The sequence below is a fragment of the Ochlerotatus camptorhynchus genome, unplaced genomic scaffold (assembly GCF_037179485.1).
Source record: "Ochlerotatus camptorhynchus isolate MF236.1 unplaced genomic scaffold, CSIRO-AGI_Acam_v1.1 ptg000383l, whole genome shotgun sequence".
NCBI classification, from domain to species: domain Eukaryota; kingdom Metazoa; phylum Arthropoda; class Insecta; order Diptera; family Culicidae; genus Ochlerotatus; species Ochlerotatus camptorhynchus.
In genome coordinates this window covers 151,190-295,368 of record NW_027040870.1, presented here as the reverse complement: position 1 = coordinate 295,368, position 144,179 = coordinate 151,190, and the positions used below count along the sequence as shown (strand labels likewise).

Sequence of the window (144,179 nt, the reverse complement as noted above, 5' to 3'; positions counted from 1 at the left end):
TACGAGAAATATATCTTGATACTTAACTGTTTCTAGTTTGTTGCTTGATTTACTTTAGGTCTCAATAATGAAACTCAACTGTTTCAATGTACTGCTTGGATGACCTCTTAAGTCATGCATCAAATGGGAGGCGCAAGCATGTTACACTGAAATTGGTATGAATTTATATGCTACATGATACTAAATCTAACTTCCCAAGTAACAATTCTGCGATCATTTGGCATCCACTCTAATTTATGATGGTTTTTAATGGCAATGAATAATCCATTTAGTTTAAATACAGCATTTCACAGTGTAAAACGTTCCTGCTTAGTATTTCACCTTTTCGCTGTTTTAAAAACCTTTTACCTTTTACCTTTTTTAGTCAAAAACTGTCTTGTTTTAAAATTGAATTTAAAGTAGTTCGCAATCCCACCATAAAACTGTTCTAAAAATCCATCATAAACTTCATTAGCAACTTTTTATTAATGTCTTGCTAAAATACTCTATACACCTGTTCTATCATTCAAGCAATCATAAAACCATTCGGTTTTAAATGAGAGTAAATGCATATATTGTTGCCTTTTAGGCTTTTAAAAGTGTATCATAAAATCTTCTCTGTTTACAAATTCCAAGGATGGATCCTCATAGTGAATAAAAACCAATTTTATGACAAGGATATCTCGAAGGATAAACGAAGTTGGATGAATAATTCAAGCGATGCTAACGGCCGAAGGGAAGTCGATTTCAGTCCAATTTAGTTCTTTTGAAGAACCAGCACGTCTGGCGGAACGGGTACCATTAACGACTGAACATCTGGTGGAGAAGAGTGAAGTGAGCGTGGTCCTCAAATTCATAAAACATTGTCAAAACATTCTGAAAGCAGACCAGCCTTCTCCAGACCTTGCGAATAGATGAAGATCGGAATAACTTGCGTCAGTACCGACAGAAAACCACTGAAACTGTCAGTTAGCGGACACTAGTTAATTTCCGATCCATAGCTGCGATTTTATTCGGTTCACTTGGAAAAAAAAAATAATTCAACTGTACATTCCTGCATCGTTTGATGGTGCACTTCCAGAACCATCCGGAAGAAGGGGATCTTTTCGGGAATGATCGAGGTTGAAGCTGTGCGAAATGCAAAATTTTGTGAACACTTTCTTAGTAACTGCTTCCAAGCCATGGGAGAGAATCGCCTGGAAGAACGCTGAATCGCACAGCGCAACTATCGAAAGATAAACAAACTTTGACGTTTAACATTTTGTAGGCAACATTGCTGCCATAAATCTGTACGGTTTAGGATCAAGCAAAATGGCTTTAGATAAATACAATTCAGTCTACAAGGTTCCTTCATAAAAGCCATTTCAAAACCTTATGAATTTGTTAAGGGTTTGTTGAAAGCAAAATAAACTTTTCACAAATGGCCCACGAAAATCATATTTTATGCCTCCGCCATATAATAACTATTTTGTTTGTTTTTTACAATCTCCGATTTTCAATCTATATTACCTTGGATATAGCTTTATTTTAGTTAATTTAGCAATGATAAAATATTTAGAATGCAAAAATCATGAGAAATAAAAATTTCGGCTAAGCTTAATGATCGATCTGAAGAATATATATATTTTTTTCTTAATGTTAAATAATTAGTAAAATCGATGTTTTCCGTGGGCGGACTCAAGTTTTTCGATGTTTTCACGCACATTTCACATCAAATTTTATATGGCACCTAAAACTAGGCCTAGTTTAGAGAACTTTTTTAAAATTTTGGAAATTGGGCAGAATTTTTATACGATCAGTTTATATTTTAATTATTTTGATAAGATCGGATGGTATTTATGAATCTTTTTTATCTTGATTGTTGTTTTTCTTGTGAACTAAGCAAGCAGCTAGGGTAAATGGCTCGGATAATGGTTTTGATTGTTGCCAAATAGCTTTTATTGTAGCTTAAATACGGGTTTGAAATAGATCTCAATGCGTTTATCGTACAACCATGTTGCAGTAAATCAACCTTGAAGAGCTTCGAAAATATACCCTTCAGAACCTTCTCCAGGGTGGGCCAACTAGACAGATTCTAGCATCAATGAGGTTTTGGTGGATGCATCAATGGCAAAGCAGTCTTGACCAGGGTTTCATGAATGTTGTTTTATAGTAGCTTTGTAGTATTTCATAGAACTTAAAATGTTACTTGAGTTGTGTTGTGTTTGTGGAATGAGAGTTCCATAAAACATCATGGAACTTGAAGCTTCGGGGTAACACAGTGTGAATTATATGTATTTTGTACCTATCGAGCAACTATTTCGAGATGTTACTAAAAAGTTGACGAACCAAGATGTGTCGAAGAACCTATTTGCAATCTTGTTATGAATCTATAAGTTTTCGAACTTCGATTTGCAACCAACTGGATCAAGTTGTTACTGTAAAGGTTTGTTGCGACCATCTAGTATCTACCATGGCTCAAATATGTCATGTCACTGTGATGTTGTAAAACACTTTTGGACTACATTGACAAAAGCAGAGAAGTCGTAATGCATGTGCCAACATCTTTGTAGGAAATGTAAATAACCATGGTGAGGAAGGCCATGACGAGGACGATAGGATTACGGACGGCGGTAAATGATGGTGATTACCGAAAATGCGGGCTAAGTCAAAAACGATAGGCACAAAAGCAAAAGAAATTTATTTGAGCCCCGAAAATCAAAAATCTTTTCAATTGTCTCAGAAAATAGTTTGTTTATACAAATAATACAACTGGAAAAGACGCCGCCTCCAGTTCCTTGGCAAAATATCACCGGTCCGTTGGGTATTACAAAGAGATCCTCGACTCCTCGGCTAACGAGAATGTAGGTCCCCGCTAGCAGCATTTCAACCAGCGGAAAAGTTGAACGCCGGTGAAGGTGACGTTGCATCGGCACCGAAAATTCTTCCACCAACAGCGGCTGGTGTGGCAGTAGTTGGTTGAGAAGGCGTTCCAAAGGGCCAAAGATAACGGTGAGAAGCCTGAGGTGACGTTGGATCGATTGTTACTGGAGCTGGGGGTACCAAATATGTTGTCAGTATTTGATGCCGGTGTCTAGTTGATACCGCGGAACAGAGATGTAGCCGTTGAGGATGTTTTAGAAATGGAGCTCGTATTTGTCGGAACCTATGGTGAACTGGATACGGCACCAGCGTGTGGATTGCCAGAACTAGTGGCTCATAATGCGGAAACCTGATGGCTGCTGATGGAGGAGCTGCACCGATGTAGCTATCACTCGATGCCGCATTGCTACTGACAAGTGACGTTTAAAGCACGCACATACTCAACTAATTCTATTACTGTTCAATCTATGCATTTGCTACTTATTTTCAACATTACTGTAACATGGATACCATTGATAATACGTAATGGTGAAGATATGTTGACAATCCGTTGCGGTGTCGTTGCAACTTGATAAGAATAATTCATTTCATTTTTCACTTGTTTACAACGTAAAAATACTTGTTGTTAACTGTCCATGCTGTCTTGAAAAATTGTTACATTATTACAACGTACTATTTACCATGTTTGCAACAGTTCAGTGACTTTGATTCTAACTGGATGAAACGTACACTACCGGCCAAATTTGTGTTGCTATAATGAGGAATGTTCACAAATATTCCCAACATAAAACATTTAATCGATTCCGGTTTTTGAACTTGGTAATGGTTATGTTAGAGCGTTTTGATTTGTTATAGGGTAGAGCACTAATTCAGCCTAATTGTTCATTTTGGGTCTATCGAGCAGAAAACATTGAATATATCTATGATTGCGGCGTAAACCTGTCAAACACACGTTTTGTACGATGCTTCTATTCAATAGCTGCAAGGCGAAGTGTTGAAGAACGCGAAATAAGATCTCGAAAACAAAAGGCGCACTTGAAGTGTACAAACAGCGCACCGGAATTCACTTTTCTTTCCATTCGATAGGCCAAAGAGAATCCCAATGGCGTTTCAATGGCTAATAGACCCAGTAAATCCGCAGGCCAAGTTGAGCCGCTAGAAGCAGTTTTGCATTTTCAGCAATAAACAAATATTTCACAACCCCTTATCAGAACCAACGGTACATATGGAAAGGCAATTAAATTTGGAAGTCATCTGTAATAATAACATTCCGTTTGGTGCAAAGCTCCGCTAAATTAAGAAAGACTAAGTATGGGCTTAATAGGCCGGGAATGGGGTAGTTAACCCTATAGGTACAGGATATTGAAGAACGCAATAAGGTCGACTCTTTTTTCTTATGATGTAATGCTGTTGTTGTTGCTATTTTTTTTAAAGATAAGTGAGTAGTGAGTTGATGATGACTGTAATCAACGTAGTGAAATCGCTTTGATTCTCCATTCTTACAAGGATTTGGCCCCTACCATGGTAAATTGTGCGATTGAATCTACGGTATTAAGGACAAGTGTTTTATTTATTGCAAAAAAGGATCTAGATTTCACCAGACTAGTTCCACCAGGGGAAACACAAATTTAATCTTAAGCGATTTAGTGCCAAAATACCTCCAAATTTCATAAATGAACCAATACAGTAAAAATTTACCCAACTCAATATCTAAAAAATTTCTGAAAATTTTAAAATCTTAGAACGGTTTTCGTGGGATGGGTTGATGGGATGACTTAATGGAGTCTTGCAAGGGAGGGAAGGGGATTTACAGTTATTTTGCAATGGATAGACAAAAAAATATGTCCAAAAATACGTTGCGGGCTTGAGAGTTATGGTCACTATTTACGTTGGGTTAAAAGACTCTTTTTACAGTTTTTGCATATTTTTTTCATACTTGTAGATGCTAATTTCAAATAACAGGCTAAAGTGGTAATTTTTATACGATAGATGAGGAGATGAAACTATAGATGTTGATAGTTCCGTTAGAGTACGGCAGTGTGAAAATTGTATATAGAGAGTAGAAAGCGAGCAAGGACAACTTTTATGAAGGTACAAATCGGTGTTTTAATCTCTCTTTACCAAACTCCCCCTTTGGAGAGGGATGGTGAGGGGTGTTGAGGGGTTGACGCTCGCGTAACTTTCCATTAATCTTCCCTCAAATTCTAGAGATTTCTTGGAAGTTCCCTAAATAGTCTAATGATTCGGAAATTATCCGGATATTCATATAACTCCTCTGAAGATTCCGCAATGTCCTTGAAGTTTTCAAAGCAATCCTTAAATTCTTGAAATATTCCATAATTCCTCGGAACTCCTTGAAAGATTCTGCAACTTTCCTGAAGCTCATGGGACTGTTCCAAAATTCTCTGATCATTCTCGAAGTATGTAGGGGAATTTACGTATTATTGGCAACCTAAGCAGCGATCATCTTTCTATAGCCTTTTTCTCTACAGAACGCACACATATGCAGTATTAGTTTGTTTACAATCTTTTGTTTCCAGCTGCTCTAACAATTTCAGTCGAAGGAATTGTCAAAAACTGTTTTGAAACGCTTTTACAAAGCTCCAATCTTCTCTAGTGAGAGCGACTATTGTGGGCAACATCTTTTTATTTGGCAACCTTTCTATTTGAGCTGCGTGTTAAACAGCAGTGCTTTCATCGGCAAGTCTAAATTGGCAGCATTTTGTAGTGCGTGTGTTTCATTTCAAAAAACCTCTGCTAGATTGCTTTTTCTCAGTGGTAAAAATATAATCAAATTGAAGCTGAAAGCCTACAGAATCGTTTGAATGCATTCAGCGAAGTATTTTCATAAGACAATCCAGTGAAATTAGCGTTTCAATTTGGGTTGCCGAAAATAGTCTGTCATGCCGAAGCCGTCCTTTCCCCTACTCAAAACTTCCCTGATTATAATGAAACTTTCAAAAAATTGGAGGGTTCAAAACTTCTTAAAAACTCTTGCATTTTTTTAAAAGATCTCGAATTTGAAATTAAACAAACGGAACCTCCCCTAAACTGGTCTAACATTTTTCAAATGTACATGTAATTTCCTTAACATTTCCATATAGTTCATGAACCTCCCGGAACTTAGCTAAAGTTTTCCTCAAAGCTACACTAATTTACATTAAGTTATTGTCCCAAGGTTCTCCGATCTGTCCAGATTTTTTTCGGAGCGTCCCTGAATGTCCGTCCAATCTCCTAAAGTTATTAGTTCTTCTTCTTCTTTTAGATTTTTTACGCTTCTGTAGCGAGCGCTTTGTTTGTTCTTAACTTAGTTTTTTTTTTAGATACGCTTCCACAGTTATTAATTGAGAGCTTTATATGCCAGCCACTGCATGAATTTGTATATTGTACGGCAAGCACAACGATACTCTATGCCCAGGGGATTCGGCAAATTTTGCAAACTGAAAGATTTCCTCAACCAAACCGGTAGTCAAACTCAGCTTGGTAATACCATGGCGTTACTGGCTAGGCTATCTGAGTTCTTAGATGCGTGTCACACCATAGCCTGTTATTCGAAAAGCAACTATTGTTGCGGTGCTTGCTCATTGTCTGAAGTTGGTTCGCTTCTGTCGTTGCCCCGTCGGAAGCAAACAACTGGAGATGTCGGTGGAAATAAAGCTTCGTAGCTAGCAGTGCGAAATCCTCCAAAACCAGTACATATCGTATAGCGGAGGAACAATATATGTTCATCAAGTTTAAGTCAGAATAATCGATGCTTCATTGTTTGCTGCTAAAGCGTGAACAATTAATTTTCCATTATGCCAATGGAAAATCACTCGAGGTCCGCAGAGTTTACGCCATACCACCAGAAGTCCCGTATAATGATCTACCGTTGGTACTGGGGAAATACGGTGATGTGAAGCGTGTCATTCGGGAAAAATTCTCAGCCCCCTTGGGCCTCGATATGCTGACAGGTGTACGGGGAATTTACATCGGAAGAACTTGTGTTTATTTTGTAAGATGGAGGGGCATCGGATGAACTCATGTCCCAGGCGGTTTTTCAGAACTGCCATGAAGTTCACTGATAAAATTTAAGTTTTCCTGAAGTTTGTTACCGGTTGGTAACATTTGATTCAGTTGGTGTAAGAGTAGGGTCAGTGTTGTTAAGAGATATAGCTCCATAACGTCACTTCTAAAGTGACCGATAAGGTAGGGCACAGCTATGATGGAGGTGTTTTCCTGCATTGGCGAAGCGACCACTGTCCACTGAACCACCGCCGACTTGTTGTAGAGTAGGGGGATATGGAAACTAGTTACGGGGAAGCTGAGAGTCGATGATAAGGTGAGAGGTCATTCGGCCGAGAGAGATAGGATAGACAGGGGGTTGTTAACTGTGGTGAGAAATAGTTGGCAGATACACGAGGAGTGTTTGGAGACTGTCAACAAAGTGCCTGGAGAAAAAGGTGATAGTGCGTCGATCACGGTGCTCCATCGCTGGCCTCTACCGATTGATCGATCATCATCCGGCCGCTATCATCAGGCCGACGCCATCCAGCCAACCCTATCCGGCCATCGCGATTCTGCAATCACCATTCGGCCATCGCTTTGATAGTGCGTCGATCACGATGCTCCATTGTTGGCCTCGAGTCGCGGCATCCACCGATTGACCGATCATCATCTGGCCGTCGTCATCCAGCCAACCCTATCCGGCCATCACCATCCGGCAGCTGAAATCCGGCCGTCGCAATTCGGCCACCGCAATCAGGCTATCACCATCCGGACACAACCACCCGGTCGCCGCAATCTGGCCACCGCAATCTGGCCGCCGCAATCTGGCCGCCGCAATCTGGCCGCCGCAATCTGGCCACCGCAATCTGGCCGCCGCAATCTGGCCGCCGCAATCTGGCCGCCGCAATCTGGCCGCCGCAATCTGGCCGCCGCAATCTGGCCGCCGCAATCTGGCCGCCGCAATCTGGCCGCCGCAATCTGGCCGCCACAATCTGGCCGCCGCAATCTGGCCACCGAAATCTGGCCGCCGCAATCTGGCCGCCGCAATCTGGCCGCCGCAATCTGGCCGCCGCAATCTGGCCGCCGCAATCTGGCCGCCGCAATCTGGCCGCCGCAATCTGGCCGCCGCAATCTGGCCGCCGCAATCTGGCCACCGCAATCTGGCCGCCGCAATCTGGCCGCCGCAATCTGGCCGCCGCAATCTGGCCGCCGCAATCTGGCCGCCGCAATCTGGCCGCCGCAATCTGGCCGCCGCAATCTGGCCGCCGCAATCTGGCCGCCGCAATCTGGCCGCCGCAATCTGGCCGCCGCAATCTGGCCGCCGCAATCTGGCCGCCGCAATCTGGCCGCCGCAATCTGGCCGCCGCAATCTGGCCGCCGCAATCTGGCCGCCACAATCTGGCCGCCGCAATCTGGCCACCGAAATCTGGCCGCCGCAATCTGGCCGCCGCAATCTGGCCGCCGCAATCTGGTCGCCGCAATCCGACCACCTCAATCTGGCCGCTGCAATCCGGCCCTAGCAATCCGACCACCTCAACCTAGCCGCTGCAATCCGACCGCTGAAATCCAGCCGCCGTAATCCGGCCGCCGTAATCCAACCACCGCAATCCGACCACCGCAATCCGGCCACTGCAATCCGGTAACTGCAATCTGGCAACCGCAATCCGGCCACCGTCATCCGGCCACCACCACCAGGCCACCGCCACCAGGCCACCGCCACCAGGCCACCGCCACCAGGCCACCGCCACCAGGCCACCGCCATCCAGCCACTGCTCCCCGGCTGCTCCATTCCGCCGTCGGGACAGCCATCGTCGACTCGCACACCAGACCAGATCGATCCGCCCAATAAACATCGTCAAGGTAAAATAATCCATTGCGATATTTAGGACAGCTTAAATCGAAAATTCCCCCTCGCCAACAAATCCTGGGACCCGGGAACAAAAGAGGCCTTTGGTACACACCCCAGTGGCTACCAACAGGCTTAGACCAGCAGCTAGGGGTCTAGGCACGTCCCTTTCTGGGACGGTGCAGAATCTCCCGGGGTCCAACAGCTAAGAGTTTCAAGTTAATGGAACTGCACTCAAACTCGACCTTGTACCGTAGTACTATTGCTGTACTACTTAATAATAAATTGATATTAAATTGATCATAACATACTGCCACACAAGTTGTCTCGTCTTGGAGTTTCAATGCAAATGGTATCTTGGTTGGAATTCCACCTTACGGAGCGTGTACTTGGAGTGAAGATTGAGGGTTATGTATCTTTGCCGTTTTCAAACAAGTCCAGAGTTCCACAAGGTAGCAATCTCGGACCGTTGCTATTTATTCTGTTCTTCAACGATTTCGCTTTGGTTCTGGGCGAAGGTTTCAAGCTGGTCTATGCAGATGATTTAAAGCTGTACATTGTGGTGCGCTCACAAGATGATTGTTAGCTTCTGCAAAACTCGCTGATTTTGTTTACCGATGGGGGCCAGAGAAACAAACTGACTATTAGCGTATAAATTTATCAGATAATCACGTTTCACCGCATGGTACATCCAATTTTATTTGACTATCACATCGACGGCGATACTCTTACCAGAGTTACCAGTGTGACTGATCTGGGGGTTCAACTAGTCTCAAAAATTACTTTTGATTTACACCGTTCAGCGATCGTATCGAAAGCAATGTGACAGTTGGGCTTTATTTCGAAAGTAGCGAAAGATTTTTCGGACCCCATTGTTGGAAGTCATGGAATATGCACTTGTCCGTTCAATTTTGGAAAATGCGTGCGTCGTTTAACATCCTCACCAGGTCACGTGGTGCCTAAGTATCGAACGGGTTCAGAAACGGTTCATTCGTCTGCCACTAAGAAACGACTTTCGTGTGCCCAGTAGAACTCTTCGGAATACAACGTTACTGCAACCAAATTTTCACCGAACCGAATTTGGGCACAACGAACCAATCTCAGCGTGTATCCGTGCGTTAACGGCTGCCGAAGAGCTTTCAAAATTAATTAACCCACTGGACGTTTTGCAAATCGGATTAGGTCTGTGTTATTTTATAGATTAAGACCAAATTGTCAGATGAATTATTTTAAATACAATTATAAATACAAATAATTATACTTTCTTCCTCAATTTAGATTGAATTCATTCCACATTCCACATTATTGGTATTTCAATTACGAACGATAAATCTATGAAGCAAAGAAACTATTTTCAGGATATGCCCTGGATTTTATTGCTGAAATTAACATATCCAAATATGTGAAGTAGTCAATTTATCAATATAACGATTTACCAAATGAAACTTTCATGTATGTATCGGCAGACTAACTGATATACCATTACAATACATCCAAAACCGCTGGAATCTGTTCAACATAAATTCAAATCAAACCTGCGTTCAACAGTTTAACCTATGGCTATGCATAATTTTCTCACGGCTGTTAACAATTTTTCCCCTTCCCGAAAATATGTACAATAATTGCCATGTTACTAGCACCAAACGAGACGCAGTGGCAATGATAATTCAGCAGGAAAAGGCACGACAACGGTTCTGTCTGGTTAGATCGTCATCACCGTCGCAGCTCAGTTAGGGCGAGGAGGATCTCCCGGCCGTACCAAAGGCGCCGCTTGTTGTTACATACATATTTAATCGTCTTGCACGGGGAAAAAAAATCCGAACCACTTCCACCTGAGCTTTTACTTTTTATTTCACTTGTTCCCTTTTTTCCCGTTCGGCACCAAAGTTGCCCCCATGGCAGCTCTAATTGGATTAATAATTGATGTGACATTCTGGCATTCTGCTTCCCCACACTTACTGCTTGGACGGGTTATCATACTTGAGTGGGTGTATTCGGTTCAGCGCCCATGTGTATTACGCAACTTGCGCTTACCTTTTTTCAAACAGGAAATCCATCTTTCAAAATCCTATGATGAAAAATCGGTAAAATGCTGGATTCGTCCGGAATGATGTAGCTGATGTCGTTGAAGTTACTCCTGTCTGCGTCTCACCCAAGGAATATTCAATCTTCTGAACTCACACCGAACTCACACTTTCAACAAAACAGAATTTTCAAATTCACTTTCCGTGCACTCTCAATCAACTGGAAACAATCTCACTGGCAATCGTTCATGGTAGGAAATAACTCATTTTTATCGAACTGCGATACTCCGTTCCGCCACACGCGCGCACTAATCACGATTCTTCAGCTTCGACTTCCTTTTGCGATAAAGATCAAACGACTCTCGACGTCTCGTGGCGAAAGATGTATGGGACTCCGCAGCAGGGACTGGGAAAATCAATAGCTTTCTTCCTCCGCTGTTCGTCTTGCTGGTTCCTTCGGCTGTTCTCTTCTAGACTTCAACTGGCCTCGACAGTTGTGTGACGTTTATTTTCCTTTCTTCCTTCTCTCTATTATGAAACTCTATTTGCATATTTTACGGTCATGTTTAAATATCATTGTTTTATTAATGTTGAATGAAACCGCTCCTTACTTCGGCAGCGTTCTTTTTCTTTTCGATTCTCTGTTGAGCTACGTTTTCTATTTGCCTCCTTTTTAACGAGGTGCTTTTATTTTATTATTGTTGCTGATTAAATTCACTGCCTTCACGTTTTTCTGCCTTCCTTTATTCTACATTTGCTTGCTATTTGCTGTGCTAGGAGGCTTCACCACTTCACCTTCTTTCGAGTTGACTTCTCACAACAGCGATAGCTTGCCACACTCACTAATAGACAGATTCTTCGGTCAAATCGAACAATTTATGTGCATAAATAAGTGCATCAAAGTTTTTTCTTCCTCCAACGCCGTTTACGCTCGTTTAATTTGGTCTGAAAATGGTTTTTTTTTTTTCTGTCAAAAACGAAAAATAGTTTAGCTCTCCATTCACCGTTGACTTAATGAAACATCGGAATTTCACGTTCCCAAAACTGCTGACTGACGGATGCTTTGTAGTTTTTTAATTTGTTCCCCACTTGTTTGACTGCCTTGTCGAACTTCACTGAGCAATCTTGTAAACAATTTTGTTAATTGAAATTATTTACAACCTCCATTCTTCCTCTCTCTCTCTCTCGGTTCACCTTCACCTTCTGCACTTGCTCCGTAAAACACAGGAAAAAAAAATCTTCTTTCCAAAACACAACAGCTGATTAAATCAGTACCAATTAACGCACTCCTCTGTTATTCAGCTCTACTTTTTCTTCCTCCACAAACACTTTTTCACATCGATCTTCCCTTGACCACGAACATCACCGCACGAAAGAGCATCATTATCGCACTGGTCAGATCTTCCCTTCACCCGGCGCAGTAGTGGCGGCTTCGTTAATCTCTGCAAAATCTCCGCAAGGACTTTTTCAACCTCATAAAAAAATCCTGCTCCTTCTTCTTATTCTGGACACAGCTGTCTCACCGTTCTATTAATCAACACTACACATGGCAAAACAGGCTTAATAGATTAGGGAACCTGTTTATACTAAAGGGACTGGAACTCGGAATCCGCGCCTAATGACCGTCCATCTCCACGTTACACTCAGAGAAGCACGTCACACACGACCAATAGGCTAGACTAGTGTACTGAGACTGACTGATGCACACGCAAGGGACGGCCTGACTGTGTGTGGTCGCCGAGCTTGGCTTGCGGACAGAACAAACATGGGAAAAGAAGCCGTCTCTCGGTCGCGTGTAGCTCGTCGTCGTTTCGCTAGTCACGAGAGAATGCGAGCAGGAGCGCAAATTGGTGATAAAAGAGAAGAGAGTGAGAGAACACCGACGCGACGGTGGAGAGCAGCCGGCATGTATCGGTTTGTTGTGATTTCCATGCAAGGATTCCTTGCATGGAATTCATGTGTTTTTGTTATTTTCCGACCAAGAGAGGGAGAGGATGTTAGAAAAATTCTGAGAGTGAGCGGGCGATTTTGTTCAATGAGAAATTATGCTGCCAATTCTCTCGGCCGATGTAATTTGTGAGAGAATATTAAAAGTGGGTGGAAATGCAAGAGTTATAGCACTTCTCTTGTTTTCAATACACTGTAAATTGGAACAGGGAAAATGAAAATGCTGTTTGGTGGTAAATGGTTCTCAAAATAAATGCCTATGCGTACAACTATTCCGTAATAAAAATTTTATGGTTATTTTGCTTAACGACGTGTTCAGGGTATCATCGAAACCATTTGTAGAATAGTTCTAGCATTTGAGTTATCGTTCGGGTATGGTATTTTTTTTAAATTAAACAACCATTTGAAAGGATTTAAGGTAAAGCATGTTACTTCCATATTGGAACCATGAGACAGTTTTCAATTTAATGTTTTAGTAGCACTTTCAAAGCTATTATTAGCCTTTTTTAAGGAAGGCCACGTTTAGCCGTTCTGAATTAAACAATAAAAATTTATCCATATGTGGTGAGGTCTTACATAGGGTTTTTAATCTAATTTCCGTCCTACTAAGCACATCCCGCACTTTGCCTCTTTTTTTTTGACGTAGGACTACGTCTGTGATTTCTATATGGGGGTACACTTTGTGAAAACCGAAAATGGAACATGAAACAAAATTGTGAAAGATTTTGAACGATAATAACTCAGCTGCCCCTGAACCAATTTCAAAAAAATTATCACCAGTCGATCAGAACCATTTCCACGCATCGATAGCAATGCTTCCGACAGAAACTTTTGAAAAAGTGGTAAATGTCCAGCATTGTCCAAAAGCGTCGAATTAACTAATAAATCGACCAATTGCGTACATGCATATGCTGCTTTCTCAACACAGTTTTCAGAGAATCATTCCAATACGAAACATGTCGATGTTGAATTACAACGGGGCTCGGTAGCTCAGTGGTTACCGTTCCTGCTTACTGATTCAATCCCAGGCCCGTCCCCATCCTTGCAATTTTTAACTTTGCCTTATCCTATCCCCACTAGATTTAAATAAAAACAAATTTTGCTTGAACCGATCACATCACTTACCACATGAATCCTGATCCAAAAAATAACCTACCTCACTAAAACTACTATCCTTCCCGAGACAGCCGTCGAGATGTTGAGGATTTCTCGGTCTCTAGTAACAACCGCACTGTGCAAGTTTATTAAATCTGATCATTCACGGAGGAGCAACTAAGAAGGTCGGATAACGTTAACTCAATAGCAAACATTCATTGATACCATTGTTGTTGTGGATGATAGAAGAGAATAGCAGAAATAGTGCGAAATAGGTTAGTGAAGCCACGGTGATCACAAAAGAGGAAATCGATAGAGAATTCGCTTTCACCATTCTGCTTCTAAGCCCCATACAGTCGTCGTCACAGCAATGAAAACTAGCATTGTACCGCTTTTGGTTCTTGGGTTACACTTGCTGGTTGCAATTTTAAGATCAGGATTCACTGTTATGCGATCAGTGAAAGCAGCAGAAATTTCCTTCCCAACTCTCTTGTGGAATCTTTTAATCTTTTAATGGCTCTGAAAAGGGCCAGTTTTGTTAGATTTTGACGGAGAAATTAAAAGCGTTCACCACAAATACGAAGAGCCAGCTGAATGTCATTTGGCATAATTGTGCACGCTTGACGTTTATGGCATACAGGTTGTTATCTTCGAAAAGATCGACCAGACAGGCCTCGCTGGATTCATACAACAGCCGAGCTCTGGAAGCGCAGATAGGTCTTGAAGTCCTGGGCGATTTCAGGAGAAGCCTTTCCTCCGGTGGACTTACGAGCAGTCTGCTTGGTACGAGCCATTGTGCTTAGTTACGATGAATCGAACACGTTGCATAAAAGTTTCAACCGCTTTCTCCTCTATTTTATAACATACTTTTGTAATGTTCAACCAATCATAAACGACGAAAGAACAAAAATGCAACAACTTGCAATATGAATTTAGCCTCCGAGTAGGTATAAAAGAGGTATTCATGGTTAAAATAAGCATCGAGCTCAACGACCATTCTCTGCTTGTTCGTCAAGCAGTACAGTCCGGTATTTGCTCGCTCTGTCGAGTTGTTCGATAGTTTATTCCAAACGTTTATTCGCGTCGTCAGTAGTGTCGGTCGCATCGTGTGATGGGAAGACAGCGCTCCCGGAGCAGGCTCCTTGAGAAAGCGGAAAAGAACAGTGGTGAGTGTAGCACGAGTGTACCTATTTCAAATAGGTACGCTACTCTTCCCACCGATGTTGGGAATACCACCTCCGCCACGGTGAAGCGATCCAAGAAGAGGAAGAAAAACCAAGGCCAGTCCGATGGTGCGAGTGGACGTGATGACGTCACAGCAACGAACGCCAGCGACATCGGTGATTTCGGCGACGCCATCGACAACGAAAATTCTGCCGGCCCGAGTGCGGCAAAAGTGAAGCTACCTCCATTGGTAGTAAAAAAAGCTCATCTTAATGAGCTCTTCGCAGATCTAGCGATGCTGGGCGTTAAAGCCAAATACAAGTTGGGCAGAGCCGGCACCAAGGTGGTGCTCCGTACCAAAGCGGAGTATGCCTTGGTCGTCGCCGACCTGAGGACTTCCAAGGTGGAATTCTTCACCCACGACATTCCCGGTGAGAAACCATTCAAGGTCGTCATCAGGGGCCTACCAAACTTCGACCCGAAGTTTATCGAAGCTGAAATCAGGGACCGGTACAAGCTGGCCCCAAGTGCCGTCTATCGGATGACAAGAAGAGACGAGAATGTGAAGGCGTATTCGGATTGCCTTTTCCTGGTACACTTCCAGAAGGGAACGGTGACGCTCAACGCGCTGAAAGCCATCCGCTCCATCAATTGCATCATCGTCCGCTGGGAGCCATACCGTGGCGGCCATCGCGATGTGACTCAGTGCCAACGGTGTCTGAACTTTGGACACGGCACCCGCAACTGTAACATTAAGCCACGCTGCGACAATTGCGCTCAAGACCACGCCACTTCCGACTGCCCTGCGGATGAAGCCGTAGCGTTAAAATGCGCCAACTGTGGTGGTGCTCACCAAGGTTCCGACAGACAGTGCTCCAAACGCGAGGACTTCAAACGCATCCGAAAACAGGCGGCAGCTAACAACCAACCAGGACGCAAGAAGGACAAAGTCCCGGCATTTCGGACGGAGGATTTCCCGCCTCTTCGTGCTCCTCAGCAAAGGCAAGCGAATTCGCGGGTGCATTCCGCTCAAGCAACTTCTGGTGATTCTGCTGGCCAAAGCTCTCCATCCCCCCCTGGATTCTGGAGATAACCACCAGCGCAAAACAACAACCCCGATCTGTTTTCAACGGATGAACTGATGGAAATTTTCGTCAACATGACCGGTGCTCTACGTAAGTGCCGCAATAAGCCCGAACAGATCCAAGTGCTCGGTAAGTTCATCATCCAGTATGGTGTCTAAACCGCTAACCATCGCTACTTGGAACGCTTGCTCTGTAAGAGCAAAACAGATTGAGCTTGTCGACTTCCTCCGCAAGCATAGCATCGACGTGGTTCTTCTAACCGAGACCCACCTAAAGTCCGGTGACAGCTTCTGGTTGCCTGACCACAACATTATCCGGCTTGATCGCACCAGCTCCAGGGGGGGTGGTGTAGCGGTCATCGTCAGAAAGGGAATCAAGTTTTGCACTCTGCCCCACATCCGCACTTCTATCATCGAGGCCATTAGTGTGGAGGTGGAATCACCAACTGGAAACGTCCGGTTCATCGCTGTTTACTGCCCACGCCAGTGTACCGCAAGCAACGGATTAGGAATCCAATTCAAGAAGGACCTGACCACCATCACCCGTACTAACTCCCGATTCATCGTTGGGGGCGATCTGAACGCCCACCATGAAGCTTGGAGGAACTACCAGAGGAACCGGAACGGATGTCTATTGTTCGACCGCGCATAACATGGTATGTACACTGTGCAATTTCCGGACGAACCAACTTTCATCTCTCCGGCGGGAAATCCCTCCACCCTGGACTTTTTCCTGTCAAACATCGGACTATCCAAGCCGGAGGCGCACAACGATCTCAGCTCCGACCACCAACCGGTGGTGACTGAAGTCGGTGTCAACGTGGTTCCTGCTAGAAGCTGCCTGCGTTAAGACTACCACCATGTCAACTGGATGCAGTACGGACGAATGGTGGACAGCAACATCGATGAAAATCCACTACTCAACACCGTAGATGACATCGTCCGGACGTTGGAAGGGCTCCAACAGGCCATATCCATGGCTGACGAGGCATACGTTCGACAAGTTCCTGTGAGGGGTAAGTTTGTCGCTATTGATTCCCACACCCAATTACTGATTCGGTTGAGAAATGTTCGTAGACGCCAGTTTCAGAGGACTGGAGATCTGGGCAAAAAACGTGAAATGGCCGATCTGAATAGGCAGATTGCTTCCAGAATGGACTCACTCCGAAATGAAAGTTTCGGGCGTGTTGTCCAGAATCTGGACAACCATTACTCCAGACCATTCTGGAAGGTTTCTTCGGAGATGAACTAGCCATAGGCTAAAAATCTCCTTAATAAAGAACTAAAAAAAAAACATTCTGGAAGGTAGCCAAGATCCTGAAAACTCATCCCAAACCCATTTCACCTCTCAGAGTCGAAAATGATGACGATCGGCTTTTGATCACCCCATAGGAGAAAGCAAATGCGATCGGCGAGCATGTTGCTTCATCGCATTTGCTTGGCTCGAATATCCAAAGTCCGCTCGAAGATCAGGTTGCGCAATGCGTTCAAAACCTAGATGCCTCCCCTTGTGTTGTGCCTCCGGCGGATATGATTACAGTACAACAGATTTGCTCACCGCTGAAATGCACCAAGAACATGAAGGCTCCCGGGTTTGACGGTATATTCAACTTGATCTTGAAGAGACTCAGCATGAAAGTGCAGTCTCTTCTAACCGCTATCTTCAACAGATGTTTGGAACTGCACTACTTTCCAAGCATCTGCAAGGTAGCAAAAATCATACCAATCCGCAAACCCGGTAAGGATCCAACATTGTCTTCAAGCTACAGACCAATCAGCCTCCTTTCAGCGCTGAGCAAATTGTTCGAGAAACTCATTCTCAATCGTTTGCTCAAGTTTGTCGAGGAAAATAACATTCTCCTTCCGGAACAGTTTGGGTTCAGAAAGGAGCACTCCACCAATCACCAGCTAGTACGGGTGATGAATAACATCCGAAGTAACAAAGCTGTATCCAAGTCCACAGCCATGGCCTTGTTAGACGTTGAAAAGGCGTTTGACAATGTTTGGCATGATGGACTTGTGTACAAGCTTTGTAACTTCAACTTTCCTTTACATCTTATTAAAATCACCCGTAACTACCTCCAGCAAAGGTCGTTTAAGGTATCGTTGAATGGTTGTCTTTCAAAAACGTTTTCCATCCTAGCAGGAGTCCCGCAAGGCAGTTTGCTGGGCCCCTTGCTTTACAGCATTTATACTTCCGACATTCCTCCCCTCGGTGACGGTTGCGTGTTCTTCCTGTTCGCAGATGATACCACAATAGCCGTCAAAGGAAGGATGTCTCACGAAATAACGAACAAACTTCAACGATGCCTTAACGCCTTTGCTGACTATGCCACCACGTGGAAAATCAAAATCAATGCCTCCAAAACACAAGCGATCATGTTCCTCCATCGGCAATCGCCGAAACTGAAACCGGCTCCATCTTGTACTGTAATCATGGATGGCACAAGGGTTGAGTGGTCCGCTGAAGTAACCTATCTCGGGATGTTGATCGATGAAAAGCTCCTCTTCCGTGCGTATGTAGAGAAAACTGTAGTCAAGTGTTCTGCCTTGGTTAGGTGCCTGTATCCGCTGATTTGCCGCAGATCCCGCCTCTCAAGGGTGAACAAACTGGCTGTCTACAAACAAATCATAGCACCTGCGATCCTCTACGCAGCTTCGGTGTGGGAATCATGTGCACAGACTCACAGGAACAAAATTCAGGTAGCTCAGAATAGAGTGCTGAGGATGGTTCTTGATCGTCCTTTCGACACTAGAATAACATATTTACATGAAGAGGCAGGCATTGCCAAAATAGATTCCAAAATTAACGAAATTAAGACTAAATTTGCACAAAAATGTAATTTGTCAGAACATGCTTTGATAAGCAATTTGTATATAGTAGGTTAGGTGTATATAGTAGTTGTAGGTTAGTTGTAGTTGTAAATAGTAGTTATAAGTAGTCTCCTTTTTCAAATTTTAAACAAACCAATCCCACCAAGGTGGTCATTCTTAAAACAGGCCTGATAGGACTAGGAACTGTAATTAATAATAATTGAAATTTCAAAGGAACTAAAGCTGAAAAGACGCATCTGTGTCACTTGATAAGTTATACATGTAAACCACACAATACAAGAAATAAAGATCATTTAAAGTCAAAGTCAAAATAAGCATCATTCTTTGTTAGACCGTTAAGCAGGTCAGTATGTATGGAGCTCGCTCTCTAGAGTTATATGGAGAGTTTTTCGCATCCATTTCCTGTCAACCGTACCCGAAGGCAGCTTAAACAGCATAAACCTTGCCTGGACGTGGCAAGGGAGACAAAGGACTCGGCGAAGGAGGAGCCAAGCGTCATCGTAAGGTGTTGCATGATAACTTACAGGGTATTTCCTAGGCCGTCGTTAGACTCATCGTGATGATGCGTATCTCCAGTCTGATCTACGAGGAAACCTGAGGTGTGCTGAAGGTGTTGCTGGAAAACGTCATTCGTGACGCTGTTACCTACTCTAAAGACGCCAAGTGCAAGACCGTTACCGCAATGTACGTAGTGTACATTACATTGTGTGTCAGGGACGCACCCTGTATGGTTTCGGAGGATAAGTTTCATTCAGTTTCCCTATCTGAAACGGCCCTTTTCAGGGCCAATAACTAATCTCACAAGAGATGGTTTAGGAATTCTTCTAAACTTAGCATGAATCAAATTCCTGGAACCAGCAAAATAGTAGCAACCAAGCTGCTAATCCTGAAGCAACTGAGTGCCCATATCTCGTAGCGAATTTCGCTGCCTTTCCAACCACCGGGTCAACCCGTGGCCAGCAGTAGCCGTAAAAAGAAGTACCTATTTATAGTGATCATATCATATGGTTGACACAAAACGGCAGAACTGCCTATTCTTTGCTGCATACAGCATAAATATTTACGTTTTTTTGAAAAAAAAAAAAAAAACTCAAGTAATAATGACAGATTTTTATTTTTATTTAATCATCAAGTAACCATATGAATTTTTCATTTACTCATCTAGTCACATAACCAACAAAGCAACTACCCCTGTGTTGAAGTAAACAATCGATCAGCAAAACGAACCAGCAAAACTGTAGCGACCAAGCTTCTAATCCTGAAGCAACCGGCCGAGACTCTTCTGAGTGCCCATTTCACGTAGCGACATTTAGGTATCCTTCGCTACGCCATGCGTACTACCGGGTCAGCCCGTGTCCAGCAGTAGGCGGGCCGAGACTCTTCCAAGTGCCCATTCGTCGTTGAGGTATCCTTCACTGCGAACTTTAAACCAGTTGCAGCCACCTAGTCAACCCGTGTCCAGCAGCAGCCGTGCCGAAACTCTTCCGATTGCCCATTAATCGTAGCAAGGTGGAGGTTTCCCTCGCTGCGGCCTTCCAACCTGTAGCAGACACCAGTACAACCCCTGTCCAGCAGCAGACGGGCCGAGACTCTTGCGAGTGTCCAATCATTGAACCGAAGAATATGGGATTGTCCGGTCCGATGTGCTGATCCAGCAGCCTACACGTCATCATCATCTTCCAAAGGCGTTAAGCCTGTACTAACATCGGCCCTTTTCAGGGCCACAAACATTTTCCAAAAGAGTTAAATTTCTGAGCATGTCTCAACTAAAATTCATATCAAACGGTTCTTTTCAGGGCAATCAAAGTCGTACTGAAGAGTATAAACAGAGAGAATCCCGCTCAAAATTATATTCCTACATAAAGCACAAGCTCCTGCTGCAGTTAATAAATAACATTTATTATATAAGACCACGTAGTCCTACGTCACCATTGCGTACAACCCCATAGGGCTGTCCCTAGTAGTTTTTGAAAGGGTTTAAAAATAAACATGTTTTCATCAAAGATAACTTCTAAATTTATTCACCTTTCCATATGTACCGTTGGATTTGATAAAGAATCGAACATTTTCGAGATATTACTAGAAATCTAACACTGACTCTAGATTATAATTTCGTCCTACGAGTATCAATTCCGTCCTAACGTATTGAAATGCCATTAGATTTTCTTCGTCCTACGGATGATGGGTTATGGGTTCGTGGATTCGCTAGGAGCGCTTCTTTTGTTTTGAAAACAATGAGTGTAAATATTCATACAATGCGCTGTAATAGGCTTCATGTTGTGGTTTATGAACTAACGAATCGGAACAAACGTATAATTGATTTTTGCACAGTGAAATCATTGATATTATTAATGATTTCTGCTCGATAGAACGGAAATGGATGATTACGACGATGTAGCGCATTTCCCTATTTATTAAAAAGTAAGGCAACTGTTTTAGGGAAACCACTTTATCCCATCACGGAAACGCCCCAGTTTCTGATGACTAAATTATGCATTTTTGGGCAAAAAAAAATTAAAGGGTTGTGTCCTAGACACGACCGCAGTATGAAGTATACTACCTAAGGCTACAACAAATTTAAACAGCATTTTTCAGTGCTCAACCTGTAAAATTTCTACCTTGTTCAATTATTATTCCTCTTCGATCCTTGATTGGACCCTACCCAAGGTAATCGTTCTTGGATATCGATTTGGAAAATTCCTCTTCGATCCTTCAGATTCTTATAGTAATCTGCTTGGAAGTCTATTTGGATAAAAATTAACTGCCGCCATGGCACCTAAACGCAAAAGAAAGGGGCAAACTCTTGATCCCCCTTCGAATGAAATTAATTTGAGTAATAAATTTGATTTGCTCACGAATGATGAGAATGATCCATCATCCAAGAAAAATTCTAGTAAACTTTCCCGGCTTAATGCCAAGAAGGAAAAGATTCCCCATATTGTGATAACCACTTCCGATTTCCATGCTCTTCGCACGGAACTTTTGAACTTTGGGAAATTTAAGTTTTCACTGCAAATTGGACGTCGGGGTGAATGCCGTGCATTGGCTGAAACCTTGGACGGAATCAAATGTCTTCTCAAGTATCTTACTGAGAAGTGGCACATTTTTTTACTTACGACACCAAAACTGAACGAGTGTTGGTCATGAAAGGACTGTCCAGTGGTGAATCCCTGGATCAGATCAAAAATGAACTGGCAAAACTACTTGGAGTTGTGCCACTCCAAGTAATCAAAATGAAAATGAAATCCCGTCAACCTTAAGGCCTTGGACAAATCTAGCCTTATGCTCCATGGCCGAGTGAAACACTTCAGGAAGACTGGAGGAAATTTCCAAAACCTCACTCAGTGTCGTAGGTGCCAGGGATGGGGTCACGGAACTAAAAATTGCTACATGCCAGCTAAATGCTTGAATTGTGGTGATTCCTCTCACGCAAAGGCCGACTGTCTTGTGAAGGTAAATCCTAAGAAATTTAAATGTTCAAATTGTGGTGAAAACCACGAATCCAATTTTTGGGAATGTAAGACTCGCAAAGCGATCCTACAATCTCGTTCTAAGCAACAGGTAGGAAACGCTCCACGTTTCCAACCAGGTACAAATTCCTCTGCTGTTAACAACGGTCAGCGAGGAACAAATTCTACATTCGTACCCGTAGGTACAAATATTACCCCTGCTTCAAATTTTTCATCTGTACCTACTCCCCTCGCTGCTAACAATATTCAGCGAGTTAATGGAGCTACCTATGCTGCTTTTGCAGCGGGTAGAAATCAAAATACTAACCAACGTAATTCTAACGGAAATTTTGACAATTTTGACTTAGGAAGCATTACTGCCCCTAAAATGGATTTTTTTTTTTTCAGAAATCATTAATTGACATGATTTCTGAATGCTTAAATCTAACTCCATGTTTGATGCTATTCAAATTGGAGTAAAATTTGCAAACAATATTGTCGTGACTTTAAAATTCAGTAATGGATTTTAAAGCATTAAATATTTTAAATTGCTATGCTCGATCTCTTAAAGATAATGAAGACGAGCTATTTAACTTTTTGAGAGTTCATAACGTGCATATTGTCGTTATAACTGAAACGTTCCTTAAACCTGACCATAAGGTTAAGAAGGACGCAAATTATTTGATTTATAGAAATGATCGTCTGGATGGACCCTGTGGTGGCGTTGCCATCATTGTTCATATACGAATCAAACATAAAATTCTTTCTTCATTTGAAACCAAAATTTTTGAAACTTTGGGAGTTTCTGTTGAAATAAAATTTGGACAACTTACGTTAATAGCTGCCTATTTGCCATTCCAATGCGTAGGCCAGCAAAAGAATTTTCTCAAGGGTGACCTCCAGAAACTCACCCGTCATAGGTCTAAATTCTTCATTATTGGTGATTTTAATGCAAAACACCGCTCATGGAATAATGCTCAAAGCAATTCCAATGGTAATATTCTGTTTGATGATTGTTCTGCAGGTTATTACACTATTCAATATCCAAACAGCCCAACATGCTTTTCTTCTGCAAGAAATCCCTCCACTATTGATTTGGTCTTAACTGATTCATGTCAACTTTGTAGCCAATTGGTTACCCATGCTGACTTCGGTTCTGATCACCTTCCAGTAACTTTTGAAATATCCCAAGAAATAATTTGTAATCCCAACAGCTCTACTTTCAATTACCATAGAGCTGATTGGGAGCAGTATCGAACATTTATGGAATATAACTTCGATCCAAACATTCCTTTGCAAACCAAAGATGAAATTAATTATGCTCTTGAATCTCTGACTACTTCTATAGTTGAAGCAAGAGCTGCCTCAGTACCAAAATGCGAGGTTAAATTCGATTCAATTATAATAGACGATGATCTTCAGCTCTTGATCCGTCTTAAAAATGTCCGTAGGAGACAATTTCAAAGAACACGCGATCCTGCCATGAAGGTTATCTGGCGGGATTTGTAAAAACAAATTAAAAAGCGATTCTCTGCCCTGAGGAACAAAACTTTTGAAAATAATGTTTCTAAATTAGACCCGAGTTCCAAACCCTTTTGGAAACTCACAAAAATTTTGAAAAAAACCTCAAAAGCCTATTCCAGCGCTTAAAGAAGGTGGTAAAATTTTGATCACAAATTTGGAAAAAGCTCAGAAACTTGCTAAGCAATTCGAGAGTTCCCATAATTTCAGTTTGGGTCTTACTAGTCCTATTGAGAATCAGGTTGCTCGGGATTTTCTGAATATTTTCTCTCGGGAAAATATTTTTGATGATTCCTGGGGGACTGATTTGGACGAAGTAAGGTCTATAACTAAAAAGTTTCAAAATATGAAAGCTCCAGGTGATGATGGAATTTTCTATATCCTCATCAAAAAACTCCCAGAGAGTACCTTGTCTTTCCTGGTAAAATTATTTAACAGATGTTTCCATTTGGCATACTTTCCTGATAAATGGAAAAATGCAAAAGTTGTTCCAATTTTGAAGCCGGATAAAAATCCAGCTGAAGCTTCTAGCTACCGCCCAATAAGTTTGCTTTCTTCAATAAGTAAACTTTTTGAAAAGATAATTTTGAATAGAATGATGCTTCACATCAATACGAACTTAATTTTTGCAGATGAGCAGTTTGGATTTCGCCATGGGCATTCAACTACTCATCAACTCTTAAGAGTTACCAATTTAATTCGTTCAAACAAATCTGAAGGCCACGCAACTGGAGTTGCTCTTCTAGACATCGAAAAAGCATTCGACAGTGTTTGGCATGAAGGTTTGATTGCTAAATTGAAAAAGTTTAATTTTCCACTTTATATTATGAAATTAGTTCAAAATTATTTAACTGACAGAACTCTGCAGGTAAATTATCAAAATTCCAAATCTAATCGACTACCTGTTAGAGCAGGAGTTCCTCAGGGTAGCATTCTTGGGCCTATATTTTATAACATTTTCACTTCGGACCTCCCTGATTTGCCTTAGGGTTGCCACAAATCTTTGTTCGCTGATGACACAGGCATTTCCGCTAAAGGAAGAAGTCTTCGTGTTATTTGCAGCAGACTGCAGAAAAGTTTAGATATTTTCTCTTCTTATTTACAAAAATCGAAGATTTCTCCCAACGCTTCCAAAACTCAACTTATAATATTTCCACATAAGCCTAGAGCTTCCTTTTTGAAACCTAGTAGTAGTCACATAGTCACTATGAACGGAGTTTCAATTTCCTGGTCAAACCAAGTGAAATATCTTGGATTAATACTTGACCAAAAATTAACTTTTAAAGATCACATTGGCATTCAAGCCAAATGTAACAAATATATAAAATGTTTGTATCCTCTTATAAACAGGAAATCCAAACTTTGCCTGACGAATAAACTTCTAATATTTAAACAAGTTTTTAGACCGGCCATGCTTTACGCTGTGCCAATATGGTCTTGTTGTTGCACTACCAGGAAAAAAGCACTTCAAAGGATTCAGAACAAAGTTCTGAAAATGATTTTGAAGTTGCCTCCCTGGTACAATACTACTGAGGTACATAGAATTTCGAATTTTGAGACTTTAGAACAAATGTCCAACAAAATAATTAATAATTTCAGGCAAAAATCGTTGCAATCCTCAATTGCAATGATTAATTCCCTTTTTTTCCTTTGTTTTGTTTTTTCCGTCGATCTTGTTTTCCGTGCTGAGCACCAATGCTACCGACGTGCCAGGAAGGCAGCTCCCACACCTGGACCCTACCTATCGACCCATCAACTCATGAACCGGGGACCAACGGCTTTACTTCCCATCCGAAGGAAGGCGTGATCAAAGATGTTATGCCTCAGAACATCCCGGCGGCGCCGACTGGGACTGAACCCAGGCCTGCTGGGGTGAGAGGTAATCACGTTTACCACTTCACCACCGGCGCCGTTTGATTAATTCCTTTTATACTTGGATAAAATTTAGTTCTAGTTTTTAGTTTTAAGATATCAATTGTTATAGTGACATGCAGGTTTAAAAAACCTGTTTAAAATACTGAATTGCCAAGACAGGAACAATTTGAAAACACTTTGATATCATAACAATTATGGCTGGTAAGTTACTGTAGTAGCTGGAGCACCTATTTTTTTCTTTGATTTGTTTTCCGTCGATCTTGTTTTCTGTGCTGAGCACCAATGCTACCGACGTGCCAGGAAGGCAGCTCCCACACCTGGACCCTACCTATCGACCCATCAACTCATGAACCGGGGACCAACGGCTTTACTTCCCATCCGAAGGAAGGCGTGTTCAGAGATGTTATGCCTCAGAACATCCCGGCGGCACCGACTAACTGGAGCACCTAGGTTAAAATGAAATGTAATTTATTTTGAATTTGGAACAAACAAAGAGTTAAAAAAAAGATGTATAAAAAATTGATGTATGTCATGCATTTTTGATTATTATACTTTATCTTAAATTTTTAAAGTATTTCAATGTTTCGGTTATGGTGGCTCGCGACAATTCATGTTAACATAACCAGACCACGGTTCATCTTACGCATAAGATAATGTATTTAAATTTAATATAATGGTTAAGAATTGACAGAATTTCCCCTACATAACTACTTTGGGTTGATCAATGTTGAGTTTTTTTGCTGTGATCAATGTACACTAAATTTGACATCGACATCGACTACAATAGGAACTGACACTATTTCGTCACACATTTTTTGTTGATTTGCACCTCAGTATAGAACACAAAAACGCCATGCATGTTGTGGGATACAACAATTGCATAAATAACTTTTCCATGTGTCGTATTAGTGTTCATTAATTACGTAGACATTTTTTATTGGGATTCTTGCCCCCCAACCCCCCCCCCCCTCTTGTTATTGATGAACAGCCCCTTAGTTGAATGGGACCCAAGTCACCTTTAACCACTGACTTGCTCCTGCTTACTGCAGGACCAAGCGCCACGCCATCCGAAGCGGTAATGAGTGGAAGCGCGACAGCAGTGCTGTTTTATATCTTTTGAGGACGATGTGCAACGAAATGGTACTCGATTATGATTACTGGGTTTGGGAAAAACGCTTATTTCACGAAAAAAGTGATAACATTATCATTTGCACATTTTTCAAAAGTTTTGGTTTTTTTTTGTTTTTTTTTTGTTTTTTTTTTTAATTGCATCCCCAATATGTTTAGATCTAAATAGCTCTAAGTATAAGCCACACTTTACCTCTCTTTTTTCAACGGCATGAGCATTACAGTTTCTACTAAACATTACTTCCAAATATACCTTTCTGTATGTGCCTTTGAATTTGATAAAAAAAAGTCACAAATTGTATGCATTTTGTAAAACAAATACAATACTGCTTCTTGAGCATAAATTGGACCTACGAGTTTCAATCCATATAATTAATCTATCCAGTTCCGTAGTATCCGGAAGAAGCTAGATCCACCTGTTGATTCATGGCATGCTGTATTTTTTCTTCTGGATGAAAAATCATGAATTTTGAACCGTCGGACGGTACCTGTACAAGAGGTTTTGGAAGTGTCCTTTTTGGGACCTACCGGAACCGGTAACAGGTGACCATGTACCTGGAATGACCAAATTGGAGAAAACCAGGTCAGGGTGCCATTTAAGAAACCTTCATCTCCCATTTAAGGTCAAAAGATATAGAATCAGTTCATAAATGGATTTTTGGGAGCGAGTTGCAGTCAGGTTCATTTTTGTCCCGCTAATGCATAATGTATCACTTATTTTGAAGCACTACTCCTAAAGGTCACTGAAAGCTTCTTTTGCCATCAAAATGTTCGTTGTTGAGAGTTTTGAAAATTCAGGAAATTTCTGATCTATCTCTTATTTCCAAGTTATTGTGGTAGCACAAAATTAGCGACCAAAGATCACAGCGAGACAATTAATTATCTCGTCACCACAATTGCACTCCTGGATTTAAAGAAAAGTATCGCATACGATGGCCGATATGAGCTACACCATCAGATGTAAATAAACCAATGGCACATAAAGGGACCTGTGCATACAAAAAACCTCTGTATTGGTCACTGGATTTGTACTGGACACTACAAATGGATGATCTGCCTATCTACACACCATAGCGCACTACCTTGCTTTTCAGGTAATTACTTGAACAAGTTTATGTCCAGCCGGATGAACAACACGAATTTCAAATAGTGACACTCTTCCAACTGTTGACCGGTCACCAATGAATCACTACGTGGAGTGAAACGGCAAGAACATCTCACAATGGTAGCGATTCAACCAACGGCCAACGATGCATCAGCTGTTCATCACGACGAGAAGACCACAGGCGAGGCAGGGTTCCTCTTGATGGAGGCCAACCAACTCCTGATAAAGTGGACCAACCAACAGCTCCCTACAGTGAGCAGCGTTCACTGGGTCGCAGCCAGAGGTTGGCACCTATAAAAAAAACCAGACCAATTACTCCATCATGAACAAGTTCAAGACCGGTTCCAACCCCCTAGCTGTCTCTAAATCAAACCCTTTTAAAAAACCCTGTTACTTCTGGAGCTTCCAGAGATGAACCAGCCTACGTATTTTTTTTTCTTGATTTGTTTTCCGTTGATCTTGTTTTCCGTGCTGAGCACCAATGCTACTGACGCCAAGGAGGTAGCTCCCACACCTGGACCCTACCTATTGACCCATCAATTCATGAACCGGGGACCAACAGCTTTACTTCCCCCCTTAGGAAGGCGTGATCAGAGATGTTATGCCTCAGAACATCCCGGCGACGCCGACTAGGATTGAACCAGGCCTGCTGGGGTGAGAGATAAGTGTGCTTATAACTAATTTCGATTAATTTGATTCACAGCAAATTTAACGCAATAAATTCCTCCAACAAAAGAAAAAAACCTAAACAATATTTAACCCGGCTTCAAGAGAAAGCTAAAAATAAGTAATAAATTAATTTTAATATCACATCAAAGTGGCTGCACTTCAATTGTGTTGAAAATATGGTGTAATATTGCTAAAAAGGACAACATTATCATTAATATAGTGCATGAACTGACATTACGCTGCTTTTACTGCATTTGTTCATTTTTATGTAAAAATTACATGAAATTTTCAATATGATTGCAGTGCAAATTTATTTGTTGCTGTGAAGGTTTCCCCATATCGTATAACACTTGAATACAGCGTAAGGCTAATCTCTCCTGCCCGAGTAATAAACGGTAGAATGAAATTCAACGCATCAAGGTGGACAGAGGTCTTTCGTATCCACACGCAAGGAAAATGTACGAACAACGCACCGGAGGCAACTCCTTTGCCAATGTCACAAACGCAAGCACGCAAAACGCCCTCCTCGAAATGAGTCGGAAAATCGATGAGTTGGCGAATACGGTCAAAGAAAAGGACACTATTATCGCACTCCAGTTGAATGGTTCTGGAAACACTGCCGCTGCCGCCGCAGTTAGCGCTGCCTCAGTCAATCCGTCTTTGAACGCGATTGAAGCGATGATGAAGAGACAAGCCAAACATTTCGAGTCCATGGTCCAGACCATGATGACCGTCATGATACAGACGCAACAAAAAGTACAGCAGCTGGAATCTACCATACAGACCCCCACAAGGACCGTCCTCGAGTCGACCGTCGTCCTACCTTTAGCCCCGTCATTACCTTCGCGGACCACCCCGGAGAAAGTTCAGCCCATGTCGCAGAAAGCTCCCGAGAGAGCAGACGATTCCATCACCGTCTTAAGTGATGGCTCGATCTCGTCGGGATCCAGCAGCGATGCCACCATCACGCCAGAAAACAGCCCAAACCTAAAAACCAGCCGCAAACAAAATACCCCCATGCCATCGACTCCCGCTACATCCATTGAACAGCCCTCAACACCGCAATCATCGAATCTACCCATCAACCAGCTAGACCCTCCTGGTCACCCCCCTCGCATAGCCCAAGCTCCCAAAATCCAAAGATCGACTCTCGCCAGTCTCTCCGGAAAAAGCCACGCAAATGAAAGAAAAGTGGAAGTAGTACGTTATACGCTGACTACTTTCAACGGCACCTCGACCCTCACTATTCACCTTGACAACTCTAATGGTCACCTCAACACCTCCATCAACTGCCAGCCACCGTCAACCGTGTCTGTTTTTGGCCTCGGGTAGCCGGGGCACCGTTGAACCGGAAGCTATACCCCAACCGGAATCTTCGGACACCCCTCGGCGCCCGAGCCAACCAGTCGAATTAACGAGTGCTTCGGGCACGCAGGGCACCGGCAGTGCGGACGTCATAACCCCACCGGAACTGCCGGATCACCTCTGCGGCCCGCGGACGAAGAAACCAAAGAAGAGCCCAGCGGTAGTTGGGGCCCCGTCGGTGCGGACGCCATTTCCACACCGGAACTGACGATAACCCCCCTTCGCCGGGGGATGTCTGGAAGAGGGACGCACAAGGGCGGAAACGCTCATCCCCCTATGGACGACGAGGAAGTATCGGGACGGACAAGGGCTCATTGACCCATTCCCCGAAGGACTTTGAGGGACTCGAACACGCTGCTATAACAACGACCGAAGCTGCCAAACCCAGTACGCCACCATGTAATACCTCTTATCTCTCTGTTGGGTCATCCTGCCCTGGGTGGGTGGAACTTCTACACCTGCCCTTGGTGGGGCTCTGTCTCATTCAGCATACAACATCAATCTGTCAGCTGGCTCCGACTATCACGATGGATCGGACACCTACGATATAGATGTACTCGTCGACCAGAGTGGCAGTCACCGTCGCGATGACTCTAGCTCCACAATCACAGCGCGCTCGTACCCCACTCCTACCTTGCCTAAGCCAGTAAACTTCATCCAGCAGTGGAACATTTACGGGTTCCTGAACCATATTGGTGATCTAGAGGTCCTTTGCCACGACGATCCCCCCTGGGTCATTGCACTCCAGGAAACTAACAAAGCGACAACAGACCAAATGAACCGCTCTCTAGACGGTAAGTATACGTGGACAGCTAAACGGGGAAACAACTTTCGGCACTCCGTGGCCATCGGGGTTTTGAAGACGATACCTTTCCAGGTTGTCGATATGGACTCCGAGCTTCCCATACTTGGTGTCCAGCTGGCGACACCGGCGAACATCTCCGTCGCATGTGCATACCTGCCATGTGGACGGCTGCCAAACCTGCACGATCAACTCAGCGAAGCCATAGCTTAACTACCGGAACCGCGCGTCCTGGTTGGGGATCTGAACGGGCACCACCCAAGCTGGGGCTGCCCCCGCTCCGACCCTCGAGGTGTTACCCTGGTCGATATTTTCGAGAAGGAAGACATGGTGATTCTGAATGACGGTGTGCCCACGTACTTTAAGGAAGGAAGGAAGACATGCTGATTCTGAATGACGGTGTGCCCACGTACTTTGTTAGTTGCAATGGAAGTAGGATGTTGTAAGTTGTTTAGTGCTTACGACTTATCCCAGCTACGGAAGAGTTCCATTCTTGGCACGCTGAAATACTTCAGTTTGTCCGGAAAACTTTATTGACGGGCTCAAAGTGCTACAAAGGTAGAGGTGGTCAGAAGTATCCACTATTTATGTAACAAAGTACGTGGACTTGTAAAACAGTATATTTTCGTTGCCAGCTTAGGAGGTTTGCAGGGCATTTCTAGGACATTGGTTCTGATTAATTTCAACAGAGAAAATAGAGGATTCACAGGATTTTTTAGGTCTTGTTGCGTTATCTTCTCCAGAAGTGTAGCGTGGAAGATAAAACATTGGACTTAATCTTATCGTCTCCACTTTTTATAGGTTCTTTGACAATGTCAGATAGTTTTGTGTACAAGATGATCTCTGTTTTTGTTAAATAATATCATTCTTTCTTTCATAATTCTGTATCGATCTATGGCTAACTCTTGAAATATTCAAGCTTGAAATTATCTTTTCTCCAAGTTTTATTGATTTGCATTAGAAGTGCTCCATACATTACAAGCCCTTTGTACTTGTCCGAATCCATAGGACTTGTTGCAGAGTTCCTCTTGGCAATACTTGGTTGGCTTGGAAATAGCCAGTAAGATAATGGCACTTGATGTATTTACTAGATTTCCAACAAAACTTGACTCATATTTGTTCCAGTTTCCATGTCACATACATGTCAACGGAAAAGCATACTAACACTCTTTCCACCCCATCGTCAAATACGATCATCGATATTTTACACACCATCGGTGCATTGGCCTTCCCAAATCGTAATCCCCATCGATTCCGCTGCAAAGGCTGCAAACATGTATCAATCGAGCCGTGTCACCATCGTCGTCGGTTGAAACAATGTCACACAAAGCCTGAAGAGTGCACTTGAGACATGCATAGCTGCATTTACAGCGGATAATAATAACCGGCAACGCACACAACATTCGTAACTTCAAAGGACGTTTCGGCGGGGTTATTGAGTAGCGAAAACGTTCTCAAATTACCATAGAGTGATTGTTGTGCTGCGACATCAGAAGGAAAAATATTCGAAAAATATAATTGCGAAAAAAAACTAACCTTTACCAAATCCATCTAAAAGTGTCATTTCAGCCAGTTTGCGTAATTTGGAGTGCATTACTTTCAGTAGACACAAGCATTTCGGTCGACTATACAAACAAACAGTATGGATCTACTTGCACAACACAAGCATCGTCGCATGGAATACGTTGCATAAGCATCCAAACCGCAAAACCTGAGACGAAGATACTCGAATGTTGAACGAAGCACAAGGTAATATGGGAGAGCTTTTCAGTGGAAATTTGAACCTGCATAGACGGAAATCGGTACGCTTGTTAGCGCGGTTGCTTCTTTTTCCTCCCGGAAAGAGTGCATTATGGAGTGCATCCCTACTAAAAAAAAAATACGATGCATTTGGCTCTCTGCGTCATCCACTACAAAGCTCCGCCAATTTAGTTTTAAAAGTATACCGCAATGTACCGTAATGCTTCGATTACCGGACGGATCATCAATTCGCTATTTTCCTATTTTGAGCATGGTAGGCATTGATATTGAACTTTTAGGGTTTATGAACTAAGTATCTGGATTTCGGTGCTTTACGGTGGAGTTGGAGTACGCGAGTTGTTCCGACGCGATGCTATTTTAATTACTACTATCCTAATAATCCGAGGCAAGTTTGAACTTATGGAACAAGCATAATGGGGAAACTATGAACAAGTACTTGTGAATGATCACCTCGTCTAAAATCAAGAATCTGTGCACAGTAAAACCATTTTGAATGTTGGTGATGGAACATTCTATGCGTGTAAATTTGTATTTCATTTCAACATTTGAGTTTCCCATGCGTTGAAAGACAAGTGGTCAACCCCGTAATCTCAACGTCTATGGTACGGTTCCCGTTTGCTCCGATTTGTAATATTGTTGTCAACAGTATTTTTCATAGGGCAAATCAATGAAATTCATACCGATTTCTTGTGGCTGAAATTCATAAATGTTTCTTATAGAATTCTTACGTTCTTTCGCCTCAGTGTAGGACCAGGCATTTGAGAGAGATAGCAGCTATTGTTGCCTTTACCGCTGTCATCGTGTGATTCGTACCTTCCTCAAAACGAACCTTTGATCGCTTTCTACTTTGTATATACAATTTTCACACTGCCGTACTTTTACGAAACTATCAACTCTATACTTTCATCTCCTCATCAATCGTAGAAAATGACCATTTTAAGTCTGATATTTGTCGTTAATCATCTCCAACTACACACTTTGAAATACCTAATCTTACACGTGACGGAATCCATCTTTGCCATAAAAGATGATACGTAAACAAAAATGTAATATAAAATTAAGTGCTCCGAGACTGAAGAGAACAAAAGAACGCTTGATTGAGCTAAATTTCGCGTCTATTATGACTCAATTTTATGTCAAAATTAATGCTTGTATATGTCAATCTCAGAGCACCTTAAATTACATTAATTTACCTAAGAGTGTGTATAACAATAGTGTTTTATTAATGCCGCGGATACACTTGTATGGCCCAGAGGCGATCTTATTCTTCTTCTTCTTCTTCTTCTTATTCTTCTTCTTCTTCTTAATTCCTTTATTTAACGTCGGTCTCTGTTCCTAGATCTAGTGCCAATCACCGACGGATATCGATTGCCATCCATTCACGAAACGAAAATCAATTATTTAATTCATGTGTTTCACTTATACATTTTTGCCAAAGCATCAGCCTTATACATTCCATAAGACAAACCACACAGGTCCTATAAGAATGCATAAAAGGTATGTGTTACCGCTTATACATTTCATTTTACACATGATCTTCATTAACTTTTTGCAAGGCGTCTGCTTATTAGTTGACTTATACATTTTATGAATAATCAACAATAGAAATTTGCCAAAAGGTGTAAGGAGATTTCTATCCGTGTTGACGGCAATCGAATGTGCATGAAGGATAGGATATCGTAGGATATCGCACCCATTCAACATACATGACTTGGGACCAACGCGTTGCAACGGCTTTACTTCCCTTTCGAAGGAAGACGTGACCAGATATTTGGGGCAATAGAGAAATCAACGCTGAGTGCCCAGGACGACTTTCCTTAGAAGTTTACGAGCTGTTTCATTATTATTAGCCTTCACTAGGAGGATAACATAGTCAGCGTACAGTGATATTTCAACATCAGGGGGTATTTCCTTGAAAATTGGTGTATGGCCACCAGAAGCAAAGTCACAGACAGGATCGATCCTTGTGGCATGCCATTTTATGTTTCTCTGAGAGTTGAGGTTGTTCCGTTGGTAGCTACTTGAAAGTATCTATCCTAGAGCAGGCTAGATAATATCTCTACGAGTTCATTATGCGAGGTTGATGAGACCTTCTAAGTTGGCTAAGCGTGTGTCAACGCTCTTACCCGCGCGAAATACATATTGGGCCTTCTTACGGGTGCCACTACACGGTGATAAGGAAGTGATACTCAGAATAAGAGCCATGATTGCCGTACAAATCAAATGGGAATCACTTCAGCGTAATGACCAGTGACAAGTTTTCACCGTGAAGTGACATCCGTAATAGGCCCCATTGTCGTGGATCCAGATTATCTGTCGTTTCGAGGTAACTTTAAGATCAGCAGGTCGCGAAAAAACGTGCTCAACTTTTTGGCTCAGCTCTAGTACTATCTTCGGTCCCAAGCTAATCGATGCACCCCTCGAAACATTGTAAAATCCACGAACCCCTCATTATATCTGTCAAACTTTCGTAGCGAATCAAAACAAACATAGTGTAGTACTAGAATTTCGACTAGAATGGGGTACGTTAATCGATTTGCTTGGGACCAATAAGCTAGTCAAGTAGTGAGCCAATTTAAAATCGTTAGTTTCCACCGGTTGGTATTACTGTACCCAGCATCCATTGCTCCGGAAATGAGCCGTTGTCCCATACTCTGTTGAAGAGCTCTTAGAGAGCAGTTCTCGCGGAGAAAGGTATCCTCTGCAGTAGTAGATAGCTCATATTGTCACCACTAGTTAAAGAGTCTCTTCTACGGTGAAGAGCTCACACCAGTTCTTGCATCGAAAAATCCATATTGTGTAGATTTGGACAATGGAAATCGGTTGAAGTGTGGATGTTTGTTTCATATTTCTTCCGAAATTTTTTCAGGGTAATTAGCGTTAGAAGATTTGTTCTCGTATTCATCGGCTGTGCGTCTGCTGCTTGCTGTCGTTGGTCATGAAGATTCAGTGCTATTGTGTTGTTTTTCCTTTTACCCTGAAGTCTGTTGATGTTGCTCCACACTTTTGGTTAGTCGGGCTGTTTGAGTTAATGCTTTCAACAAAGTTATCCTAACTTTTTTGTTTCGCGTCCCTGATGTTTACGATACGTTGATCGAGCCTGCTGGAACTATTTCAGAGTACATAGTAATTTTTCAAGGATCGTCAGTACTCAACCGACAAAGTGCACGCTGTCGTTTACGCCGTTCTTCAACTGCTGTTTTGACCTCTGCGCTCCACCATATAACAGCCTTTGGTCTGTCTTTGCCAGTGTTTCTCGGAATGCTAGCTTCTGCTGCGGAATTGATTCTACTTGTCAGAGAATTCCATGGGCGCAGCATCTTACCTGTAAGGTCTTCGTGCAGCTCCCAGTTAGCTTTATCATATATCCGTTTGGTACGATGCACCGGTTCGTTCAAAACACCATCCGGAACAATTTGAGCTGAATAAAGCTTCATAAGTCATTTCTTAGCTGAAGAGACATATTTTTGCCTCAATAAGCTCTTATGCTGAATGCAATGTTTGTTGGGTGCGTCTTTCGGCACATATTGGGGCTACAATTTCAAAAATCCAAAATCGACCACCTTACCACTTATAACTCTGTCAGTATCGGGTGGGTTTTAATCTTAAACAAGCCAATCGATTGGAATTTTTTCTACGAATCTGCTAAAATGAACACCTTATCAATTTTCAATAGGTCACTATTTAAAATTACACGAATGTCCAACTGCTGCAAAGGTGATCAAATCTATCACTGCAAAAAGCGCTTTCCCTAACACAGATTTCAAAATCGAGTTTCTTACGGTCTCGCCGAACGGTGCTTATTCAATCACGGTGTGGGGTGCTTTCCGGTCGGTCGTCATCATCATCATCATCATCATCATCATCAGCAGCAGCAGCAGCAGTGCTCTCGGCGTGTGGCGATGCACATTGTTCTCCAGTACACAACGAAAGGCTAGTAGGAGGAAGAAGCCGCACCGCTACTGATCAGATTCAGTAGCTCTTCGTGAGTCGCTGTGGACCATCTATGCCACGTGCGTCACACTCGTTCCAAACAACATACAGTTCGCCAGCCTCATCGGTGTTAAACACCCCAATAGCTCAGCATAACTCAACCATCATGACAAAACGGCCTTTTCAGGACCACCATACATTATTGTTGTTTAAGAATATTTTCTGGATGGTCATCAATCGGATGTCAGTTCCCATAAGTTGTAATACCATGTATTTTTAAGACAACATTGGGGGTGCAATTTCAAAAACCATAGTCGGTTGCGGCTCTAAAGTGGTCTGATTTTGATCCAGTAATGATGGATTTTAGCTCTTAATAAGCCAATCGATAGGAAATTTTTCTACGAATCTGTTAAAATCTTAGATTATCAATTTTCAAAAGGTTACTTTTTAAAACTACACGAATGTGCAACTGTTGCTATGGTAATTCAAATTATCACCGATTGCCTGCGAAAAGCGCTTTCCCTAACACAGATTTCAATATCGAATTCCATCCGATCTTGTCCACAACACCGAGTTTGGTGAGTGGTGGTGTCTGGTCGTCATCAACAGCAGTGCTTTCGGCGCGCGACGTTGCACATTTTTCTCCAGTACACAACGAAAGGCTCCCTACAGGCAGCTAGCTATCAAGGCAGCCGTCAAAAGCCCTCGATTCACCGAAGAAGGAGGAAGAAGCCGCACCGCTACTGATCGGAATCAGTAGCTCGTCGTGAGTTGCTGTGGGCCACCTATGCCAAGCGTGTCACCCTCGTTTCAAACAACATACAGCTCGCCAGTCTCATCCGAGTTGAACACCCTAATAGCTCAGAATTACTCAACCATCACGACAAAATGGTTTTTTTCAGGACCACCATAAATTATTGTTGTTTGAGAGTTAATTTTCATTGAACGTTCGCTCGCCTTATTACAAGCCACATCATCCCCAAAGCTCTTTGATAATGTACCCAGCAACCAAAAGCTTGTGGTCAAATGCGATACAGTGTTGAAGTGGTACATAATAATTCTCACAATGACTCAATACCACATAACCTTGTCAATTAACCAGAAACACTTCGAATAAAGGTGAGGTTTTCTCCAGGACGCTAGAGGAAAGCCAAAAAATCTCGAATTTATATGATTGATCACGAATATCTCGCGGATTGCCGGCGCCGGTAGTGTAGTGGTAAGTGTGACTGCTTTCTAACACCCCAATGGGTCTGGGTTCAATCCCAGCCGAGGTTGGTGGGATTTTTCTGAGGCATACAAATCTCTGGTCACGTCTTCCTTCGGAAGGGAAGTAAAGCCGTTGGTCCCGGCCCATGTGTTTGTTGAATTGAATGGGTGTGATATCCTACGCAGATGTGGAAGCTGCCTTCCTGCACATTCAATTGCCGTCCATGGATGGCAATCGATGTCCGTCGGTGATTAGCATTAGATTGCGGAACAGACACCGACGTTAAATAAAGGAATGAATGAAGAATATCTCACGGGTGCAGTTTTGAACTCCTTTGTATACGGTTGTGTCTTAAGTTTGCTCTCTGTTTTGTGCGTGCGTTCACTTTCATGGTTTTCGGCTTCATTTGCCTTATAAGCCCTAGCACTCTGCCTCCCGAACAGTTATACCTGTGTGATTGGTGGTTTTGATTTTTAATTCAAATTTATTTACGCGCTGTAAGGTGCGATTAACGGTATTCCGCTCATTGGATCTGTGACTCAGTTTTCCGTTGCTTTTGATTCCATCGGAAGTTAAGTATTTTCTCCTGCGGGAACAGAAAAGTTGGAGAATATTCTTGTTGTGCGGTAGATGATGTTCTGTGTATGATATGAAGTAAAAGTGGTATATCAGAAATAACTTGATGAGATCCTTGAGATGATTCGTCACTTGTTCAAATGAGTATTTAGATGCCACGATCGTTCCAATAGCTTAGCTTGCAACCAACTCCACTGGATTACTGGAAATATTGGATTCATATGGTGAAACCTTTCCTATGTACCATTTAATAGATGACATATTATAATCTGTTAACTTTATTGCTTCCATTTGAATAATGATTAATTGTTGAAATTTGTAATTGATTATGATTCAAGTTGAAATGACATAGAGGTTTTGTGCCTACGGGAGAAGGTTTAGTAAATTATTTTCACTCCCGCGGGTTTTCACCCTCAATCAATAAAAATATATATGATAAAACACAACATAATTCCGGAGTGATTTGAGATTTGGGCGTAATTGCTTTTGTAAACAAACACTTCAGTCACCGATTTCTCGCGAATAAAAACTCAGCCTAGAAAACTAACAACACACTCATGTAGAGGAGTGATTCCTCTGTCATTTGGAATAGTTTGTTCGCATGATTGAGCTTTTATTCGCATGAAATCAGCGATTGACATATTTGCTTACAATAGCAAATATAGAAAATTCAGTATTTTAAACAGATTTTTTAAACCTGCATGTCAGTATAACAATTGAAATCTTAGAACTAAAAACTAAAACTAAATCTTATCTAAGTATAAAGGGAATTAATCGTTGCAATTGAGGATTGCAACGTTTTTTGACTGAAATTATTAATTATTTTGTTGGACATTTGTTCTAAAGTCTCAACATCCGAAATTCTAATGAGGAATTGTGGAACTCCTGTTAGAGCAGGTAGTCGATTAGGTTTGGAATTTTTATAATTTACCTGCAGAGTTCTGTCAGTTAAATAATTTTGAACTAATTTCATAATAAAGAGTGGAAAATAAAACTTTTTTCAATTAAGCAATCAAACCTTCATGCTAAACGCAGTCGAATACTTTTTCTATGTCTAGAAGAGCAACTCCAGTTAAGTGGCCTTCAGATTTGTTTGAACCAATTAAATTGGTAACTCTTAAGAGTTGATGAGTAGTTGAAGGCCCATGGCGAAATCCAAACTGCACATCTGCAAAAATTGAGTTCGTATTGATGTGAAGCTTCATTCTATTCAAAAATTTTCTTTTCAAAAAATTTACTTTTTGAAGCAAGCAAACTTATTGGACGGTAGCTAGAAGCTTTAGCTGGATTTTTATCCGGCTTCAAAATTGGAACAACTTTTGCATTTTTCCATTTCTCCATTTATTAGGAAAGTATGCCGAATGGAAACATCTGTTAAATAATTTAACCAAGAAAGACAAGGTACTCTCTGGGAGTTTTTTGATGAGGATATAGAAAATTCCATCATCACCTGGAGCTTTCATATTTTGAAACTTTTTAGTTATAGACCTTCGTCCAAATCAGTCCCCCAGGAATCACCAAAAATATTTTCCAGAGAGAAAATATTCAGATAATCCCGAGCAACTTGATTATCAATAGGACTAGTCAGACCAAAACTGAAGTTATGGGAACTTTAGAACTGCTTAGCAAGTTTCTGAAATTTTTCCAAATTTGTGATCAAAATTTTACCACCTTCTTTTAGCGCTGGAATAGGCTTTTGAGGTTTTTTCAAATTTTTTGAGAGTTTCCAAAAAGGGTTTGGAACTCGGGTCTAATTTAAAAACATTATTTTCAAAAGTTTTGTTCCTCAGGGCAGAGAATCGCTTTTTAATTTGTTTTTGCAAATCCCGCCAGATAACTTTCATGGCAGGATCGCGTGTTCTTTGATATTGTCTCCTACGGACATTTTAAAGACGGATCAAGAGCTGAAGATCGTCGTCTATTATAATTGAATCGCATTTTGGTACTGAGGCAGCTCTTGCTTCAACTATACAAGTAGTCAGAGATTCAAGAGCACAATTAAATTCATCTTTGGTTTGCAAAGGTATGTTTGGATTAAAGCTCTATTCCTAAATTATTGAAATTGCTCCCAATCAGCTCTATGGTTATTGAATGTAGAAATTATTTCATGTGATATTTCAAATGTTACTGGAAGGTGATCAGCACCGAAGTCAGCATGAGTATACTACAGCGTTGACATGAATCAGTTAAGACCAAATTAATATTTGAAGAATTTCCTGCTGAAGAAAAGCATGTAGAGCTATTTGGATATTGAATAGTGTAATAACCTGCAGATCAATCATCAAACAGAATATTACTATTGGAATTGCTTTGAGCATTATTCCATGAGCGGTGTTTTGCATTAAAATCACCAATAATGAAGAATTTAGACCTATGACGGGTAAGCTTCTGTAGGTCACCCTTGAGAAAATTCTTTTGCTGGCCTACGCATTGAAATGGCAAATAGGCAGCTATAAACGTAAGTTGTCCAAATTTTTTTTCAACAGAAACTCCCAAAGTTTCAAAAACTTTGGTTTCAAATGAAGAAAGAATTTTATGTTTTAATCGTCTATGAACAATGGTGGCAACACGACAATGTTTGAACTAGAATCTTTGAAAAATCTCAAAATTTGACAAAATGGCGGGCATTTGAAAAAAAGTCATTTACCTAGTTACCGCCATTTTGTCAAATTTTGAGATTTTTCAAAGATTCTAGTTCATTCCATTCTCTGAACTATACTCTTCAAGAAACTGAGCCGATTTTCTTTCTAGGTGACGATTTGCGACCTATAGGCTGCTCGCAGTTTTGGGAAGTACCCGCCGGGCAGCCGCCATATTGGATTTTTGGACTTGAAAAAATTCCCAGTTGTAGAGCAAGAATGAATAAAGATTTGACAAAAAACTCAGGTTTTCAAGTCCCTGGAAAAAAAATCCAAAGTTTAGGTCAATTGAACCGGAAATCCCCCTTAACTTGCTGAACATTGTTAGCAGCGAGGGGAGTAGGTATAGATGAAAAATTTGAAGCAGGGTTGATATTTGTACCTACGGATACGAATGTAGAATTTGTTCCTCACTGACCATTGTTAACAGCAGAGTAATTTGTTCCTGATCGAAAATGTGGAGCGTTTCCTACCTGTCGCTTAGAACGAGATTGTAGGATCGCTTTGCGAGTCTTACATTCCCAAAAACTTGATTTGTGGTTTTCACCACAATTAGAACATTTAAATTTCTTAAGATCTCCCTTCACAGGACAGTCGTCCTTTGCGTGAGATGAATCACCACAATTCATGCATTTAGCTGACATGTAGCAATTTTTAGCTCCGTGACCCCACCCTGGCACTTACGGCACTGGGTGAGATTTTGGAAATTTCCTCCAGTCTTCCTGAAGTGTTCCCACTTCACTTGGACATGGAGCATAAGGCTAGCTTTTTTAAGGCCTTATGGTTGTGTTTAGTTCACTAGACTTGAAGTGAACTAAATAAAAATCATTAGAAATCCCGTTGCGCGAATCGCCAGGACGGGATTTCATTTTCATTTTGATTACTTGGAGTGGCACAACTCCAAGTAATTTTGCCAGTTCATCTTTGATCTGATCCAGGGATTCACCACTGGGCAGTCCTTTCATGACAACTTTGAACACATGCTCAGTTTTGGTGTCGTAAGTAAAAAAAATTGTGCTGCTTCTAAGTAAGAAACTTGAGAAGAAGTTTGAATCCGTCCAAGGTTTCAACCAATATGCGGAATTGATACGACGGCCAATTTGCAGTGAAAACTTGAATTTCAAAAGATCAAAAGTTCCGTGCGAAGAGCATGGAAATCGGAAGTGGTTATCACAATAGGGGGAATCTTTTCCTTCTTGGCATTAAGCCGGGAAAGTTAACTAGAATTTTTCATGGATGATAGATCATTCTCATCATGCGTGAGCAAATCAAATTGATTACTCAAATTAATTTCATCAGAAGGGGGATCTAGAGTTTGCCCCTTTCTTTTGCGCTTAGGCGCCATGGCGGCAGTAAATTTTTATCCAAATCGACTTCTAAGCAGATTACTATAAGAATCTGAAGTATCGAAGAGGAATTTTCCAAATCGATATCCAAGAAGGATTACCTCGGGTAGGGTCCAAACATAGATCGAAGAGGAATAAGAGTTGAACAAGGTAGAAATTTTACAGGTTGTGCACTAAAAAGTGCTGTTTAAATTTGTTGTAGCTTTAGGTACTAGTAACACTTCCTTCAGCAAAAAGCAAATAGATCCGCACGGCAAGAGAGCACGATGCAGACTGAGATTCAGAAACCATTTTTTCTAGGCTTTAGCCTGGAATTGCTCTATTCTTAACTGCTTCGAAGACGTAATTAAATTATATACTCACCCCAATCGGTCTGGGTTCAATCCTGGCCGAGGTCGGTGGGATTTTTCTGAGGCATACAAATCTCTGGTGATGTCTTCCTTTGGAAGGGAAGTAAGTGTGTGTTGAATGGGTGCGATATCCTACGCAGGTGTGGAAGCTGCCTTTCTGCATATTTGATCGCCATCAATCGATGTCCGTCGGTGATTGGCAGTACAGAGACTGACGTAAAGTAAAGTAGAATAATCGTGAAATATTTCAAATTGTTCATTATTTTGCTTCAAAAACAAATAAAGGGCGGTCTATAACCCCTGTGGATAGTTAAAGAGGAGAGGATTGACGAGAATCTACGACTCGTATGAATTAAATAAAAAATAGCAAATGCAGGTGAAAATTGGGTCTGGAATATATAATTTGTTTGGACCGCATGTACATTTGTATGTCAATAAACGTTTGAAGCACTAATTGCTCTATCAATCCAAAAAATGGTGCATCAATAGAACAGTAAAACTAATCCAAAAATATTTAGAATATCAGAGCATAAGAAGAACTTTAACTATAAATGATTAAAGATAAATTTTGAAACATTTTTGCGTCAATGCCAAGTCAGTTATAGGTTGTTCTAAATGCAGGTATGCCGAATCCGGTGGAAAATCGTGATTCAAAACTTCCATCGATACCTACCCTACACCCCCCCCCCCCCCCGGCAACAACGAACACTTCTTTGCAGCACAGTGACAGCATCGGCCTAGCTTTTATTCACAATAGCTCTTGCCTTCCTACCTTATTCGAAAGACCTCGCGATGACTATCGCCCCCGATCGTCGCTGCAAGTCCTTTTCCTCGTCATTCAGGCCATGTCGCCGTCATTAGCATGGGAAAGTAAGTTCCTGCAACGGAACGGAGTAACCGTAAGAAGAGCTGGAATTTCAATAACCACTTGCATGACCGCCGAAGAAAACAAACGTGCCGCCACACAGCACCGTCGTCGTCGTCGTCGTCGTCGATGAGGAGAACGACGGTCGATGAGGTTCACTGAAGCACTTATGGGCTCCGTGTGGTAGAGTAGTCAGCTGTACATGCAGCTCAGCGGTGCATAAAATATGACTATATTCAAATAGATTATGTTCATCGGGCTGGGATCGGAGTTTTTGTGTCCTATGAACTTAAGTGCCGGTCTGCGCGAAAAAACCGCGCTTTTGAGAGGGCAAAAGAAAGTTCATAGATTGCCAAATGGAGTGCTGATAGGCACGATCTGAAATATTATGCTTAATTTATATTTTGCACGAAAACGATGTTCGATTTTTAATACTCTTTTTCTGCAGATGAACTCACGATGCAATAAATCTAGCGGGGTGCTTCAAGTGAAAATTGTTTCCTTCAAATTGCATACACACAAATCCGATGGAAATGTCTTGTTAATTTATTTCTAAATCGAATAATTACTCTGGATTTTTTTTCACCGGTGCCGGACAAATTTTAAACTGATCCGGTAAAATTTGTGATGAGCCTACAGCAGACTAACTGGATGTGGCAAGGCTCTAGCAATTAACAACTACATACATGGAGGCTAGAGGATAAATTGCGTTCGGATTTCTTGTGGCAATTTGGCATGTAGATCATCAGATCGACAAACTCTGACTGCACGAGAAACGACTGGATTACCACCAGCCGGTCATTTCGGTCGGAACCCCCGGGGGTGCTACAACGTGCATAATGTGTAAACATAGTAGAACCCCTCACATGCTCACAGCTTTCCAACATATAAACTGTCTTAGTTTGCACATCGGCATGTACAGATCTGCCTGGAAAGGGCATGCATCAAGAACACAAATTAATTTTCTTTTAATTGGATTTAACTGATGGTTTTCAATTTAATAGGTTTTAAATAATACAGTGTCGAAAGTAAAAAAAAAGTTCAACCAATTGGTCCATACCCCCTGCTGCAGCTTGCCCTAGCACGCACACACACTCGTGACTTTATGTTCCATCAGGAAGTGCGACTGAACGAGAGAAGCAGAAATTGTTCCTCCCCACAGCTGGGTTTGCAGTTGCACTGCACCTATATCTATATCATATAGATATGTACGTATGCAAAATTGTACTGCTTCTGGTAAAATCCATTTGCTATTGAGGGATTTTCAGATGGAAACTGGAATTAAACGTGATCTCGACGCCCAGCAGGAGTAGTATGACTGGTAGTTCACATTCAGCCTCGATATCAAGCTATAGGTACTGAACTGAACTGGACTGGCCTTTGCTGTGACCTTTTTGTGCGCCTGTGGATACGGTTGAAATCTATTGAAACCTGGGGTGGTGGGTTCAACTTTCAATCAAGTCATTTACTATGCCATTTTGAAGACTCTAGGTTTAGAGTAGGTTCAACTCCCACTAGAGATTAGCTATTTGACCATATTGTTTCGAGTCCTGGCGATGTGGACGCATACACGGAATGCTGCCGGTGATCACCATTATCATCGCCTATCATAATGATTATAATCGAGCCAAAGTAAACGATCCATGTACTAGGCTGACCAACCAACATACCGGGCGAGCCAGAGAGCAATAACGTGCACACACACTGTTTGTGGAGTAAATTTTGCGCTTAATGTGTATTTATGAATTTCTACTGCTTCAGCAATGAGTGCAGTATTGTATTCACCCCGGAACGGCTACTACCCTGGTCCTCTGGTTGGCAGGATGGCATAAAATGGAATTTTTGGATTTCAAATGGAAGCTATTTACCGCACGATGTACATTGCTAGACTTTGATAATGTTAATTATCTGCTTATAAACATGACCACAACTGCTACTGTTCGTAGTAAATTAATAATATTTATTAACAAAAATCTTCTGGACAATTAACCAACAAGAAATTTGACACTTATTGATCGAACTTTACTCGGATTCAACCTAAATTTGAGGGTGGGCCCAGCGTAGTTAGTGGTTAGCATCCACCCTCACGCTAATAGCCACGAGATCAAATTTCATCACCGGACATTTCACGGATGACCTTACTCTTTCGGGATGAAGCTACACATTTGTGTAGGTCGGGAGTATCACTAAACAATGTTAGTTATACAATCACTTTGTTTTTTGTTGCGATCAATTTAATTTTTTTTTATCTATTTGTATTTTTAGGTGTCAAAACGTGCTGATTTCTCATTTGGAAAACGAAATATCTAATCAAATAAAATGTAAACAAACAGTGTAATTATAACAAAAGCTTCATACTTTAACTAATCATGTTTGCATTACTTCATGCGTGAAGTCAACGATTCCCATAAGACCTGAACTCGAAAAAAAAAATGCACCAAACAAAAGTGTTCGCCAAAAATTTATTTTATTTTTTTCTTGACACTTTCAGGTAATGAACTAATATGGATTATGTTTCGGCATAATTACCGCACTTTTCGGCATAATTACCGCACTTTTCGGCATAATTACCGCACCTTTCCCTTAAGACCCCTCATTACATTTTGTGCAATGGTGGAGCCGACCTTTTTGGTCACTTTCATCCATTCTTTCTTCAACTCCAGCTCGTTCTTAAACACCTTGGACGATTTTCTTACTTTCACCTTCATTATGGCCCAAAATCTTTCCATCGAACAAATCTCTGGTGAATTTGGGGGGGTTGGCGGTTTTTGGTACAAAACAAACACATCGTTGGTACTTGAGCGGTCGGCTTTCATCTCTTTTTGCCAGTGGTGGCGGGGGGGAACACCCCTCACCATCCCTCTCCAAAGGCGGAGTTTGGTAAAGAGAGATGAAACAACCTGGGGGGAGGACGTGCTGTCAAATCAGCCTACTGATCATTCATGTATGAAACTGGTTCCAAACGTAAACAAACGCTGTAGGTTTCTTATGGCTTGTTTACGTTTGGAACCAGTTATGCGAGGTAGGCGACGATTGTTCGTTTTTGACAGCCACCTCCCCCCCTTCGAAAAAAAACCGATTTGTACCTTCCTTAAAAGTTGTCCTAGCTCGCTATTCTACTATCTATATGCAAATTTCCACACTGCCGTACTCTAACGGAACTATCAACTCTACACTTTCATCTACTCCATCTATCGTATAAAAATTACCACTACAGTCTGTTATTTGAAATTAGCATCTTCAACTATACAACTTTATTGTCTCTGTACCAATCCAACGTCGATCACGCGTAATGGCATGATGCCAGGTCTGGCCAAAATAATGTCTCGCCTCCGTGAGACCGCAGGAAGGGCAACAGACGCTTCTGGAGGCACTCGGTGCGGTAAATTTCGCTGTTGATGGTACCCATTGTGATGTACGGTTTACTCAGTTTACCGCATTGGCATATCTCTACTTTCTTCTTCCTTATGTCTTCCGGATCATCAAACCGTGATTTGGCAAAGTGGAACTCCAGACCCGGTATCTGCTTTGCGTCTGCCTTGATGTAGGTTTCGTCATCCATAATCACACACATCCATTTCGTTAACCACTCTCGATACAGCTTCCTTGCGCGGGATTTGGCCGCCGTGGTTTGTTGATCACGCCAGTTCGGTGCCTTCCGGACCTTGAATACACGAAGCCCAGCTCGTTTCATGGTTTGCTGAACGAACCAGGCGGAACACTTTGCCTTCAGAGCTGCGTCGCGAATCGAAAGGTTCGGATTACGCTTGAAATAATACAACACCTTCCGGGCCTTCACAGGGTCAGCTGTCTTCGATTTTCTTCCACTTCCAGCCCGCCGCTCGGTCGTCTGGGACTCCTTAAACGATTTTACCACCCGAGACACAGTTGTATGGGTGATTCCCAGTTGACTTCCTATCCATCTCATCGTCGCAGTCGGATTTTCCATGACGGCGCGCAAAATTCTCCGGTGATTTTCTTCTTGTTTCGATGACATCTCAATAACCACTGAACCGATTGTTATGAAATTTTGCACATGTAAACAATTCACTCCAAACTAGTTATACCCAGATTTTCATCAATTTTTACCCACGGATAAAAAAGTTAAACACGGAAAAAATGGTGCATTGTTTTCGAGTACAAGCCTTAGTTGGAGATGCTTAGGTTCAATTTAATTTGATGCTTTTTGGAAAATTTCAAATGCAGTTTTTTTCCGACGCATTATTTCAGATTCCAAAAAGCTCTTTTCGATTCATTTTGATATTTTACACAAAATGACGCGATCTTTTTGCAATCTAAAATAATGCGTCGAAAAAAACTGCTTTTGAATTTAAAAAAAAATGCATCAAAGTAAATTGAACCTTAACGTCAAATATCAGACTTATAGGGGTCATTTTATAAGATAGATGAGGAGATGAAAGTATAGAGTTGATAGTTCCGTTAGAGTACGACAGTGTGACATTTGTATATAGAGAGTAGAAAGCGGGCAAAGGTCAATTTTGAGGAAGGCACGAATCGAGTTGTCATCTCCTTTACCAAACTCCCCTTTTTGGGAGGAATGGTGAAGGGTACCTCCCACCGCCGATGAGATGATCGCCAATTTGCTCACGGAAACAGTTCTATCGATTGTTTCACACTCAAGTCACTGTCTGACGTAAGCATCTAGCCGATAGGTTGTAACAGTTATTGCCGATCTAGTTCGAAGAAGTTCGCGGGGAAATCGAACGTTCGTTAAGTTCGGCCGAGGTCAACTTCCCTAATCTGAGGGTCACGGCTTCGCTTCACTTTCGTCCGAACCGGATATTACAGTGGAAGTGTTTCGTTTTGTTCGCGTGATAATTTCGTGTTGTAAAGTGAGTTATTTAAAGCATCGTGGTTTTACTTTTAGACTGAAATTCTAATTGATCTTCGTTGATTGTTTAGTTATAGTTATAAATCGCAGCAATCAACAGCAGCTAAATCAACTGGTGAGTCCGTTCTGTTTTTTTTTCGTTGAGTGTGGCGTCCAGCGAGGGTGCCACGGAGGACCTTTTTTGCCGACCATAAGGTCGAAGAGCATGAATTGCTAAAATTTGGATTAGTCCAATAATTGTAAGGATGGGGTGTCGGCAAGACTAACGTGCGCACGTATCGTCATATATGGATGCCCACCCAACCCATCAATGTTATAGCGAATTCGTAAGGGTTCACGTCCTTGGGTACGAAAGTGACCCCGTTGGCTTTGTACCACTCCAGGACAACATTTGAATAGTGGCACGAAGCTAGATCTGGCCAGAAGATCGTAGGGCCCTCGTGTTGCTCCAACAGAGGAAGCAGATACTTCTGTAGACACTCCTTGATGTAGATTGTAGATCTCCCCGTTTACAGTCCCGGTAGTCACGAACGGCGCACTCCGTTTGCTACATGAGCAGATCGCTTGCCAAATCATGTATTTCTTGGCAAACTTTGAAAGTTTCTGCTTCTTTAATTCCTCCGGAACATCAAACTTGTGCTGGGCGGTGAAGATCAGTAGCTCCGGAAGCTACCGGAAGTCCACCTTGACGTAAGTCTCATCATCCATGATGAGACAATGAGGCTACGTCAACATCTAAATTTTCCGGCCCATGACTTTCCTACCGTATTTTGCCGTTCGTCACGATTTGGAGCTTTCTGTACTTTGTACGTATGCAGTCTCTCCCAGTCCAGGGCTCTCTAAACGAAAGACTTGGACAGATTCAACTTTTTGGTCACATCCCTGACCGAAGCATTGGGATTCCGCCTAAACGCTTTCACGACACGCTTGTGATCCTGATCACTAATAGAACATCCATTCTGACCGCATTTCTCCTTCCGTTCGATGATCAGAGTTTCGTATTAATGTTTAATCACACGACTCACCGTTGACTGCACGATTCCGAGTTGTTTTCCGATGTCCCGGTGAGAGAGTTGAGGATTTCCCAGGTGCTTGCGCAAAATCAATTCGCGACGTTGCTCTACGGGTGACGCCATATTTTCCAACTTCCGAAAAACATGACAGCGATAAAAAAAAATGCTTCTTCTACCCGATGAGGATGTACGTTTGCGTGGGCGTGCCTTGAATTCCTAGAAAACATCGAGAGAAGTCATTGTTTACAAAAGCTGTTACGCCCTAATTCCAGCTCTATCTAGATATAAGGTTTCCGTCTTTGGCAAAGTTGTTTAGATGGACAAGATCTACATTATGGTAAAGAAATCAGCTAAGAATTCACTCACCAGGTGTGATATTAGTTTCTCTTTGTTTTCACTAACGAAACAACACTATCATAAATCTGTACCGCGCCAGGTAGATACAAGAATCTACCGTGAAGAAGTTAGGGACTCAAACAGACCCATCCTGGCTCTGAAACCTCACGGCGAGCTCAATCGTAACAACAAAAGGCGAGCAAAGCGGTTGCGAATTCTGAATATCAAAACTTAACCAACAGGGGAAAGACTCATTCAAATCAGTAAGAGGGGTTTCCTTTGAAGGTTCGCCTCTGCTTGCCTACGGGAAGAATTTACAACGTTCACGCGAATTTAACCAATTGAACTCTTCCGTCACTCTATCACGTGTTCGATCACTTATGTGAATCACTTCACTGCGAGGTGCATTTCAGGTGTTTATTCATAACACTAGGTTTAGTAAGGGGGTACATCGAATAGGGTTTTATCTGTGCTAACCTGATTTCTGTAGCGCTGGATGTCGGGACATATGTCCGTGGTTCCGTTTCGGTGATACGAGGGCCTAGTGCGTGGGTGGCAAATGTTCGTTCGCCGGTGTCCGTCGTCTTGTCGTGTAGGAGGTTTGTGGCTCTGCTAGCGTATTTCACCACTCCGCGTGCAACGTTTGCTACTCCCCACTACGTTGAGCTTGGTTAGGTAGGAGTTCACAAAGCCGTCGTGCTTTCGACGTTCGCGCAAAGCTTCCCAGAGGTAATGCACGTGACTGACCTGCAGATGGCGTGTGTGAGGTTAGAAGTGAACCGTTTGTTCCGACTCCAATCAGTCCAACACGTGTACGGTGACGTCCATGCGAGTCGAGCTCAATGAAGGGATCCGTCCTTCGCTCAGTCGTTCTGGATCCATGACCCGAGAGGTGCACCCTTGTTTGGAGGGATTATTCCTTTCCAAATGGCTGTCACTTGCCTGTGAAAACGAAGCATCCTCACACTTTTCACTATGGCTTCCCTAGCTGGAAAAAAATCACTATTTCAGCAAACGGCGTTTTTTAACCACTAGACCTTTCTACATCCACTAGACACTCCTACTTATTTTAATCCTTGTCTTCACTAGATGAACTATCTTTGGCCGTGTGATCGGTAACGCAGTTGAGATCAGATCGAATTCAATTAGCCAGCCGTGTACTTTTACGACCCAATATATACACTCGGATTAGTTTTCCCAGTGGCATAAACTCTACCTACCCGTCGTCATTTGACATACCTCGTCTGACGTTTCTGATTGTTTCAAGTCCAGAGACTAGGAACGCGATTCACTCGTATGAAAATAGTAATTTTAATGGTGTGGTGTAGGACTGTATTTTAGCATATTTTTTTTTAATACTTCTAACCTTGTTACAATTTCTACGAGAAGCTAAATAGTTCGCGCAAAGGCTACGTGCCACAAACCGATATATGCAAGGACTTGAACGGCAACCTTCTCACGAACTAGTGTGAGGTTATTGAGGGGTGAAAACACTGCTATGACGAGTAGCTCAACGGTGATGTAGCCGAAAACGAAGGCGGCACCTTGAAGCACGCGCAGAAGACGACAGGCTACCGGCCCCTGATCTTCAAGAAGTTGAGGAGGAGATCGGTCGGCTGAAGAAAAACAAAGCAACTGGTGTGGATTAACTACCAAGTGAGCTATTAAAATACCGTGGTGTAGCACTGATTGGAGCGCTGCACTGGGTAATTTCCAAGATTTGGGAATTCAGCGGGATTCATGGACCAAATTTTCGCGATTTGGCAGGTTCTGCAGAAATGCTGCGAATACAACGTGCCCACACATCATTTGATCATCGATTTTAAATCCGCATACGACAAAATCGATTGAGATCAGCTATGGCAGACTTTCGTACTCGTGATTTCCGGATAAACTGACGCGATTGGTCAAGGCGACAATGGATCGATTGATGTGCGTTGTTTGAGTATCGGGACACTCTCGAGTTCCTTTGAATCTAGAAGAGGGTTACGGCAAGGTGATGGACTTTCGTGCCTGCTATTCAACATCGCGTTAGAAGGTGTGATCAGAAGAGCTGGGATAGACAAGAGTGGCACGATCTTCAGAAAGTCCATCCAGCTTCTTGGCTTCGCCGATGACATTGACATCATGGCACGGAACTTTGAGACGATGGCGGAAACGTACATCAGACTGAAGGCTAAAGCTAGGCGGATTGGACTTGCCATCAACGCATCGAAGACTAGCTCATGAGAGAAAGAGGTTCTAGGGAAGACGAGTTCAGATTGACGGTGACGAAATTGAGGTGTTCAACGAGTTCGTGTATTTGGGCTCACTAGTGACTGCCGTAAATGATATCAGCAGAGAAATTCAAAGATGCATTATGGCAGGAAATCGTGACTACTTTGGACTCTGGAGGACGCTCCGGTCGAATGCAATCCGTCACCGCATGAAGTTGATCTACAAGAAGCTGATTAGACCGGTGTTCCTCTACAGCCACGAGACCTGAACTTTGCTCGTGGAGGACCACCGTGGTGTTTTCGAACGAAAGGTATTGCGAACCATTTACGGTGGAGAACAGATGAATTACGAAACGTGGAGGAGGTGAATGAACCATAAATTGCAGCAGCTGCTGGGACAACCATCCATCGTCAACACTGCAAAAATCAAGGGATTACAGTGTGTAAAAGTTATGTAAAAGCAAACACCATTTTCATTTTGTTTAACTCATATAATGCCTCAATTTTGGACCATTGTTTTCAACCAAGCTTTGAGAATCACACTTTCTACGAAATTCTTGTCCTCGTTCACGGAGCCATTTGTTTGCAACTGAAACAATAATCGTTTAAAGCTATGTTAATTCCCAATTTTACACCACTATTCTCACCCCACTTGCTACCGATCAGGACGGGACACGCGCCATGTGCTGTTGAAAAATCCAAATCCCCAGACGAATGCAGGTTGTACCAAACGGCAGCCGATCCTTTCCGTGGCTTCAAAGTTACTCCAATTTTTGGGAACACGGTGGCACCTCCATGGCTTACGTCACTCAGCTTGTTCGAAATAATGCGTTATTAATTTCAGTTAATAGTCAATGAAATGCTGTCTCACATAGAAAAGTACGGTTGCAATGCGATTTCCATTGTTGGGTGTAGCGACTTTGTCCGTTTGAAAGAAATCAAAGTGTGGATGATATTGTCCTCCAAGTCCATAATTCACAACATGCAGTTCCTCTGCTGTGTCCGTTGATAGTCCGGTCATATCCGCTACACGTTTGGAAATAGTATTCACAATGGGATCATCCTGGTCTGCAAGCCATGCTGATTTGCTGATTCGATAATTGGAAGGTTCAAAGTCTCCTGTTTCATGATTCAGTACCGTTGCTCGCTTGAAGCGTGGTTTGGCTATTCGTTTCAGCACCTGAATCTCGTTGTCTGATAAAACGTTGTGGTATAATACGATCCTTGGCAGGATATGTACTTCTTCGAGCTTGAGCGGAGCTAACCTTGTGAAGGCTGACCCACTCGTTACATATCGACACTTGAGGTTCGACGTTTCGCTGGCGTTTCGTTGTACTTCTCCTCGGCAAAGTTTCCTATACGAATTTAATATTATATTCGCAGGATCATTGTTAGGGATACTGTTGATGTTGAATTTTCGATCTTGTCCATGCTGAATGAGTTCTTCGTAGAATACTTTATGTCGAAAAGCATTTTCATGATCTGGTTTCATCTCCAGCAGGTCCTTTACATAGCCTAAAGCAACTTCAACATTTCCTAAAAAAAAAAAAAACATTTGATTACTTTCCTACCTGGAACTCCTACATTTTTCATACTTACCAAGAAGATATGTATAGAACGCCAGATACTCCAATGCCTCAGCTTTCTTCGCCACGCCCATTGTTCCTTGTTCGGAACGATTTAATGCCTCACGCAGCCACAGAACAGATCGGTGCTGGTCTCCAGTAGCGTGCAGCTGTTTACCCAACTCAAAGCAATCGTCGAATGACATTTCTGAACCGGCATGGATTCCACTGGCAACCACAGCCGTGTCGAGATTGTACGTATCCTGGAGTCGTGCTAAGGCTTGTGCTGCTCCCGTTAGATCTTCTTCAGTGGGAAGAACGAGTAAATTGCTATAATTGGTACCATCACCCATGAAGTCGCGCTGCATTTCATACGTTATAAGCTGTTGGATTTCACTCCAATCCTTTGTAAGTCGTTTAATCAGTAGGAAAGCATTTACTGGGTTGAACAGGTATTCCTCGGGCTGTTTGATGGCTTTGTTGTGTTCCCTAAGCATTTGAGTTCTTTTCCTATAAAAATGTGGTCAATCATAAAATGATGCTTCTTCCGATATTCCTTACAGCTAACCATCTCAGATGGTTTAACCTTTCCTCTTGAAGTCGAATATAATGGTTGAGTTTTTCTAAAATAACACCTTCAGTTTGAATCATTTGATCCAATTCGGAGAGTGCGGTGAATAGATGTGATTTAACCTTAACTAATGTCGTCACTAGAGCTAGTATACCAAGAAATTTAAAACTCAGATTCATTTTTAATTTGATGACAATTTTGACAAAACCACCAGAGTGCTCCAGACTCCCTCCCACACAAAAAGGCAAGTTAAACCAGATTAAACCAGCCTTAAAAAAGTGCTAGGTCTACATCTATAGAAACGCTTGTTGAAATAAAATCAGCGTTCATAATTCAGAATGTTCCAAGCTTTCTTATCGCCGCTATGGTCAATTCGTCTGTTGTTAGTGTATAATTTTCTTCCATTGCTGTTGGCCTAATCGATCCCTATGATCGATCTTGAAGGTTGTAAACCGACTAAAACATTTGTGGCCTTATTATTTAAGCATGTAATCAATTCATAAGTTTAGTTAAATAAAGGGTGATACGGTCAAAATTTGGTCAAGGGAAAACGTGTGTAAATCGGTGAAATCGTTTATTTAAAAAATCAAATTAAATTTCTTTTTCAAGTTCAATTAGTATAAAATTCAGGAAAAATATTCAGTTAGGCTTCCGCTTTTCCAAATCCTTTTAGCGATTTTGCCAACTTTGCGTGCGAGTAGCTCGGATTTTCGCGATGCGCGAGCAAAATTTTGATACGCTGCTCTTCTTGCTTGGACGGCATTTTGACAACTGAAGAGTGAATTCCAAAATCAAAATAGGAGCAACATTCTACACACACACACCTTCAAAATGAGGGGTGTTCAGGTTTTTTAAATGCAAAATTGAAAGAAATACGTCAAGTTGATATTGACCAAATTTTGACCGTATCACCCTTTAAAAGGTGTGGCAAACAGTATTAACTTTCTCATGCATGTTACACGCGTACCCTGACGTCATAACATTGTGATACGTTCAGACTATAGCTGATATTAATAACGTAATAACATAATATAATTATAGTGTATGCCCCTCTTAACAGAGAAGCTATTATTGTAGCGATCGAATAGTTACATTGTACGTAACTCATAAGCGTATGCGTAAAAGCAAGCAAGTAAATAAACTATGCGAGCAGGGTCTCGCTCTCTTAGTGCATATACTGCAGGACAAACAACAAGTGTTTCTGTATATCATATTCATCCTGGAAACCAAATTAACAATACCTTGTTAGACCGTTTTAGAATCTTCAATATCATACATAAAAGTGGCGACGAGAAAATCGGTGCGCTTGTGAATATACCGGGATATCGATAGTGAAAAGGGAAAAACCTGTAAAACTTTATTTCACCACCGGGGAATGCACTTTGTTTTAACTGGTAGGCTATAGGACGAGTTAAAGGACTTCTACCGTTGAACACCGATTAGTGTAATTGCATTGTAATTGTATAGAGAAACGTGGAACTGAACAGGGATATTTATAGGTGGAATTTAATCAGTCCATTTTGTTTGCGGTGTTGTGAGACCTGCATGTAGACAAATTTCTATAATAGAGGAGTCATCGAGAAAATTTGTGTAATTTTATATTACCACTACCCAACTGGGCATGTGTTACATGCTGTATGGCTGATGAACTGTCTGTCCAAGGTATGCCAAACTTAAATGACTGTTGAGCGACAAAAACGAACATACATCAGCATTGTAAGGTGCCGATTGGTACAATTGAATATAATACCAGCAGTTTTCTTGTTTAGGGTAAAGGAGCTGAGCTGTTTGGTGGCACGGTGGGTGAGAAGAGTGTTTTTTTAGGAAAAAAGTAGAAGGGTCTGTGCCTAGGGGCACAAACGGAAGCTTGACGTAGGACCGCTAGTGGACGGAATAAATGTGAAGAGTATTAAGTTCTTTTAATTGATCAAATCAGGCATAACATTTGATAACGGCACAAAAGCATTTGTAAACAAACATTCTGAGGCCCTTTACACGCGAACTAAAGTACGCCCACGCAAACCAATGCCACTTACGGAAAGGTGATAGTTGCCCCTATGCGATGATGTTGTTGGTTTGCGTAGGCGTACTTTGGTTCGCGTGTAAAGGGCCTAAGAAGGTTTGTTTACAAATGCTTTTGTGCCGTTATCAAATGTTATGCCTGAAATATCTATTATCTCAACTCTTTCCGGTTTTGAATTGTAGGCGATCCAAATTTGTAGTAATCTTTTTCAAAAAGAAAGTTGATTACGAGAATCAACATGGTGGCCAGTGAATTTTCATTTTGAAAATCCCAGATTTTTCCCGGTTTTTCCGGTTCAAATCTTATAAAATTCCCGGTTGTTAATATGCAACAAAAAAAAAACAAAATTTACTGATAGGATAAAAAAAATGTGATTTAAGAAGATTCCCAAGATTCTGGAGCTTTGAAATTTGTGTAGAGCCTGAAACTATAACTTTTCTTCAAAATTTGTGATTAATAACATGCTTCGTGATGCAAGATTTGGAGAAACAATAATTAAAATGTGAAATTTTGAATTTTTTTCAATATCACAGATTTATAAAAAAAACATCATACTTATGAGTCGTGGAGTCATAATTGTCACGCTCTGAGACTTTTAAGGGTAATAACAAATTACATAGCAATCTGTAGAATCTGGCGGCAAACCCTGGAATTTTTAGTAATATTTAAAAGAATTCAAAGTGTTGATTAAAAACAAATATTGAGAAGGATTCCCACACAGTTTTCGAAGGAGAAGAGCAGATTTCCAGAATTATTCTTACATGAAATCCATAGAAATTGTTAGATGAATTTGGAAGGATTTCTTTGGAGAAGAATGCAAGTTCTAAATTAAACTGTTAGGTAATTTTAGTAGATTTAAAAAAGAATTGTGAAAATAAAAATAAAACATTGCAGAAAATTCCTACGTGGTTCTGATGAGATTTGTATGGGCATCGTGAGGAACATGACAGATGAATTTTAAGAAGAATTCCAAGAGAATTATGATCGGAATTCAACAAGAAACAGAGTTCTTAAAATGTTCTGGCAATAATTTCAACCCTAGTGCGAATGATTCATCACATAACCCAAACAAAATTGATTCCAAAAAAATTGCTGATAATTAGAAAGAAATTCTTTAAAATACTCCAAGGGGTTTATACATTATTTTTCGAAAGATTTCTTTTGTTTTGAATAGAGTTAAAAGAAATGTTTGAAAAGATTTTTAAAGGAATCAAAGTCTCCGGATAGGCAGGAACGGGAATTATATGAAGGATTCCAATAAATTCTTAGAAGGGGTTGGAAGAAAATTCCTAAAAGAATTCAACGGTAATTATTACGTGGAGCGTTTTCTGGTTTATTTCAGAACAATTTCAAGATAATTCAGAGCAGAATTCCAAGTTAATTCTGGAATTCATCATGAGAATTTTGAACAACGAAAAATTAAAACCCCGGAAAAGAATAATTCAGTTTCTGTTTTTACAAATATTTGTTTCCAAACTCCAGCATCTTCAATATTTTCTTTAGAGAATCATGCACTTTACATCTGAAATTGAAACGACAAAAATCAATTTGCAATATTGCTGAGTGATTAACACTCCGAATACGGTGGGTAAAAAACTTTACGCCGACTACGAAGCCTCCGAAAAACGTGTAACGGCAAGTTTGCAATGGCACAACTTAGCCATTTCTTAATGCATTTCAAAAATTGTAGTACCTTTAGAATTCCTAGGGTTTCTAGATGATTTTGATTGCAAAAAACTTAAAAATAGAGTCGTCTACTTTTTTAAAAAGCGAAAAGAGTTGTTACACGTTTTTTTTTGAAAGGTGTGTTTGTAGGGTTTTGCAAGTGGCGCAAGATCTGTAATTTAGATTAATGGGCACAAATGTTCACAATTAGCCAGAATACAGTCATGGTTCCTATATATGGATCCTGGAGACAACGGAACGGTCCTCGAAAAATCCGGAACATCCGTAAAAATGGTCAATCCATGATCCTGATCCTAGAGCACTGCGGTTTTTTTGAAAACATTAGGAACTGTGATATAAACAAATATTTGGGGTCGTGACATAAACATGTACCTGGATGGCCATGGGACCGTCCTCCGGAAGATCCGGAACATCCGTAAAAGTGGACAATCCATGAAACTGATCCTAGAGCTCCGTGTTTTTTTTAGCATTAGGATCTGTGATATAAGAATGAATTTGGGTCATGGACCCAAATGGCCATGGGACCGTCCTCCGAAAGATCCGGAACATCCGTAAAAGTAGTAAATCCACGATCCTGATCCTAATGCTCCGCGTTTTTTATAAACATTAGGAACTGTGATGATAGAAAGAATTTGGGCTTGTGACATAAACATGAACCTGGATGTCCATAGGACTGTCCTCCGGATGATCCGAAACATCCGAAAAGGTGATCAATCCATGAAACTGATCCTAGAGCTCCGCAGTTTAAAAAAAAAACACTAAAAACTGAGATGATAGAATGAATTTGGGGTCGTGACATAAACATGGACCTTGATGGGTATGGGACCGTCCTCCGAAAGATCCGAAACATCCGTGAAAGTGGAAAATTCACGAAACTGATCCTAGAGCTCCGTGGTTTTCTTGAAAACGTTAGGAACTGCAATATTAGAATGAATTTGGGATCGTGACATAAACATGGACCCAGATGGCCATCGGACCGACCTCCGCAAGATCCGAAAATTCCGTAAAAGTGGTCATTGTATGAAACTGACCCTAGAGCTCCACGGTTTTTTCGAAATCACTTGGAACTGTCATATATAAATTAATTTGCGGTCGTGACATAAACATGTACCTAAAAGGCCATGGGACCATCCTCCGCAAGATCTAGAACATCTTTAAAAATGGTCAATCCTTGAAACTGATCCTAGAGTTCTACGGTTTTTTCGAAAGCATGTGGAACTACGATATAAGAAAGAATTCGGGGTCATGACATAAACACGTACCGGAGACGAACCAGCCCAGGGCTGAAAGTATCCTTTATAAAGATAAAAAAAACACGGACCTGGATGGCCATAGGACCGTCCTCCGGAAGATACGGAACATCCGTAAAAGTGATCCAGAGGTTTCTTATATCACAGGGTTTAAAAAAGAACTGCAGAGCTCTAGGATCAGTTTCACAGTATGATAAATTTACGGATGTTCCGGATCTTTTGGAAGACAGTCTCATGGCCATCCAGATCCATGTTTATGTCACGATCCTAAATTCTATCTTAAATTGCAGTTCCAAGAGTTTTCGAAAAAAAAACAAGGTTTTTTCACAGTTTCATAGATGATCCACTTTTACGGATGATCAGGATCTTCTGGAGGACGTTCCAATGGCCATCCAGGTTCATGTTGATGTCTCGACCCTAAATTCTTTCATATATCACAGTTAGAAGTGTTTTCGACAAAACTGCGGAGCTCTAGAAACAGTATCATGGATGGACCATTTTTACGGATTTTCAGGAGGACTGCCCATGGTCATTCGGTTCAAATTCATTCTAATATCACAGTTCCACGGTTTTTCGTTCTTGGATCAATTTTATGGCTTGCAATCGGGCTAAGGCCTTGTTGTCTTCTGCTGTCCGAAGAGGTCGTATCCACTCTACTCGATCCATGGCCAGACTTTGCCAGCCTTCTACTTGTTCGATCCACCTTACCCGCTGCGCGCCTCTTCTTCTTGTTCCTGTTGGTGCGCTTTCAAGAACCATTTTCACTGCGTCGTCGTGCGACATTCTTACGACATGCCCAGCCTACCGTAGTCGCGCAATTTTTGCAATGTGAACGATGGATGGTTCTCCCAACAGCTGGTGCAATTCTTGGTTCATTCGCTTCCTTCACGTTACGTCATCCAAGGGCGCGTTTGTCCTCCACGAGCAAAGTCACGGTCTCGTGGCTGTAGACGATCACCGGTCCAATCAGCGTCTTCTAGATAGTCAACTTCGTGGCGAATTTTATTCGACCGGAGCGTCCTCCGGAGTCCAAAGTAGGTACGATTCCCTGCCATAATGCGTCTTTGAAATTCTCTGCTGGTATAATTTTCGACGGTCACCAGCAGTGTTGGGAAATATCAAAAAATTAAATCTCACCAACGCTCACCAACCAACGACAAAAATCACCAAGCAAACAACTGCGGTTGATTTTGCAAGCTGTGATATCGCAGCTCGAAATATCAAGCTAACAAAACTCACCAACTGAAAATCTCACCAAACTGTGGTGAGATTGAGTTTAATGATTTTTGCTTTACTCCCGAATGCAACCGAAACTTCCATAACGGCTTGCAGCAGTCCCTTCGCGTCTGCCCTCGGTGAAAATTAAAAAGAGATAGCAAACTATGCTTTCCCTTTCTAAGAAAATGATGTGCAATGGAATCATTTTTGTGTCGAGTCAACTCTCAGCTTTCGGAGACGAGCCAGCCAACGGCTGAAAGTCTCCTTAATAAAGATAAAAAAAACTCTCAGCTTGATTTTTTCACGTTGTGAATAGTCTCGCAAAATCAAAGGAACTTGTAAAATCAATATCAAGCATGATATTTTGTTCCAATATCACGTGTGATATTGCGAGCGCATGAGAGCGGAAAAATATCAATTGATTTCTGATTTTGCCAACACTGGTCACCAGTGAGCCCAAATACATGAACTCATCGACCACCTCGATTTCGTCACCATCAATCTGAACTCGGGGTGGGAGGCTAACATTGTCTTCCCTAGAACCTCTTCCTTTCATGTATTTAGTGTTTAATGCGTTGATGGCAAGTCCAATCCGCCTAGCTTCAGCCTTCAGTCTGATGTACGTTTCCGCCTTCGTCTCAAAGTTCCGTGCCATGATGTCGATGTCATCGGCGAAGCCAAGAAGCTGGATGGACTTCCTGAAAATCGTGTCACTCGTGTTTATCCCAGCTTTTCTGATCACACATTCTAACGCAATGTTGAACAGCAGACACGAAAGTCCTTCACCTTGCCGTAACCCCCTTCGAGATTCAAAGGGACTCGAGAGTGTCCCCGATACTCTAACAACGCACATCACTCGATTCATCGTTGCCTTGACCAATCGCGTCAGTTTATCTGGAAATCCGTACTCGTGCATAATCTGCCATAGCTGTGTTTGTGTCGTGTGCGGATTTAAAATCGATTAACAAATGATGTGTAAGCAAGTTGTATTTGTGGCATTTCTGCAGAACCTGCCGAATCGCGAATATGAACCCATGAATCCCTGCTGGTATTGCCCAAGAAATCTCGTGCAAATGGTGACAGGCAGCGGCGTATAATTTGGGAGAGTACCTTGTAAGCGGCGCTCAGCAGTGTGATCGCGCGGTAGTTGCAGCAATCCAACTTGTCGCCCTTTTTGTAGATTGGGCATACGACACCTTCCATCCACTCCTCCGGTAATATCTCCTCCTCCCAAATCTTGGCAATTACCCAGTGCAGCGCTCTAGCCAGTGCTTCACCACCGTATTTAATAGCTCACTTGGTTGTTGATCTACACCAGTTGCTTTGTTATTCTTCAGTCGACCGATCTCCTCCTCAACTTCTTGAAGATCAGGGGTCAGTAGCCTGTCGTCTTCTGCACGGGCTCCAAGGTCTGTTGCCGTGCCACCTTCGTTTTCTGCTGCATCACCGTTGAGGTTCTCGTCATAGTAATGCTTCCACCTCTCAATTTTATGGAGTGACCATTTTACGGATGTTGTTGATCTTCCGGACGACGGTTCCATGGCTATCTATCATGTTTAAGTCACGATCACAAATTCATTCTTATATCACAGTTCCTAATGTTTTTGGAAAAAAAAACTGCGGAGCTCTATGATCAGTTGCATTGATTAACCTCTTTTACGGATGTTCTGGACTTACCAGAGGATGGCCCCATGGCCATTTGGGTCCATGTTTATGTCATGACCCCAAAATATTTCTTATATCGCAGTTCCACATGCTTTCGAAAAAAACGTAGAACTCTAGGATCAGTTTCGAGGATTGACCATTTTTAAAGATGTTCTAGATCTTGCGGAAGACGGTCCCATGGCCTTCCGGGTACATGTTTATGTCACGACTAAAAATTTATTTATATATGACAGCTCCAAGTGTTTTCGAAAAAAAAAACCGTGCAGCTCTAGGATCAGTTCCATACATTGACAACTTTAACGGATGTTCCGGATCTTCCGGAGGACTGTCCTATGGACATCCAGGTTCATGTTTATGTCACAAGCCCAAATTCTTTCTATCATCACAGTTCCTAATGTTTATAAAAAAAAAAGTGGAGCATTAGGATCAGGATCGTGGATTTACTACTTTTACGGATGTTCCGGATCTTTCGGAGGACGGTCCCATGGCCATCTGGGTCCATGACCCAAATTCATTCTTATATCACAGATCCTAATGTTAAAAAAAACACGGAGCTCTAGGATCAGTTTCATGGATTGTCCACTTTTACGGATGTTCCGGATGTTCCAGAGGACGGTCCCATGGCCATCCAGGTACATGTTATGTCACGACCCCAAATATTTGTTTATATCACAGTTCCTAATGTTTTCAAAAAAACCGCAGAGCTCTAGGATCAGGATCATGGATTGACCAGTTTTACGGATGTTCCGGATTTTTCGAGGACCGTTCCGTTGTCTCCAGGATCCATATATAGGAAGCATGACTGTATTCTGGCTAATTGTGAACATTTGTGCCCATTAATCTAAATTACAGATCTTGCGCCACTTGCAAAACCCTACAAACACACCTTTCAAAAAAACGTGTAACAACTCTTTTCGCTTTTTAAAAAAGTAGACGACTCTATTTTCAAGTTTTTTGCAATCAAAATCATCTAGAAACCCTAGGAATTCTAAAGGTACTACAATTTTTGAAATGCATTAAGAAATGGCTAAGTTGTGCCATTGCAAACTTGCTGTTACACGTTTTTCGGAGGCATCGTATTCGGAGTGTTAAATTCTAAAAGCAATAAGACGGTATACTGAAGAAAATTATGCAACAAATAGAGCAAGACATTAATTTGCTAAAGGATCACTCTGTTTTAATGGTTCATTCTGAAATTCTGATGTAAAAATTTGTTCCTATGATATGGTTAATTTATTTTCCCGGTTCTCTTGCAGAATTCACGGGTTTTTCCGGTTACTTTCCAAATTCCCGGATATTTCCCGGTATTCCCGGATTTCCCGGTTTGCTGGCCACCCTGAATCAATCAAAATCACTTGCACCCCTGCTTCCAAGTTTGTGTGGTCGTTGGGGGCTTGTGGTTCTGAATATGGACAAACAAGCATAGATAAATTCTATTCCAACTCTTTACTGATGTAAGCTTGATGGCCCTGAAAAGGGCCGTTTTATTGAAGAGGACATCCATGGCCACTTACGCTTGGCGTGTTTAGTGTAGGTGACAGCATCACGGACCTCATTTTTCACGAACACCTTCAGCACACCTCGTAGATCAGACCGGAGATACGTCAGACACTGCGACGGCGGGTCAGACGACGGATGGTGGTTATCTCGAAGAATTTGCGATGACGATTGGCACCTCCTTTGCCACGACCTACTGCTACTATTGCTCACCACGCCGTCCGAAGCGAAAATGAGCTGATACCAGACAGCAGCGCTGCTTTATATCTTTTTAGGTTAAAGCAGAATGATGTGCAACCAAGTGGTATAAAAGCTACAAAGACTCCTCCCATTATGAGTAGTTTGCTATCAAGTAGCGACACTGGCTATTTTCTTTTTGCGTACACGGCGAATGAGAACACCCCAAATTTGAGTTTAGTTCACTCATATTCGCCAAAAGTGTAGGAATTCAGCGATGAGTAAATTTGTCTCATGATTCCTGTGGAAAACCTAAAAAATCTGCCAGAAAATGAGGAAATTGACGAAAATTTTATTCAGTCTCGGAGTAGTACCAATAGACTGAGTGAATCCAATCTTTACTTTTCTCAAATTCGGGAATTTTTCCCTGGAAAATCCTGGAAAAACCTGGGAAAATATGAGGAATATTTACTCATCGCTGAGTTCCTGCACTTATTTCTGAGATAACTAAACTCAAATTTGGGTCGTTCTCATTCGCCGTGATAGATATCGGCGCCGGTGGTTAGCGTAATTACCTCTCACCACAGCAGGCCTGGGTCCAATCTCAGTCGGCGCCACCGGCATGTTCTAAGGCATAACATCTCTGGGAGCTGCCTCCCTGGCGTCGGTAGCATTGGAGCTCAGTACGGAAAACAAATCTCGCGTCACTTTTCAATAGGTCCTATCTACATTGATCGATTCTCTTCATCGACACTCTCTTTCGTAAATAACTCGGCTTCACAAATCTGGATCAACAATAGAAAAGAGCCCATCAGCATTTGTAAACAAACCGTTCCAAAGCCCTTTACTCACAAAGCGAAGGCCACCCACACAAACCAACACCATCATCGGATAGGGGAAACTTATACCTACAAGATGTTGGTGTTGGTTTGTGTGAGCGGCCTTCGATTTGTGAGGCTTTGGAACGGTTTGTTTACAAATGCTGATGGGCCCTATTCTATTGTTGATCCAGAAATGTTTCCTGCCGTCTTCGGCGAATTAGATGCTAGATTGTTGCTTCTTCCATCGAAAATATCCGGCCGTGGCGATTCAAAGTTGATCAAGGTTGATCAAAACAATTTGTATCTCTGCTTCCAGTTTGATCACATGAGCATTTTGTGTGGTCGGTGGTTCTGAATATGGACAAACAGGCAGATGAATTCTATTCCTACTCTTTACTGTAATAAGCTTGGTGGCCCTGAAAAGAGCCGTGTTGTTTCCAATGTTGGTGATGATTTAACCTCTGAAACCAAACAGAGTGCGTCTCTGTCACTTCAAAAACGTAGATGACATCCATGGCCGCTTACGCTTGGCGTGTTTAGTGTAGGTGACAGCATCACAGATCTCATTTTTCAGGAAATCAAACCGGAGATACGTCAGACACCGCCACGACGAGCCAGACGACGGATGGTGGTTATCTCGAAGAATTTGCGTTTGGTTCTGAACATGGCGATGAGTGTGTAAAATATTACGCAATTCCATCCTCCCTATTCGCACGCGCCTGAGGATCGGAGGCGAATGCCACTTCGACTTGTTTCTTCTACTTACTACTCTCTGACGACTGTGCTGGGGAAGCAGCATATGCATGTAGGTAATTGGTGGATTTGTTAGTTAATTCGACGCTTTTGGACAATGCTGATCATTTACCAGTTTTTCAATAGTTTCTTGTTGAAAATCAACATTCGGAAGCATTGTTGTCAATGCGTAGCCATATTTCTGATCGATTGGTGATAAAATTATTGAAATTGGACCAGGGGTAGCTGTGTTATTAACGTTCAAAATCTTTCTTAATTTGTTACATGTTCCATTTTCGGTTTTCACAAAGTGTACCCCCATATAGAAATCAAAGACGTAGTCCTACGTCAAAAATAAATAGTTTCAATTTTACGAAACGGTATGTGAATGACTGCAGCTTTAATGTGCAAGGGCGCCATATTTAAATGGTAGCTCCAATTTAATAATAAAAAGAGTGAAATTAACATTGAAAGTGGAATTGTTTTTATACTGCTGAATACATCTACATTGAAATAATCACCATTATAATTTGACAAGGTTTGAAGAAAACTGTATTAAGTAAGAGTGTTTTTTCTTCTGTTTCTTTTGTTTAGGTCGACTTTTCAGAAATTTCTCTGCAGTTTGATGGCTGGTCATATTAACTAAACAATGAAGGAAGCAATGGCTATCTGTGCTCACAATCGAAGAGATTTCTGCACAATGAAGAGCGATGATGTGGTGCTGAACGTATCACGAATGGAAACTTCTGCATTTTGGGTCATCGCAGTTTATAACGGATGTAAGGTGAAGGCACATACGAAAACATCCGATTGTCGAGACCTAGATCGAGTTTATTGGTGTGCGATAATGTTGTCGATACAAGGTGAAAAGTGTTTGTGTAAATGCCAACAGGCAAAAGAAGATCGAAGATTTTTACAATACGAGAAAGCGTTGCTATTAAGTAAATACTATCAGAATTTTGATAAAGCTATCGCTGAAGTTAGTGCGCTAGAAAAAGCTAACTAGTGAAAAAAATTAATAGTCCCTTGTGAATTACAAGTATGTTTGAATAAAGTTTTTAAGCAATATTCAATTAAAAACTATGAATTAAGTGGTCGAACTAAGCCAAAGGGTAACTTAAACTTAAGCTCAAAATTAATTGATGTTTTTTAGCCTAGATTGTTTTAAAAGTGTTGATAATTGTCAAACCAGCAAAAAATTGAGAATTTTTTTTACCGTTTTGTAAAGTTCTGAAGGGGGGAGAATAGTGTACGCCCCTCTTAACAGAGAAGCTATTATTGTAGTGATCGAATAGTTACATTGTACGTAACTCATAAGCGTATGCGTAAAAAGCAAGCACGGTAAATAAACGATGCGAGCAGGGTCTCGCTCTCTTAGTGCATAGACTGCAGGCCAAACAACAAGTGTTTCTGTATATCGTATTCATACTGGAAACCAAATTAACAATACCTAGACCGTTCTAGAATCTTCAATATCATACATAAAAATAACATGATATTAAAAGTGCCTAAATTACGTTATATCTGCTATAGTTTTTATGTACTATTAGCTTAGAGGTGAACCAAACAAATAAAAGAAAATGCAGATTATATCTGCCATCCCTCTTTACATACCACATTGACAACTGACAGGAAGAAAACTTTCAACACGCTAAGAATCGTTATCCCAAATTTGGGTAATAGATTAACAAACACGGTAAGAAAAAACCTCACCATTAATGAAGAGGTTTGAGTGGGTTGGTTTATTTCCTTTAAATTCCATTGAGTTTAAAAAAACTCAAAAACTATAATAAATAAAAAAATAAATCGATTTTCAGTTAAAAGTACTCAACCGTCATGTTTTCACCGTTGGGAACTTTTAACTTATTTTTGGATGAAAATCATAGCAACCTGCACTGCCTTTGATGCTGTCATTTTTGTGTGCTCCACCGCCTTCGATCATGCTCCATTATTGCATTCGATTGATCGTTATCGGAATTAGGTAATTTTCACTCAATGGATTATTGATCAGGATTACTCAAAATTTAGTTTTCATCAATAATTTAATTTTAACTTGCCTCATGTATTTCGTCAGCCAGTTTAGGATGATCCTTTCCAAGAGTTTTCCGAGTGTATCTGCAGCACCATCATGAACAAGTCCGGGGATGACTGGATCGCCACGTTCAACGCTACGTTGGGGATTCCATCCGGTCCGGGAGCTTTCTTCACCTTCAATCCTTTCGCCACTGCTACGAGTTCCTCGTTGGTGACTTCGACGTTATCTCCCTCTCCTTCTCCGTACGGTGTAGGTGGCCAGGGTGTTGGGTCGTTCTTCGGGAAAAGTCCTTCCACGATGACTTTCAGCTTCTCTGGGCGCATTTCAGCGGGCATCGTTGGACCTCTGATCTTCGCCATCACGACTCGGTATGCGTCGCCCCAGAGGGTGGCATCAGCGTTTCGACACAGCTCTTTAAAACAGTTCGACTTGCTCTGCTTAATCTCTCGTTTATGTGCGGCCCTGGCCGCTCGAAACACTTCTCTTCATTCCTCCCTGTCTGCTTCCGTTCTTGCTCTCTGAACACGTCTTCTGGCTCTGATACAACTAGCGCGGAGAGTGCTAAGTGCCTCGTTCCACCAGTAGACTGGACGCCGTCTGTTATTTGGCTCCATGGTCGTGTCACATGCTCTCACTAACGTTTCTGTCAGCTCGTCCGCATTTAGATCTGCGGGACTCCTGTCCACACGAAGTGCCTCAACGAACAGATCCTTGTCGAAAGCCTTCGTCTTCCACTTTCGGTCACAAGTTCTCGTCCTCCGCACTGCCACAGTATTCCGTTGGCCGATGCTATATCGTATCGCCTGATGGTCGTTATGGGTATATCCTTCGCACACTCTCCAATCCATGTTTGCCATCAGCGACGGACTGCAGAAAGTAACGTCGATAATGGATTCCCCGCCATCTCTGGTGCTGCTGCTGGTGCCTTTATTGGCCAGCATAACTTTCAGTTTTGCCAGAGCTTCCAGCAGACTGTGCCCTCTTGCATTGGAACATCTGCTTCCCCACTCCACTGTCCAAGGATTGAAGTCTCCTTCGATGACTACCGGTCGTCGTATGATCAACTCTTCGGTAAGTCCATCCAGCATCTCATGGAACTTCTCCATCGTCCATCTGGGGGGTGCGTAACAACTACACATGAAGATTCCGTTGATTTTGGCGATCACGAAACCTTCGTATGAGCTCGCAACCACTTCTTGAATGGGGTATCTGCCCATAACTTGTATAGCAGCCATCCCAGCTCTATCCGCCACCCAGTTACCGTTATCGGGAGGGACTCGATACGGTTCCGCAATGATTGCAACGTCGCACTTTGTTTCTGTTGTCGACTGCCACAACAGTTGCTGAGCAATATCGCAATGATTGAGGTTTATTTGGGTTACCTCCATTACTGTTGGCCTGCCATCGCCTTTTTGTATGCTAGGCATTTGAAGCCTCCCGTCCTCTTTTTTGCAGAGCATACACCTCGGATGCTTCGTGCAGCCTCTTGCAATATGGCCTTCGCATTTCCTGCACAGATCAGATCTGTCAGGGCCATTGCAGTTCCTCGCCTGGTGACCGAATCCCATGCACTTGAAGCATCGCTCCAGTTGCTTGGTAACTCGAGGAGTGGCTTTCAGCGAGCACAATGACCAGCCAACCTTGACCTAGCCCGTCTCCAACAGCTTATTCGCTGCAACTGTCGAAAGCCGTATAACCACCGTTTGCATGCCGCCGTACGCCTTCCTCATGCGGATTGACATCGGGACATCTCCCAGATCACAGTGCACTCTCAACGCACTTCTTAGCTCGTCTTCTGTGGTGATCTCGTCCCGGTCCCTGAACTCGACCACGGTCTCCTGGGATAGAGCTCTTACGCTCGCCCCTTCGCAAAGAGACTTTTCGACGAGCTCCTTGTAGGCTGAGCTCTTGATAGCAAGATCCTTCTTCAGCTCAAAGAGCATCTCGCCTTTCTGGGTGCGCCTGGTTTTCACCACGTTCTCTCCTAGTTGCTTCAACTCCAGATCCTCTCGAACCTTCCGGAGGAGTGCTGCATACGACGTTTTGTCCTTAGCTTCGACGATCAGAGCATCGCCCTTACTTCGCTCCCGACGAGTCCTGGGTATCTCCTTCTTCTTTTCAGCTTTCTTCTTCACTTCTTTTTCCTTCCGTTTTTTCCACTTCTCTTTCGGCTTCTCGACGGTACGTCAGCCTTCCTCCTTGTTGTCTTCCTTGTCATTTTTGACTTTTTTCAACTCCTCTTCCTCTCCTGGCGTTTCCTTTTTCCTTTTCTCCGAGCGTGGATTTTGAGGTCCCTTTGGCGTATCCTGTATTTCAGCTGCTGCTTTCTCCTTGGCGTCGATCAGCGCCCTTTCGGCAGTCACGGATCTCGTCCTCAGCGCATCCTGTTCACGTTCGGCAGCAATAATGGCGGATTTGATGCCCATCACCATTTCCTTAATTGCCTTGTGGACGTTGCTCTTATCCTTCACAAAGTCGTGGAGTTCATTGATCCTCCTCCTGACCTCCATCAATTTGGTCTTCCCAAGCTGCAATCCTTCTTGGGGTGTGCTACTGCTGGATTTCGGTGTGAACATCTGGCTTAGCATAAGACCTAGCTCTCCTTGGTGTCCTTGCTGCTGGTGGTGGGCTTACTGCTGCTGCTGGAACTCGCTGTAGCCTCCAGGTTCAACACTGGTGATTTCTGCAATATCCCGCGCCTTGCGAACACGTTTGCTCCTCCGTTTTCAATTTCTGGCGTCTTGCCGTCGTCCTTCATATTTTTTGGGTTTTCTCATTTTCTTCTTTTTTGTTTTTTTCTCCGTTTTTCTCCATTCTGTTGGGTCTCCCCTCCGGGCCAATATCTCCACTCGTTGTATGTAGTCGCCTATCGTGATCCCATGGTTATCTATGCAAGCAGGGAGGCCATGCTAGGGTTGACAAGGTCCTTCATGGGGGCCGTGTTCAGAGCCAGATCGGCGTAAGTCAGGAATGTTACATCTGAACCCACTTCTCATCAACCACCAATTGGTGACGAGTTTTGAACGTATCCGGAGGCCTGCCAAGGTTTTACCGGAACGGGGGCAGCCGCACTATTAGCAACAATCAATACGAAACTAACGATTTTAAATTGGCTCACTACTTGACTAGCCTATTGGTCCCAAGCAAATTGACTAACGTAGCCCATTCTAGTATAAATTCCAGTACTACACTATGTTTGTTTTGATTCGCTATGAAAGTTTGACAGATAAAATGAGGGGTTAGTGGATTTTCCTATGTTTCGAGGGGTGAATCGATTAGCTTGGGACCGAAGAAAGTACCAGAGCTGAGCCAAAAAGTTGAGCTCGTTTCTTCGGGACCTTCTGGTCTTAGAGTTACCTCTATGCTATTAGCCCACTCGCCATTTCAAGAAGGTGTCACCCTTCTTTACTTAGGGAGCAGAATAGTACGACTGTCAGCCCTGTAGCGTGGTATCCAATCCATTGTGCCGTGTTCTGTCCATGGTTCCATGCCATGTCCAGTATGCCGTAATAAGGATCCTAATCGCGTCGATCTTAATGTGCCGGTTGGCACTCCTGCGGGTTGACGAAGCATTTCCTCTATCGCCGTGTTATGGTTACCGCGCCAGAGTTCGCGTTGCACCCCCTCACTTTGCTATTGTCAGAAGAGTGTACCCCATTAGGCATAAATACGTTAGGCATACGGACGTTAGGCATACGGACGTTAGGCATACGGACGTTAGGCATACGGACGTTAGGCATACGGACGTTAGGCATACGGACGTTAGGCATACGGACGTTAGGCATACGGACGTTAGGCATATGGACGTTAGGCATACGGACGTTAGGCATACGGACGTTAGGCATACGGACGTTAGGCATACGGACGTTAGGCATCAAGTCATTAGGCATAATGGACGTTAGGCATAATATACGTTAGGCATAATGGACGTTAGGCATAAACTACCTTGCTGCTGTGCAACTCTAAAAACCTGTTTCGAGCATGGTAAACAATGCTTAAATTAGGCTAAGCGTTGAATAAAAAATGATACAAGTTAAACAAACATAGTTTTTTTAATAAGCACAGTTTGGAATCCATTATTGATCATATCATAAGTGACGCAGCAACATATTTACTTAGATCCAAGACTAGTAGCGATAGCGGTTAAGGCAATGAAAACTCAGCATAGTTTTGAACTATATCTTGAAATCAATTGCATCTAGAAATAAATAAATCACACTTTTGTTGTAATATATTCTTACACACATATTGTATTGTCAAAGAAGAAAAGGTTTGCCTCAAAAAACAGCTCATGAAATAAAGAATGGTGAATTCTGTGATTTTTTCATTCAATAACAAAAAACAGGTAAGGTTGAATAAAATATGATGCCAAAGAACAGCTCATGAAATGAAGAATGGTGAATTCTGTGGTTTTTCATTCTACGTACGTTACGCTACGTTACGTTAAGTTACGTTACGGGATGTAAGATCTACCACCGATTCCTAGTCCTGACTACTTAAAACTAGGGGAACAGGATTTTTCAGTAATCCAAGGAACACATCTTAGTCCTTGTTACTTTTTATGCCTTGTTGATAGTGACAAGACTCGGCTTTGTCTACCGAGGATGATCGTGAGACAAGGAAAAAAAATGAGTTAGTTGTCTTCATCTATGTGGTTCCTAATCTTCTATTTGTTGTTCCCTAGTTTGAAGTGGTTAAGACTAGGGTTCTGATGCATGGTCATTATCGGTGTCATACCTTAATGTTGTTGCTAAGGAATTCAATTTTTACTGACAAAGGGGCGCACATTTGGAGGGTATTTCAACACTCCGAAGGGTATAAATAGCGGGACCTTTCAATTAGAGTCGGATCCTTGCGATAAATGCAAGAGTGGCTACTGTAAAAAAAAATCGAATACTACCCTGATGGAGAAATACGACATGCACTAAACTAAGGACACGGGATATACTACAATAGATCAAATTACTGGTCGCAGTAGTGTTAGGTCTATAACTCGGCTCTGCAAAGTTTATTCGATTGAGCCTGTACAAATAAAGTAATTATAAAAAAAAAATAGTGTTAGGTCCCAAACAGAGAAAAAAAAATGCCTAACGTCCTTTATGCCCAATGTCCATTATGCTTATCGTACATTATGCCTAACGTCCGTATGCCTATCAACCGTATGCCTAACGTCGTGTACCCTCCTTCTTCACACCTCACCTAGTTCGTTGTACAACTATCAATCACAATTTAGCTTCGACTATATGTAATTCAGTTTTGACTTTAACTAGCTGAACCTTCAGCTTTGTGATTTGTCAGGTAATTGAAATGAGTGATGATGAATCAACGCCACTAACCCTTGACATATGATCCAAATCTTTTTCTATCGTTTGGTAACGTTTGGTCCGGCGGGTGATTTCGTGGGCGATGGGTGTTTGAAATTAATACATACATACATTTATTTGTAAAACATCACATTTAAGCTAAGACTTAATCAACAATAGTATGCCACAATACTCGGTTTGCAGCGGCCGCTCTCCATCCTCGGTCATGCCCAATGCTCGCTTGCACGCTCTACCTGGTACGCCCATCGCTCCACGCCTTCCTATGCCAACCGGATCAGTAGCGAACACCAACTTTGCAGGGTTGTTGTCTGGCTTTCTTGCAACATGCCCTGCCCACCGCATCCTTCCGGCTTTGGCCACCTTCTGGATGCTGAGTTCGCCGTAGAGTGCAGCGAGCTCCCGAATCCACGGTCCTTCAGTAGATTGGCGATTATTCGGGTGCTCCCGAAGAAATTGAGAGATCGACAGTTCCACGTGACGAGTTTCCAATCGTAAGTCCTATTTAGTCGCTGGGGTCGTTGCCGTTGGTCTCGGTTCGTATTCCTCTGTTGCTGATTTTCCATTGCAATGCTTTTTTACGGCTGGATCGCAGGGCCTGACACCAACCCACTAACTTTTCGGAGGACCAGGGTGCATAGTTGTGCTTAGAGTCTTTCACTGGCACTCGGACGTAGAACAGCCGCCCTTAACATGGGGAACAGACGCTTTTGTGAGCCGCTTCTCCTGGAGAACAGACGCTCAGGATTGCCGAAGCAAACCCCCCCCCCCCTTTCCCTGTCAGCCTATGGCCAAAGTTCCCACCGGGGTTGGTTACCCGATCTTCCCTAAGGTTGCTCACAGTTCCCGGCCGGTACCACGGGGTGGTAGGGATATGAGTTGCTGGGAAGAGAGCAGTGATCTCAATGGGATCTGTATTGCGCATTACCCAGCATTTACCGACTGAAATTAATACATATTTTTGACATTTTAATTATTCGTGACTACACCGTGACAATCTCACACATCTCGGACAAAAGACACACCGCTGCTGTTACAAAACTTAGGGCTTAAGCTTATGCAGCCTATCTCATTCGTGCCAAACCCACACAATTGTATTTGTAATGTTTTCACAACATCTTCTCCGTATTTCGCGTGCTTTGATTTCATGAAAAGGATATGTTATATGGATTTATTTTAGAAAGAATATTTTACTATAGAACTTTGGCAAACTCAGGAGCCTTCAAAACAAGTGCCCACTCTACGTTGTGCATCTGCTGGCAGCGTCTAGGTTGACCATGCGCCAGGTACATCACGGAATCTACAAACGAGTTTTGATAAGCTTTCGCACTTCAAGCTGTCATACCATCGCAATAGCCTGCAAGCTCATGCAAACCATATTGTAACAACTGTTTTCCCTACAGCAGCTGGCGAGTGCAAATTAGTTGTAGAAATATTTGTTTTACGTTTAATTCAATTTCACACAGAAACGACAAAATTTTCCCTCCAACAATCACCTCAATGCATGCCCTTCGTTGTGTCACTAATTTGCCATCTCGGTTGCCTGCACGAAACGATAAATTTCAAGTAAACATCACAGTCATTGTTTCACTCAACTATGCCGAGATGGGGGGATGTATGTAGGAAAACATACAGCACAAAAGAGCTCCCTAGTTCCCATTTTCCAGCGTTTTCAGTGTTCCCGTAGTTCCACTGGCAACAGGGATGGGAAAACATTATCCGTTTTGTTGCAACGAATAAAATTTTATGTGTGCCTCCTCTCCACTCCATCAGCATCCGGCTGGTCATGTTTGGCTAGTCCTGGACGAAGCGGGACAGACATCTAGAGACCAAAAAACACACAAATTTCGATTTTGTCCTGTGCACATGTTTCGTTCACGTTACAGATATTGGAGATCTTTGGGAAGAGATTGGAGCTGTTTTCCAAGAGACTATGACGACAGAAAGTGGACAAACTTATTAGAAGTTATTCATGGGAACGCTCGGTATGGCCAGTGCAGAGCAGCGCAATGGGCGATGCTCAACACACGCTGATGACGACAACGATGATCATCATTACCATCATCAGTGTCTGCCAGATGCCGGGACCATCCAGCCAACGTTGTCGTTTCTACAAGCCAGAGGAAATATGAACAGCAATAAGTCAACGTTGAACGGTGTTTGCTCGCTCCCTCGCCAGGCACACGGTAACACACCGGCGGGCGACTCATGGGAAAGGTGGGCGGTGGCGGATTCGGAGCTGGCTGCTCGAGTACCTGCCTTAAGAAGGTTCAATCAGCCAAGTGGGAGAGATGGTACTTAACTGGAGTGAAAAAGATTGCGGATTTTCTTGGAAAATGTTTACTTGGGTTCGTGCACAAGGATGGTAGTGACAAACAAGTGGCTTTATTAATATTTGAATCATATTTCACCGGAGGTTCACCGTTGATGTTTGTGATGAAATGTCTGCTATGCGGAAAACTCTTCCACTTTCGGTTTCAGTATCTAGTAAAAAGCATAAACAATTGCTTCGTTTTGACTGGTCTAAATCAAATTACTATTCTGATTCATAATTCGGACACTTAAGTGCAAGTGCTTCAAACAACGGACTTAAAATAAATGGTAACACATTAGTTAGTTGATTTTCTTCCATAAATGGCTTAAGTATCCTTAAATTGAGCAAGCTACGATGAAATTTTAATGAAAACATAAAATCTTTTCGAGGATAAGTGTAGGGTAGGGTAGTGTAGGATTGCCAAGATTCAAATTTCAGACACTTTGTGGATATGAGTAATTCTCGCTGAAACCTGGCCGCCATTGACATATGGTCTTTAAATATTTCAATATATCCGCTTGATGGTCGAAATTGATGAAAAAATTATATTAACACTTTTCTTAGCTCAAATTAATGGCCCCTCACTTGCCAAGGGGCCACACAGTTAAAAAATGAGTTTATGCAATTCTGTAACAAGGTCACAAGAGCGGAACGATTTTTCTGATTTTTATTTTTGATTGACTTTCTTTTCGCTTCGAAAAAATTTATTCAAATTGACTTGGAAACGAAGCAGCAATATTCGAGCACCTTTTTGAATCGGTAGCACCTTTGGTGGTCAATGCCACTATACATACCCATCAAAATGCATTTTTGAACTCATCTTAAGTGAGGAGCCCTCAAATTTTAGACTGTTGAAATGATAATGGAACTCGCGTCGATTCTATTGTAAGATGACTCAGCAGAAATACAAATCTACCGTTAAAGAATTCGGGAAATTCTATTGAAAATTGTGGATAATTAGATTAGGCTCAGTGTACGGAAACAAGAATTTCCAGAGTGAGTTCGAGCATGATATAGAATTGAGATAATTTCTGTACCCATTAAAAACAGCATTGACCGTAGAATCCGCTGCTCGAGGCTGTTTATTAAACGTAGACAGTTTTATGGGAATCTTGCCACCCCCCCCCCCCCTTAATTTTTATTGAAATTTTGTTGCTGTGCAAGGATGAATTCACCTGAAATATAGTTAATATATGTAGTTCATTGGATTTGCTATAACTTGAATTGAATTGATTAATAATTCTATACTAACGGTTTAAGTTTCCTTTGTATGTGTATTTACTGTATTGGGTATAAAACCGAGAATTATGTAAAGATAAAGAACTCACTTGTAATCAAAACTCTTCCTAACAGTGTCTATCAGATAGAATGTCTCTTGAGTAATTCACTTTATCCTCGAACAGTCAGTCGAAAGTAATCCCGTGAAAGTTTAGTTTGGTGCCGAAACCTGGGAATCGTGTCGCCGGTTGAAGTTAATCGCTGCGCAAAATAGCACGACCAATATCAATACCGTGCTTGCTGGAATTAATACGTAGATCGTTCAAGCATACGAATCGATTCGTGTTGCTAGCCCGCCATGTGTCACCACTGCCAGCTACTGAAGCGAAGCACGAGGTATCGCCATCTTGATCAACGTTCTGAAATTCTTCAGAGGACAGCCCCCAAGTTACAAATCTAGAGCTGCTTGGCTATATTCAAAATTTATAAAGGTTTTATTGCAGCTGCAACCATTGTCTACAGTTTTATGATGGTCATATACAATGCAAGTCATGGAACATTCTTATAGCTATCTACAAAACCCCTATAAAGCTTATAAAACACCAACTGATGCATATGCTATTTTCATTTATGAAAGGTTTTATGATTGCCTTGAAGAATAAAAAAAAAAACAATATGAATTGCCCTTATAAAACCCAAAAATAAATCCTTATAATGCTATATAAGTAAGCACAATAAAACTAGTTGGACATGAAACAGTTATTTTAAAACTATTTTAAGCATTCAGTTGCATCTTGTCAGAAGTGTAAATGGGCGGTTTATTTTTACAACATAGTAAAGAATCAAAACTTCCCGGTACTTCCAAGCGGAGTGCAAAAAAAATCAACAAAAGTGTTAGCATGAGCCCGTTTATTTGCTATAGTCAGCCGCAAACCTTCGTGAATAACTCCAACCAAGAAAAAAAAATGCCGCTGCATTATCTGCGGATGTCACAAAGGAAGCTGTAAAGAGTGTGCCTCCTCACCATTCTGAACAATCTGCACTTCGAATGGACACATTGCTACACCAAAAATGACTCCTGAAGAGGAAATATATAATAATCTGGAGTCAGAAGATTATACCTACGCCAACTTGCGTCTCTTATAAGATTTACAGTCGTGGATGGTCATAACAATTCAACAATCAGCATTGAAGACTTTCCTTCCTTTTTTAAATACTCGCTAATCGGACATTATGTCACGCGATCCTAGACCATCGATTAAAACTACCCTAGCAATGGACTCTAGTATTACGAGCCCAAAAATGTTAACACATCGCTTTGTAAATAAATATATGATGCAGAGGAATCAGGTTTATCACCAAAAATGTAATTTCTTTTCGTAAATCCTCTGTCGCCATATTGTCATTATGAAAATGCCATTAGCCTTGGAATAAAATCCAAGAAATTTCAATAAAATAATGGCTAAATTAGAGATCCGAAATGATTTCCAGAGTGCATTGGTATGAATTTATTTATTGAGATCTATTTTCTGTAAAATTAAGATGAATCCATCAAATTCATTTGATTTCTGAAACAATCTTTTTTGTTTACTTGAATTATTTTGGGGCGCATTTATTTATTGGAACTTCTAAAAATTCATATATTTTCATTAAGATTTTCACTAATGTCACCATGAAACAAAATTGATTGCATGGTAAACTCGACACCAATACTCAACCCTATTTTTACTACTAAAGATTTCCATATGGATAAAAAAGTTTCAGCAGAACAGAACAACAACAAGCTAATTTATGGCGGTTGCTTCGAAGCAATAAAAATTAAATTGGATTTATAACTGATTTTCACCAAAGCGTAATAAAACTGCTTGAATACAATACTAGTCTTAAAGAGGCTATGAGAACCTTTTGTAGAGTATGCGGCTTTTATAAAATTGTTCTTAAAAACCACTAATAGAGTGCAATAAAACAAGAAATGCTACTTGGGTGTCTACCACGCGTCCAAACTGGGCCCAGTTTACACGATGGTAGTCATAGCGCAGGCTTGGTTTATGGTCAGAGCTGAGTTCGTTCAAGGCTACCGGCTTGTACAAGCCGGTATTTGTCAGGAACAGGTCTAGTGTTGATGGGTTGCCCACCGTTGAGCTAAATGTTGGCTCATCCGAAAACCAAACCAAGTACAGCCCATGCTGTGAGTGGTCAAACAGCAGACGACCATTCTGGTTCTGCTGGTAGTTCCGCCAGGCCTCATGGCGAGCATTTAGATCTCCTCCAACTACGAAACGGGAACCGGTACGGGTGATGGTGGACAGGTCCTTCTTGAATTTAGCCGCTAGTCCACTGCTGGCGGCATACTGTCGAGGGCAGTAGACGGCGATGAACTGGACGTATCCAGTCGACCCCACCTCCACACCAAGGGCCTCGATGATAGAGGTGCGGATATGGGACAGACAGTGGCATTTTATCCCTTTCTTGACGACGACCCCATCTTGCGTTCTGATTGATTGTTGCTTGCCACCTGCTTTGGGATGCGTTTGAAGTCCTCAAGTTTGGAGCACTTTCCTTGATGTGCACCACTACAGTTGACGCATTTCAACGCAACGGCTCCATCCGCAGTGCAGTCAGAAGTGGCGTGTTCGTAAGTGCAGTTGCTGCAGCGTGGCTTGATGTTGCAGTTGCGGGTGCCGTGTCCAAAATTGAGGTACGGGTACGTCTTCACGTTTTCGTCTCTCCTTGTCATTCGAAAGACAGCGATTGGGGCCAGCTTGTACCGGTCCTTGATTTCGGCTTCGACCATCTTGGGGTCGAAGTTTGGTAGGCCCCTGATGACTACCTTGAAGGGCTTCTCACCCGGGATGTCATGCGTGAAGAATTCCGCCTTGGAATCCTTCAGGTATTTCACGGCCACCTCGTACTCCGCTTTTGTACGGAGCATCACTTTGGTGCCGATCCTGCTGAGCTTAAACTCAGCTGTGACGCCCAGCCTTGTGAGATCGCCAATTAGCGTGTTGAGTGGCACTTTCTTCACCACCAGTGAAGGAAGCTTCATTTTTGCTGCACTAGGGCTGGCCGAAGTTTCGTTGTCGACGGCGTCGTCGGTGGTGTAGTGGTAAGCGTGATTAACTCTCACCCCAGCAGGCCTGGGTTCAATCCCAGCCGGTGCCGCCGGGATGTTCTGAGGCATAACATCTCTGATCACGCCTTCCTTCGGATGGGAAGTAAAGCCGTTGGTCCCCGGTTCATGAGTTGATGGGTCGATAGGTAGGGTCCAGGTGTGGGAGCTGCTTCCCTGGCGTCGGTAGCATTGGTGCTCAGCACGGAAAACAAGATCGATGGAAAACAAATCAAGGAAAAAAAAAAGTAAGAGGTTGTATCCAAGACTCGACCGTAGATTTGACGTAGGATTACGTGCTCGGTATCAATATTTGGCGACTATGTTGGGGAAACCACTTTTTGCAGGCAATCGGTGATAATTGTGATAACCATTTCATCAGTTGGACATTTGTGTAATTTTCAATAGTGACCTATTGAAAATTGATGAAGTATTCAATTTAGCAGCTTTGAAGAAAAATTACCAATCGATTGGCTTGTTTAGAATATGTTGCCGAGAGACGTAATCCTATGTCAAAATGTAAACTTTGCGGGAGACGATGTCATAACACTCTAAAGCAATTTTGTGAAGTGAAACAAATCCTAGTTCTGCAGGATGATTTTGTTTGATTGTATTTATTTGTAAAGTCGCCGGGAAATACCAGCTGGCAAATTGTTTTTTTTTTTTTATGATAACTCCTTACGTGAAAACAGGCAAAAACTCACAAACAGGCTACTTGTTCATGGTATATAGAGTGCTAATTCAATAATCAATTAATTACCTCAACATTATGCCCCTAATTTTGGATCATACATAAATTCAGCAATCGACGAAATTTTCAAAAGCAACCAAAAATATTTATTAGAACCGTCCCAATGACGCGTTTATGTGGATAAAATGGATAAATAGCAGAATTTTTGCCATGGGCCCAATCTTAGATCCATAAGCCAACATAAGAGCCAATACCCCTACAAAAAATTCTATAACCCATATTAAATTTCCTATGTAAGCGCCGATCGAAACAAACATTTTGACGTCACTACAAGGGTGATTGAGTAAAAAACGAATCATGCGAAGCGGAATGAAAGCCGAGGGAAAATCGGATTAATCATTTTGTCAAGCTTCTGCTTTCATGTTCCATCAGATGTCACTGCTGTTGTTGGCGGTGGCATCGATCGGAAACTACACATAATTTGTTTTCCAATAATTGTTCACAGAGGACAGTGCAGTGCAAAACATGTCTGGTACCTTTATATATGCATTTAGATTAACAACCGAAGTCCCTCCTTCTTTACACATTCTGCACTCAAAATAGCTCACCCCTCACAGGATTTCCTTCCGAATTGTATGAGCAGAATATGTAAAAAAGGAGGGACTTAGAATGTTAATCTAAATGCGGTACCAGACATTTTTTGTAGTGTCAGATAGGGTTAACTACCCCATTTCCGGCTTACCGTAAGATTTGATATAGAGAAACAAATTGTTTAGATATTGTTAAAAGTCTAACACTGCTTCTTGACGCCAAACTCGGCCTACGGATTCTAAACTCGGCCTTACGCATTGAAACGCAATTGAAACTCCAATGAATTCACTTCGGCCTATCGGATAAAGAATTTTTTTTTTTTTTTTTTTTTTTTTTTTATTATAGTCATTTTAACACTCTTGGGTCATTCGTGACTTGTCCGGGGGTGAGATTTGAACTCGTGACTTTGGCGTGAGAGGTATGGATGTTAACCACTACGCCGGGGTCGCCCCCCCGGATAAAGAAAAAAATTGATTCGGTCGGAGAACTTCTTTTGTATGTGGGATTTATGGGTGCAAACCTTCATATCACGCGTTCTCATTGACTTTATTCGGTAGCTTATTAACTAAAACCGTACCAAACGCCTAATTGACTTGTTAACTCTGAAATCATGGATTTATTTGAAGTTTTCTGCTCGATAGGCCCAAAATCGGTGATTAGACCGAAGTAGCTCTCTACCCTACCCTACTCTATTTTGTAATCTATGAAAGGAAATCACAAATTGGGTGTCATAAAAAACATGGCAATTGAGAGATTGAGTCGTGAGAGCTTTTTTTTTTTTTTTAATTCTTTATTTAAGAGATTTTTAGCCTTAGGCTAGTTCATCTCTAAAAAGTCGTGAGAGCTAATTTTCTCATAAATTTGATTTTTTTTTTGGCTTTCTGGGGATTGGTATTAAAGCAGGTAAAACTGTATAAAGAAAAATGTATTTCCGGTAAACAGTATTTTCTAATACTAATTAATTTACTAATTAACTTAACTTGACTAATTTATTTAACTTGTAGTTCACTTTTTTACCTGAATATGCACCTAAAGCGAATTATTCCCACTTCTTTCAAATTCTATGTATGGATTTTTATCACTTCCTACCAGCGGAACAGCGCCGTCTTTGGAAAATGGCCGGACGATATGATTAATCTCACCAATACAATCAGACCTACAATTCCACACCTTCTATAGACAGGTTGATAGCTTGATAGCTAGCTGGTTGCGGGAACTGATGACCTTGACAAATGTCCAAATAATACTCTTTAACAAATTTATGGTGGTCCGGACCGTTTAGTCGTGATGGTTGAGTAATGCTGAGCTACTGGGGGGAGGCTGGCGAGCTGGTAATTGTTTGAAGCAAGGTTGAAACGCTTGGCATAGATGACCCACAGCTACACACGAGGAAACTGATTTCGATCCAGCGGCTTCTTCCTCCTTCTATGGGTGCTCATGTGGGATGTGCAGCTCACTGTTAGCAGGCTGCCTTTCGTGGGGTACTGGAGAACAATGTTAACCCCACACGCTAAGCACTGCTGCTGCTGATGCTGATGCTGCTGCTGCTGATGCTGCTGCTGCTGATGCTGCTGCTGCTGATGTTGCTGCTGCTGATGCTGCTGCTGCTGACGTTGACGATCGGACACCACCACACACGGTGATTGAATGAGCACCGTTCAGTGAAACAGGATCGAATTCGATTTTTATATCTGTGTTAGGGAATGCGCTGTTTGCAGGTAATCGGTGATAATTTTGATCACCATAGCAACAGTTGGACATTTGTATATTTTTCAATAGTGACCTATTGAAAATTAATAAAGCGTTCAATTGAGCAGATTGGTAAATAAATATCCAATTCTTTGGCTTGTTTAGAATAAAAATTCATCTGCTATTGACAGAGGTATATGTGGTCAAAACCTGGCCTATTTTCGTCCCGCGGTCGATTTTGGTTTTTTTGAAATTGCATCCCCAATATGTTGCCGAAAAACGTAATCCTACGTCAAAATAAAATCTATACACAGACGCATCTTTCTCGTAGTTAGCCTGCAATCAAAATACATTTCTACTTTTACTGACCTGTCCGAGGGTTTATTTTCAGCGCAGGATTCAACTTTGGTGTTACAAAAAGTCTCAATTATCAACTATGGAAGTGCTCAAAGATCACAAGTTAAGAGCAGATACAAAGATCCAGCCGATGAAGAAGAAGGCACCTCAATACAAGGTCTGAACATTTAATTCAATACATATGCCAATTAATAAATTAAAAATTTTGATGAGCACTTTAAAATAATAGAGAAAATGTTTAGATCCGCTATCTGAAACAGCACAGACTGTGTTTATTTTTTTGCAATAAATGCCAATTGGCAAAGTGCTTGATTTGTTTCGTCTTTCTTGAATCGTTCAATCGTACCGTCATTCATTTGTTGGACCAATTTTCATTTTCAGTTAAAAATTCAGTGGATTTTTAAATGCTCTGCGCTTGGTTGCGTTACCACGAGCAAGACATGGCAGTGAATCACATAAAAAATAATCACAAGACATCTGAGCGAGAGATAATTGATTTAAATTATACGTTTTAAGGTTTGAAATTGGAAAATAAAACCACAAGGTAGAGACCGCCGGAAAGGTAGACGGCAGCAGCGGTGGCGGTGGCCGTCTCGTTGTTGTTGATCCGTGGTGCTTTTTAATTTGACTCCGCGTGCGAGAAACACGAAAGACAACGAAGGAAACTCGGGGTCTCAGGCAAATAAAACGAAAAAGCAAACTACAGGCTTACAAACATCCCTGATATGCCAACCCCTAGCAGCCCCTACCTCTTCCTTTCGAGGTGTATCAAGCGCGCAACACACGTCAAGTAATGACGGCGAGAAGGCGAAGAAGACCTGTGATATGATTCATAATTCATATTACGAATGCTGTGAGCTATAATTTGACTGATCGTTTTCATAATTCCAGCGTGTTGTTTATAGGATTCGAGAGAAAGATGCTGGCTGAAAGGAAAAAAAAAGCTTATGGGAAGGCAAAACAAACCATTTACCGGCTTTAATGAATGATCAAGAAAATGACCCATCGCTCAGAACGGGTCAGGCCAGTATTTGAGCTACAGTTAAAAGTATGATGCGGAAATGGAGAAGATAATGCATAAATCCGTTCTGGGTAAAGGGTGGAACAGTCAAAAATTGGTCGACTCAAATTTGGCGATTTTTATTTCATCGTGAATTTTAAAAACTTCAACACCCCTCATTTTGTAGATCTGTGCGTAGGAAGTGTTGCCTTTATTTTGTATTTGTCATTTTCCATTCAGTTGTCAAAATGGCACCGAAGCAAGAGGAACGCGCATAAGCCAAATCCAAATTATTCCCACACAGATTGATTGCGTCAGAAATTTGATTACGTTATAATGAACGATGAAATATGCGTCAAGGTGGATTTCAAGCAGCTCCTAGGTCAAGAGTTTACACGGCTACCGGAAAATAAGAGGTTCAAGATTAGTTAAAGCAGAAAAAGTTGTCAAATTTCCCGAAAAAATACTTGGTTTGGCAGGCAATTTGCACCTGTCGGCTGAAAAGCAAAATTTCCGAAACAACTGGCATTGTCAACGAAGATATTTATGAACAGAAATGTATGTAAAACTGAGTCTGCTTTTTTTTTAAAGAAACACTGTTGTTCCGTGTTGTTCTGGTCAGACCTCGCTTCCTGTCACTATGGGAAAATGGCTCAGAAACGGTATACCGTCAAAAACAAGCGAGTCGTACCCAAGGACAATAACCCTCCGAACTCGCCAGAGCTGCTCCCAATTGAAAAATATTGGGCAATCGTTAAGCGGAACTTCAAGAAAACTCAGAAAACAGTTAGAATTGAGAAACAGTTGGAAGCAAATTGACGTTCAGCATCAAATAAGGTTGATACAACAGCGGTACAAAATCTGATGGAAGGTGTGAAACGCAATCGGAAAATCGGAAGCCTAATAAAATAATTTTCCTGTATTTTGTAGTCACTGAACTTCAAAAAGAAATAAAGTTTGATCATTTATGCAATAACATATTCATTGTGCACTTAATCGTGATTGACCAATTTTTGACCGTTCCATCCTTTAATGTTGTGCTGCAAGAGATTTAAAACAATGATATCGAAAATTTCTAAAATTAAATTAATGAACGATTGATGTTTGAATGCAAGAACGTAGAACTAAAACAATAAGGTTAAAAAATATCATAAGCATATTCTGATATAAAGCTTGCAGTATCTCCATTAAAATGGCAAGTGTTCTTAAAAACCATGTCGATCTTATGACAACGGTTCTCACAATTCGAGTGGAATCAGTTCATCAGTACCTTAAATGAGTACGTTTCCATGAGTTAGCATCGTTTCGAAATCTAAATTTCTGACATCGATCTAACATCAATATGATCCAGATTATGGTTGAAAAATCAAATTCCAGTTGAGTTCATACATATATATATAATTTTGAGATTTTCTTCATAATCTAATAAAAAAACAAATCAATCAAATCACATGATTCAGAAACCAATTCAAACATTTGTACAACACGTGACCATGTTGTTCTTTTCATCGTTAAATCCCAGAATCGAATGCAGTAAATAATGTCAGCATTTCATTATCAGAACCTCATCAAACTTTGAAAACAATTTTGTAAACAACTTGTAAGCGAGCCGACACTTTAAAACCGGTCATTGGACGAACGCCACAAGGCGTGTGTCTTGTCTTTATATTTTTTTTTTTCATCCGAAAGGCAACAGCAACAACGGCTGGGAAGAATGGCCCTATGGAGGAAAGGGCACCGCGGAAGGTCCGTTCCAGAACAACATGTGAAAAGGGCATACAAGCTTTTTGTAAACAAACCTTTGTAGGCCCTTTTCTCACCAACCGAGAGTCGCCCACGCAAACCAGCAATATCATCGGGAAGGGGAAAGTGTCCCCTACCCGGTGGTGTTAAAGGTTTGCGTTGGTGTCATATGGGTGGCGAGAAAAGGGCATAAGAAGGTTTGTTTACAAAAAGCGTGTATGCCCTTTTCACATGTTGTTCTGGCGTTGATATTAAGTGTGATTTTCGGCACGCTAGTCTTTTTACCCATGTTCATAGTTATCTGCTCTTAAGCATCGCACAGCTTGAATGAAGCCCATCTGTGGGCCAGGTACGAGCTGGCGGAGGAGGGACCAGCAAGCAAAATAACTACAAAAAGAAAAACAAGCATTTCGGACGAAAACGCCAATGCCAGGCAACTCACGACCCAACCTCGCTCGAAGGAAGAAAGGTACAGAATCCAAGAATAAGGAAGATAAACCGTCTTGGGATAGGTGCTTAGCAGCACTGGTGGTAAAGGTGAGATTTTACAATTTAGTGTCTTTTCTGTTTCTCGGATGCTGACTGAGAGGGGGCAATGAATGCTGTGACTTTGGAAACCGTGCCGGTGGGTAGCTTTATAGCCCTTTAAGAACGATTGTGCTACCATGCGAAGTTACTCCTTTGGATGGTGCTGGGGCACGATTTCCAAGTAATTCTCACATGCCTTGCGATCACTTCACTACCGGGTGTGAGATACTACATGCATGGCGGCACCTAGAAAGGTGACCTGATCGGTATCAGGTCCACGACTGCGGAATGACGTTTCTAGGCGCCTGTGAGCACGTTAATGAACTGTTTATCGTTTGTTCGAGAATTGTATATGTATATCTATATAGGATAGAGCTACTTTTTAAACCAAATGCTGTAACACGATAAAATCTTTCATATAGGTCCAGGCAGTTAGAATCAGGAAGTAACAAGTCAGGATGGGTTTGAGTATGTAAGGTAGTGAGTGCTCATTTGATAATCAGATAGTAGATCAGAAATGGGACACTGCAGTGAACGGGTAGATGGACTCATAGGACAATACCGAATCTCTCGATTTGGGAGACGGCAGACGGGAGAAATAAACTTCCAAGCAATTCGTAAATGACGCAATTCCTTTGTAGTGCCTTCGGTAAGTATCTTCATCGTTTCAAACATGTAAGGTCACCACTCTGCCCGGGGTGTGGTAACGAGCAGCGAGAAGGAAACACATGGTCTTCGAATGCCCAAAATTTAGGTACTTGGTTAATTGTTTGCTAAGGGAAATTAATCAGATTTTTGCTCAAATTTTGCCATTTTGGACTTTGTAAAATTTTCTAAATTGCATATTTGAAATTTTTATAAAAATGGAAACGGCATTACTGATCGAAATGACATTCTAGCGTTTTGCGAATTTTTGTTTATATATTTTTTTAAATTAATTAAATAAATAATTAGTTTAATTTTTACATAAGCAATTAGAAATATTTCAACTGTTTATGTAAGATCAGAACATCCCTGTGTCGAGGATACAACTTTGTTATAAAAACTCGAACCTACTGTGAGCCACTGTAAATTTGCATACTTTCTGGAGGCGGCATGAAATGGGTTGCCAGACAAATGGTTAAGTGCATTTATTTTAATAGAGAACCTGATGTTTTGTAGATGTCAAGCTTTTGGAACTTTGTTATTGATTTGATACTGAAATAGCTGAGTTCGCTATTGAAACGATATTGCTGGAAAAAATTTCAGATAGTTTTTCTTGATATTTTACTTTTTATATCGTGGTAATGCTTATCATTTCTTGATTCAAGATCATAATTATGAAAGCAAAAGCTTCACTAAATCGTTAATCGAAGTGTCGTTAACTTCAGAACAGTTTTTTTTCTCTTATGGCTTTCTTTTTTTGACGTAGGATTACGTCTTTCGGCAACATATTGGGGGTACAATAAAAAAAAACCGTTAGAAAAGTGGTCAGGATTTGACCACTAATAACTCTGTCAATAGCGGATGGATATTAATTCTAAACATGTCAATCGATTGGAATGTCATCTATAAATCTGATAAAATGAACACTTTACCAATTTCAAAACGTCCCTTTTGAAAATTGCACGAATGTGCAACTTTTGCTACAATAATGAAAAAGTTAACCAATTGACTGCGAAAAGCGGTTTCGGTGCGTGGCGTTGTTGATTGTTCTACAGTACACAACGAAAGGCTACCCGCAAGCGCAATCGAAATAAGAATGCAGCCAAGTTATCAACGAAAGAGAGATTCGATGAAGATAATCGATCAATGTAGATTGGTTTATTTGAAAAGTGACGCGAGACTTGTCAATGTCATCAATCGGATGTCAGTTCTCATAAGTTTAAATCTAACATACCATGTATTTTCAAGGCAACATAGTGGGTGCAATTTCAAAAACCAAAGTCGGTCATTGCATGAAAGTGGCCAGATTTTAATTATTAATACGCCAATCGATAGGAAATTTTTCTACGAATCTGTTGAAACTAAGACTATACATTTTCAAAGGGTCACTATTGAAAATAGCACGAATGTGCAACTGTTGCTATGATAATTAAAATTATCAGCGATTGCCTTTTTGACGCAATAAAATTCTTCCCGTATGTTCTTAATAAGAGGGGTTTAAAATTTGCATTAAAGAAAGAATTCCACAGCATTGCTCTAAACTGGATTCCACGCTTTCAATCAACCCATTGGTCCTTTTCAAGACCACAAATGACTGATAATAGAGTTAACTAAAGACTTCAAATAAGACATTGTATCCAAGACATATCGTCCAGGATTGACTATATGGACACCGACATAACGAGTTAAGAAATCAATTTAATATTTACTATACTTTAACTGTGACATCAAAACTACCTTTCGTAATCCTCCGTCGTTTCTTGGATACAACCTCTTACTTTTTTTTTCTTTTACATGGCTTTCTCAGTCTAGGGAAATGCAAAACTAACTGTCTAGGTAGATTACCCTAGACTGAGAAAGCCATATAAAAGAAATCTCCATACGTACCAGTCGGAAAATATAATAAATCACTAAGATGGCTGATCTACACGGTAGCTTTTTAAAACAAATAGAAACAACACGACGCTGCACGCAATTTCAAGGACTATGCCACACATAATGTTAAACTATGCAAACTATCCAGCTCAACGTCAAAGGCAAGTACGATAATTTAATGTACTCGATGATCCGTTCATCGCTTGCAGCCAATTTCCGACAGCCCTACCTCATCAGCCATCACAATTCAACCGGACACTGGGACGCACCGAAGTTGGCCTCATGGAAGCCCTTGTATCTCCCTCCACAGTCGAGCCATTCCAGCCAGCGTTCAGCGGTCGTCCCAGCCCTGCGTGTGGGAGTAGTGCAGTGGTCTTCCAACTCGACAGCATAGGCAAGTCAACTTCTGTTATCGACTCAACGACTCCTGATCCGCTCATTGCTTCCAGCCAATATTCGCCTGCACCATCAAGGCATCCAAGTTGCTCAGATTCTAGGATGTATTGAAACTATACCTGCTCCTTCAGACTTGCTGCTGTATTATCAGAACGTCGGTGGTATCAACTGTGATGTCGACGATTTTCGCGTAGCTACCTCGGATCTTTGCTACGACATCATTATTCTCACGGAGACATGGTTGGATTCACGCACGCTCTCTCATCAGGTGTTCGGCGACGATTATGAAGTTTTCCGTTGCTCACTGTAAGCCGTATATTAATATCGACCAGCATGGTTTCATGGCTGGTCGCTCCACTGCCACCAACTTGCTGTGCCTTACTTCCTACATCTCTAACAGTATGTCGGATCATGCTCAGACGGATGTTATTTATACTGACTTATCACCGCATAACAATCGCTAAACTGGACAGGCTTGGTATCCACAGCTGCCTTTTGCAATGGTTTCAGTCGTACCTTAGCGATCGCTATCTTACTGTTGTCATTGGTGATCACCAGTCCCGTACGTTCACTGCCACATCTGGCATACCTCAGGGTAGTCACCTGGGACCGCTGATTTTCCTGATTTATTTCAACGACGTGAATCTGGTAATTGAGAAACCACGATTATCTTACGCAGATGACCTTAAACTGTACCTCCGAATTCACTCAATTGAAGACTGTTGCTTCCTTCAACGTCAGCTGAATGCTTTTGCTGATTGGTGTATTCTGAATCGTATGGAGGTTAACCCGTCCAAATGCTCGGTTATCTCTTTTTCGCGCAAGAAACAGCCAAATTGAGGACCTAGGTGTGATTCTAGATACAAAATTCTCTTTCAAGCAGCACATCTCGCACGCCGTCGACAAAGCTTCCAGAATTCTAGGGGTTATCTTCAGGATTGCCAAAGACTTCACGGATATCTACTGCCTTAAATCGTTGTACTGCTCCTTGTCTCGCTCCATATTAGAATACTGCTCGGTTGTCTGGACTCCTCACTACAACAACGGTGTCGAAAGAGTTGAGTCAGTTCAGCGACGGTTCCTGAGATATGCGCTACGTAAACTGCCGTGGACGGATCCCTTCCGATTGCCTAGCTACGAAAGTCGTTTGCAACTGATCCATCTGGAGCGCCTGTCGGTCCGAAGAGATACAGCAAGGGCATTGCTAATTGCGGATATTTTGCAAAGACGCACCGATTGCCCTGTCCTCCTTGAGCAAATTGACATCAATGTTCAACCCCGAGCCCTACGGAATAATTCAATGCTGCGCCTGCCCATACAGCGAACTAATTATAGCATGTTCGGTGCAATCTGTGGTTTACAGATACTCTTCAATAGGGTCTCCGCACTGTTTGATTTTGACCTGACTCGCCAGCTGCTTCGCCGGAGGCAGTGATGCAAAATTTCATGACACTCACGTGACACTCGTCTTCGCATCAACCGACTATCGCTGACAGATCGTTTTGTCACGCAGTGAGAGTTAGAGCCATGACAAACAACAATCACAAGTAATGGTCGCTGCTCACAAGCAAAACGTTACACTCGCTGCTGATGATGAAAAGCACAACGAAAACAGTGAAGACTTCTGCAGTACGATCATGAGAAAAAGCGAAACGACAGAAGAAAATGAAAACAATGCCTACGCATTCCAAGTTCGTCTCGGCAGGCGTGACTGTGTGAGTTACAAACAAAGCAGGCACCATGATACGGAAGCTGTTGGGTTAACTCACCAACACACTCACATAAGCAAGCAAAGCAGCAACTGCTTCAAAACGAGCACAGATGAGAGTCGTGATTGTCGGGAATGACCAGATCGGCGATGGATCACAACAGAAGACGACATTCATCAGTTGCTTTTTACTTCTTTCGTCAACTTGATGGATGGTCATGGAGAGAGCTTCGACGAGCACATTGATAGGAATGTACAAAGCGTTACTACCATCAGCTGTTTGGCGATAGTGATTGTGATAGGTCGCAACTCTGGCCGGAGGTTTAGTTCGTTTGTTTCTAGATCAGTTTAGTTTGTTTAGTAATGTTCCTTTTTTTACGAGATGACTATCTATGTACTTATTGATGTTTTGTTTGAGTACTTTTCATGTTTAGTTTAAGTTACATCATTGGGGCAAATAACGCCTGTTGATGTTCAGTCATATAAATAAATTATAAATTATGAACGTAAGGAAGGATTTTCAATTACAATTTCGGAGGAATGGTGGTTTTCCCGCGCACATCGTCAATACATTGAAGTGCGTATACCCACTACTCGAAGACAACAACCCCTATATTCCGCATTTAGAAAAGATCATAGGTCGGTTCAAGAAATCAGTGCTTAACATCGAGCTCAAGCATACGTTCCACAAGATCAAGACGTCCAAACAAGCAATGTTTCTAGCACAACGAAACATCGAGACCATAACCAGTTCGTCTCTCATGTCAGAGTTTGTCGATACACAACTCAGAGCTTACACGTCTCACAAAACTCAAACGGAACGTACTACACGTAACAAGCTTGATCACCTTCTTGCCAGTTCTCAATCGCAGAACGATGCCACCCCAATTTTCAACGAAAAAGCGATAAAGAATGCCACTGACGTAGCTCTGCCAACCGAAATGGAAACATTACTCAGATTAGGTCCGAAATTCACACTCCCAATACAGAGGATCGGACCGAACACTGCCCAAGTAACCAAAAGTTCTGATAAAAGGCTATTTATGGCTTAAGCACCTTGGTTGAAGGTGGTCTATAGAATTCTAAGCAGCCTCATTTTTAAGTCGTTATAAGAACTTGAAAGTTCCGGTACCATAATTGAAGAGCATTGTAAGCAGCCTCTGGTGGAACTTGAACGGAACTTTTAGAAAATAAATTAAAAAAGGTTTTTGTCCTCTACATCCAATTCTATACTTAAGTTCGCACTTTTATGAAAGTTATTTCTATAGGCAGGTATTAATGTGTATTGATTTATCAGCATAAGTATTAGTAATGGAGCTGGTTGAAGAATTAAACCCAGTCTTTCTGCGTGAGAGTCTCAGCACGAACCACTACGTCATCTGAAATATATTAAAGTGATCTGTTGTCCCACCTATTGTTGGAGTTTTCTGAGCCAGCTGACTGACTTGAGTACGAAACACAACACCTTGATGAATTTAAATTGGTATGGTATTCCATCACACTTGTGGCGCAGTGGTTAGGAATCGTAGATCACATGCCGATTACAAGGGTTCGAATCCAGGAAATCACTTTTAAATTCATTTTTTATTTTTGGATGGAATGTTGCATAAATATAAGAATTATGACTTATTCGGGCAACTGATTATTTCATATTTACGTACATTAAATTTTGTTACAAAAAAAGATTTGTGCGGATTGCTTCATGTGACTTGAAAGTTCTGTCGGAACATTATTTGAACTTTATGGAACTTAAAAGTTCTGTCGGAACTTTATTTGAAATTTATGGAACTTGGAAGTGTTGAATGCGGAACTTTTGGTTACTTGGGTGTTTATCACCTCATTGCGGATGTGGAATCCATCTACGGTCTAACCCGGATAGGAAGGTACAGGTTAGAAATAGGTGTCTGATCGGTACACGCACCCAGAATTGATCATTTTGTCAAGCTTCTGCATTCATGTTCCATCAGATGTCACTGCTGTTGTTTGCGGTGACATCTATCGGAAACTACTCATAATCTGTTTTCCGTTAATTGTTCACAGATGACACTGCAGTGCAAAACATGTCTGGTACCTCTATATATGCATTTAGATTAACATTCGAAGTCCCTCCTTTTTTACACATTCTGCCCACAAAATAGCTCACCCCTCACAGAATTTCCAGCCGAATTTTATGTATGGGGCGGGGCATAAAGTATCTTTTACGCAGAATATGTAAGAAAGGAGGGATTTCAAATGTTAAAGTAAATGCATATATAGAGGTGCCAGACATGTTTTGTGGTGTCAGGTACTCTATTTTGTAATCTGTGAAAGGGAAATCACAAATCGAGTGTCAACAAAATACATGGCATGTTGAGTGATTGAGGTAGTGAGAGCAAATTTTCTCTCTCAAATTTGAATTTGTTGGCTCTCTGGGAACTGGTAGTAAAGCAGGTAAAACTGTATGGGGAAAAATCATTTTTAATTAATTGTAGCTTGTTTAACAATAACTTCCGGGAAAAAAACTGAATGACAAAGTCCCTGATTAATTTCTTTTGGTTTTCGTTCACTTTTTTCACCTGAATATGCACCGAAAGCGAATTATTCCCACTTCTCTCAATGTATGTATGGGGATTTTTATCACTTCCTACCAGCGGGACAGCGCCATCTCTGTGGAAAATGGTCAAACAAAATGATTAATTACTTATCACGACTACAAGCTCACGCACAAAAAATCCCACTAATCCAGTTCTGCACCAGTGTTGTCTCCATAACCAAAAAGTTCTTAGCCAAACTGTGTGTCCTCGAGTTTGACAAGGGAAAGAGAACGGTGGTAATGCGACGTCAAGAATATGATACGAAAATGATGGAAATACTAGACAATTCGACGTACAAAGTGCTGAAAAGGGATCCAACCAACACCCTTCAGCAGACCACCAACACCATGGCTAAACGATTAGCAGATCTGAAGCTGATCGATCGATGCACCTGTAGGACACTCCAAACACAAACATCTACCTACACACGGATTTATGGACAACCTAAAGCACATAAACCAAACCTCCCGTTGCGCCCTGTTGTTCCAAACATAACTGCTCCAACATATCAGCTCTCCAAGCTCGTAGCAGGAATACTACAAAGCTCGTTCAAAAGCGCATACAATATCAAGGATATTTTCACGTTTGCAACCTATGTACATCAACTATGTTACACTGCTACCGGATCATGTACTCTTATCTTTCGATGTAATATTGCTTTTTACAAACATTCCGAAAGATTTGGTTATACGCAGCATGGACAGACATCAAAGAAGGAACAAATATCAACCTACATATGCTCCTGGAAATGACAGATTTATGCCTTAACAACAGTTATTTTCAAATTAACTAGAAACAAATACTACCAACAGATGTTTGGAACCACTATGGATATTCCACTATCACCCATTCTTGCAGATTATGTAATGGAAGGCTTACTGGATGTGGTAATCGGAAAGTTAAACTTTCTCATACCAGTGTTCCTCACTCTATCCAAATCTGAGGTGCTAAACATACTTACGGCCTTCAACCAGTACAACCCACACCTACAATTCACAATCATTCCGTCTCGAGCACTGAGCCGGTTTACACGGTCCCGGTCTCGTCACAAGACATTCAGTACTGATTGTGATTTTTTTTTTTCGTATCACAGTGCAGTGTCCAGGTGATTAGCGCGCGTGTATCGGAAGCACCGGAATTCAGCGAGGCCGTTTATTTCGTGTGTTCACCTCTAAACTTGTGAAAGGTCATCATCACCATCATCGTCATTAATGTTGACCTCACCATCTGCAGCCGGGGCCTCATAGCCTAGTCAGTAAAGGCACGGTATTACCAAGCCGGAGGTGGCGGGTTCGATTCCCAGTCCGGTCGAGGGAATCTTTCGGGTTGGAAATTTGCTCGACTTCCATGGGCATAAGCGTATCTTTGTGCTTGCCACACAATATACAAATTCATGCATTTATATTGGCATCGGAAGCTCTCAATTAATAACTGTGGGAGTGCATTTAGTAGAACACTAAGTTGAGAGCACGCAATATGCACTGAGCAATAAGCTTGAAATGCGAATAATAAGAAGAAGAAGATCTGCAGCCGCACACAAGCAGCAGCCTGTATCAGCTGATGCGGTTATTGACTTAAGTAGGGGAAATGACGGCTTCGGCATGCCAGACTATTTTCGGCAACCCAAATTGAAACACTATTTTAACTGGATTTTCTTACGAAAACACTTTGCTGAATGCATGCAAACGATTCTTTATGCTTTCAGCTTCAATTTGACTATATTTTTACCACTGAGAAAAAGCAATCTAGCAAGGTTTTCTTGAAATGAAGCACACGCACTACAAATTGTAGCTGATTTCGAGTTGCCAATAATAGAACAGCAGATTTACATGCAGTTCAAATGGAACGGTTGCCGAAGAAAAACTGGTTGCCGACAATACTCGCTCTCACTAGAGAAGATTGGAGCTTTGTAAAAGCGTTTCAAAACAGTTTTTGACTATTCTTTCGACTGAAATTGTTAGAGCAGCTGGCAGCAATAGATTGTAAACAAACCAATACTGCATATGTGTGCGTTCCTTAGAGAAAAAGGCTATAGAAAGAAGGTCGCTGCTTAGGTTGCCGAGAATACGTAAATTCCCCTATAATATAATAGCTTTTTTTTATTGCTTCGCTATTGTATTTAGAGCAAAATTCTGTTTCGAGTCTAACACGTCAACGTGTGCTCGTTTTGTATTCAACCGATAAGGGAGAATCGTGTACAGTGAGACAACCTTGATCAAGTAATTATAAGTTTATTATTATTACACTGAAGTCTTTTTTTACACGGTTTTTTTTTACACGGTTTTTTGAAACAACGCGGTTTTTTTTTACACGGTTTTTTTTTACGCGGTACGTATCCCCCGTGTAAAAAAAGACTTGAGTGTATTATTATTTTTTTGTATATTGTTGATTTGATTGTACACAACAAAATTTTACCATGGGTTGTCTTTTTTCGGTCCAAAAATAAACCTTTGAAAACTCTCGACATTACGAGAGATTTGCTGTGTAAGTATCCGGGAATCTTGGTACATAAGGAAACATTCAACAAACTGCGTGTAGAAACACCGAATTATGATGTGGCAAATAAAATTGCTGACCACGAGCTTTTTAGTGTTGAGTATAACATCTACATCCCTTCTCGAGATGTGGAGATAGAAGGCGTGGTCTCCGACGCGAGTCTGACTGTCGAGAACTTGAAACGTGCCTCGGAAAGTTTTAAAAACTCCACATTCGCTACCGCGCTAGTGAAGATACTGGATGTAAGGCAATTGCATTCAGCATCTTTGCTAGACGGTAAAAAAGTTTATCGGCATTCAGACTCGTTTCGGGTGACTTTCGCAGGTTCAGTTCTCCCAAACTTTGTTAAAATTGATGGTGCTTTTTTCCGGTGCGGCTGTTTGTACAGAGGGTATACAATTGTACCAACTGCAAAAGGCTGGGACACTCGGCCAGCCATTGCGACAAATGTGGTGAAAACCACAAAGAGGATTCTTGCCACAAAGAATCAGTAAAATGCGCTTATTGTGGCGAGAATCCTCATCCCTTGCAGGAGTGCCTGATGTACAAACAGCACTCCGATAAAGTGCAGCGTTCAATCTCTGGACGCTCCAAGCAGTCATATGCACAAATGGTCAAGGCTGCATCAGCCGTCCAGGATGCAAACCAATTTTCGATTTTGTCAGCTGAAGAATCGGACTCTGACTTATCCGATGAGGGTGATTCTATGGTGGTACACGCACCTTCAAAAATGGACGGATCCTCATAAAGAAAATGTCCTTCCCCAAAAGTGCACCGTAAAAAATCTTAAGTCACCTCCAGAATATTGCCAAATTTCCAGGGTAATGGGGATGAAAAAACGAAACCGAAGGCTCCTGCTGATCCAGTCTCTAGATGCAGCAAGAATTTTTCGCCATTACCCAAAAAAGACAATAAAAATAAAAAAGCTGCTCCTCAAACTTCTCAAAAGAAATCTAACTCCGAACGAGGTTTGCTAGCTTTTTCGGACATTGTGGAATTCATATTAAATATGTTCAACATACAAGACCCTCTTAGAAGCTTAGTTTCTGCCTTGCTTCCAACATTAGAATCATATATTAAGCAACTGACTGTTTCATGGTCCCTCCTTGCATCAATCATATCTTTCGATGGATAATTCGTCGAACGAGGTTGAAGATATGATCCATTGAATTCCTGTCAGAAAATCTGCACAGATATGGACTTTTTGGAATTTTAGATAATTTATTGTACTATTTGCTGTCAGAAAAGCAAATGAACTTTTCCTTTGGACAACTAATAACTTCCAGAATTAGCTACAAGGGCCTGCCCCAAGGCTCATGTCTCAGCCCTCTTCTTTATAACTTTTATGTCAAAGATATCGACAACTGTTTGGCAGAACAATGCACGCTAAGACAACTTGCAGATGACGGTGTGGTTTCCGTAAGAGGTCCACATGCCGTGGACTTGCAAGGACCATTGAAAAGTTCCTTAGATAACTTGTCGTGTTGGGCTAGGAATCTAGGTATCGAATTCTTGCCGCAGAAAACTCAACTGGTCGTGTTTACTCGAAAGCGGTACCCAGCCCAAACGCATCTTAATCTTTTGGGCAGAAACATTACTCAATCATTGTCTTTCAAGTACCCTGGGGTCTGGTTTGATTCAAAGTGCACTTGGCATACCCATATTACGTATTTGAAGCAAAAATGTCAACAGAGGATCAACTTTATCCGCTCAATTTGCGGCACATGGTGGGATGCTCATGCGGGAGACCTCATATTGCTTTATAAAACAACTATTCTCTCCGTTCTAGAGTACGGCTCTTTCTGCTTTCTCTCGGCAAGAAAATGTCACCTAATAAAATTGAAACGAATTCAATATCGTTGTCTGCGTATTGCTCTCGGCTGTATGCACTCAACGCATAACATGAGTCTCGAGGTTCTGGCAGGAGTAACACCCCTCCAGAACCGTTTCTGGGAGCTCTCTCTCAGAATACTAATCAAATGCGGAGTAACGAACACACTTATAATTGCAAATTTTTAAGAAATTCTTGGACTGAACACACAATCTCGATTTATGAGAATCTATCACCACTACATATCGTCAGATATGTGCCTTCCTTGTTACACTTCAGACCGTGCTCACTTCACCAATCGCACTTCCTTAATTGAATGTGATCTGACCATGAAACAAGCAACTCATGGGATTCCCGATCAACTTCGACCTATTATTATCCCGCGTATTTTTACTGAAAACTACCAACACGTCAATTGCGTGAAAAGATATTTTACAGACGGGTCTCGTCTCAGTGGATCCACTGGTTTCGGTGTCTTCAGGAACTCCACGAACCTTTTTCCGTTTTTGTTGCTGAGCTGGCAGCAATCAACTTCGCATTGGGGATGATTTCCATTATGCCCGCAGACCATTACTTCATCTTCTCGGATAGTCTCAGTTCGATCGAGGCTATTCGGTCGATGAAACAAGGTAGACACTCATCTTAATTCCTTTCAAAGGTAAGGGAGCAGATGAATGTGCTGGTCGAAAGATCATATATGATTACCTTTGTATGGGTCCCCTCACATTGCTCAATTCCAGGCAATGAGCAGGTGGACTCTCTCGCAAAGGTGGGCGAATTTTATGACAGGTAAATTTCACACGATGAATTTTACCATTTAGTGCGTCAGAGTACCCTTTCGAGTTGGCAAACCGATTGGGACAATGGAAATTTTGGACGGTGGTTACATTCAATTATTCCTAATGTTTCTTCGAGAGCGTGGTTTAAAGGCTTGGACTTAAGTCGTGACTTCATTCGCGTGATGCGTAGACTTATGTCCAACCACTACTCGCTAGATGCTCATCTCAATAGAATAAACCTCGTGGACAGCAACATCTGTCGGTGTGGAAACGGTTACGACGACATCGATCACGCAGTTTGGCAATGTACGGATAATGACGCCGCCAGAGAGCGACTTTTGAATACCCTCGAGGCCCAAGGAAGACAACCCTATGTTCCTATCAGAGACGTGTTGGGCAGTGCTGCACAATTTCGACAATACACGGTGATACTCAAAATTCTGCTTTGGTCACTCGTTTGAGCTAACAGTCATCGTCAAGGCAAACCATGTCAATTGTCAGTGGCATTTTTGTCAGTGACGAACATGTGCTGATTTGTTTATTAGCTAAATTTAAAATGAAATTAAATGGCTTGAGGAAAACAATTACATGGAGCCATTGAAGTGAACAAGCATCTACGGCCTGAACAGCTTGGATAACAATAATGTGTCTCAGAATGCAAGAAATTACCCTTTCTGTTACCAGGTGAATCTTTGTCATTGACGAAAAAATGAATGAGATTTTGACAAAGATTTTTTTGAGGATCAAGTCTATCATTGACTATGTGAAAAACAATTTTGTCAATATCGCGCAAAAGTCTGTCAATGACAATGACAAATCTCAGCACTGGTGTTGGGAACTCGCGATATCTGCTATATGCAGTCAGTTTATGTGTTTTCTTCAAATGTCTAGTATAAGAATTTAATTCCTTTGTCTTTTGTCTCTCGTTAATAGTTTTTTTTTTCTTGTCCTCCCGTCTCGATGAGTCTCATCGTCGCCCACTGGTCACCATAGCCGGTCGAACTCCAGAAGAAACTATAACCGCACTACCGTTCATACTGGCGACAACGCTCTGATGAGACAACGAAACCTTACCCCCAAGCTCCTCCGCTGCACAGTGTTGCTTTTTGCCGTTTTCGTGCGCTTTTTTAATAGCTTCTCAAACATTGATTTGAGGGGTATAGTTTGTTCAAAGATGTTTTTGCATATGTTATTCCGCTTCTTTTGATGTAGACGGTTTGGTGATTAATCCACCTAGAAGTGAGATCAAAAAATATTTTTTATCTGATTCAATAAAGTTGCAGCAAATGTTATTTTAAGCAACTTTGCTGACCACTCAAAATTTCTAGCTCTTATAAATTGCGGGATATGTATCATTTTTCGTTAAAAGCCCCTTTAAATCATGTTTTTTAGTATAACTGATTTTCTAGGCAACCTACAATTTTGGTTTCTTCTACAATTATATTTTGCATGTTTAAACACATGCTTTTGCTGAACTTTGTAATCAATTAGCTCTAGAAACAAAAAAAAATATATTTAAATAATCGATATGTTTAGGGGTATTTGCTCCTCAAATAACTATTTCCGGCGCAAATTGGCACAACATTCTACGAAGGATTCTGAATATTTACTTATTTTACTGCCGAAAAGTTATAAAAACGTGTGGCAGCACGCGATCTTTTAGGTGTTTTTTAATACCTAAAAAACTCCTGCAAATGTCTAATTTTTGAATACATATTTTAATTTTAAGAGATAGCATGTTACAATACTCAGAAAAAATATGTATTTTTGTACGGCAAACAGCTTTGTAGAATATGTTAAATATATTGAAAATCTACGAAAAAAGCTAACTTCAAAACAATTATTTGAAGTAGGAATAAATTTAACTTTATCTTGAGTAAACAAATTTATGCGTTTTATTTATAGTAAGCTGTCAAATTCTATAATAGTAGAAACGGAAGAAGTGAACTGCTGAAAACCGTTCAAAATGGCGGAATCATCAACTCCAGGTGTGCGTATTTGATTACACATTATTAAGGTATTAATCAAGTAGCAGCTGTCATCCACAACTGAAATTTTATATACCGTAAAACGGGGTAACATTGATAGTTTTTTTTAAGTATATTCTAAATAATAGGTACAGCAATGAATGTTTTTCAAATTTTATATTTTTAAAACAAGTACTGAGGATCCAAGAGTCATTTAGTCAGTAATATAATTAAAGGAAATTAAAGCATTTGTACTATTTTTTTAGTTTTGTGACCGAACTTCAATTTTTTTTTGATTTGGGGTTACTTTGATAATGCTCGATGAATGTAGAAAAATATTGTTGACACTCAAACAGTTTAGTTCTTTAAATATGAAACTTTGAATGAGAATATAAACAGAAAACATCATAAGCAATAAGAATACCACATTGAATTTGTGATGGCTATATCGGAAATACATTTCAAAAGTGATGGTTTGAGTGCTTTTTCAAACAGGCGAAAGACACTAAAAATGTTTTTTAATATGTTTGTTAAATATGTAAAACTATATACAATATCAACGGAAATACCCTAAGCTACAATATGGAACCAATGTTTCTAATTTGGAAAAAGCGCAACGAGTAAATTTAGTCTTTATATTATACTATCAATGTTACCCGCATTATCAAAGATACCCCGTTTTACGGTACCTGCTAATCTATTTGATTTCATCGTACTTCTAAAGCACAACCTTTTGGCTGTATCCCATTTTTTAGGACATAAGTAAATAAATGAGCTAGTTATGATTTCATTTAATGAGGATCCTGCCTTGAACATGGGAAAAATTACATAAAAATATTACTGTGCCATCGGCGTGAAGTAATTCAAGAAGAAATAAAAATATTAAATACAATTGATTTTCCACCAGAAAAGCTCAAAACTACCACTCAGTCATCTGGTCATATCTCAAAAACTGTAATTCCAAATCATTTTCCCTTGGAAGCACATCTAGTAGAAGAGTTCTTCAAAGTTTGGTGAAAATTTCAACCTAAAATATTAAGAAATAAAAAATCAACCCCCCCCCCCCCCCATGCTGAAAATAGGCCATTTTTTGACAAATCCCATACTTGTCGGTAACCAGTCTGTTTACTGTAGTTACGATAGCAAAAAAAACAGTGGTTACACCTTTTAGAATTTACATTAAAACCTTTAAATTGGCGTTTAAAGCTCACGAATAGCTTATTTGGTTGTGGAGGCCAAGTTCGGCTCAAATCGATGACATCGACCACAATTTTTTTTTTAATGCTGTACCCACTACAGCTGGAATGACCCTTATGCTATGATACTTATACCTAATGACCCGTCACCCTTTAACATGCGGGGTACAATCTTCAATTAATCCAGCCAGGCAGTGCATGAAGCTGCAACGTGAAATGGAAAAATTTGGATTGAAGGTGAATACGTTGAGGACTTAGTATCTGGGGCCTCTCTTAGCTCGGTCGCTGGAGGGGGCTGGGTTCGATTCACGGTCCGGTCTAGGAATTTTTCGGGTATGAAAATGTCTTCCCTGGGCAAAGAGTATGATTGAACATGCCATACACTGCCGCTCATAGCAAGTAGGTCACATATGCGCTTTTGTCAAAACTGATATTTTTAGTGGAGATGGTAGCTAATCACCCATAGTTTGATAATACTGGATGAACTCAACAACTTTGTTGTGGAAAAATATCCAAACGGGTTGTCCTTTACATAAGAAGAAAGGTGCAAACTTAAAACGTGTTTTTCTCGGCTTGCTGATTTATGATATGGGACGGACTTGCCATGAGCTAAAAATGGTACAGGCATCGAAAGCTCTCAGTTAATAACTGCGGAAGTGCATCTAGAACACAAAGTTGAGAGCACGCAATAAGCTGATATGCGATAAGCAATAAGCTTGAAATGCGAGGAATAATAAGATAAAGTATCTGTTAACTGGATGAACCGAGCGCGATAGGGCTCGCATAGGCAGAAGCGTGACAATCGACGGAGATGAGTTCGAGGTGGTGGATGAATTAGTGTACCTCGGATAATTGGTGACGTCGGATAACAACTGCAGTAGAAAAATTCGGAGACGCATTATTTGCGGAAGTCGCGCTTTCTACGGACTTCACAAGACCTTGAGGTCTGGTAAACTTCACCCCCGTACTAAGTATACTCGAGGAAGTTTTTTAACGACGCATCTTTAGTGTGTAATATGAAAACGCTGTAAGAATGAACCTCGAGTTGATGACCCCAGTATCTAGAAAGTTGCTAAAGATGTAAGAGTACAATGGACGGGACACGTCCCAAAAAAAGCCGGACAACCATTCCGCAAAAATGGTGTAATACTGTACGTTGTTTGGGAAGCGTGACTCAGGCTAGTCCGACCACGTTTTGATCAGTATATTATACTCGGATTGGAAAGTGGAATGTTTACCTTTCGTTGTAAAAAGGTCAAAAAAATACAATCATCAGAGAAATTCGATCCTTCAAATGCTTATTCGGTTTACTCATCGAGGACTACACATATTCTAACACGCAAATTCCATTTTACATCACATCAAATCAAGCTTCAATCAACTACCTACGCACATTGACATCAAATCACTATTTGATTTGTCCATCCAGGTCAATTAACAACGAAACTAGCATTTCAAATATTGGGCTAAAAAATAACATCAAAAGTCGCTTTTGATTGACGGCTACATAATTTCGAGCAATTAAGTTGATTTCGCTATCACGCTCCAGTTTGATTTCTGCTGTTTTATTTTCAAACCAGTACTGTACACCGCGGTCCATACGAGTTTTGATTTTTTTTTTTAGCAGGTGCCTCTACCCTGGCATAAAGTGTAAAATCGTCGTCGGAAAAATTGTAGCCGTGAAAAAAACTGCCATCCAAAAATTAAATTGAAGTTTTTATGTACACGACATTTTCCCACCCTCCTCTGTGGCATGCAATCGGTTGTTAGCTAGCGAACAGGATTCGAACTTACCCTAATATTTGGATCCTGCGAGTGCATGAAACCTGCTCACGCCATGTAGGTAGAACCTGGCCGTCCTGTGCGATGACCTGTTTTTTGCGTTCATTTTAGAACAATTAAATGCATGAATGGGTGCCAAAACCTTTGTTTGTTTTGGTTAGTTTCCGTAATTATCTAATTCGCGTTTGATGGGTCCTGTCAATCAATGTGATGGGCTCGCTCGTTCGCGTGGTGTTCGAGCGATCAATTACAATAGATGTGTGCTGCCAATTTGGCAGTCGCGTTTTCGTGAACGCAATATCTCATGCGATTTCAAGCCCGGTGAATTGATTGCTTTGCTGGCCTTGAGTACCTATTTGTATCCCTGCTCGGATATAGAGTGTATGTCTGTGTGTACGTACAAATTGCACTTGCTGGCAGATGTTTTCGTGAAGCTCCGGCATCGTTCCGCAAAATGACCATCGTTTTGCATAAAATCTTTCGCTTGTCCTCGTCCCACAATATGGCAAGAAAAATGTCAGTCCTACGGTGCTTTTCCTCACCTGATCTGTTCGTGCTACGCAGAGGCATAAGCTATAGGGCGCCTTGTTAATACTCTGCATCCCCGTCGATATCATACTTGGCCACCGGAGGGAGTATCGGCAGTCAGGGTTTGAGAATCCATGTTTGACATGATCATTTTGATCCTTGATTTGAACCACTGTTAATTGAAAGTTCTTCGAGTGTTGTATTGTTTGCCTTGATCAACTGTTGGTTCTCCAACAGACGAAAGATGTTTGCGATCGAAAATATCAAACCCTGCATGCTTCCAGCAAGGTATGAGCCATGTTAAACTTGGCGTGCTTTGTGGACCCACTCGCAGCAAGTGCAAGGAAAGGGTGCGATAAAAATACACTGCATCTTGTAGCTGTTCAAATCTGATTTATATTTATTGATAGCGACTGCCTGTTTGACTGTGCCAAGACGAGTCACTCGCTGGCTGAAAGAAAGTTATAAATAAGAAGAAACCGTGGAAAAAGTGCATGTTTATCCCTCGCATCTGGTGCCACACCGACAAATGCGATGGAAAGCACCGAGGCATCAGCAGTGACGACGACGACGACGACGACGAAAGCTTAGACTACGGCAAAGTGGATTTGGGATAAAAAGTGTATCAATTTATATCATTCTGAAATACAAAGTTATTTTATCGATCAACAACGCTAACGCTGTTGTTGTTGCCTGTGATACAGTATGTAAAGTAGAGACGAGACAAACAAATAAGACTTCTTCTGGGGTGACTGATTGGATTGAAAACCATAGAGCTTTGATTTCCACTTCTCATTCCCGTGTCTGAACATGAATGGTCTGCTGATTGGAGTAAATGTTTCCTGTATGAGTGCAAATGTGCTAATTTTCTTTTTCTACTGGAGTCTGGAGCATTGCTCGTAGGTAAAGGGTCAAATATATTTATTAACATTCAATCAACGTGTTTGTTACCTCACTGAAAATATATTGATGAAACAAATTTTTTGTTAATTGTGCGAAACATTCGTATTCCATGTCAATAGGTTCAATGCCAACATTACGCATGATACAAGAACGGTATATCGTACGGACGTATGTAATGCATACGAAAATAATTCGTGCAACAATTTGTGCACCTACGAAAAACATTCGTGCATACAAGCTATTGCATGCGCGACATTCGTGAATATTACGAAACTATTATTTGATTTTAAGAACTGGATTCGTTTGTGGTAGAGGCGAACCAGCCTCAGGCTGAAAGCCTCCTAAATAAAGATAAATCAATCAATCTTTTTTTTTTATTTCCTTTATTTGAGGGATTTTTAGCCATAGGCTAGTTCATATCTTAAATCAATCAATCGTTTGTGGTCTTCTTCTTCTTCTTCTTCTTCTTCTTCTTCTTCTTCTTCTTCTTCTTCTTCTTCTTCTTCTTCGCATTTCAAGTTTATTGCTTATCGCATATTAGCCTATTGCGTGCTCTCAACTTAGTGTTCTAGATGCACTTCCACAGTTATTAATTGAGAGCTTTTGATGCCTGTAGCATTTCTGCATTAGTATAATTGTTTTTTTTTTATACCCTGGGGAATTTGCTCCCAGACACCTGAGAAGATAACTCAGGGTGTGGGGATGGGAGAAGTAGCTCTCCCGACCCACTAAACCTTACCCTGTGTTCTAGGCCCTTGCCCTCCCCGGAACCGCCCGAAAGCATTACGTCATGGGAGGGGGCCGGTTGCGCTATGGCGCATCACTAGGTGTTGTGTCCGACGTGACACTCGCTACTGCACAGTGATCAGCTGTGCAGGGCCTTCCTCTTGTTGTTCGCTGTTCGTTGTTCGCCTGGGTTCTAGAGCAGACGTGATAGCCAGCCAACTGTCCAGGGCAGCTCAGGACAGATGTGACCGCTTACCAGCTGCGTGTGCTAAGCACTCTAAGAACCCGGTGTCACTCCTGCCTTTGCACAACGAGGGTTTGTGCAGGGCCAACCCGAAAAATTCCTAGACCGGACCGGAAATTGAACCCATACACCTCCAGCATGGTCTTGCTTTGTAGCTGCGCCTTTACCGACTGAGCTAAGGGAGGCCCGTTTGTGGTACAGTATGAAAATGACAGTCAGTAGAACTTCTTATTATTTGTGAGTAAGATATTTAATATCGTTTATAGATTTGTGAGAGACCATCATGTCGGATTGCGACTGTGACTGTGACTGTGACTGTGACTGTGACTGTGACTGTGACTGTGACTGTGACTGTGACTGTGACTGTGACTGTGACTGTGACTGTGACTGTGACTGTGACTGTGACTGTGACTGTGATTGTGACTCCGGCATCGAGCATCATCTACATACATACATACACAGCACCTGCAGTGTAATAAAAAGTAAAAGGGTCTGTGCCTAGGGGCACGAACGGAAGCTTGACGTAGGACCGCTAGTGTGTTACCGTTTTGGTTCCTGTACCCTATTGGTTCACTTCGAGCGAGAAAAATCAGGAGATAGCGAGAGCGAGGAATAGGGTATATGTGTGTTCATTGTGAATTCAATGTGTATGTCAGTTTCTTGTATGCAATATTGTCTTGTTTTGAATGTAAGTAAATATGTACTCCCAAACCAACGGTCCAATTAAAAATTGTAACCCAGTCACACCAACAATACATAACACATAACACATAACGGGAAGGAGTAAGGATGAAGGTGGGCGTTGGAAACAGGAGAAGGATATGGACAAGGGGTGGTGGAAAAGTGGGAGGGAGGTGGAAATGGGCTTAGGTCAAGGGGGAAGCTACTGGGTTAAACTGAAGAGAAGGTTCTCTTTCACTTCAGCCATTGCGCGAGATAGTTCGATCTGCCAAGTTTGCTTTAAGTTGTGAAAAAAAATAGTGAAGAGTTACCAACAAATACCGGCTAATACCACCGAATACGGAGTCAGGTAGGACCCCATCAATAACCCGGTAGCGGAATTCCCAGCCCTAAGACCACCTCTCATATTCCCTTTAGGACCCATTAATTACGGGCTAAAACCACGAGGGCGTCCGTTAATACGCCAACACCCGTGTAGCAAGCGTCCATCGGTTATATACCGACGACCACTGGGAGACCACCGTCGATCACCCGATCGAGTTCCAGTACAACATCCGTCGTGCCACACGGTGACAACCGTCGAGTACTGGCATCCACCGTGAGCAGTCCGTTCATCCGCCGCCGAAAAACCCCACCCGCTGCAGAATCCCGTCATCGCTGGCCAGCACTACACACACATACACACTACAGACACCTAAATCGTAAGTAATAAAAGAGTAAAAGTGATAAAAAGGTGTTTTGTTCTTTTGATCAGTGCCGACAAGCCAGGAGCCGACCTTGAAGCTCCAGGGTTTCAAGCTCGAGCTAGCCAACAAAAGAGGCGAGTGTAGCCCACCCCAGACGATCTCCGTGGCTAGACCAGAGGTTAGGGGAATCCCTTTTAACTAGCCCATCTGGGTAGCCATTAACAAGTGGACGGAACAAATTTGTTGGTCATTTAAATAGTTCTTAACTCTTTCCGTTTTTGAATTGGGCCGGTTGTTTTACAAATGGTGGCCACACCAGTGCAAGTCGATGTCGACCGGATGTCGACCGGTGACGGCGGCCTAGTCATGCTGCCTATTGCGGGAAGCTTTTCCTCCGGTCGATGTGGGTACTTTTGTCGTCGTCCGTCGTCTTCGAATTGGTGTAATGCGTACTGTTGCTTTCGAGCAAATGACGAAGAAAACGATTTGGCAAGCGTTTTTACTATCACTGTCTGTTTTTTTTTTGCTTAAATATTGTTTATTTCTTTTGAATGTTGATGTTTACAATAGTCTTACAGTTCAAGTGGTTTAGCCTAGTTGCTGTTCATCTTTGATTTTTTCATGTAATTAATTATTTTTAACATTTTCACTTTTATGCTTATGTGTAATTTGTGAGTTCTGTAACCTGTTTTCTATAGGTTTTCTTATAACTAATTTAAAAATAATAACTTAAAATTACTATTTACACATTTTTATGCACATATTTTTTAATATTGATGGAGGAGACCTACTGATGGTAGTGCTAGTATAAGATTTTACCATTCACTCGTGTTAGTGTTACATACATTTATTTGTACAACATCACATTTAAGATAAGACAAATAGGGTTACGGTATGTAATGTGGGTCTAGTCCTTTCATTCGGCCTATCACGCAAATAAATAATTAATTAAGGAATATTACACAAAAAATAAGGAAAATATTGATCACTGATGATTGATAAATGTGTACCACACACAAATCAATTTATATCACAACATTTCAATACATTTTCAGCTCTCGTAAGTAATAAAACTGGTTGAGAATATCACTCTGTTCGGAGTTTTTAGCCGCCATGACTTCTAAGGTTAAGATGGGAAGGTTGCACTGACGATCATCAAATGGCCTGATTATGGCATTTATTGAATGGAATTACCTGATAATACACACTAGACGTAAAACTCACAGTTACTGTTTGAATATTTTATGTTTATTTTAATTGTTTAACAACGTTTTCACAAGTAAATCATGGACCCAACTTTAGGGACACATTTCTTTTCTATGTTCCTAACTTTGGCCCATGAAATTCATTTGACAGCATATAGCAATAAGAGTAACGTCAACAATGTGGTTTGCATTTGGATGATAAGGAACGAACAGGAAGGGAGATTTTTTCTGCCAAATCTGTATAATGAACATCACAATGTTTTGATTTAGATATTCTGCGGTCGAAAGACGATAAGCGAAATTTTTAATTTTTAATTTTTAACTTGAGTGATTTAATGTAGTTTTCGTAAAATTTTCTCTAAGAAATGTTTTGAGGAATGAAGAGTATTAAGTTAACAGTGATAGTGATAAAAAAAAATACATAAGAAAACGTTACCAAGAGCGTTTTTTTTGAGAATCAAACAGGATAGGACGAAGTTGCATCCATAAATAGACCCAATTTGGGGACAATAGACCGATATTACATACATTTCCCTGGTGAGTTTTTGTCTTAAAAAAAGTAAGTTTTTCAACTTTTTGCGGTTCCTGATAGCAAACGACATGATAAGCATATCTAAGCATACCATTTAGCAGTAGAATATCGTTTGCAGGTAAATTAATTGATGAGTTATGATTAAAAACGTAATCTATGGCTGCATATTAGACCGAGGTTAGGGACGTATACCCTATAGTACGGCACAATACTCGGTTTGCGGCTGCCGCTCTCCATCCTTGGTTATGCCCAATGCTCGCTAGATCACGCTCTACCTGGTCCGCCCATCGTGGTCTCTGCGCTCCACGCCTTCTTGTGCCAACCGGATCAGTAGCGAACACCAACTTTGCAGGGTTGTTGTCCGGCATTCTTGCAACATGCCCTGTCCACCACATCCTTCCGGCTTTGGCCAGCTTCTGGATACTGGGTTCGCCGTAGAGTGCAGCGAGCTCGTGGTTCATTCTTTGCCGCCACTCACCGTTCTCCTGCACACTGCCGAAGATCGTCCTTAGCACACGTCGCTCGAAAACTCCAAGTGCTTGCAGGTCCTCCTCGAGCATAGTCCATGTCTCGTGTCCATAGAGGACCACCGGTCTTATTAGCGTTCTGTAAATGGTACATTTGGTGCGGGGGTGAATCTTTTTTGATCGTAGTTTCTTCTGAAACCCGTAGTAGACACGACTTCCACTGATGATGCGCCTTCGTATTTCACGACTTACATTGTTGTCAGCCGTCAGTAAGAATCCAAGGTAAACGAATTCCTCCACTACCTCGAAACTATCCCCGTCTATCGTGACATTACTTCCTAAACGAATCCTGTCATGTTCGGTTCCGCCTACTAGCATGTACTTTGTCTTTGACGCACTCACCACCAGTCCGACCTTTGCTGCTTCGTGTTTCAGGCGGGTGTATAGTTCTGCCACCGTTCCAAATGTTCTTGCGATAATTTCGTCCGTCGTCCGCAAACACACAAATTGACCGGATTTCGTGAAAATCGTACCCCGGCTGTTGAGCCCGGCGCGTCGCATTACACCTTCTAGAGCGATGTTGAATAGTACGCATGAGAGTCCGTCACCTTGGCGCAGTCCCCGGCGAGATTCGAATGAACTGGATAGTTCACCCGAAACCCTTACGTAGTTTTGCACACCGTCCATCGTTGCTTTGATCAGTCTGATCAGCTTCCCAGGAAAGCCGTTCTCGTCCATGATTTTCCATAGCTCTGTGCGGTCGATACTGTCGTATGCCGCCTTAAAGTCGATGAACAAATGATGCGTTGGGACCTGGTATTCACGGCATTTCTGGAGGATTTGCCGTACGGTGAAGATCTGGTCCGTTGTCGATGGGCCGTCGATGAAGCCGGCTTGATAACTTCCCACGAACTCGATCATATTAGGTGATAGACGACGGAAGATGATCTGGGATAGCACTTTATAGGTGGCATTCAAAATGGTGATCGCTCTGAAGCTTTCACATTCCAAATCGTCGCCTTTCTTGTGAATGGGGCAGATTACCCCCTCCTTCCACTCCTCCGGTAGCTGTTCTGTTTCCCAGATCCTGACTATCATCCGGTGCAAGCAGGTGGCCAACTTTTCTGGGCCCATCTTGATGAGTTCCGGTGCGATACCATCCTTACCAGCTGCTTTGTAGTTTTTGAGCTGCTGAATGGCATCCTTAGCTTCCCTCAGCGTGGGAGTTGGGTCAGTTCCATCCTCTGCTGCGCTGACGTAGTCGTTTCCTCCATTGCGCTGGTCTCCCGTGCCTACGCTTTCCTCGCCATTCAGGTGCGCATCGAAGTGCTGCTTCCACCTTTCAATCACCTCACGTCCGTCCGTCAAGAGGCTCCCGTCCTTATCCTTGTACATTTCGGCTCGCGGCTCTTACCGACAAATAATTGTTCCGTTGCAGCTTGCGCACCAGGCCATCATGCCAGACATTGTCGAACGCCTTCCCGACGTCCAACAATGCCATGGCTGATGTTTTGGACACAGCTGTATTCCGCCTGATGGTGTCCGTAACACGAAGCAGCTGGTGGACAGTGAAGTAACCTTTGCGGAAACCGAACTGTTCCTCAAGGAAAATATTGTTGGAGTCTGCGAAGTCCAACAGTCGAGATAAAATTATCTGCTCAAACATCTTCGAGAGAGCAGGGAGGAGACTGATGGGGCGATAGCTTTTAGGTGAAGTGGGATCTTCTGCTGCCTTCAGGGTGGGAGTGAATTTAGCTAGTTTCCAACAATGTGGAAAGTAGCCAAGTTCAAAGCATCGGTTAAAGATGGTTTTTTTTTTCCTTTGATTTGTTTTCCGTCGATCTTGTTTTCCGTGCTGAGCACCAATGCTACCGACGCCGAGAAGGCAGCTCCCACACTTGGACCCTACTTATCGACCCATCAATAGTTTCTTGTTGAAAATCAACAGTCGGAAGCATTGCTATCGAGAACAATGTTCAACGCCACGTGCCGAAAGCACTGCTGCTGCTGCTGATGCCGACGACCAGACACCACCACACACGGTGATTGGAACTGAAACCTATCAGCGGTTGAGGGCAGCCTTGATAGCTAGTTGCTTGCCGTTTGGTGAGACCGGATGGAATTCAACTTTGAAATATGTGTTTGGGAATCGGTGATAATTTTAACTATCACAGAAACCGTTGCACATTTGTGCAATTTTCAATAGTGACATTTTGAAAAATGATTAAAACTGAATTTTAACAGATGCGTAGAAATATTTCTGATCGATTGGTGATAAAATTATTGAAATTGGTCCAGGGGCAGCTAAGTTATTAACGTTCAAAATCTTTCATAATTTTGTTACATATTGCATTTTTGGTTCTCATAAAGTGTACCCCACGTAGAAATCATAGACGTAGTCCTACGTCAAAATGAATATCAAATTTCTCCCACATAAATGTGGGCCAGTCTAGTATTCATTCTTACCTTTTGATTAAATGCAATAAACCTCAAATTTATGCAGTAATTAACCAGAAACACATGCCCTCGCTAGCGTTTCTCTCAACTCATCCATGTTCAGGTCCGAGGGGCCGCTGTCTGTCCACACTAAGATTATTTTACCGAAATCTGTGAAATTTTACCGAAATCTCAACAGCTGAACGTTCGGTGATTTTTCACAGATTTCCTATAATTTTTCACAGATATTCGGTGAAAAATTCCAGGAAATCCGTGAAAAATCACCGAACTGCTTACCGAACGTTCAGCTGTTGAGATTTCGGTAAAATTTCACAGATTTCGGTAAAATAATCTAAGTGTGCTCGGAGTGCTTCAACAAAGAGATCCATAGCAAAAGCTTTCGTCTTCCACCTCCGCTCGCTAGATATCGTCCTCCACATTGCCACAGGATTCCGTTGCCCTACGGTTGTACCTCTCGCACGCTCTCCAGTTCATATTTGCCACCAGCGACGCAGAAAGCGACGTCGATAATAGATTCTCTGCCGTCTCTGTGAAAAGTGTCTTCGTTGGACAACCTAACTTCCAGCTTTGCCAGAGCTTCCAATAGGCTATACCTACTAGATCTACTCCCCCAATCCACTGCCCAAGCATTGAAATCTCCTCCGATAAAGATCCGTCTCCGTCCAATGAGCTCTTCGGTAAGTCTATCCAGATTGGCCTGTATCGTCGCCTGTATACCTTTGCTACGTGGCTATTAAAATTGAGATTTTCAAACCCAACATTCATGAAACGGACGGGAATCAAAGCGCTGTTTCAAACTCCGCACTCATTCAACATTTGAAATTGGTAATATAAGAGTCATGAGCCATCCTTACAATTCAAATCATGTTCAACACCCGTTCAACAATTCCATCATTATCATTGTTCATTGCACGTACACGTAACTTACCACGAATTCAGATCCAATCGATCTAGAAATTCCTCGCAACGTTTACAATCATCTGCTCGAATGCACCTGCATCGGTGCAGTCAGCTTTCTCGGGCCACTCTCGTTACTGCATCATTTTGTCTGTTTTGTTGGCTTTTTGCAGAGCATTTTTCCTCTCCACCTGCACCTCTTCCTGACCGATCTCAAATTGTCATATGAAGACTCTGGATACTACGTGGCAGTTTAGAGGTACCATATTGCACCGTCGTCCATATGGGCAATCCTATGTGGTAGGACGTGAGAAACGATTTATCAGCATAATGCACTACACCGTCGTCGGTCATGTGCGAATCCTGTAAAGAGGATGACCGAGAAAATTGTCCTGAATGCTGTCTTTCCTCTGCTCCCGCACTAGATTTCCATCGGTTCAGCTGAGACGAGTGATTTGATTGCTTTCGTTGGTGATGCAACATGGAAGTACTTCGACGGACAAACGGATGATGGTAGTAAGGGAGGAGATTGTGACCATATTTTCCTAGATACGGATGTAACTTTGATTCGATTTCTGTGTCATTTCACCGACTTTAGTAGCCATTTTTCTGACTTCCCCAGCAAAGAGTATATCGGCAGCATCAATATTTCGTTGACCATTTCCCATTTTAGTTGTACATTTATTTACATACTCTTCAATCCGAATTTTGCCATACGAATTGGAATTGGTCATTCTGTAACATAGATATGCTTCTAACTGAGATTGGATCTGAGGGGTGAAGAGTCACTTGATTCGATTGAAATTTGAAGATTTCACAGTGATGCTTTTGGCTTTTCAAATTTACTCGGTCGGACTACTCAAGACGTGTTCCGAGCCGATCAACTACTTAATACTGGATAGTTAATAGTAGCAGAAGCCCATCCCATAACCATGTAGGAGAAAGTTGGTAAAGATGGACACAGAAGAAAAAATGGACACTTACTGTTTTAAATCCAAAAAAATCGGTTTTAGAATACATTTAGAAATACACCTACTAAATGAAGTGTTTTAGATGTTGTCTAAAACTATATTTTGATTAAAAGCAGCAGGTATCCATCTTCCATGTTATGTCCGTCTTTACCGGTTTTTCCCTACATCAATGAGCTGGTGGATAAAGAGTGACCCACATCAAATTGCATCACGGAAAAAACGCTTAGAAAATTACCTAGTTGACTGATCCTTTTCAAACTTTCAGACAATTAAATATAACCCCGTAGTAAGCTTTTGGCATATTTATTTCATTCAACTTCAATACAAGAACCATACGCTCGCACCTTACGCGTAACTCCACTCATTAGGTTCTGTACAACATCTGGTTGCAGCTTCTTCTGTACGGAAACCCAATTTTTTCTTCATGTCTTCCTCAGATTTGACCTCTTTGAGATGCTTCCATAGTGCCTGCTTCATAATAGCCCAGTATTTTTCGATGGGCCTTAGTTCCGGTGGTCCTTGGGTACGAAAGTGACCCTGTTGGCTTCGTACCACTCCAGGACAACATTTGAATAGAAGCTAGATCCGGCCAGAAGATCGTAGGACCCTCGTGTTGCTTCAACAGAGGAAGCAAACGCTTCTGTAGACACTCCTTGAGGTAGATCTCCCTGTTTACAGTCCTGGTAGTCACGAGCGGCGCATTCCGTTTGCCACATGAGCAAATCGCTTGCCAAATCATGTATTTCTTGGCAAACTTTGAAAATTTCTGCTTCCTTACTTCCTCCGGAACATCAAACTTGTGCAGGGCGGTGAAGAACAGTAGCCCCGGATGCTGCCGGAAGTCCGCCTTAACGTAAGTCTCATCATTCATTATGAGACAATGAGGCTTCGTCAGCATCTGGGTGTACAGTTTCCGGGCTTGTGACTTTCCCACAGTATTTTACCGTTCGTCACTATTTGAAGCCTTCTGCACTTTGTACGTATGCAGTCCCTCCCGGTCCTTGGCTCTCTGAACGAAAGACTTGGACAGATTCAACTTTTTGACCACATCCCTGACCGAAGCATTGGGATTCCGCTTAATCACTTGCATGACACGCTTGTGATCCTTATCACTAATAATAGAACATCCATTCTGACCGCATTTCTCCTTCCGTTCGATGCTCAGAGTTTCGTAGTAACGTTTAATCACACGACTCACGGTTGACTGCACGATTCCGAGTTGTTTTCCGATGTCCCGATGAGAGAGTTGAGGATTTTCCAGGTGCTTGCGCAAAATTAATTCGCGACGTTGCTTTTTGGGGTGATGTTATTTTTTTCCAACTTTCGAAAAACATGACAGCGATAAAAATACATGTAAATAATACACTCTAAACTACTACTACCCAAAATTTCAAGAGAGAATACCATAGAGGTAACTGTAAGACAAGAAAGTCCCGAAGAAACGTGCTCAACTTTTTGGCTCAGCTCTGGTACTCTCTTCGGTCCCAAGCTAATCGATGCACCTCTCGAAACATAGGAAAATCCACGAACCCCTCATTTTATCTGTCAAACTTTCATAGCGAATCTTAACAAACATAGTGTAGTAATAGAATTTCGACTATAATGGGGCATGTTAATCGAATTGCTTGGGACCAAAAGGCTAGTCAAGTAGTGAGCCAATTTAAAATCGTTAGTTTCCACCGGTTGATAATTCCCAATGGATAATTTTCTACAGCGTTTTGTCCGTGATGCAATTTGATGTGGGACACCCTTCATGCTATTTCTGCATTTTGGTCGGATGTAATAAATTTTAGAGATGATTTTGTTCTTATAAATTTGGAGGCAATAGCATGGCTTTACACATGTTTGTATTTAGATTGGAACAACACCCAATGAGCGGAAATTAGGTCAATCCTGGAATTTCAAACGCATCACCTGGAAATGGTTTTTTGGGGGTCAGAAAAACGCCAATTTGAATCCATTTGGTCCATGGAAAGGAATCTCACAAAGAACTTGTCGTTTGTCTTGGAAAAATCGTCAAAATATATGGAGGAATGAGCCTCTTTCACATTGTTGGCTCTAGGTGGCACTTTAGGTATTGGATTTTCTTGGTGTGAAGAACCTTTGGGGCATGGGGAGCAACTATTGTGAAAAACGGAAGAAATACCGAGTGCTACCTGGTGTTTATTCACGATTCGCCAGCGTCAACATGACATTGGTTCCCAATGTCATATAGATAACAGGTCCGGTAATGCGAATTAGTAACCTCTTTCATTCTTCCACTGTTATAAGATAACTACTTGTTTGATAGCAGCGCCGGTGATGTAGTGATTGCCTTCTGGAACTTCTGGGAAGTTGCTCTGGAACTTCGGGGAATTTGCTCTGGAACTTCAGAGAACTTACTCTGCAACTTCAGGGAAGTTACTCTGGAACTTCAGGGCAGTTATTCTTGAACTTGAGGGAAGTTACTCTGGAACTTCAGGGAAAATACTCTGGAACTTCAGAGAAGTTACTCTGGAACCTCAAGGAAGTTACTCTAGAATTTCAGGGAAGTTACTCTAGAACTTCAGAGAAGTTGCCCTTGAACTTCTGAGAAGCTATACACTCAGAAAAGTTCATGTAAATTTATGTGCTCTGAGACTGACATATACGAGCGTCAATTTTGACATAATATTGAGTCATAATAGACGCGAAATTCAGCTCAATCAAACGTACTTTTTGTCCAGTAACGAACATTTCAGTCTCATTCAGTTAATTTTACATGACATGTTTGTTTACGTCTCATCCTTTATGGCAAAGATAGATTTCGTCACGTGTAAAATTAGGTATTTCTAAGTGTGTACTCTGGAACACCTGGGAAGTTACTCTGGAACTTATGGGAAGTTACTCTGGAACTTCTGGGAAATTACTCTGGAACTTCTGGGAAATTACGAAGGGTCTTCTGGGAAGTTACTCTGGAACTTCAAGGAAGTTACTCTAGAATTTCAGGGAAGTTATTCTGAAACTTCTGGGAAGTTACTCTGGAACTTCTGGGAAATTTCTCTGGAACTTCAGGGAAGTTACTAAGGATTTTTTGGGAAGTTACTCTGGAACACCTGGGAAGTTACTCTGGAACTTCAGGGAAGTTGCTCAGGAACTTCTGGGAAGTTACTCTGGAACTTCTAGGAAGTTACTTTAGAACTTCAGGGACATTTTTCTGGAACTTCAGAGAAGTTACTCTGGAACTTCAGGGAAGTTACTCTGGAACTTCAGGGAAGTTACTCTGGAACTTCAGGAAAGTTGCCCTGAAACATTTGAGAAGTTACTCTGGAACTTCAGGAAAGCTACTCTGGAACTTCAGGGAAGTTACTCATGAATATCAGTGAACTTCCTATAGAACTTCAGGGAAGTTATTCTGGAACTTCAAGGAAGTTCTCTGGAACAACAAGAAAGTTACTCTGGAAATTCAGGGAAGATTCCACAGCACTTCAGGAAACCTTCAAACTTCTTCAAATATTTAGTATTAGCTGTAAGGAACTTCTGAAAAAACATTAGAGTATATAAGAGGAAACTTAATGGAAGAACTTTTATGAAATCCAGTCCTGGGGAAACTAAACTAAGTTCTTTTGAACTAAGTTTTAAGAAACTTTGGGTATGTTCGGTAAAGATTTTAGCTGAGTTGAGAATCTCCTTCCAACAACAGGATCATATAACCGGTCAAAAAAAAGGCTATCCAACAGTGAGATGGGAAATGACAGGTGGGCAGGAACTCACGGTCTCCGAGTGTTGGTGAGTTCTTTGCCGTTAATGTTCACGAAAAGTTCACTATTTTGCCATACAGAAATTTAAAACAAAAATTTTCATCTCCGGATTTGGACAGTTTTTGACCTGTTTCATACGACCAGAAGGAGTATGCTGGTCGCAAATGCCGTGCCAAACTGATTTCCTACGCAATTAATCAATCTTTGATGTGAATTTCGCTAATAAACACGAGGAGCATTTCTTATAGCAAAACTTGCCATAACAAAATGGGCATAGTTCATTTTAGTAAACAAACTAATACTTCTTCCTTGTGTGTCACCTTTCATTCAGCTCCTAGATCCAACAGGAGGATGTCCCAAAGAGTGTGAAGAAGAGCTCGCCCTATTTTCACGAAATGTTGGCAGGGAGTTGGCATTTCCACTCTCCCCATCCATTTCGCTTCAATCGGCTGCCCTTGTGGACCATCCCGTACCCAACATTTCAGTGCCAACATTTCAAAGGGGCGTAATTGCTTTTGTAAACAATGACTTTAGCCGTCAATTTCTCGCGAATGAAATCTTACCTCTCCAAAATTACAATGCTAGCTGGTAGAGGAAACATTCCTCTACCTGCTGGTGTCATTATTTTTCTTGAATGAGCTTTTATTCGCGAGCAATCGACGGCTAAATCCATTGTTTACAAATGCAATTGCGCCCCTTTGAAATGTTGGCACTGATTTAATGTTTCATATAATAATGGAATAAATTTAAAAAAAATAAGAAAAGAAAAGGAAAGATCTCACCCGATGTTGTAAAGGAATCCATGACATCACGATGATTTCGAAGAGCTCCCATTTATATGCTGCAACTATGTATTTACTTAACTCTCGCCTTCGTTCCTCACACAGCAGCGTTAACCCCCGTCAACCAACAGACACACTCCAGCTGCTCCAACTAGCGGGACCTCAGCAGAGTAATAAAGGACTGCGTCCTTTTTGATTCACCAATCGCTCGCGACACAACGGCTTCAGTTCGCTAGTACACAGTCTGTAAGACATAGCCCCAGATCCTCCCCGGCCGAATTAACTCGGGACCAGTGCCGAAATCAGAACCGACAACTCCAGCGACCGAAAACAAACGCGTCAAATAGCGGCCACGGCACACTTCGATTGCATTTCTGAAACACAACCTCAATGCACAAACACGACGGGAGGCGGAACGCCAGCACGCAGCAAGCAAGGGAGAAAAATTCAAACACAGAGCACGGCACAAACTGAACTGTTAACATTGAAAGCCAAACGTGCAGTGGGATTCCATATTGCATTTAGAAAATAAGCCAGATGGAATCATATATAATAGATAAATAAATACTTATAAAATTTTGGATACTGGTGCCTTTTTCCGTATGTTTCAGAATGTTGATACGTAGTCAATATCAATGATAGGACCTATTTTAGGACCCCTTTCTGGAATGTTGTGGAACATTCGACATTTGAAACCGGCTTCTAATGACCCAAATGTCTCCAATAGTAACAACTCTGCAGAAGAAAGAAGTTGTCACATTTCATACAAAATTTGATGAGAAAATCAATGTCTGAAACCAAACTACTTATCTCAAACTGCAAACACTGTTCCAATACAGATAAATGTGGTATTATCAACAACTCACTTAAAATTATATGAAAACACTGTAAATACTATATTCTTAATTTTTATATAATTATTTTTGTGCAATTTTAAGCATTACAGGATTTTAAGAATCTTGGACTATCTTGGACAGAAAATCTTGACCATATTTTTGTATTCTGACGTTTTGTAATTCAATACATGGTAGTATTGGTACAAGTAGATGATCTTTTGAATATCGAGTAAGAGAGAGTTGACTGTATATGTAATACAAACACACACAAAATGCGTATGTATTGTTCATGTATGTTTTCTTAAATATACTGACCGCCTGCATTTCAGCTACAATGAATTCAGTCAGAAAAAGAGATGAATTTTTCGGTATTTTCCAGGGGAAGCTTCTCGAGTGTGAGGGGAATTGATGCATGTGTCAGTCAGTCTATTAGTATAAAGGAAGTTCACAGTTAAATTGCATCACTTAGAAGTACTCGTCAAAAATAAGTCTCTCAACTGATTGTCATGAAATTTTCAGGGAATATAATACTGTTTATAAGCTTGGTTACGTATCTTTATATCACTCTATTTCTTCACAAAATCCATCGTCTTGTACCACTACAGAACGTTCTTGGGGTAGTGACAAGAGGCTAGATCCGGCCAAAAATTGTAGAAACGTTGTGTGATTTGAGTAACAAAAGCAGTCGTTTCTTCAGGCACTCATTTATATAGACTTGTCCATTTACTGCTGTAGATGTTACGAAAGGCTTGCTCCGTTTTCCGCACGAAAAAATCGCCTGACAAATCATGAATTTCTTGGGGAACTTCTACACTTGCTGCTTCCTGATGGACTCTGAAACATCGAACTTGTCATTCGCAGTCACATACAGCATTATTATACCATTCTTAGAAAACGAGGTGCAACGGAATCATTTTTGTGTCGGTTCAACTCTCAGCCAGGCATCAAAATTATCCCTATCCATTATCCATTATCCAATCTATCATTGGATATTATCCCTATCCCTATCCGGATAATTTTAAAACGGATAATATCCAAATTAAAATTATCCGGATAGAAAAGTTTTAAAATTATCCGGAGGAAAGAAAAAGTGGATAGGGATAATATCCATTATTTTTCCCTCCGGATAGTATCCGGATTACTCCGAACAGTTTATGTTTAGAATAGGGATGTTTGATATCAAATATGAACTCCTAAAAATGGGTATTTTTAGAACCGGGATGATGTCCAGAGGCCAGAAATCGATATCTAACGCCATTTTGCAATCCAAGACAGTATATTCCACCTTCTATCAAACCGGAAGCCGCCATATTGGATTTCAAAATGTCGTCGGATATCAATTTTCGGCCTCTGGACATCACCCCGATTCCAAAAATACCCATATTGATGGGTATTTGACAGTATTTCCCACTTTTATGAAACAGGAAGCCGCCATCTTGGATTTCAAAATGGCGTCAGATATCGATTTCTGGCCTCTGGACATCATCCCGGTTCTAAAAATACCCATTTTTAGGAGTTCATATTTGATATCAAACATCCCTATTCTAAACATAAACTGCTCGGAGTACTCTGGATACTATCCGGAGGGAAAAATAATGGATAATATCCAAGTTAAAATTATCCGGATAATTTTAACTTGGATATTATCCGGAAGGAAAGAAATGTGGATAGGGATAGACTCCGTTTATTTCTATCCACTGGATAGGTCTATCAGGATAATTATATTATCCATGCATATCCGGATACTTTTGAAGCCTGCTCTCAGCTTTAACTTTACACGTTGTGAATAGTCTTGCAGTATCAAGGAGATTGTAAAATCAATATCTTGCTCCAATAACACGCGTGATACTGAGAGCGTATGAGAGCAGAAAATCATCAATTTGCTAATGATTATGCCATCACTGATCCGAAGGTAAAACCTAAATTGATCCACCGGGCAGGTGAATAGAACCTTTGTTACCCAGTATAATCTCGTTTTTGATATTATCCATAGATATACGAGGCCTTAGAGGATATTTTTATTTCTACTGGTCTCAGTTTCTGCTCTGCCCAATTGAACAGCAATTATTATTCAATAATCAATAGATTAATGTCCTCACGTTAATTTTCTAACATGACAATAATTTTAAGATATAATTGTGGCTTATCTATGAGGAGCTGATATGAGTTTTACGTAGTGCAAAGTATATATAAATCACTTTCTTCTTCTTGGCTTACAACTGGAGCTTTATTACTTTATACTTAATCGGCTTTATTGTGCTCTACATACTTTAAGAACAATCTTATTATATACAATACCAATACCAATAAAGTTAAATAATCAATCAGCCTGATTCTCTTAATCGATATTCTCTTTCGCGAATAACCCGAGTGCAATTGAATTTCCCATTCAGTGTGTTGATTTAGGCGCAAGCTAACTATAGTCGCTATATTTATAGTCTGGCGGATAGAATTTCAATCTATCAAAAAGCGGAACAAATTAAATATATTGTAGACCAACAATTGAAATGGTACTATCATGTTTTATAAACAAAACGTTGATTATTCTTTCCTCACCAATCGAACGCAAATTACCGGCGTGTGAAAATCGATTCTAATACCTATGTTACGCTAGTAACAAAGGTAATAAAGCGGAATCTCGAACATCAAACGTCAGATCGGTATGAAATTTTTTCTGCAGGTAGATATGGATGAGGTCTTTCCACTGCTGCAAATTTCACGTTGATGTGATGTACCGTTGATTTGTAAAAAATCGTTAACTAAAATCATTCTATCCTGTAAATCTCCGGAACCGGAAGTCAGATCGGTATGAAATTTTTTCCCCAAGTAGATATGGATGAAGTCTTTCTGCTGTTAAAGAAATCATGTTGATAAAGTGTACCGTTGATTTTTAAAAAATCGTTCACTAAAATCATTCTGGCCTATATATCTCCGAAACCGGAAGTCAGATCGAGAAAAAATTCAATAGCGATCAATGGCGCAATGGGGCCTATCAAACGAGATATCAACCATATTGATCGCATGAGCCATCTCGAAAAAAGCTTGCCTAGATGAAACGCGTCCACAGACGCACATACAGACATCAGCAAATTTCACCTTGCTGGGTCGATTTTTCATATTCAATTTGATTCTACGATGTCGTAATTAAACTGTCGAGCCAGATCGCGCCGAGTTCTATCGATTGAGAATGTTTTATACAGGTGAGATAGCTTGTGTGGATGGCTATCGGGAGCAGACGGCAGGACGTGTGAAAATCGATTCTAATACCTATGTTACGCTAGTAACAAAGGTAATAAAGCGGAATCTCGAACATCAAACGTCAGATCGGTATGAAATTTTTTCTGCAGGTAGATATGGATGAGGTCTTTCCACTGCTGCAAATTTCACGTTGATGTGATGTACCGTTGATTTGTAAAAAATCGTTAACTAAAATCATTCTATCCTGTAAATCTCCGGAACCGGAAGTCAGATCGGTATGAAATTTTTTCCCCAAGTAGATATGGATGAAGTCTTTCTGCTGTTAAAGAAATCATGTTGATAAAGTGTACCGTTGATTTTTTAAAAAATCGTTCACTAAAATCATTCTGGCCTATATATCTCCGAAACCGGAAGTCAGATCGAGAAAAAATTCAATAGCGATCAATGGCGCAATGGGGCCTATCAAACGAGATATCAACCATATTGATCGCATGAGCCATCTCGAAAAAAGCTTGCCTAGATGAAACGCGTCCACAGACGCACATACAGACATCAGCAAATTTCACCTTGCTGGGTCGATTTTTCATATTCAATTTGATTCTACGATGTCGTAATTAAACTGTCGAGCCAGATCGCGCCGAGTTCTATCGATTGAGAATGTTTTATACAGGTGAGATAGCTTGTGTGGATGGCTATCGGGAGCAGACGGCAGGACGTGTGAAAATCGATTCAAATACCTATGTTACGCTAGTAACAAAGGTAATAAAGCGGAATCTCGAACATCAAACGTCAGATCGGTATGAAATTATTTCTGCAGGTAGATATGGATGAGGTCTTTCCACTGCTGCAAATTTCACGTTGATGTGATGTACCGTTGATTTGTAAAAAATCGTTAACTAAAATCATTCTATCCTGTAAATCTCCGGAACCGGAAGTCAGATCGGTATGAAATTTTTTCCCCAAGTAGATATGGATGAAGTCTTTCTGCTGTTAAAGAAATCATGTTGATAAAGTGTACCGTTGATTTTTAAAAAATCGTTCACTAAAATCATTCTGGCCTATATATCTCCGAAACCGGAAGTCAGATCGAGAAAAAATTCAATAGCGATCAATGGCGCAATGGGGCCTATCAAACGAGATATCAACCATATTGATCGCATGAGCCATCTCGAAAAAAGCTTGCCTAGATGAAACGCGTCCACAGACGCACATACAGACATCAGCAAATTTCACCTTGCTGGGTCGATTTTTCATATTCAATTTGATTCTACGATGTCGTAATTAAACTGTCGAGCCAGATCGCGCCGAGTTCTATCGATTGAGAATGTTTTATACAGGTGAGATAGCTTGTGTGGATGGCTATCGGGAGCAGACGGCAGGACGTGTGAAAATCGATTCTAATACCTATGTTACGCTAGTAACAAAGGTAATAAGGCGGAATCTCGAACATCAAACGTCAGATCGGTATGAAATTTTTTCTGCAGGTAGATATGGATGAGGTCTTTCCACTGCTGCAAATTTCACGTTGATGTGATGTACCGTTGATTTGTAAAAAATCGTTAACTAAAATCATTCTATCCTGTAAATCTCCGGAACCGGAAGTCAGATCGGTATGAAATTTTTTCCCCAAGTAGATATGGATGAAGTCTTTCTGCTGTTAAAGAAATCATGTTGATAAAGTGTACCGTTGATTTTTAAAAAATCGTTCACTAAAATCATTCTGGCCTATATATCTCCGAAACCGGAAGTCAGATCGAGAAAAAATTCAATAGCGATCAATGGCGCAATGGGGCCTATCAAACGAGATATCAACCATATTGATCGCATGAGCCATCTCGAAAAAAGCTTGCCTAGATGAAACGCGTCCACAGACGCACATACAGACATCAGCAAATTTCACCTTGCTGGGTCGATTTTTCATATTCAATTTGATTCTACGATGTCGTAATTAAACTGTCGAGCCAGATCGCGCCGAGTTCTATCGATTGAGAATGTTTTATACAGGTGAGATAGCTTGTGTGGATGGCTATCGGGAGCAGACGGCAGGACGTGTGAAAATCGATTCTAATACCTATGTTACGCTAGTAACAAAGGTAATAAGGCGGAATCTCGAAAAAAAATTCTGCAGGTAGATATGGATGAGGTCTTTCCACTGCTGCAAATTTCACGTTGATGTGATGTACCGTTGATTTGTAAAAAATCGTTAACTAAAATCATTCTATCCTGTAAATCTCCGGAACCGGAAGTCAGATCGGTATGAAATTTTTTCCCCAAGTAGATATGGATGAAGTCTTTCTGCTGTTAAAGAAATCATGTTGATAAAGTGTACCGTTGATTTTTTAAAAAATCGTTCACTAAAATCATTCTGGCCTATATATCTCCGAAACCGGAAGTCAGATCGAGAAAAAATTCAATAGCGATCAATGGCGCAATGGGGCCTATCAAACGAGATATCAACCATATTGATCGCATGAGCCATCTCGAAAAAAGCTTGCCTAGATGAAACGCGTCCACAGACGCACATACAGACATCAGCAAATTTCACCTTGCTGGGTCGATTTTTCATATTCAATTTGATTCTACGATGTCGTAATTAAACTGTCGAGCCAGATCGCGCCGAGTTCTATCGATTGAGAATGTTTTATACAGGTGAGATAGCTTGTGTGGATGGCTATCGGGAGCAGACGGCAGGACGTGTGAAAATCGATTCTAATACCTATGTTACGCTAGTAACAAAGGTAATAAAGCGGAATCTCGAACATCAAACGTCAGATCGGTATGAAATTTTTTCTGCAGGTAGATATGGATGAGGTCTTTCCACTGCTGCAAATTTCACGTTGATGTGATGTACCGTTGATTTGTAAAAAATCGTTAACTAAAATCATTCTATCCTGTAAATCTCCGGAACCGGAAGTCAGATCGGTATGAAATTTTTTCCCCAAGTAGATATGGATGAAGTCTTTCTGCTGTTAAAGAAATCATGTTGATAAAGTGTACCGTTGATTTTTTAAAAAATCGTTCACTAAAATCATTCTGGCCTATATATCTCCGAAACCGGAAGTCAGATCGAGAAAAAATTCAATAGCGATCAATGGCGCAATGGGGCCTATCAAACGAGATATCAACCATATTGATCGCATGAGCCATCTCGAAAAAAGCTTGCCTAGATGAAACGCGTCCACAGACGCACATACAGACATCAGCAAATTTCACCTTGCTGGGTCGATTTTTCATATTCAATTTGATTCTACGATGTCGTAATTAAACTGTCGAGCCAGATCGCGCCGAGTTCTATCGATTGAGAATGTTTTATACAGGTGAGATAGCTTGTGTGGATGGCTATCGGGAGCAGACGGCAGGACGTGTGAAAATCGATTCTAATACCTATGTTACGCTAGTAACAAAGGTAATAAAGCGGAATCTCGAACATCAAACGTCAGATCGGTATGAAATTTTTTCTGCAGGTAGATATGGATGAGGTCTTTCCACTGCTGCAAATTTCACGTTGATGTGATGTACCGTTGATTTGTAAAAAATCGTTAACTAAAATCATTCTATCCTGTAAATCTCCGGAACCGGAAGTCAGATCGGTATGAAATTTTTTCCCCAAGTAGATATGGATGAAGTCTTTCTGCTGTTAAAGAAATCATGTTGATAAAGTGTACCGTTGATTTTTAAAAAATCGTTCACTAAAATCATTCTGGCCTATATATCTCCGAAACCGGAAGTCAGATCGAGAAAAAATTCAATAGCGATCAATGGCGCAATGGGGCCTATCAAACGAGATATCAACCATATTGATCGCATGAGCCATCTCGAAAAAAGCTTGCCTAGATGAAACGCGTCCACAGACGCACATACAGACATCAGCAAATTTCACCTTGCTGGGTCGATTTTTCATATTCAATTTGATTCTACGATGTCGTAATTAAACTGTCGAGCCAGATCGCGCCGAGTTCTATCGATTGAGAATGTTTTATACAGGTGAGATAGCTTGTGTGGATGGCTATCGGGAGCAGACGGCAGGACGTGTGAAAATCGATTCTAATACCTATGTTACGCTAGTAACAAAGGTAATAAGGCGGAATCTCGAAAAAAAATTCTGCAGGTAGATATGGATGAGGTCTTTCCACTGCTGCAAATTTCACGTTGATGTGATGTACCGTTGATTTGTAAAAAATCGTTAACTAAAATCATTCTATCCTGTAAATCTCCGGAACCGGAAGTCAGATCGGTATGAAATTTTTTCCCCAAGTAGATATGGATGAAGTCTTTCTGCTGTTAAAGAAATCATGTTGATAAAGTGTACCGTTGATTTTTAAAAAATCGTTCACTAAAATCATTCTGGCCTATATATCTCCGAAACCGGAAGTCAGATCGAGAAAAAATTCAATAGCGATCAATGGCGCAATGGGGCCTATCAAACGAGATATCAACCATATTGATCGCATGAGCCATCTCGAAAAAAGCTTGCCTAGATGAAACGCGTCCACAGACGCACATACAGACATCAGCAAATTTCACCTTGCTGGGTCGATTTTTCATATTCAATTTGATTCTACGATGTCGTAATTAAACTGTCGAGCCAGATCGCGCCGAGTTCTATCGATTGAGAATGTTTTATACAGGTGAGATAGCTTGTGTGGATGGCTATCGGGAGCAGACGGCAGGACGTGTGAAAATCGATTCTAATACCTATGTTACGCTAGTAACAAAGGTAATAAAGCGGAATCTCGAACATCAAACGTCAGATCGGTATGAAATTTTTTCTGCAGGTAGATATGGATGAGGTCTTTCCACTGCTGCAAATTTCACGTTGATGTGATGTACCGTTGATTTGTAAAAAATCGTTAACTAAAATCATTCTATCCTGTAAATCTCCGGAACCGGAAGTCAGATCGGTATGAAATTTTTTCCCCAAGTAGATATGGATGAAGTCTTTCTGCTGTTAAAGAAATCATGTTGATAAAGTGTACCGTTGATTTTTAAAAAATCGTTCACTAAAATCATTCTGGCCTATATATCTCCGAAACCGGAAGTCAGATCGAGAAAAAATTCAATAGCGATCAATGGCGCAATGGGGCCTATCAAACGAGATATCAACCATATTGATCGCATGAGCCATCTCGAAAAAAGCTTGCCTAGATGAAACGCGTCCACAGACGCACATACAGACATCAGCAAATTTCACCTTGCTGGGTCGATTTTTCATATTCAATTTGATTCTACGATGTCGTAATTAAACTGTCGAGCCAGATCGCGCCGAGTTCTATCGATTGAGAATGTTTTATACAGGTGAGATAGCTTGTGTGGATGGCTATCGGGAGCAGACGGCAGGACGTGTGAAAATCGATTCTAATACCTATGTTACGCTAGTAACAAAGGTAATAAGGCGGAATCTCGAAAAAAAATTCTGCAGGTAGATATGGATGAGGTCTTTCCACTGCTGCAAATTTCACGTTGATGTGATGTACCGTTGATTTGTAAAAAATCGTTAACTAAAATCATTCTATCCTGTAAATCTCCGGAACCGGAAGTCAGATCGGTATGAAATTTTTTCCCCAAGTAGATATGGATGAAGTCTTTCTGCTGTTAAAGAAATCATGTTGATAAAGTGTACCGTTGATTTTTTAAAAAATCGTTCACTAAAATCATTCTGGCCTATATATCTCCGAAACCGGAAGTCAGATCGAGAAAAAATTCAATAGCGATCAATGGCGCAATGGGGCCTATCAAACGAGATATCAACCATATTGATCGCATGAGCCATCTCGAAAAAAGCTTGCCTAGATGAAACGCGTCCACAGACGCACATACAGACATCAGCAAATTTCACCTTGCTGGGTCGATTTTTCATATTCAATTTGATTCTACGATGTCGTAATTAAACTGTCGAGCCAGATCGCGCCGAGTTCTATCGATTGAGAATGTTTTATACAGGTGAGATAGCTTGTGTGGATGGCTATCGGGAGCAGACGGCAGGACGTGTGAAAATCGATTCTAATACCTATGTTACGCTAGTAACAAAGGTAATAAGGCGGAATCTCGAAAAAAAATTCTGCAGGTAGATATGGATGAGGTCTTTCCACTGCTGCAAATTTCACGTTGATGTGATGTACCGTTGATTTGTAAAAAATCGTTAACTAAAATCATTCTATCCTGTAAATCTCCGGAACCGGAAGTCAGATCGGTATGAAATTTTTTCCCCAAGTAGATATGGATGAAGTCTTTCTGCTGTTAAAGAAATCATGTTGATAAAGTGTACCGTTGATTTTTAAAAAATCGTTCACTAAAATCATTCTGGCCTATATATCTCCGAAACCGGAAGTCAGATCGAGAAAAAATTCAATAGCGATCAATGGCGCAATGGGGCCTATCAAACGAGATATCAACCATATTGATCGCATGAGCCATCTCGAAAAAAGCTTGCCTAGATGAAACGCGTCCACAGACGCACATACAGACATCAGCAAATTTCACCTTGCTGGGTCGATTTTTCATATTCAATTTGATTCTACGATGTCGTAATTAAACTGTCGAGCCAGATCGCGCCGAGTTCTATCGATTGAGAATGTTTTATACAGGTGAGATAGCTTGTGTGGATGGCTATCGGGAGCAGACGGCAGGACGTGTGAAAATCGATTCTAATACTATGTTACGCTAGTAACAAAGGTAATAAGGCGGAATCTCGAAAAAAAATTCTGCAGGTAGATATGGATGAGGTCTTTCCACTGCTGCAAATTTCACGTTGATGTGATGTACCGTTGATTTGTAAAAAATCGTTAACTAAAATCATTCTATCCTGTAAATCTCCGGAACCGGAAGTCAGATCGGTATGAAATTTTTTCCCCAAGTAGATATGGATGAAGTCTTTCTGCTGTTAAAGAAATCATGTTGATAAAGTGTACCGTTGATTTTTAAAAAATCGTTCACTAAAATCATTCTGGCCTATATATCTCCGAAACCGGAAGTCAGATCGAGAAAAAATTCAATAGCGATCAATGGCGCAATGGGGCCTATCAAACGAGATATCAACCATATTGATCGCATGAGCCATCTCGAAAAAAGCTTGCCTAGATGAAACGCGTCCACAGACGCACATACAGACATCAGCAAATTTCACCTTGCTGGGTCGATTTTTCATATTCAATTTGATTCTACGATGTCGTAATTAAACTGTCGAGCCAGATCGCGCCGAGTTCTATCGATTGAGAATGTTTTATACAGGTGAGATAGCTTGTGTGGATGGCTATCGGGAGCAGACGGCAGGACGTGTGAAAATCGATTCTTATACCTATGTTACGCTAGTAACAAAGGTAATAAGGCGGAATCTCGAACATCAAACGTCAGATCGGTATGAAATTTTTTCTGCAGGTAGATATGGATGAGGTCTTTCCACTGCTGCAAATTTCACGTTGATGTGATGTACCGTTGATTTGTAAAAAATCGTTAACTAAAATCATTCTATCCTGTAAATCTCCGGAACCGGAAGTCAGATCGGTATGAAATTTTTTCCCCAAGTAGATATGGATGAAGTCTTTCTGCTGTTAAAGAAATCATGTTGATAAAGTGTACCGTTGATATGTTACGCTAGTAACAAAGGTAATACCAGATCAAAGTATGCTTCATCAATTTTATCTACACGGCCGAGAACAATGGAACGTCCTTTTCTAACAATATTTTGTGAAAACTTCAAAACGACGGATTTCCGCTTCCATCTTGTGAATCGCGCTATATGCTAATTAATTTAGTTGAGTTCGCAATATAATTTCACAACTTAACAGCCCAGAGATTTTGGAAAATATCAATTGTTATGCTCCCACTAGCTCACTGCGGAATAGAAATTTGTTTAGCATTAACAATGAACAGACTATGCCAAAAATGGTCCATTGAATAGAATGCTGTCTTGCTGTAAAACATATTGTGAATCCATTGACAAAACGATGAATAACAAAATTTTCTTCACGTGGTTAGCTACACACTTAAAAACATTCATGTAAATTTAGGCGTTCTGAGACTGACATATACGAGCGTCAATTTTGACATAAAATTGAGTCATAACCCAACAAAAAACCATCTATTGAAAAAACGCTTGCTTAATAATATTTGTATTATTTTTAATAATAACTTCTGCTTAAACATTGTTCACACAAAACTGGAGAATTTATTCAACCAAAACATTGAACTACTTGGTGTGGTATAAAAGTATATCGAGAAGCTTTCATTCGATTTATATGAGTTGTAACAGAGCTTATTTGATACAATTTTTGATTATTCAGCGTTTATTAGACATAATTGCTTCCTTAAACAGCGATGCTCTGTATATGCTTGAATCTCATGTGTAGTAACGTTTAATTAGACATTATTTTATATTAATTAAACGATTATTCAAATGCGGGAAAATTAACCCGTAAATAAGAGAACGGGGGAGACAGGGGGTGTGTATTTCTGTAGTGGTTGTTTTCATTATTTCTGACCAAGCACGCACCACACAGGATATTAGAAAATTTATAACATACATACATGTCTTTTGCGTGGGATTCGAACCATGTACTTTCCAATCACCAGCCGCTTGCTTTGTCATCTGAGCTATTCTAGGATAAAAGATTGCGATATTTCACGAAGTTCTCCAAGGGAAAAGTTCGCAAGTCATAGTGATTTTTTGCAAACTTTTCCATCACTGTGGGCAGCTCAATAACCAATGAAAGCTTACTTGAAACTGAATACCTATCAGCACTTCCGATCGCAACTCTATCTCCTTGTGAGTGAGTGATGTGATTTAAAGTAATTGAGCATAGAACAAAAATCAACAAATGTTGAGCGTGGGATTGAACTCGCGACCTTCTACTTGGAAAGCGGAAACGATAACCACTACTCTACTGATTTCGTCTTGTTGTTAGACTGTGTTGTGAAATAATAAATCTAATTCGTCGTTTATAGAGCATTTAGAAAGCATGCGATTAAAACATGAGTGGTATTGGAGTTATCATGCTGCCTGTTTTCACCTTTATTGTAAAGCAATGCAATAAAATCTAATAATGGAGCTAGAAATCATTTATTAGATGTCTAATAAAGCATGTTATTTAATCAATTGAAAACAGTCGAATTAAAGCGTCAATGTATATACAAATTACATTTATTAAGTTTATTATTAGATGAAACTTCTTTTGTTGAATCGGGAAGACATTCAACGTTTATACAGCTTTTAATAAGTAAATTAATCAGATCACAGCAAACAGCAATCTCATTGAGCTTTTTTCAGTACATAATTCAACAACCCGCATTATTCAGCATTGTACTTATTCAATATAGATGCTTATTTGTGACTCTGAATTGTTTGTTGGGAATAGACGAGAAATTCAGCTAAATCAAACGTACTTTTCGTGGAGTAATAAGCTTGTCAGTCTCGGAGCGCTTAATTTTACATGACATGTTTGTTTACGTCTCATCCTGTATGTCAAAGATGGATTCCGTCACGTGTAAAATTAGGTATTTCAATGTGTTTAGGCATTAATAATAAAATATAGCTGTTATGCAAGCACTGGGAGTAAGACTGTAACAACTAGCGACATGAAGATCCAGGAGGTGCCAGGCAAAGGTGTTATATCCTAGACAAAAGGTAAGTTCCAAATTCGCTGTTGTCGTCGTCGTATTTGCTGTCGTATCTTCCGTCGTATTTGTCGTCGTATTCGCCGTCGTAGTCAACCGCTGAAACTATAAGAATTATCGCGCATTTCTGTTGTTCAGTACATACCAAGCAAAAACTTCATCATATTTTGTCGTGCAGTGTTGTGGTTTTCAGATGCTCGATGACCCTGGAGGTATCGTTTTTGCTTAGTGAGCAGAATATCAAGGGTTCAATCCCAAGCTCTCCCACAACAGAATATACCGCCATCGTTGGGTTCCAAGAGCATAAAGCGCAGTTAATAACCAAAAGTTGAATTGTTTAAAACATGAATTTCGGAAAGGGTGTATGTGTGATCCAGTTGTATTGTATTGGCATTGAAGGCTGCTTTCAGGGACGTTGCTTCATTTGAATAGCGTTTTGTTAAGTCGGTCGTAGATTGTGGTAATGTAAGGGACACAGTGGCTATGGAGCAACCGTTTTTGCTTATCGAGTAAAAGATCATGGGTTAAAACCTAAGCCTCGTTAAATTACTGAGTTGATATATCCAGGCCTCTATTGTAGAAAACCGTTAATAATAGAAATCGGTAGAACGGATCGGAAAAGTAATACGTATATTAAGACAAATGTGACGTAAGCTTGATCCGGTTTGGAAGACATTGTTAACTATTTTCGGGGCTTTCATTTTATTGTAATAGCTTGTTGTAACAGATAATGAACGATTGTCGATCGTAGCTTGTTGCTATGTAAGGGGGTGGCTTTAGAGCGACCGTTGTTGCTTTCTGAGCAGAAGATCGTGGGTAAGAACCCAAGCACTTTACACTATTGACCGTAATGAATTTCGGTCAAAAAGATCGGTACGTATAGCCTGATTCAAAGTAAATTTGGACGCATTCAAGTGATCATAACTTAAGAATTAAACAACATAAACGGTTGATCAAAACGTCAAAGAAAAGGGTGTTTATTCAGCTTTCAAACAATATATAACAAGTTATTACATTTTACCGTTTCTAACGAAATGTCTCACTTTACTTGTGATCGATGCCATCACGATCAACACAGTCGCTGGCAGCGTTGCCAGTATTCCAGATTTATCTGGATTTAACAGATTTTTAGTCGTCTTGCCAGATACACAGACAGACCAAGTATATTTCCAGATTTTTTTAAATATGTTCCAGATTTTCCCAGGTTTTTTAAACATGTTGCTTTAAAAATTTCACTGCAATTCTTTTACCATCTAATCAAAAAATTAAAAGCCAAACTTGCTACTATTATTAAAGTCTATCAATGTTGGACATTATTGGAATTTTAAGGTAATTTTGAAAATAGTTCACAGTGAAGTGTAAGGTGAATTCTTTGTGAAATCGAAAGAGAATTTCAAGCTAATTATGAGTAGAGTTTCACCAACCTTTGAGGGCTTCGTGGTCGTGAGACTTCACCCGTCGTTCAGGCATTTTGTGAGTGCCACGAAGTGAGGGTTCGATTCCCGCTCCAGCCGGTGCAAATTTTGACAACCTGAAAATTTCCATACTGGTCTACTGAGTGTGGTGTGTTGTCCGTTGTCTAGGGTTAACAAAAGAGCCTACATTTATAAAGATGTCAAAATTGGAAAAATCGATTGTCTGTCAAAGTCATAGGAAAAGTTATTCCAATCGAGCAGAAGACCTGTCAAATGGATAAGATGTCGTCTCTTTATAAATTCAGGCTCTTTAGTGTTAACTATTCAGTCTGTGGACCTCTGATTGAAGACGGTGTCAATTGTCTTGTCAACTCTGATGACAGTTGGATGAAGATTTTGTGGATAAAGAAAATACAATCCGGAAGAGAAATCATAGAAAATTCTTATGATGAAACTTAAGGAGTATGCTGATACGAATCGTGAGAATAATTTCAATGGAATACTGTGCAATGTTTGTATGGAGATTCATTTTAATAAATAATTAAGACATTTAAACGGAATTATGCGCAATTTCTGCGAGACTTTCAAAACCATTTTGGCAAAGTACTTGAGTAATTAGGAAATACTGAAGAGGACTTCAAAGCAATTTTAAACATAACTAGAAAGCAGTTAAAAGGGTATTATCAGATGAGTCTGAGAAGAGCGCAATGGTCATTCTGAAGAGTTTACCAAGGAAATTATTAAGAATATTCTAAGAATTTCATAGAGAAAAATGGACACAAAATTGTGCCAATTCTTGGGAATTATTACCAGTTTGAGAAGATTGTGGAATTGGAGAGTGGTATATAGGAGATTCCAAGAGGTAATGCTCAGAACTCTTAGAATGTTACTGGAAGAGTTTGGATATTATCAAGATTATTTTAGGGGAATAAAGAAAAGAAGTGTATGATGAAATTCCAGGATGATTCAAATGGAACAAAAAAAAGGGCGTACATATCCTGTGAAGAGTTCCAAGTAAAATCAGATTAACAAAGAAATTCATGATCTGGAACCCAGAAAAAATATAAATTCCGAAATTTAGAATCATTTCAACATCCTGAGACTTCAAAAATGAAGCTATCAGACTTGCATTTTAGTAATATAAAAAAAATATTCTTTGGCATGAAATTGGAGTTACCCGTAGTTTAGGTAAACTGTGTGTGAGTACCACGATGTTAGACTTTGATTCCCAGCCAGGTGAATTTCGCTTCAAAATAAAATTTCTTACTGGTCTGCTGGGTGTTGTGTGGTGTATAATGTCAAGAATTAAATTGTTAATCTGATCAACCTCAGGGCAATATTAGAATTATTTAGAATTAATAAAATTTTTAAATTCTTGTACTGCATCGAATAGTAAGGACTACATCGATTATTAGTTCTAAAAACTCCATCTTATCAAATTTGCTAGATTCTTTGCTTCTCATTGCTTTTAAAAAAGTTACAGTTTAAAAAACAATTCTAAACTTATTTTCTGCAACATTTTACACATTATACTATATTTTTGGAATTTTCCGATATTTGGATATTTAAACTTTTTTGGCATACTGTGTCAATACTTTTCAGCTTTTTGATGATTTCAGCAATGCTAACAAGTTATCTGCTTTATATAATAACTATTCTAGTACTTTAAATAAATTCAAGATGATCATACTGACCGATTTTTACTGGAGATCATCACTTTGATTTCAATAGCATTATGTTAAAAACTGGATTTTTTGAAGCATTCCAGATTTTTCCAGATTTTATATTTTAACTGGTCCAGATTTTTTTGAAAATGACCTGGCAACGCTGGTCGCTGGTGACACGGTACCGGCGAACTTATTCCACTTTAAACGCATTTTTTGTGCATTTGTCACTTCTTTAACGCATCCTCGAAGTTTTCGCTTGACAATTGCCCAATATTTTTCGATCGTTCTGAACTCAGGGAAATTCGGAGGATTAATCTCTTTGGCGACAAAATTAACATTGTTTGCAGCATACTAGATCGGGCCAAAACATAACATTGATCTTGTGTTGCCGAATGAATGGTAAAATCCGCTTTTTCAGACATTCTTTAATGTAAACCTTCGACGTCATTGTGTGAGATGTGATGAAAACATTGGTTTTAAGGCCACAACTACAGATTCCTAGCCAAATCATTAGTTTCCGAGCAAACTTATCAGCAAAAACAAATTTATACCTGGAAGAGACATCCCTTGACCAGTAGATAGGTAAAAGTTTCGTCCGGAGATTTGTTTATAATCCATTTTGACATATGTTTCGTCATCCATTAAAATACAGCCGTCAAATTTCGTCAAAACTCGTTCGTATAGTAATCGTGCTCGCTTTTTGGCCACTAAATTTAGTTTCAGGGAGCGATTCAGATGTTTACTGGTACAAAAAGACTTATATCTTTCTCTTGAAAGGATTTTGCGCACGGTGGAAAAGTTGGAATCGTATTTCTTTGCCAAATCACGTATGAAGACACCTGGGTTGCTTTTCACGTACCTCAACACCTGTCTCCTCAGCTCTTCGTCCCTAGTGCCACTTTTATGATAGATGCGCTGTGCTCTATCCACACTCAGAGTATCCTTGTAACGTTTGATTACAAGATTCACCGTTGACTTTGGGAATTTTAACACTTTTGCTATTTTTGAGGCAGACCACGAAGGGTTCTCTAGATGTTTGTGCATAATTAATTTTCTTTTCTCAAGTTCCATGATCCGTAATTTCGGGATGCCCAATTTCTTCGTCAATGAAACATCAACAAATGCCTGTCAAACGTTTTGGTGTATTAAACCGTGCGTCCAGATTTACTTTGAGTCGAGTTTTAAAAGAAGTAATGTCTGAGTTTTCAAGAGCAATTGTTGTCATCGTCGATGAGGTCGTCACCGGGATCGAAGCATTGTAACAACAAATTGAACGGAAACTTGATCGTCATTGTTTTGTGCTAAAAGGCATGGTGGCCTAGTAGCGCACGATTTTGCTTAATGAGTGAAAGACCATAGGTTCAAACCCAAGCACCTTCACGCTATGGAATCGTTAGGACATCAATTCAGCATATCGTTTACCAAAACGAATCCTGCTGCAATTCAGACCGTTTTATCAAACATCCCAGTGATTTCTCCTGAAAGTGCAGAGATGTTTTCGGCTTTCATTAAAACAAATATTACGTCAACGCATTCCTACCCATTCCTTTCTCTACCAGCATTCAGACGTGGCCGGCCACTGGTATTGCCTAATTTTAGATCACCAGTATTTACACATTGAGGACGATTGCTAGTCCAAAACCACGTCTATTGGTTCTCTGTGTAATTACAGCTGATCTGGCAATAACATAGTTGCATCTACGGGCGGTCAATCATGCTCATGCTCGCTGAATGATCATTCAACATATAAAAAACAAGTTGATGTGTATGAATCGATTCTATGAATATTTTACCAATATTCTGGTTACTCGTGGCCACTAAACTAATCCGGATATCGATTCCGATGACCAAAACCAAATTTTTTAATAATAATGTTTATGCGAAATATCAAATTGATGCGTATGAAACGATTCTTTGAATATTTTTCCTATATTCCGGACTTTTTTTTCCGGTTGCAGCAATAATCTTTATCATAAGGATAAGAATAAGTTTCTAAATTACTTTAAATATTCTTACAAAAATCCATCTAGGGGAAGGTCCATTAATTATGTCACGCAAATTTGGCTCATTTTGAACCCTCTCCTACCTTTTTAAATTTTTTTTATGACTTGTCACAGTTTCCTATACCCCCACCCCCCCTCCACCCAAAAAGTTTGACATAATTAATGGACAATCCCTAGGCCTCAAATAATAAATGCTCGCCAGCCAAGAAAAGCAAACCTGAGCACTGTTTTGCAAATGGCTTTCGATCAAGCGGAACCTAGTGAAACGAAAATACACCGAAAATTAAAAACTGGGTGTTTCAATTTAAAAACGTAGAGTAGAGTTTTTGACCCAATTTCCGTCCTTCTAAGCACAACCCTTGTTTCACCTCTCTTTTGAAGTATGAACAAAAAATGGAATATGTTTGTCATAGATGACTTCTAAATTGATTCATCTTTCCATACGTACCGTTGTATTTGCTAAAGAGTCACAAATTGTTGAGATATTGTTTAAAATCTAATACTGCTTCTTGTTTCAAAATTCGTTCTACGAGTTTCAATTCCGTCCTAACGCATTGAAACGGCATAAGATTTTCTTCGTCCTACGGATAAACGTAGACAAAGGGGATTCGCTAGGAGCGCTTCTTTTGTGTTGAGAACAATGAGCGTAAATATTCATACAATGCGCTCTAACAGGATTTATGTTGTAGCTAATGAACTAACGCATAGAAACAAACGTATTATTGATTTTTGCACGGTGAAATCATTGATATTATTGATCTTTTCTGATCGATAGAACGGAAATGGGCGATTACGACGAAGTAGCGCTCTACCCTATTTCTAAGTTGCTCAAACAAATTATTTTGAAACAGGATTTCTACTTTGCCATTGTTGATTACCCGGCCCCAGCAAACAAAAAAGCAAGTCCATTGAAACGCTCCCCTTTTTGCAAATCATATCCCATATTTCAACAACTCACAACACCCACCGGTTGCAGACTACATGTACGAAATGTGTTTTGCTGCAAATGATTCCCAGAATCGCGTGTGTAATATGGTGGAGAAACAGGCATCACGAATAACTCAGCTCCAGAGTGATATATGTGTCGCGATTGCGAGGGCTTGTTCGAAACAATTGAAAAGGGCTTTCGCAGTCGTCTGTGCGGCGCAGGGATTGCGCGTTGCGTTGGAGTGTGTCGTGGCCCTTTCCTGCAATTGCCACTCCCAGCGGTTTAGGCACTGTATATTTTACTATTCAAATACAATTCCTTCAAATCATGCAAGTAAAAGACTGGCCTGTGATGCCTTGTGGTGGTTGTTTTTTCTACTGACTGACTGAAAATTATACATCGCCGCCACTTCGGTTAGGTGTTTTGTCAAAGCAATTTATTTGATTGCTGAAGAAAAGCTCCGATCTCTCTGGTGTTGTCGCAAATGCCCACACTTGCGGTGTAATTTCGCTTGATTTAGTGGCTACGAAAAACGGTAATGTGTAGAATTAGTGACACCTTGCAACTTGCGACTCACGCTCCCTGCTCGCGATGGCGTTGAGCTTCGGGAGTAACGACGACGACGAGTACAACGACGGCAGCTCCTATGTGTTTACGCCAATCTACGGTAGGTACCTACAACTCAAATGGAACAAGCGGAAAGTGCCAGAGCCAATCTTTTTTGCCCGTGGGCCGTAAAGTCATATTTAAAATGACATTGATTGCGATGTAATTGCAGTTTTATGGGAGTTTTACTGCGACTTGCCGCACATTAACGAGTGCTAGAGGTTGCTTCTGACTTGAGTGATCGTTGGCTTTAGCCTTTGTTGGGAACTGTGGAGGGTAACGGTATTGACTGAGCTTTGACTGCAAAATTAACAGCTTTGAAATTTATTGATTGGAAAACTTACGATTGCAGCAGGTAACGTGAGACGGGTTTTCAGAACAGAACTCAACCGTTGCCCGCTAATCGGTACAAACTATTTATCATTCTATCGTGGCTAGGTAGCTAATTTGGTGGATGTAAAAACGATAAACAAAGCAGGAAACCTTCATGTATTTATTTTTAAAACGCATAAACAACTTTAAACACATACAACGAACGATTCCATTCAATAGGAACGATCGGCTTGTTTGCAAGTCAATGTGGAAAATTTAATTTCGTAGCCTATTAGAACTCCTATCGCACTGCAATTGTCACGAAAAGTAATGGCTCTATATGGCGAACTTCCGCAGCCTCTGTTGTGTGGAATAGCTCAAAAAATTTCGCGGAGTGGGAAGCTCAATCGACAAGAGAATCAGCACTACAGTATCGCTACGCAACCAAACGTGGGCAGAACGATCACACATACGGCATGCCCGAATGCCCTGTGCGCCTCCGGGCGGAAATAAGCCCCACGGAGTGTGCCGTTCGATATCACTTGTATGGTTACACACGGGAAAGTGAGCTACTTTATTGTTATTATTATTTTCCCGACTATCAGCGTTCCGTCTCCCATGTTGCTTTCCATCTAGAATGCTCGTGACGGAAGCGCGCAGTGCATGAAAACACCCCATGGGCCAATTCCATTTTATGCCGTGTCTCGTTCTGCACACTGGGTTCGGACATGGCAGGGCAAGGGTTATGGAGCAACAGGGTTCAAGCGAATATACAGCCTCCAATGACTCTTCGCGCTGGAGCCACTTCCTTTTGCGGTATGGGGAAATGAAGTGATACGACGCTCTGTGGGAGAATGCGAATATGCGCGGCAACTACGCATATGCACTGTACAGCTATATTTTTTGAACGGAAGTGTTGAATCGCCCACCAGTAACGCACAAGCAAACCTTAAGTTCACAAAGAGCAGGGCAAAGGGCTTTTCAGGACACTGCTTTTAAGAGAAGTTGCATTAGGGTTGTTCTTCGTTTTTTAACCACGTCAAATTCTGAACGACTGTTAACATTTCTATATTGAGGCTCTGCCTTAGTTTGAACTTCTTTGTGTATACCTCTGCTGCTGTGGATCTCAATTTAGCGTACGATAGTTAGTTAACAGTTGTTGAGAGGTTTCAGACCATTCCTTCCCCAACTCGCAAACTCCTCCACCCAAGGATGTAGAACAACTTCTTCTTTGTTTTTTTGGTTTTTCAGCTCTTTTACAGTTGACTTCTAAACCTGTACAATTATTGTTGCATTAGTATATTGAGTGGCAAGTACAATCATACTCTATGCCCAGGGATCAAGCTCAACTCAGTCGTCTCTGGGATGGCCTTGACTTATAGCTATGTATGTACCGATTGAGCCTAGGGAGGCCCTAGCAATCTAGGATGTAGAAGAAAGCAAGGCCAAATAGCGAAAAAACCTGTATTTATTCAACTGTGGTGTATTTTAGCCTTCGTACAAATCAAGATAGAGCTGAAATTAGGGCGAAACAGCTTTTGTAAACAATGACTTCTCTCAATGATTTTTATTAATTCAAGGCACGCCCACGCAAACCAGTATAACGAGCCTTGACATTTTATAAAGTCTGGAACGTGCAAAAATTGGACAACTTCAAAATAGTGTATTTCTGTTAATAATGCATAAAAAACCTGAAATGCTGCAATTGGATATTTTTTTTTTAAATCATTATTAAGGGGCTGTCCATAAACTACGTAGACAGTTTAGGGGGGGGGGGTTGACAATTATCCACGGCCCATACAAATTTAAATTTTTTTGTATAGACGATTGTCTACGCAGGGGGAGGGGGGGGGTCAAGAATCCCAAAAAGTAGAAGGGTCTGAGCCTAGGGGCACGAACGAAAGCTTGACGTAGGACCGCTAGTGTACGGAATAAATGTAGAGCATTTAGTCCTTTTAATTGATCAATTATCTATTATCTCAACTCTTTCCGTTTTTTAATTGTAGGTGTACCAAATTTGCAGTAATCTTTTTCCAAGAGAAAGTTTATTAAGAGAATCAATCAATCACTTGCACCCCTGCTTCCTAGTTTGGTTACAAAATTACAACTCTGGAGAGCATTTTGTTCTGTCGTTGGGGGCTTGTGGTTCTGAATATGGACAAACAAGCACAGATAAATTCTATTCCAACTCTTTACTGATGTAAGCTTGATTGCCCTGAAAAGGGCTGTTTTATTAAAGAGGACATCCATGGCCAGCACATCACGCATCACAGCATCACGGACCTCATTTTCCAGGAACACCTTCAGCACACCTCGTAGATCAGACTGGAGATACGTTTGACACCACCACAGCGAGCCAGACGACCGATGGCGGTTATCTCGAAGAACTTTGCGATGACACTTGGCACCTCCTTTATCAGACCTTTTCCTCCTTTGCCACGACCAGTCAATTGTTGCTTGTTGGTTGTGAAGGAGTGGACTAGCCACCACCTTCCTACTGCTGCTATTGCTGCTCACCACGCCGTCCGAAGCGAAAATGAGCTAATGCCATACAGCCGGCGCTCTTTTATATCTTTTCAGGTTAAAGCAGAATGATGTGCAACCAAGTGGTATAAAAGCTACAAAGACTCCTCCCATTATGATTAGTTTGCTATCAAGTAGCGACACTAGCTCTTTTCTTTTTGCGTACACGGCGAATGAGAACGACCCAAATTTGAGTTTAGTAAATTTGTCTCTTGGTTTGCTGTGGATAACCTAACAAATCTGCCAGAAAATGATGAAATCGACGAAAATTTTATTCAGTCTCGGAGTAGTACCAATAGACTGAGTGAATCCAATCTTTACTTGTCTCAAATTCGGGAATTTTTCCCTGGAAAATCCTGGAAAAACCTGGGAAAACATGAGGCAAATTTACTCATCGCTGAGTTCCTGCACTTTATTTCTTATTTCTGAGATAACTAAACTCAAATTTGGGTCGTTCTCATTCGCCGTGATATCACCTTGAAAGATATCGGCGCCGGTGGTTAGTGTGATTACCTCTCACCCCAGCAGGCCTGGGTCCAATCTCAGTCGGCGCCACCGGCATGTTCTAAGGCATAACATCTCTGATCACGCCTTCCTTCGGGAAGTTAAGCCGTTGGTCCCCAGTTGAGTTGATGGGTCGATTGGTAGGGTCCAGGTGTGGGAGCTGCCTCCCATTTGGTTGCATTCGGTAGCATTGGAGCTCAGTACGGAAAACAAATCTTACGTCACTTTTCAATAGGTCCTATCTACATTGATCGATTCTCTTCATCGACACTCTCTTTCCTAAATAACTCGGCTTCACAAATGTTTCCTGCCATCTTCGTCAAATTAGATGCTAGATTGTTGCTTCTTCCATTGAAAATATCCGGCCGTGGCGATTCAAAGATGATGAAGGTTGATCAAAATAATTTGTACCCCTGCTTCCAGTTTGATTACATGAGCATTTTTTGTGGACGTTGGTTCTGAATATGGACAAACAGGCAGATGAATTCTATTCCTACTCTTTACTGTAATAAGCTTGGTGGCCCTGAAAAGAGCCGTTTTGTTGCCAAAGTTGGTGATGATTTAACCTCCAAAACCAAACAGAGTGCGTCTCTGTCACTTCAAAACGTAGATGACATCCATGGCCGCTTACGCTTGGCGTGTTTAGTGTAGGTGACAGCATCACGGATCTCATTTTTCAGAAACACCTTCAGCACACCTCGTAAATCAGACCGGAGATACGTCAGACACCGCCACGGTGAGCCAGACGACGGATGGTGGTTATCTTGAAGAATTTGCGTTTGGTTTTGAATATGGCGATGAGTGTGCAAAATATTACGCAATTCCATCCTCCCTATTCGCACGCGCCCGAAGATCGGAGGCGAATGCCACTTCGACTTGTTTCGTCTACTTACTACTCTCTGACGACTGTGCTGGGGAAGCAGCAATTGGTAATTGGTAATTGGTGGATTTGTTAGTTAATTCGACGCTTTTGGACAATGCTGGACATTTACCAGTTTTTCAAAAGTTTCTTGTTAAAAATCAACGATGCGTAGCCATATTTCTGATCAATTGGTGATAAAATGATTGAAATTGGACCAGGGGCAGCTGAGTTATTAACGTTCAAAATCTTTCCCAATTTGTTACATGTTCCATTTTCGGTTTTCACAAAGTGTACCCCCATACAGAAATCAAAGACGTAGTCCTACGTCAAAAAACTGTCTACGTAGTTTATGAACAGGCCCTAAGGAGACTTTCAGCCCGGGGCTGGTTCGTCTCCGGACACCCCAGAAGGGGGTATCCCAAAGGGAGAGAAGGTACAGAGTTTTTATTTTGCGGAGTTGAATGGTGGTTGCAGTTCCAGAGGGGAACTTATTTTGCCTTACTGTCCTATGTTGCTGTCATCTTTTGTGTTTTCTGTTTTGTTTTGAGGACCCCAGCAGAGCCCCACCGGTAGCAGCTGCAAGGAGACACCTGGCACCCGCTACCGGCAGGGAATGCCGGGCCTACATTTATAATATATATGGGTTAAACCCTCTTGTAGATTCCGGCCTCCTTCGCGAAACATGTCAGTTGTGCCTCTGCTTCCGGGTCGTTCTGAAGGGCGTCTCGGATGTTGCCCGGGATCCCGTAAAGTTCTCGTGGTCCGTTGAAACAAGGGCAGTTTATTAGAATGTGCTGGACCGTCATTGTTGTTCTGCAAGTGTCGCATCTTTGGCGGAAGTTTCTGCCACTGCTACTCCTCATGTTGTGGGTGATGCGGGTGTGGCCGGTTCTTAACCGGGACAGGAATCTCTGGTCGTTAAACCTTGGGACATCCGTCCAGGGAAGGGTTACCCCTTTGGTCTTCCGGATGAAGAGGTCTCTCCTGGCGAACCATTCGAGGTCCCATGCCGTCCTGAGGGTTGACTTGATCCAAATTTTTAGGTTCTGTCTGGGGACCGAAGTGTTTGCGAGTCGGCCATTTCGTCCAATGGCTGCGAGGTGGTCTGCTTCTGTGTTTCCGGCAATTCCGCAGTGTCCCGGTATCCACATGAAAGTGGTGCCAGGGGGGGGGGGGGTGTGGTTTTGTATGGCCTGAATCCAGGGGTGGCGGGCGGTGGCGGAATTCCAGTGCCGCGAGGGCGCTAGCAGAGTCGGTTAGTACACATAGCGGAGAGAAGGATGGTAGGGAAGCTGCGTAATGGAGGGCTGCAGTCTCGGCCGAGAAGACCGAGCATTGATCGGGGAGTCTCCAGAAGTGTGAGGTCTGTCCATCAGTTACTCCAAAGCCGACCCTGCCTCCTGCCTTGGAGCCGTCGGTGAAACGGAGTTCGTAGTTGTGGTACCGTGTTTGTAATAATTCGGTGAGGCAGGATCTCATTGCTGTAGAGTTGTCTCCTGCTCGGAACTGCTTGGCCATGGATTTGTCCAGTTGGGTGACGACCTGGACGCACAGAGGAGCTCAATTCCGTAGGTCAGTCGGCTATGAACAATGGCTCTGGCGGTATTGAGTACGATGGCCCTGTTGCTCGTTTTATGCTGCCCGGAGAGGAAGCGGAGGATGTTCAATCGTGTTCGACAATTAGTCCTTACATCATTAAGGTGGGTGCCGAACCGAAAGTTCCGGTCAATCGTGACCCCGAGGATGGATGTGGTCTTCTTTCTAGGGATAGTGTGGCTGTTAATTTTGATTGGTGTCGGAAGTGGTCGGTGGCCAAGGCGGCAGACGTGGGAGATTGAGCCCCATTTCAGCAGATATCTCAAAGCCGGTCCTAGTGACCCATCGGCCAACAGCGGAGACCGCAGCTTGGAGCTTTATCCTCGTGGCCTTCAGGGTCTTCCCTATGATCAGTAGCAGAATGTCGTCCGCATAGGCTAGAATGTAAATCTCTTTGGGGAGCCCCATAAAGATTCCGTTCATTGCCACCAGGAAGATG

The 144,179-nt window shown here is 41.3% G+C and overlaps 1 protein-coding gene across 1 annotated transcript; it reads right to left on the bottom strand.

Moving 5' to 3' along the window:
• Nucleotides 1-52,316: 52,316 nt before the first annotated feature.
• LOC135710441 (prolyl 4-hydroxylase subunit alpha-1-like) lies at nucleotides 52,317-110,356 on the bottom strand. The gene is made up of 7 exons (XM_065233013.1): nucleotides 110,270-110,356; nucleotides 88,992-89,196; nucleotides 53,968-54,115; nucleotides 53,434-53,909; nucleotides 52,706-53,370; nucleotides 52,482-52,647; nucleotides 52,317-52,423 (listed from the first exon to the last, which is right to left on the bottom strand). The coding sequence occupies exons 1-7, from the start codon at nucleotides 110,354-110,356 to the stop codon at nucleotides 52,317-52,319; spliced, it is 1,854 nt and encodes a 617-aa protein (XP_065089085.1).
• Between the last annotated feature and the right edge of the window lie 33,823 nt (nucleotides 110,357-144,179).

Coding starts and splice junctions, on each gene's coding strand:
- LOC135710441 (XM_065233013.1), bottom strand. CDS start 110,356: ATGGCATTGTTGGACGTCGGGAAGGCGTTCGACAATGTCTGGCATGAT. Junction 54,116..88,991: donor CGATTGTTATGCGGTGATAA/GTCAGTATAAAT, acceptor TTGGTATACTAG/CTCTAGTGACGACATTAGTT. Junction 52,648..52,705: donor TTGCAACCGTACTTTTCTAT/GTGAGACAGCAT, acceptor ATTTCGAACAAG/CTGAGTGACGTAAGCCATGG.